Here is a 121,896-nt window from a genome sequence, read left to right on the forward strand (position 1 = left end):
TAAGTGCCTGCCCAGCTTCCAGACACACTGCACTAGGAGGTTTTTGTGGCCAACTAGACCACACCTAGCAACCTTCGTTCAATCAGGGGACCTGAGGGCAGGCAAGGTGAGTTCCAGTGCATCAGTGCTTGCCCAGGGAGGCCTTTGGACCATCACCCACAGTGGTTAGGAGCCTGCCCAGCTTCCTGGAACACCAGAGGTGGCATGACAGGTCTTGAAGGCCTGACTGGACCACACTCAGAAACCTCCATTCAGTCCCAGGAGCTGAGGGCGAAGGAGGCGGTTCCAACATATCTAGGAAAAGCTTTGGAACATCACTTGAAACACAGAAATATAGGAAAACGACAAGACAAAAGACCAAAATGCAATTTCAAACTTCTATCCCATCCCAAGAAAGCCTAGGAGTCATGTACATGGAAAAAAATATAAGCCATATGCCTGAAATAATTGCAACTGAAATAAAGAATCAACTCTGGGAAGTTATAAAGGAATTCAAATTAGAAACAGTCTCCCAGGTAAAAGAAGAAATATAAAAGTAGTGAAAGAAATTCTGAACACATCTAAAGAAGACACAGTTAAAAAATTAGAGGAACAATGCAAAAAGATAGAATCCCTGGATGAACAATATAAGAAAAAAACAGAATACATGAAGCAGATTCCAAGAGATACACAGGAAATCAAAAATTCCCTTGAAAGTTGTCAAAACCGCCTCAACAAAAGTGAAGATAGAATTTCAGAGCTCAAAGACAGGATTGCAGCTAGTGAACAGGAAAGGAAAGATCTTTTAAAAATAATATAGAATCAGGAAATAACAATCCAATGACTGCAAGATGATACAAAGAAAAACAACATGAGATTGACAGGTAAAATGAAAAAGAAGGGACAACACAAATGACATCAAGAGGCTATTTAGAGCAGTAATAGCTGAAAATTTCCCAAACATGAGAATGAAAACTGACATATGCATTAGTGAAGCATATATAACTCCAAATAGCCATAACCAAAATAAAACTACACCCAGACATATAATAATCACCATCCCAGAAACCCAACATAAGAACAGAATATAAAAAGCTGTTAGAAAACACAGATCACCTACTTATAAAGGAAAATCTATCAGAATCACAGCAGAATTCTCAACACAAACAATGAAGTCAAAAGAGCATGGAGCAAAGTATTTCAGATCCTAAAGGAAAATGAATTCCACCTAGACTGATGTACCCTGAAAAACTGGCCTTCAAAATGGATGGAGAATTAAGATACTTCCATGACAAAGAACAGCTGAAGAACTTCATGATCATCAAACCAATGCTGCAAAAAATACTAAAAGACATTCTAGATACACATATGAAAAAACAACTAAGCAAGGTAGACAGTTAAACAGAATGGAAAGATACAACAGCAGAAAGATAACGTGTCAACAATAAACCAATATATGACAGTTACAACCATTAATGTAAATGGTCTCAATTCAACAGTTAAAAGAAACAGACTGGCAGAATGGATCAAGAAACAACATCCAACCTTATGCTGTCTACAAGAAACCTATCTAACCCAAAAGGAAACTCATAGACTCAAAGTCAAAGGATGGAAAATAATACTCCATGCAACAGGAACCCCCCAAAAAAGGGCAGATATTCTGTTTGCAGACAATGTGAACTTCAAACCAAGAATGATCCAAAGAGATAGTCACTACATATTAATTAGGGGAAAACTTCAAGACGAAGAGATAACAATCTTAAATATATATGCACCAAATTCCAGAGCACCAGCTATACAAAGCAAGGATTAACAGAAATGAAAAATCAAATAAGCAATAACACAATTATAACAGGAGACCTTAACATGCCATTGACACAAAGGGACAGATCAACCAGACAGAAAATCAGCAAAGAAATAACAGAACTAAATCACACCTGTGAACAAATGGACTTGGTGAACGTATACAGAGTATTCCATCCATCAACATCAGAATACACATTCTTCTCAGCTGCACATGGGACATTCTCTAAAATAGACTATATATTAGCCCACAGAACATATTTAAGTAAATGCAAAAGAATTGAAATTATCCCATGCATGTTATCAGGTCATAGTGCCATGAAACTAGAAATTAATGATAAAAGAAACAGCAAAAACCCCACAAACACATGGAAATTGAATAATACCCTCTTGAACAATCACTGGGTCACAGAGGAAATTAAAGAAGAAATTGAACAATACCTACAAGCAAATGAAAATACAAATACAACTTACTAGAAACTGTCGAATGCAGTGAAAGTGGTCCTCAGAGGAAAATTTAATGCACTGAGTTCCCACATCAGGAAAACAAAATGAACACAAATAAACAACCTGATGCTATACCTCAAACGTCTAGAAAAAGAAAAGCAAGTCAAGCCCAAAGCCAAAATAAGGGAGAAAATTATAAAAATCAGAGCAGAAATTAATGCAATAGAGACTAAGAAAAAAATCCAAAGAATCAATGAATCAAAGAGTTGATTCTTTGAAAGAATAAATAATTGATAAGCCCCTAGCCAACCTTATTTAAAAAAGGAAAGAAAAAGCTCAAATTCATGCAATAAGGAATGAAAAAGGTGAAATCACTACAGACTCTGTTTAAATATAGAAGATCATCAACACCTATTTTGAAAACCTCTACTCTCATAGGTTCAATAACACAGAAGAAATGGACAGATTCTTAGAAAGATGTGAAGTACCAAAGCTAGGTCAAGAAGATGTAAAACTGTTGAATAACCCAATTTCTATTAATGAAATTGAAAATGTAATTAAGTCCTTACCTACAAACAAGAGCCCAGGCCCAGACGGATTCACTGCGGAATTCTACAAAAATTCAAAGAAGACTTAATGCTGACACTCTTCAAACTCTTCAATGAAATCAAAAGGGAAGCAATTCTTCCTAAGTCATTCCTGGAAGCAAATATTACTGTAGTACTGAAACCTGAGAAAGACCCAACTAAAAAAGAGAATTACAGGCCAATCTCCCTAATGAACACAGATGCATAAATCCTCAATAAAATATTGGCAAACAAGATGCAGCAAATCATCAAGAAGATTATATACACCACGACCAAGTGGGATTCATCCCAGGCATGCAGTGATAGTTCAACATACGTAAATCAATAAATGTAATGCACCATATCAATAAAGCCAAAAGTAAGAATCACATGATCATTTCTATAGATGCAGAAAAAGCTTTTGATAAGGTTCAAAACTCATTCATGATAAGAACCTTACAGAAAATTGGAATGGATGTTATCTACTTCAATATGATAAAGGCCATCTATGACAAACCAACAACCAGCATCATAGTAAATGGCCAAAAACTGAAAACCTTTATCTTAAAATCAGGCATAAGACAAGGATGTTCCTTATCATCACTCCTATTTAACATAGTATGGGAATACTAGCCAGAGCAATTAGACAAGAGAGAGAAATAAAAGGAGTAAAGATAAGAAAAGATGAAGTTAAATTATCATTATTTGCAGATGACATGATATCTACATAGAAGACCCCCAAAACTCCATTGAGAGACTCTTAGATATAATAAATAAATTCAGCAAGACAGCTGGATACCAAGCCAATACTTCAAAATCAATAGCATTCCTATACACTAACAACAAAATCACAGAGAAACAAGAGAAGCCACACCCTTCACACTAGCATCCAAAAGAATGAAATACTTAGGAATTAATCTCATGAAAGAAGTAAAAGATCTATATAGGAAAAATTATAATACCGTGAAAAAAGAAATTGAAGAGGATCTCAGAAAATGGAAAGACATCCCTTGTTCATGGATAGAAAGAATAAGTATTGTGAAAATGGCCATTTGCCAAAAACTGTTACACAGATTCAATGCAATCCCAATGAAAATACCACTAAAATACCTCATAGATTTAGAGAAATCACTCCTAAAATTCATCTGGAACCAGAAGAGACCTAGAATAGCAAAGGCAATTCTAAGCAGCAAAGGCAAGGCAGGAGGAATCACAGTCCCTGACTTGTGAGAAGTGCTATGTTGCTTATTGTTCTGTTCTGATCTGCTTTGTCCTGTCTTCTTTTGTCTTAATCTCTTTAAAATAAAGAAAAAAGATTTTGCTGGTGATGACATCTCCATCCTAAGTCATGCTGGGAGACAGGAAGTCAGCAAAGTGTGCATACCACAGAACCTGGAAAGAGAAGGAAAATCACACTCTACTTCTCTTTTCTTACCCTCTGGGTCTGTTGCCATGGCTCTTTGTTTGCTAAAAACATTTAAAGGAAGTCTGGAACTAGTTGTTTAGATGAGGCACAACTGGGTAAAGAAGAATTTGATGGCACCCAACAGACTTGAAATGCTAAGCCAACCCGTGAGACGTGTGCTGATTAAAGTAACTTAAAGCCAAGCCAAGGGAGGCTAGTGACTAGTGAGAATCCTTCAGAAGGGAGATATCCCTCCAAATAGCTCTTCCTCCCATGCCTGTCTACCTCCTCAGGTGCACTGGGCCTCACAGCTGTATGGCTGTTGCTTTCAAGGCTGGCTCCCAGTCTTTGGTGTGATCCCCAGAGAAGAGGAGATAGAAAGTGCACCCACCACTCAACCAATTTCAACAGTGTCTAGAACTGAGTAACGCTGCTAACCAGCCAGGGCTGAGTGGGGACCAGCACTGCGCCCAGGTAATGTCTGAGCCACCCACCTTCACACTGGATGTCTCCAACCCAGATTCTGAATCTCCCAGTGGATTACCAGAGAGTCTGAGCAACTTGGAAGTTTCCCTACATCCTTGTTTCATGATTTAAATGTTTAACTTTCATTCTTTTGAGTTTATAAACAGACACAGATGCACGTGCGCGCGCGCGCGCACACACACACACACACACACACACACACACACAAGCTCCCCAAAGCTTTTGCTGTCTTCCCTTTAGGTCCCAAATTTCTGTGTACCATCCTGTCACTGACCACGGCCTGTCACTGATGCTTCTATTCAATCTTCTTTTCATCAGAAGCCCTACTGTATAAACAGTGACCTTTTACAAGACACCAGTGAACAGTTCCTTAAATGCATCATGGCCTCGCCAACCCTCATCCTTCTCAAGGGTCTTTCATACCCGCAATCCCAGATTAGAGGCAAAGGCCATTCCACAAGATGAATTTACACTGAAGCCATGGGCCCTCTGATGTCCAGAGGACATTTGCATTTTAAAAGGATGCTGGTTAAGCCAGCTGAATCTCTCATCCTGGAATGGGAGACAACACGGCCAAAGCACTTCCAGACAGACAGACTGTACACCTTCCTAGCACATCAGGCCACACCACGTGAGCAACTGAAGCCTCTCTGCTCTGCTGGGTTGGGGGTTCCAGGAGGTTACCATGGATGATTCCCTATTTTCCAATCACAGCGCTGTGCAAGGTCTCCACAGAGCTAATGCGAGTGTGGAGACAGGAGATGCAAAGGCAGAGTCTCTGTGCTGTCCCATCTGTTGTCAGGTTGACACTTCTGTCGCATCCTTCAAAGGCTAGAACTGCATGTGGTTCAAAGTTTGCCAGTGACAGAGACTCCTACAAATTTGAATGTGGGCAGTTTTGGAATCTGGCTTTGAAAGCTCTTTCCGAAGTTTGAAAAGGGAAGTGTTTTGGTAGACAGGAAATGGGAATGCTCATTTAAACTCCTGTGGAATCTACAAAGTTTGTAAAGAGGATTTTTCTCAGAGCACCCATGCCATCCACATGCACTGCCAATATGGCGTTCAACTGGACAGCCATCTCTAGCAAAGCTCCCAGGAAACAGGGACTGGTGATTGTAGTTGACCCCAGGACAAACACGGAAACAAGGACACATCTGAATCCTGATCACTGAGATGGGCAAGCATGACGGGTACATGAAGGACAACTTGGTAATGTACTCATAAAGACCTTTTAGAAATTACACAACCTTCCACATTTCAAGCAAACAATAAAGACAGGAAAATGCACATCCAAGATGCTTATTGTAGCCTTATTTCCTGTACCAACCAATTGTAAGGACATACATGCTAAAGAGTCTGACAAGGAATCAATTACAGCTAGAAGTCAGCTCACAGGGATTAAATTTAAAACCCAATGTTTTAGACAATATCTCAAATCTTAATGTGCACAACATATTTCAAAATAAAGCATGGTTTAAAGAAAAAAATGACTAGAGGAATAAAAATATATTTGTACCTGGATGATAATGAGAAACACAATGTTTCAAAGTTTTTTGAGGGACACTTAAAGCAGAGCTTAGAGGTAAATTCATTTAGAAACTAAGTCACAAAATCAGTGATTTGTTCCGAGAAAGGAGCTAGAAAAACTGGAATAAATTTGAATCAAATAATAGGAAGAAATAATAAAAATGGCAACTCACCAAAATAAAAACCGAACTGCAATCAACAAAACAAAAATTTGACTTTTGAAAAGAATCTATGAAATTAAGCACTACTGACAAATATGATAAATTAAAAAGAAGGAAAAACATAAATTACCATTTGAAGAATGAAATGATGGTAGCCCAGTAAGTGCTACAGACATTACGATAATAAAGGATTTCTACAAAAATATGGCAACAAAATATGGCAACACATTCACTGACACGGAGTGGGTAAATTTCTGGGAGAAAAAAACAAATTCTTAGAACTTCATAAGAAGTAATGGGAAATCTGGATACTGTTCTACCTCTAAAAAAAAAATTCAGTTTAAAGTTTTTCCATAAGAAAAACTCCAGGCCTATGTGGCCTCAGGGATAAATTCGTGTATTTAAATGATAAATCAATCTCATTTAAACTCTTACAGAAAATAAGGAAGAATATAGTTTCCAATTCATTTAATGAAGCCAGTGTAACCCTAATACAAACCAAACAAAGACAAGGAACAAGATGGAGAGCAGAAGAGGAGGAGGAAGAGAGAGGAGAAAAGAAAGAAAAAAAAGAAGGAGAAAAAAGGAAAGGAAAGTTGAATTTCAGGGCAATGTAGATCATGAACTAAATGTAAAACTCTCTAAGAAAATATTTGCAAATTTATTTAAAAGTAATATATCATAAGCAGATGGTCTCTATCACAAATACTCAAGGTTGCTTTGCTATTAGGAAAGCAATCACTGTAACTGACTATAGCAGTATTACAAAGAAAAATATGCTAATGATCCATCATCTCAGTAGACTCAGAAAAGCACGTGACAAAGTTCCACTCCCATTCATGATTTCAAAATGAGAAAAACCCATCAGTCTGATTACCAGGGTCTCTAAAACAGCGATTTCTACAAATAATACCATACTGAATAGTAAAAGATGAATTTCCCCCCAAGCTACAAAATAAAGCAAGGATTCCTACACCTTGAGATCCTAATTTAAGCGAAACAAGTTAGACACACGAATTTGAAGTATCACATTGTTTGTCTTATATGAGAAAACCGAATTGTAATAAACAGTAAAATAAAAGATTACAGGAAGTAGGGAGACAGATCCTTCTCAAAGGGAAGAGAATCAAGGTACAGAAAGAGGGGGAGGAAGCAGGAGAAACAGGAAGAAAAAAGCATCAGGATGTGTTATGGCCAGGCACTAACTCCACACAGGGAATGCACTGCAGACATACACTAATAAAAATTAAAACAATGCAATAATGTAAAAATAAGAAATAAAAGTCATTTATTTGACATAAACAAGTACAAAATGTCTTTGCTTTCAGGTAAAATCATTGCGTACACAAAAAACCTTAAGGCAACTACAAAAAGTTCCAAAACTGATAAATGAATTAACAAGATCACAGAACACAAAGTTAGCACACAAAAATTAATTTCAATACACCTGCAATGCATAATCACAAAGTAAAAGTTAGAAACTATGCTATTTACAACAGCATCAAAAATACTTAATGGCATTTAACAAAATACATGCAAATCTCATGCTGAAAACTATAAATTGTTACTGATAGAAACTGAAAAGTTTTCTAACAAACATAAATATATCATGTGTATGGATCTGAAGTATTGTTAAGAAATAGATTCTCTTTCTGTGTGATCTGCACGTACAACAGAATAGAAATCTAAACCCAAGCAGGCGTCCCTTTTAGAAATTGACAATCTAAATCTGATTATACAGAAATGTAAAGGATGCAGATCTGGGCAGTATCGGCAAAGGATGAACATAAAGATCAATGGAACAGAATAAATTCCTTGCACTTACTTTCTTTACAAAGTCATGTATAGACAAGCCACAGACTGGATGGCAACATTTGCAAAAGATGTATCTGGCTAATTTATATCCAGACTAAATATAAAGACCTCTTACAAATCATTCATATGCATACTAGCAGCCCAATTTTTAAAAATAGAAAGCTAGTCAATACTTTTTAAAAAAAGACACTCAAATACTTAATAAGCATGTCATGGTTTATGTTGGTGGCCCCTAGGCCTCATGAGTTTGCATTATGCATCTGTGATTGGTTCATTGTCTAGTGCTTGGATTGATGGTGTTAGTGCTACACCCACAAAGGGGTGGAGCCAGTATGTGATGTAATGGCAGGAAGAAGGTGTGTCTCGCTCTCTTGCTGGTTTCTGCCTTGCTGTTTGCAGCCGCCATGAACTGTAGCCCCACCATGCCACCCTGCCTTGGAGCCAGCTGAGTATGCACTGAAACCTCTAAAAGCTGTAAGAAATAAAACTTTCCTTTCCCAACCTTGGGCATCAGGTATTTTGTCTCAGTGATGAGTAAAAAGTAACTAAAACAAAGCACATGGGGAAAATCCCAGCATCATCAACCAGGAGCAATCTTACAATGAAATGAAGTACTGAACACAACCTCCAGAGTGACTAATAAAAAGACAATCAGGTACAAATTCTAGAAAGCATGGAACAAATTCTAGAAAGCATAGGACACTCCACACACTTCTAAGGGTACGAGCCCGTTGGGAGTTTCTGACAGCACCCTTAGCCTACAGTCTAACAGTTCCAACCCTAGCTACTACTAAAGAGAGGGGAAAGCTGACATCTGGGCAAAGACCTGCAGAACAGTTCTCAAACAGCTTTATTCAGAATCACCAAACCTGGAGAAGTCACACATCCATTAACAGGTGAATTAATAAGTAAAAAGTAATAAGCCCATGCGATATGACATCATCTGCAATAAAAGATAAGCTATCGATACTCACTATATGGATGAATATCAAAACTACACACCCAACAGAAGAAGCTGTAGACAGAAGAGCATGTGACAAATAATTCTGTTTAAATGAAGTCTTAAAACAGGAAGAAAGCTAATCTATGGTAAAGACCTCACAAAGCAGGTGATGGGAATGGATGGGCAGGGCCCACCAGGGAACTTTCTGGAACAATATTAATCCATTATATGCATGCATGTTTGTCAAAATCCACTGAACTGTAGCTTAAAACACATTCTGATATATCTTCAACGATCGGACACTGAGAACCTCATGAGCAGAGGCTTCCTAGGAACAGACACCAACTGCGGATAACTGATCTAAAGGTCTTCAGTTTTTACAGCCAAAAGAGCTTGAGCCTACATTGCAGATGTGAGTCTCTCTCTTCAGAACAAAATTATCCTTCATATCATTGGACTGCATAAAACAACAACATATGAAATTTTTAAAAAGCACAGTCCTTGTGTTTTAATATTTTCCCATCAGTAGGATGCAAATAAAACACACAACAAAATCAAGACTACTCCAACGTGACTGTGTACAAGCTAACAAGTTTGTTAAAGAAACCAGCCTCCCTTAAGTCTCCAGCGCTCTCCTTTTGCCTGAGGACTCATGAAATCACCACACAAAACCTGAAGAGACCTAAGTTCTGGGAGACAGATCTTACGGCCGTTCTGACCAAGAAAATGTCACTATAGCACCAAAACCATCCTCGGAGCAGCATACCCTTTGGACTTCCTTTCTGCAGTGGTGAAAATCCTCATCACCAAAAGATGCTGCTTCAGAGACAAGGGAAACCAGTGTTTCCCTCTGTAGGAAGTGTGTCTTACCAAAAACAAGTGCTGACTTCCAAAAATAAAAAAAATTATGCCCAGTGGATTGTTAGCACGGTTCACGTTGAAAGCATAACAGAACACTCATTGAGGAAGGTTCCAAGATTTGCTCATAAAATCAGTAATTTTTTTGTCATTCATTGCCATTAACAAGTAACTCATGACCTAATAAATGTCACTATCCATTTTCTTTAATTAAAATAATAAATACTATGCAGTGACACAGATTGGCATTTATGCCTTCATTTCTGTGACGTGGGATTTATCACCAAGGATTTCTTTGAGGGATCCCACAAACAAAGGTTATTAAGCTGCCACTAGATGAACCGAAGCTCAGGTTAATGAAACTGGACAAGAGAGGGCGGTGATGGATGAAGCCCTCATCCTCAAAGAAAAGGGGAATCTCCACGCGAAGCAAGAGGCATCCCTGGGCTGCCACGATGTGTGGTCCCTTGTTCTAGGTGGCTTTGCAGATACGCAGGGTCAACTCCAAAGCACCCGCCATCCCGCCAAGCCCATCCATCCAGGTTGAGTGGATGTGTGGCCACTTCATGGTTCATTCTAAGCTAAGGAAGAGTTGCATTTCAAGCAAACACAAAAATGACTCTGTTGATCACCTTGTATTTTGTTTTTACATTATCTATTATGTCCATCCTTTTGATTTGACTGACTCTGTTCTGTTATGTCACATTTGGTTTTACTCTCTTCAAAAAAAGAGTAATAACAACTGTGGGAGTAATAAAACCCAAAATGTGTAATTGTCATTGTACAAAAGAAAGGAAAAGAAAGTGCTTTAAAGAATATAACTGCATATATATTTAAGTGTATAGGATAGATAACCATATTACTGAGTTTTGTTGGATCACTGAACAAAACTGTTTGCAGTCTCACTGTTTGAGAGTCCACTTTGTATGCTTAGGTTTTGTGGTTTGAACAACTATTTCTAAGATAACGATATGTAATCTATTAACTAGTGATTTCCTACTGTTTATTCTTTCTGAAATTCTGTATGACTTGTACCCTTTTTCTGTTTTTTTTTTCTTTTTCTCCTTAAATAAAATTTTTTAAAAAATTTTTAAAAATGACTCTGTCCTTTCTCATGTAAATCTGCTACCAAAAATAAAATAAAATAATACTGCAGTGTCCCAATGCCTACTTTGAAGATGTGATCCTAGATTCTAAAAGGGAAAGAGTTGCCCTTTAAACAAAAACAAAAACAAAAACAACAGCAACAGAAACCAAACAAACAAGAACTCAGGAAGATACGTCTGATAGCATTTTGCAAAAGAATCTTTGCTTACCTCTGGGATTCTGCTCCTGCTCAGTGTAAGATGCAAATCCAAATCTCTGAACCTGAGGCTCATCTCTGGCTCCGCTGCACCCTCAGCCAATCCAATCCAGTCCAGCCACTGCCACCCACCACCCCCAGCCTGGAATCCAGCACCGGTGCAGGGACTCAAACTGCTCTTGTGGGCCAATGTTCCAACTGCTGTCTCAGAGAACCACCAAACGAAGTAGATGGTTCCTCCATCCTGGAGGTGTATGTTATGGATTTATTTACACCTTGGGACTGCAAAAACCTCAGCTCGCAGCACTGTATGCAGCTCAAAGCCATGGGAGGAGGTTGAGTGGGCACCTCAAATACTGGACCACAAGAAAGGCCCAGATGCGGGACAGTCCCCGGGCCTGCACACCTATGCACCCAGCTGCTGTCCTTCACTGCAGCTAACCTAGAAGGCGTCTGTGTCAGTGACACTAAGGAATCAGTGTGGCAAGCATTCCTCAACTGGTGGATTTCAAAGAGGAAGGAAACACACAACTCCTCTGGAGGAGCCTCGATGCTCACGCTCACAGCAACAGGAGCCAAGTACAAAGCTTGGTTCTGCCGTGTGTTGGAGGAAACAGACCTAGAAGGGATGCAGTAAATGTTAGTTCCGGGCACAGAGAAGTTTTGCCTTCCCATTCCCTTCCGTGCAGCAGATAATCGAAAAGCCGCTTTGGCAGGTATATTTGATTGCTTCCTCACTCGATTTGAAGGCCAATAAATCTCTCTGTTCTCTAGTCAGCTAATAACTAAGGGTTACTGGATGGTTCCTACAGGGCAAGCACTAAGGCACGTTGTCTCATTTCATTTTCAAGAGCCTTGCGAAGCCACTGGAATTATTATGTCCATTTTAAAGATGGGGAGACTGATTTGCAGAGGAATCAAGCCCTGGGACACAGGCTTCAAGATTAGCAACTACTGGGATTTTCACCCAGGGTGCACTAGAAAATCAGTCCAATCAGAAGAAGGCAGAACAAAACTTCAGATTATAGCAAAGACACTGTGATAAGTTACTGGAGACTGAAAGAAAACTTCATCAGGTGACTCCTGCATCGGATGTCTCTGCACTGCTTGCTCCTCTGGGAAAATTGCAATTCTGAGCTCCCAAAATGGCCCAAGACACACTCAAGTCCAGTCACCAACGCCATTATGTTTCTCTTTGCTCATCTGCAGCAGCCAAGATCAGGCACCCTCTTCTGTGTCAGGGAGACCACATGAATAATAGATTTATCGTTTGTAACTGTCAGCAGCATGCCTTGTCAATGGTGCATGCAGGCTTTTAAACGCTCAGCCAACCACTCATCTGACATCATTTTATATCACACTTTGCCGCAAAACTGGAAATGATCTAAAATATTTTTTTAAAAGACGCACACACGCCTGCCTTGATGTTTTTGTCTACGTTTGCTGTTTCCTGGGCTCTCCACACCCCTTCTCCACCCTGGTATGGAAAGATGACAAAGTATTTCAACAATGCCCACAGTTAAACAGGCTAATTCTTCCCTCTGACTGGTATTGTGTGGCATCAGGAGGGGACAGCTGTCACTCATGCCTACATGTAAGTGACATCAAGAGGATTTTAAAAAAAGAAAAACATGGCTTCCTCCCAAAAAGGCCCTGGCTGGCCCCAGGTTCTCACAGCTGTGGGTTTGGATAAGGTGACGTGAATTTCCCATTTGACCGAGAGGAAGGGGCATTTATCCTAAGACAAACTATCCCATCCCAGACTCTCCTGCCTCTCCACAAAGTAAATCTTTGGGACTATTTGTCAGGGAACGCAAAACTGTCCTATTACACAACAAATAGATCTGTGGCCACCCTCACAACTCATCAATAAAGACCTCAACAAATGCCAAGCACATCGTGAGCACTTAACTAAAACTGAAGTTTAATTACTAAGTGATTAACCTAAAGAAGTGGCGTAGTCCAATTATATTCTCTTGACATGTTTTACTTTTAGAAAATTTCAAACACACAAAAGTAGGAAGGATAGCAGTGACCCCACAGACACACACCAACGCCAGCAATTCATTGACTCAGGAAAATATTATTCCATTCCTATTCCACCTACTTGCTTCCCACTTTGGGATTTTTGTGAAGCAAATCACAAGCACCATATCATCTCATGTACAAATCTCAATTATATTCTAAATATTGTTCAAAAATATTCCCTCCTTCCCTTCTCCTCTGCCTTCTTCTGACTCATCACGTAGTACAATGGGTTTTAGAAAGGCCCCTAAAAGATGTGACTTGGTCCTAGACTCTAAAAATGTGAATGTGGTGATCTTAATTGGAAGCAGGGTGTTTGCAGATGTATTAAGGATCGGACGATGAGATCATCTTGCATTTAGGATTAGCCAACTGTCTTTACAAGATAAAAGCAGAAGGAGTTTGGAGATGGACAGATGTACAGAGAAGGCCACATGAAGACAGAGGTGGGGAGAGAGTGTCTGTAACCATAAGGAGCTGAATGAGCAGGAGAGATTCACCCTGTCCCACCCCACGGGATCCCCAGAGAGAACACAGCCCTGCTCACCTCCACCTCAAACTTCAGAAACATGAAGAATTGTTTTTGTCATTTCAAGGCACTAACCTTGTGATAGTCAGTATAGCCGCCACAGGAAGTGGACACGCCTTCCCTGAGCTTCTAAGTCTACCCCTTTCTAACCATTAGGGATGTGTGTATCCTGCACGAGAAGAGACCCAGCAGAACAGGGCTCCTCGTCATATGGCATCTCTCGTATCTTCTCATTGGTTCCATTCCTGTCATCAGTGTCTTCTCAACACCAAGACAGCTGTGACTGCCTGTCAGCTGACTGCCCTCCCTGCATTTCAGCCCCATCACTCTGCCACTATGGCCCTCCTTCCCAAGTAGACACCTGAACGTGGCACGCTTATGCTCAAAAACATTCAAAGGATACAATCACTGAGAACACATCACTGAAATTCCTTTAGCTGGCACTCAAAGGCCTTTGCCATTGGGCCACTATCGATCTGGCAGTCTTGTTTCTCACTGTTTTCCAAGATGCTGCAAAACTTCACCACATTATACTTCTCAGAGTCCCTGTTCTCCTAGGAATCCAGTCCTTGCTCCTCTCCTCTTATCTAGCTCTCTTAAATATGCTCCGTGAGACTTCACTCGCGGTATAGACAGATTCCTGGCTATGGGTAAGATGGTTTGGCCCAGGAAAAGGGAGTGAAGGCCTGTGTAGTAGAGTGTGGATATACCAAAGACGCAAGTCATAGGAACAGAGCCAGTCTTACAAAGTGCTCAACGCCAGGGACGAAATAGGTGAATAAACCAAGATACAGTTTCTTTCTGCTTCTACTGAGAAAAGAAGAGAGGCACTGACGTGAGTGTGGCAGAGATTGTTAGAACGTAAGGGTCCCTGTGCAAGTCAAGGGGACACTTACGGAAGAGCAGATAATACTCTTTCTGATACATGGTACTGGGGTAAGCTGGCTTCCACAGGTTTTGTTCCCATGCCTTGATGAGCTGAAGAATTGACCCTAAAATGCTGTGAACTCTAAATGAACTCCAACGACCACCTAACCCTTCAGCACATCCATGTGACCTTGCTCCTGGGCTTATCACTACAAACAAAAAGTGTGCGCATGACACCAGGGCGACGAGCCACACACAGCTTCCTTGCTCATGGAAGAGGCCGCAGAAGTAGGGGTCACACTTCCCGTGGGGTGGCCCACGCTTCTTCTCTCTCAGCCTTGTGACACCCCAACTCCACACATCAGAATCCCACCCATCCAACATGTTTCCTGAAACCTCGCCTCCTGTCCCCTTTTTCTTTCTTCAAGTCTTCTCCCTCTCATCAGCCTCCAAGGTCCTTCCTCTCCCACACAGTGCTCAGCGCTTTCCCTATGCTAACAGTGTTCTTTGAGCTCTGATTTCTTTCCCGCTTGAAGGAAAATTCATTGATTCATGTCTGGCACTGAACAGTAGCACCACAAACACTTAGGGAACAAATGCATAGATGGAACACGGCATGCTACATCATGAGAGCTAAAACTCCCCTTCTTTTTCAGACTTCTCCATACGACTAGGTTCACTCATTGTAGCCTGATCAGTGTAAGTATTTGGCTCAGGACGCATCGTTCTAAGCAAGTACAGTAGCCTTGGAGCCCAAAGTAGACACCCAGCTCTTTCCTGGCCACAGAACACGAATGGCAGCTAACATACACTGAGTATTTATTGTTTTCCAGGCACTGTTCTAATCACAGCATTAACTCAGCAATTCCAAGACCCCAAGACAGACGCACTCAGTCTCTCCAATATGCAGATGAAAACAGAGCACAGAGAAATGAAGCATCCTACAAATGGCGCATAGCTAAGAAACATTCAGGCAAAGACTCCACTCCAGAGAGCCTGGCTCCAAAACACGCGAGGCTTTGCCATCTTGCTGCAGTGTTTGAAGGTTTTCAGAAGCGGAGGCTATTTATATTGATCGGGAATCATTCTGTCGAGAAACCAATTTAAATTAGCTATAGGAAAAACAAGAATTCATTGGTTTGGGTAATGGAAAAGTTTAGGATGGAAGGGCCTTCAGATACAGCTGAGAGTCTCGAGTAATTTCATTAGGTCTGGAAAGTCTCTCCTCTCCATTTCTCAGCTACTCCATCTCCTACTAGGTTCATTCAACAGCTAAATGTCCCACTCAGTGGTTTCCAGAGATTCCTGGTTTACATCCACAGCGTGGTGACTATAGAGAGAAATGACATTTTCCTTCCTAAGATTATTGTAAAACTCACAGAATTGAATCTCCTTGGGTTGCTTGGATCACAGGGCCTTCCCTGAACCAGTCACTGTTATAAGGGATGATTAGCCAATCCGTGGGACAAGGAGGCTAGGGCCGTTTCCAAACAAATGGGATAGAAGAAACAAATTGCTTCACTAAGGACAAATCAAAGTGCTAACAGGACAAGAAAGGAATCTGGACCTGCAAAATATGTACTCATGATTATTAATTTCAGTTCTCTCATGTTCTATACAGATGGGGCTCGCTGGCCTCGGGTCCCCCAACAATGGTTTCCTCCAGCCTGGGCCACTGCCAGTTCGTCTCACAGCCTTCTCCAAGCCCTGAGAATGCATGGGCCTTATACTTCCTCCCAGCTCTGCACAGCTCAAATTAGTCACTCTGTGGGCCCCTTGCAAAGCATATCAGAGACCAGCTGTGCAAGGACCTGTCACCTTCTTGTCAGTGAAAGTTTTCTGTCCAAAGAACTTTCGTCACTGCTCCTTTCTCAAGTAGCTGGATGTCACTTGAAGAGACAGCTGAAGTCACTCACAATGGCTGGTCTCAAATCAGCGCTCACTGGCCTTGTCAGTAAAAGCCTCACCCCGCAGCGAAAACTGTCACTGATCATGTTTAGATATGTACGCGGAGGTATTAGATTAGAAGAGAGGATGCACCAGATGGGAGTTTAAAAGAGGCCAAGTTGCAAAGGAAATCTTAATGGGAAGAAGTAAAGGCTTACGGTTGGAAATGGTAGGGAGCATCTTTTCCAAAATCTAATTTATACTTCCCAGTAAAACCAGAAAGAGCACACACACACACACACACACACACACACACACACACACACCACAGACACCAAAAACCTACATTATAGACAGTCAACCTCCTAAAAAGCATGTACACACAAACACACACCTCTTATCGCATGATTTACAAATACTTGACCTTTGCTAAGAGGCCTGTGGGTACTTGCCTTATCTAGACTATTAGAAATGATTAGTTTTTGCTAACCTAACCATTTCTAATAGTCAAAAGAAAGCACTGCTAAACCATGTCAGAAACAATATTCTTTCAAAATACTAAATTACTTGTTGGAGATAAAAAGTAGAAAATTCACATATTAATCAAATTGCATTTATTGTTTTTCTCTACATAGGCTTTTTATTTAGGGAAAGGTTTCCCAATCGTGGCATTACTAAGTTGGATAGTGTATTGTTTAGGTAAGGTGTGGCTGTCTTTTTTGTTAGGTGATTTTTAGCAGCATCTACAACCTCTACCTCACCAATGCCAAGAAGGCTCTCCCAGTCACTGCCAAATGTCCCCTTGGGACACAATCACCCCTAGTTGAGAACCTCTAGTTTAACGACTCTAACACTATCATTAATATTACTATGGCACAATACTTGGCTAAATATATGTTAATATGCACCCACTATTGATGAATGTCATGCTTCCATTTTCTAGCTTTGGTTGGGATTTCTGTTGACTGTCAATCAATGTTTATGGTTAAATACTGACTAGATTTATGCTGCCTCAGTGACTGACAGTCACTGCTACAACTACTCTGCCTAAAGCTTGGGAAAGACCATGGTAAAGGGTGGGGACTTAGCTCAGTGGCATAAGCACCTGCCTGGCAAGCATGAGGTCATGAGTTTGATCCCTGGTACCAAAAAAAAAAAAAAAAAAAACAAGAAGGAAGATAAATAGATAGGTAGATAGATAGATAGATAGATAGATAGATAGATAGATAGATAGATCATGGTATAATAGACATTGAGCTTTCAAAGCAAGCAAATTGGGTTTGAATCCAAAAATGCCAAAGAGGCTGCATAATTAGGACTCCTTTTCTCCCTTCCTTACATTTGAGTTTTTGCCCTAAAAAAGGGAGACTCTGTAGGTTAAGAGTTAACCTAGAGAGAAGCTATGAGGTTTTATGAAAAGTGATTATATTCAAGAAGATACTGACACTCAATGAAAACTAGATAAAGGGAGGCTTATCTTTAGGACGCCCTTTGCATTATAAAGGTCTTGTTCTTTGATTGAAAACCGGTCCACCCATCTACCAAGAGGGTGATTAGTTAAGCAAGGTAGAGAGCAGTCACCTCCCTGCTCTGCATGTATGGCTTTTAGATTTCCATGTAGTTTTGAATTGCCTTTGTATTCTGTACCAACTCTTTGTCTTTATCAAATCCAAAGCATTCCCGGTGTCTCAAAAATGTATAAAGGCTTTCTCCCCAAAATATCTCTTTTCTGGGTCCCCATCCACCTCCCAGCCTTAGATTGCAATCTATTTTTTTTTTTTATCAGTACCAGGGATAGAACTCATGACTGCCTGCTTGCAAGGCAGGCGCTTATGCAGCTGAGCTAAATGCCTAGCCCTAGATTGCAATCTAAACATTGTGGTAGTAACCCAGCCCAACTACTTTCCTGCAGTACTCTGCTAAGTAGGGTACACTTTCCCCGAACCTCTGGGCTTCCGTCAGTTTTACAGGAGTGCATCTTTTATGTGAGCCTAATTACTAGTGCATATACAACTGAGAACACTGGCCAAGATTAGGTCATGACCCTAATACCATCTTAGTACTTCTGACCTGGGGAACACACACCTCCAGGTTTGGGCCAAATTAGAGAGCTAAGAGAACTCCCAGAAAAAGTATGAATTTTCTTTAAAAGGCTATGTTTTCTCTTTTAAAGTTGTTTATTTTCTACTCTAAAATATAATATTAATATGATTTTTTTCCTGAGGATTTTAAAAACCACAGATGAGGTTCAGAAAGATAGAGAATATGTGGCAATCGCATAATCTTTCATATGACTCTTGGCAGGAATCAGATCCCATATTAAAAAGCACAAGAAAAAAACAAAAGAATTAGCAGTCTGAGCAGCATCCAGTGGACAGTAATTTGCAGAGGAGCTGGCCATTCTCTGGCTATACTCACCCTCTTAAGATCTCTTATGTTCTGATGACTTTAGACAGCTTCGACGGCCTGGAGTCTCCCCGCTGTGTAAGTCCAGCTGTGACATCTTGTCGGACACCCACTCTACCCTGCCTACTCATTGCCTCTGCCCGGAATCCAAATGAGACTTCTCAGATATGAGGCGTCCAAAAACAACCCCCAGATTTAACCCCAGTGCCCACTCCACTCAAAGCCTCCTCCGCCTCACTGATGGCAGCACCTCCTACCCGCTGTTCATACATTCCTCCTCCTCCAAGACCGCACATCCAGCCTAGAGGAAGGCCTCGCTGGCTTCGACTTCAAAATATGTTCAGAATTTGATAATGCCCCCTACCTCCATGGCTCCACCTGGAACCCAGCTCCCCATCTCCATGACGGACCTGCAATAGTTGTATTTCTAACTTTGAGCCTCCATACAACCACCTTCCTACCTAACCTGATCAATAAAGTCACCCCTCTGTTTAAGACACCATGACTGTCCCACTCCCTGTGAATCACATTAAAATCCACACCCCTGGGAATGGCCTCCTCCGCTCTGGGCTCTTTCCCCATCGCTTGGACTTCATCTCCTAATATTTCCCCTTTATTGCTTCACCCCAGGGTCCAGCCTGCCTGCCTGCCACTCCTTGGACTTACCAGGGGCACCCATTCTTAGAGACGGTCCAGAAAGCACTCTCCCCAGGTGTCCCACAGCTGTTCCCTTCACCTGCTGTCAGTTTTTGCTCAAATCTCATCTTCCCACTGAAGGCCAACCTGACTGCACCACTAAACTGTAACTGCCCTCCATTTCAAATCTCCTCTGAGCTACTTTTTCTTCTTCCACAGCATTTATGGCTCATATTTATCAGGTGTCCTGATTACTGTGTCTCCCCAAGCTCGATGAAGGTAGTGGCCTTTGTTTACAGACATAACCCACCATTTAGATGAGTGCCTGACTCTGGCAAGACACTCAGACACTAGGTGTCAAGCAAAAGCATTAAGGATTCTTTTCCAAAACTCTTCCCAGGAATGTTGCAACACCTAAAACATGATGTGGGTGTGTGGAAGGTTTGAAATCTCCCATACGGAAGCAGTGGAAAGTCAAGGACATGTCAGAAAGTAGCCATGAGGGGGATTGATGTTGAGTGGTAGCAATAGCATAGTGGTTTGTAGTTTGCAAAGGAAGTTAGTAACCCTAAGGGGACAGGGTTGAGGTGGGGACATGCTGATCATTGGGATGGCTGAAACCCAGGGGAGTAGAGATCAATAGAATGGTATGGGGTGCAGCAGTGGGCAATTATCAGAAAAGGCCATTATCAGAAAGGGCCACTCTTGTCGATGTCCGCTCCCGGCCGGCAGGAAGGACACACGACAAAGTCTGGTAGTGGACAACCTTTTCTTTTTATTTTCCTTCTCCGTACAGCCTGCCCTGGGTTCTCCCAGCTGAAGCCTCCTCTGGTCCGCTCCCCGCGGCTCCTTTTGTGCTTCAGTCTGCCCCAAAGCCTCTACCGGTCCGCTCTCCGCGGCTCCTTTTGGGCTTTTACTTCTGGGCTTCTACCTGGCTTCTTCTTCCGCCCAGGGGTGGCACCGGTATATATACGGGTACAGTGTCCAATCATGTTAAAGTAAGCAAGGCAAGCTGATTGGCTAACATCATCAGTTGCCAGGCAGACTATATTGTTGAGCGGGTTGTTTACGCGGTAAGCAGGAAACTAACATATTCGATGGGAGGGGTAATCTACCTCAGGCTTTGCTCTTTACCACAGGCCGCACGTCCGCCGCGCAAGGCGAGCTATCACAGACGCGGCTCCCAACATCTCCCCCTATTTTATTTTTTATGAATGTGCGCATCGTAGCCCTTCCTGGACTGGGTGCAGAGGCTTATGCCCTATGTGTAGGTCCACCGTAGGTCCTTGGCTTAGACCCTGGTTGGCCATGCCATGGTCTGCCAAGGCCCTGAGGCCCTCGTCCTTTTTCTAGGGCCAGGCACAAACTGGACGGAACCTGGATGCACACAAGCTTGCACTCATTTCCTCTCCGTAAAGAAATCCCCTCGGAGAGAAATTTAGACCTGGGCAGCATCTAACAGTCCAGCGGCTTACGTGCAGGATGGGGTAGGGCCTGGCTTAGGTCGAGTCGTGCTGGGGAGGCACACTCTTACCCGTCATTGACTCACCTACCCTGCTGTGTATTGTCACCTTATGGAGGAGAATGAGGGATGCCCGCCATATCTAGACTCGGTCGTGGGCCAATTGAGCAAGCCATGCATATGCCTGAGGATCTTTTTGTCCATTTCGGGCTACCGCTATTTCTATTCATCTTATTGGTTGGTCTGTGATGGATCTCCAGTAGGGCAGGTCTGATCTTCAGTCGAGGGCTTTGTTGCCCGTGTCAGTCTCTCCGGTATCCACAGTGGTTCTCGTCCCGGTTCCTGTGGGAAAACACAAACCGCGCCTCGGTTCCAGCTGACCACTGGATCCGGGCCCATCCATTGTCCTGTCAGGACATCTTTCCACTTCACCCACCCTTTATGGTTGGGGGAAGGGTTGCAGTGCTCCACGGCTGGGGAGCAATTATCATTATTTAAATTTTAAAAATTGTGTGTGAATAGTGCCATGGATAATCGTGCCTTTGGGGCCAGGCCTTGGCCTACTCCCCCTTTTTGTTTTTGTAAAATTTCTTTGAGGCTTCTATGAGCCCTCTCAATGATTTCTTGACCTTGGGGATTGTATGGGATACCATGTTTTAATTGAACCTCCATCATTTTGCAGAACTCATTGAAGGCTTTGCCTATATAGGCTGGTCCATTATCAGTTTTTAATATTTTTGGTTTGCCCCATGCGGCCCAAGCTGCCAGGCAATGATTGATCACATTAGACACTTTTTCACCTGTTTCTGCTGTTGCGAATATGACGTGAGAACAGGTGTCTGTGGAAACATGAACATATTTAAGAGTCCCAAACTCTTGTATATGTGTGATGTCCATCTGCCAAACATCACCAGGGATCAAACCTCGAGGGTTTACTCCCATCGGTATGGCAGGTTTGTATGTGGCACAGGAGTCACATAGTCGCACGATATCTCGTGCATCTGCTCTAGAAACATGGAAATGGTTTGCTAGTGTCCTGGCATTAACATGAAATTTATCATGGAAGGCACGGGCTCGCTCGATTGGTGTTAGTAAGGTAAAAATCCATAACGGGCGAGTGGCAGTGTCAGCAGCCGCATTTCCCTGTGCCATGGGCCTTTTACCAAGTGTCATATGGAGTCCCTCAAAGACTTTCCCTGAGGAACCGAAACCTTGACTTTTTCTAATTTTTTGCTTTGAGGGAAATCTCTTGTGGAGACTGGGGAGCAGCAAGAGCTGCGCTATCTTGTCTCCTTTATTGATTACCATAGTACCCACAAGAGATTGAACCATAATTTTAATATATCCTGTGTAGTCTGAGTCTATGACCCCTGGGACTACTGTGAGACCCCGAAGGGCCGTGGAGGATCTCCCGATCACCAGACCCACGGAATTTTCGGGTAACGGTCCCTTAAAGGTGGTTTCAACCACTTGAACACCCATATCAGGCACTAATATAAGTCCTGAGGCGACACTGAGGTCCACACCTGCTGACCCAGGGGTGGCCCTTGTTGAAGGCTGCCACCCTGAGCTGTCCTGTCTCTGGGGCGGGGGCCCGCCTGTGAAGGGGGCCCCCTCTGGCCGTTTTTTGGCTCTCTAGCATCTTGTCCACAAATACGGTTGCCCTGAGCATCAAAGACCGACCTACACTCCTCAGCTTTGTGTGATCCCTTTTTGCATCGCCCACAAACATATGGTTCTTCATTCCTAGGGCGAGGCCTAGCATCTGCATTGTTTGGGCAATGACGTTTAATGTGTCCTGGCTCCCCGCAGGCAAAACACCCTTTAGCCTTACATTCCCCTTCTAACCCGCGAGGTCCCCTCTGCTGTACAGCCGCGGCCAGGAGAGCAGCCACTCCCGAGTTGGAGAGCGGCCCCCCTATCTCTCTGCATATCCTAATCCAGGCGTTGAGGTCCTTGTTCTTATGAGGAGCTATCGCTGCCTTGCACTCCTTTGTACATTGCTCAAAAGTCAGCTGTCTTACCAGCGGTTGAGCCACTCCCGGATCAGGAAATATCTTATCGGCAGCATCTTGCATTCGGGCCACAAAGTCAACAAATGGCTCTGTGGTACCCTGAATTATTTTTGAAAGACACAAGGAGGCTGTTCCGGCACCACTTACCTGTTTCCAGGCGCGGAGCCCTATGGCATTGATTTGTTCATAGACAGCGCCGGGGAACTGGGTCTGGTCATCAGCGTGCCGACCTTTTCCCATAAGCATTTCCTTGTTCCACCCCCGGTTTCCCCGATTGGCGTTTCTCTCAGCCTGCTCTGCAGAGAACTCTGCGTACCAGGCTCGCCAATCCAGGTAACTGCCCGAGGGCAGACACGCCTTTGCCAACTGAATCCAGTCCGCGGGGGTGAGGGGCCCAGAAGACAGATTCTCCAGCATGGCAATGGTGTAAGGCGCAGTCGGCCCAAAGGTTGTAACTGCATTTTTAAGTTCTCTAATCTGCTTTATCTCAAAAGGCTCCCATACATTGCGTCCCTGGCCCATAGCTACTTGTACAGGAAATATCCCGTAGGGGCCACTATCTATCCCAGGTGGATGTACCTCATGAGACAAGCGTCCCCCCTGCCAAAGCCGCCTGTAAAAATACCGACCCGCCGGCGGCGGAGCATAAGACAGCGGCCGTGATTGGGCGGAAAATGGGGGCCCGTGCATCACTTCTTGTTCTGGCGAAAGGGGAGAGAGCTCCCAGGCGGCCGCCTCGTGGCGAGGGATCGCCTCCCTCTCGCGCCGGGGAGCGCTCAGGAGCTCTCTACTCCTCCGCAGACCAGGTTGAGCAGAGCGCAATTCGCGGGGCAATGCTGGAAAAGAACCCTGCGACTCCTTATTGAGCGATTTAGGCTCCTGACAGCTGGTCTCTTTGGCCTCCTTGCCATTCAACTTTCCCTCGTCCTCGGAGTCAGACGACTCCGAGGCTAGAGCCCCGTCCTCCTCCTTAGCATCCTTGTTCCCCTTGACGGACCCCTCTCGGGAGCTCCCTGACTGGGCCTGCTCAGATACCCTGCGTACTTTTGTAAGCTCTTGAGAGCTTTCTCCACAACCACCCTCGCTCTTAGTGTTGCTACCTAACATGTTTCCCATCTTTTAATATGTTACTCACCGCGTGAGGCCCAAGGAATCCGCCACTTACGCGTGAGCCTGAGGGGAGTCTAAAAGCCCTGTAGGTGCGCGCCACCCAGAGCCCAGGCTTATCCCCAACTCACCTGTCTCGCAGCTCTGTACTGGAGCGTTGTCCACTTCCACATCTCGGGGGTGATCAGTCCCCGTACGGGCCACCAAATGTCGATGTCCGCTCCCGGCCGGCAGGAAGGACACACGACAAAGTCTGGTAGTGGACAACCTTTTCTTTTTATTTTCCTTCTCCGTACAGCCTGCCCTGGGTTCTCCCAGCTGAAGCCTCCTCTGGTCCGCTCCCCGCGGCTCCTTTTGTGCTTCAGTCTGCCCCAAAGCCTCTACCGGTCCGCTCTCCGCGGCTCCTTTTGGGCTTTTACTTCTGGGTTTCTACCTGGCTTCTTCTTCCGCCCAGGGGTGGCACCGGTATATATACGGGTACAGTGTCCAATCATGTTAAAGTAAGCAAGGCAAGCTGATTGGCTAACATCATCAGTTGCCAGGCAGACTATATTGTTGAGCGGGTTGTTTACGCGGTAAGCAGGAAACTAACATATTCGATGGGAGGGGTAATCTACCTCAGGCTTTGCTCTTTACCACAGGCCGCACGTCCGCCGCGCAAGGCGAGCTATCACAGACGCGGCTCCCAACACACTCTGAACCAATTTTAAAAAATAAACCATTGAAAACAGAAGAACTAATCAATAAAACTGGCTAAGGAAGAGAGCCATGCAGGTTTTAAAGGCATTTTGAGTCCCCAAGACATACAATTAGATTAGAGTATTGTCATAACATAAAATAAAAATAGCAAGTCTCATAAAAATAACTTACCTTGAATGGTGGTCAGAATGTGCTGCTTAAAACAAAAGTAAAATTTTGTATTTGTCACACGTTGTCATAGGGAAGACTCGAAAGTGAGTCACATTCTTAAGGAACTATAGTAAGATAAGCACCCTCAACTTCAAGGCAGAAAATAGAGCTTAGATTGTCCTTCTGAAAAGGAACTCACTAAATGAATTGAGACTATTAAAGTATTCATATGTTCTGGCCAAGAATTCTACTTCTAGGAATGCATGCCAAGAAAAATTCAGAAATGTGGGCAGAGATTTATGTACAAAGGTTCAGGATAATGGAAAACAATCCCCCCCAAAAAAGTATTATAATGATTATATAAATTATGACATTTCTATAAAGCAGAATGTTATGCAACCATCAGTAATTACATTTATGGAGCATGTTAATGACTTGGAAAATACAGTACTCATGATCTAAGGTCAAATGAACCGAAATAGGGACCGTGCCACAAAGGACATCTGGTCTCAACTACTATTATAAGAATTCATTACATTTTGTATTTTATTTAATCCTTTCTAGGGTTATCAACAAAGTTTATTGAACTTTTTAAGCGAAAGCATAGTCTTTTTTTTTTTCCTTACGAAGAGAAGGGAATTAGTTAAAATTATATCATTTTAGAATGGCTATTCATTTAGACCCTGAAGATTAATTTCTTCTGCCTAATGGCTCATTGCTATAGTTTTTCTATTGTAAAATACAATGTAGTTTTCTGGACTCAGTCTCCTGGTTTTCCAGATGAGGCCGAGTTCATTTGATCCCCCTACCAGAGGGTTCAGCCAATTTATTCTGTGAAGAGTCAGATAATAAATACTCAGGCTTCACGGGCCAGAGGATCTCAGCTCCAACTCTTCGACTCTGCTGCTGGAGCAGGAAAGCAACCACAGGAACATGTCAACAATGGACCTGTGCCAATAAAACTTTATAAAGGTACGCAGCTGAATTTGACCCATAGACTACTGGGATTGATAACTTTTCATGAACTGGCAGCTCAGGCCCCATTTCTGAGAAAAAAAGAGAAGCAGTGTAGAAGGAGAGGTCACAGAGATCTTAAAGGCTTCCAAACGGGGCAAGATCTGACTTTGAGACCGGCTCGCTCTCTGAGTCTCTTGTTATGAAGTACTTTTATCGCTATGAGCCTTGGTGTCCTGTTTTGGGATCCTGACACCCACTTCCGGAGCTTATAATGTGGCTTAAATGAAGCAACAGAAATCAAAGCCCAAGACTCACACCTGGTGAATGAGAAGTTCTCGTGCTTAAGGTAGCTCTGAAAATAGGCAGATCACAACCGACAGGCGCTGCGTGATTCAGGGACCGTGGTGTGGACAGAAGAGGCTGTTGGGGCTGCAGCAGGGGGGAGGCAGGATAACAGAAGTTGTGCTACAATAACAAATTACCCCTGCGTCTCCGTGGCTTAAAGCGATCACACTGCATCCTACTCGTGCCACGTGCTGATCACCTAGACTCCTCTTCATTGGTTCTCCCCAGGGACATCAGGAGAGTGGCCAGGGTAGTGACAGAAGGAGAAAGTGAGCTGCTAGGTCACACACAGCTCGTAAAGCTTTCCCCTGAAATGACGTGAGTCACTTCCACCCCTCTTTCATTGGGCAAAGCCAGTTACACAACCGGGCATAAGCAGGGGTCAGGAGATGCCAGCTGCCAGATGAACGGAAGCCAGCAAAGCAGCTGCTTTTGAGTCTCTACTGTCTGGGATGCGTTGTAAGTTGAACTACGTGGTTTGGACTAAACTCAAGGCCTGTATTTACATCCTCAAGAACTCTATGTAAGCATGTGATTGTCCAAACATGAGACTCACGGAGCAGAATTTCACCACTCACTCTTTCTGTGCAGAGTGTGCTGGAGTAAATATATAGGATGGCCAGAGCACACGGCCTGGCCCACAGGAGATGCTCAACAATTATGTTCTTCCCCCTTCTTTTTGCCCAATTAGCCCCCAAGGTTTTGAGACTCCTAAATCTGCACATAATTAAGATGATAAATCTGTATGAGAGGAAGAAACAGAGGAGGAAGAAGAGGAAGTAAAGGAGGAAGAGGAAGAGGAGGAAGAGGAGGGCCAGTCAAGAAGTACCGGGCAAACACAGCAGTGCGGAGCATTTCCTGTGTTGTCTCCTTTGTACCTTACAAGGATCCCATGAGGATGACACCATTAAGCGACCAGTAGCAAGGAGAAAGTTGAAATGTCAACAAAAGGAAGCCAGGTGACCCCAGCCACACAGTCCTAAGTATCTGGGTTTTCCTCATACTCCAGTTCACCCTGGACTCCAAATTCCAGCCTCTTCCGAATTGCATTTTGTAACTCCACCTGGCCTAGAATCTGCTCTGAGTTGTTTCATTTCTTGCTATTGCCTGTCACCGAAACACACAAAGTCCCAGAATATATGTACCCTGTAGTCGCTGAATTTACATGGAAAGGAAAATATTTGCAGAAGTGATGCGAGGACACGTGGAAAAGGGAGGAGGAAGAAACAGATTTAGAGATGGAGGCCAAGATTCTAATATGAGCTCAGAGGATAATTTTTCTGTGAGACGCTAATTAACTGGCTGCCCTTCCCCGGGCCCCAGCGGCCCCCTCTGCAACCTAAGAAAGTGGTGGAAAAGGGACAGGCCAGCACCCAGCTTCAACATTACATCACTGGCTTGGTTTCTTAGCTGAAATCTTCGGAGCTTCTATTTTCCATATCATTGTGTCAGTGCACAACCCAGCTCATCTACACACAGCAAAAACAGAGGAGCAATGGACTTTCTTAAGAAATTTGAATGGAGAACAGGCAGAAAACAGTCCCTGCACTGCTCTGGCCAAATGCAGATTGGATTCACAAAGGGAAAAATCACATTCCGCAAGTTCCTGGAGGGGGAGGAGCGGGGAGGAAGCTGCTGCTTCCAAGAAGGACTTCATTCCAGAAATCCCACATAATGGCCTCGCCAGCACCCCGGTGTGATAAAGAGATGACTGTTTCGGTTGGGAGGATGGAGTCCTCCTGGGGAGAGGTGGGTGGAGGGCATGAGGAGGGCGCTTTCCAAGGGGAGTTGAGCTCACCTCTTCAGACCAGAATATTGACTCTGGCATTTCCACCATAATGACTTTAACCTGGTGAATACCTTGCAGCTGCCAAAAACCTGTCGCTATTAAGTATGTTTTCAATTGGGAAATGGAAGCGCGTTGGTCCTGGCAGAAAAACAAGGGAGCGAATCTTCATTAGAGCCCTGGAGCTCGCGCCAGAATCTGGGTCTCTCGGTGTCCCTGCTGCCAGTGCGAGGGAAGGTTTGCTCTGCCTCTGCAGCTCAGAATTCAGAACCAGAGAAGACCAGGGCAGTTTTTCCTTTCTTCAGTAAATTTCCAGGTTGAAAAACCAAAGGGAACATCCAAAAAAGAGGAATACATTTTGCTATTTCATTTTCAACTGAAACACTAAAAATATGTACATACAATTGCTCTCTATAGATATTGCCCCCTCTTCTGGGTTTTCCTGTTCCTCTGCTGGTCTCGTCCCGATACCCCTTTGCTTTGGTTATTTTTCTCTTGTTGCTGGGACAAAACATTCAACACCCAAAAAAAAGGAAGGAAAGGTTTATTTAGCTCACTGTTTGTGGAGGTTTCATTCCATAATCAGCTGGCTCCAAGGCAGGTGGCCTGGCACTGTGGCAATATTTCAAGGTAACATCCAGAGCCAAAAGGGTGGAACAAGCCTCTTTTCCTCTCTTGTATTGTACACTGACTACCACCACCCTCCAGGGCTGGTGTAGCACTGACACCACCTCGGTGCCCTCCTCTTGCACAGAGTAAGGATATTTACAAAGTAAAGAATCCTGGCTCCCTGCTGAGCTCTTCGTTATACTTCTAAACTTCTCAAGTTGACACAACGCATCAACCATAACAACCTTCCACCCATGGGATGAATGCCTTCTCTGTCACTCACGTGGGCTCCTGCATTTCCCTCTAACGTGGCACAATCACATTACACTGGCACATCCTCATGCATTTTTCACCTGCCTGCTTCCCTCCCTTGTCCCTCTGTGAAATACCAAGAAAACAGCGACATCCCAGGAAGACCAGAGCCTGGCAGTCTGTCAGGGATGCTGGGAACCCCAGACCCACCATGGTGTACATCTCTGTGACTTCCTCCTTGATGAAATGGAGTGGTGCGGACCTCACCACGGGCTTCTCCCACTGCTTAAATGAGAAAATATCTGCAGAGAGCCTCGCATAGGACTCTCAGGATCTGCCCTGCTCTTTCTCCTCCACTCTGCAGGCTGAGCAGCGCAGCATCTTAGACTAAGGCCACAAGCAGAGGAGGCCAGGAGACACATGGCAGGGGAGGGCGTCTCCAGGCCCAGCATCTTTAAGGCAGGTCCCAAAGACAGAATACCCAAATCTGGAATTTCATATTTTTCTCTTTTGTTTTGCTTTGTTTTTAGTCCTTGTTTGCACACATATAACACATCTCATTTCCCTTTCCCCCCTTCCTCCATCTCTTGATCCCCTGCCCCTTTAAGAAAAATCTATCTGCCTACTTCCTGTGATCTATCTTTTATTTTGCTCTTTATTTATACTCTGGGTCCCCCATGGAAAAGAAACCATGTGATATGTAACATATTGTGTCTGATCTATTTCACTGAGCATGATGGTCTCCAGGTACACCCAGTTCCTGCAAATGCCTCGGATTTACCCTTTATAGCAGAGTAGTACTTTGTTGTGTGCAACCACCACGTTTTCTCTGCCCACTCTCCTGTTGGTGGACATACACAGTCCACTGGCAAACTTCGGCTATGATGAGTTGTGCTATGATAAACATGGATGTATGTGTATGGAGCACTGTACTGTGATGCCTTTAACTCTTTTGGAAAGATACCTCGGAGGGAAATAGCCATGTCAATCTGAATGATAATTAGAAGCACACTCAGAGAAGCAGGGGGTGGCAGCCTCCTGTCAAAGGGACAGCATGACAAGGCACAGGAGAACAGAACACTGGAGGATTCAAGGTACGCGGTGGTGGGAGAGGGTGGGATTGGACAGGGATAAAGGGCCCTTTGGTCACTGTGCCTGGCCTATGGCAGATGCTCAAAAATATTGAATCTATTAGAAAACGAATGAATCACTCTAAAACGACATCCTTGGCTTTGCTTAACATCTCTCACCACCATTACTCTGACCCTCTGCCCCAGAGGGGAAATCCTGGCTTTGATGGCTCCCACTATATCTGTTTACGCTGGGCCCCAGGAGGTGGAGAGTGGTTGCCAGGCTGCTGGGTCTCAGGGATGCAGGAGCTGCCCAAATCCCAGGCCAACTTATTTCCATAAGAGCCACACCTCCTCACAGCACCCCATAGACCAGTAGCAGATTCTAACTCCGTCCAAGCAGCTCTGCAGAGGCAGCCACCATTACTCCAAGGCCTCTGTAGTCAAAGAGGCCTTGGGTGGTCACTTGGCCCATGCCTGATGTTACAGTTTGTGTCTGGATGCCCCCCCCAACAAAGCCTCATGTGCTCATGGGGGGAAGCATCTGGAGTTTGTGAATGACGCTTGGTCCAATGCTGGGATTATGGGCGTGAGTGGGTGTGACCTATATACAATGTAAGGGACAGAAAGCATCTTCTCTCCACCTGCTCCCCACCTTTTGTCTTTTTGCTCTGGTAGCTTTTGGTATCTGCCACAGCCACCATGAACAGTTGCCCCTCAGCCACGCCACCCTGCCTTGTATGGACTGAAACCTCCACAAACTGTGCGCTAAATAAAGCTTTCCTTCCTTCATTTTGGACGTCATGTGTTTTGTCCCAGCAATGAGAGAAAAGTAACCAACACACCTGGAAATGAACTGGGAAAGGAACAAGGTAGAAAAGCCTTACTCATGCCCATCCCAGGTGGCCTGGCTTAGCACCCAGGAACCTGTTTTCAGAGCCATGCCCACACTGACTCACCTTTCCACCTTGCTGACCTGACCCACCATTCCTAGGCAGAAAGAAACTTGGCTCTTAGATGTGTTGGCTGATCTTTGGGACCTTGTTCTTGGACATTTGTATTTAAAAAGAAAAATGAAAACAAGCAAAGCCATTTGCATTTCTGTTTGAGCTATTCCTGGGGTGCTGCTCCTGCACCCAGGAATGGGGAGCTGGGTAGGGTTTAGGTCCTTGTGCTTTGCCGCACATCCCACACCAACAAATTTCCCAGGAGCCAGCAATACGGCTTCGCATTTGTCTACTGTGAATTGCAACTTCTGAGTAAATGCCTTCTTTTCCCAACAGGTCCTCAAAGTTTCTTTATTTTCCCCAAAACCTTTGGAATTACTGCTATCTACAGACTATCAAAAATAATAAGTGAGGAGAGACATGGCACACAGAAAAGGGGAGAATAGATGGAGAAAAATAATTTCAGATTGTACGTACATATTATATACCTATTTTATTGTTTTCTTTTGGTTTAGTGTAAAAAACAATCTAACTGTAATTGCCCATCCTCTTTGTGACAGGGACCGGCAATCCTGTGCTCGCACATCAGAGCTCCTTAAATTCCCAACTACCAAGGGCACTGCCCTGCTCTATTCATTCAGGGGAACATGACTTCACCCCCACCAGTCACACAGGGACAATTAGGCCCTGCAGGAAAGAGGAAAGTTCTTGTTGTCACTATTCTCTAGCTAACAGGAGGAACTGAAGGACCTGGCATGAGAGAGGCCAGGTGAAGTCCTGCCACCAGACAACTACTGCCAACACGGTCAGTACTCACCTTTCAGATTTTACCGTTGTGCCAGACACACGCCTTACATCATGCATGCACACGTGCCTAATGAGCACATGGACATGTGCATAGGCTATGGTCTCAGAATTTTGTGGAGGACACAGCTGGAGGACCCTTGAGGCAGAGATGGACACCATCAACTACTGATGATATCCACGAAATGTCTAGAACAGAAGCCACCCAACTTTTCCTGAGGAAGTTGGGTTGTAAATAGTTTAGGCTTTGCTGGGCACATGGTCTCTGTTGCGGCCACTCAGCTCTGCTGTTGTAACACAGAAAGGACAAATACAGATCGATGGCTGTGCTTCTGTTCCAATAAAGCTTTATTGACAAACCAGGAAGTGGCTACCTTTGGCCTAAGGGTGGTTTGCAGACCCCTAGACTAGTGTATGTTAGTAAGACAGGAGGGCAGGGGGCAGACCGAAACACACATGTGCACACACACACACACACACACACATGCACCATGAAACACAGGCTTAAATGTTTCTGTTTTAATGTGCAGCCTCTAAAAAAATAAGCATTGTCATTAGATTAAGTGAAATTTCTCTTTCTCAGCAAACAACAATTTTGAAATAGCCAATTTCTCTCTGTCTCGTGGAGGGAATCAGAGCAGCAGTCACCCCAACACACTGTCAAAGAAATACAGTGCGGGGGTGGGGGGCCCTAGATCACACGCCACCGGCAAATGATTTATTAAAGACTACAAGATAAACACGGATACAGTCTTCAAATAGAGAGGCTCGTGACATCGGCCCAGGATGAGAGAATCAGAATGATTAATAGGGAAGGAGACAGGTTACAAACATCGAACACTTTCTCCTCCTGTGGGAGGCTCGCAGGGAAAGCCTTTCCTGTCTGCAAACAGCCTTCCAAAATAGGGTGATAAAATACAAGTCTAATAACAAAGGCCGTTTCGCAGCATTTTCCCCCTAGGTTTTGAGACGTAATTCACAAGTCCTTCTAGCGTCCAGGCTGAGCTTGTACAGTGAATTCTCAACAGGCACCTGCAAGACAGGCTGGGCTTCTCTCTGCTGAATCTTAATGACCGAATAGAACTTAGCACATGGCCTTTGGCTGGGAGGTTTTACCCATGCGCGTCTGTTCTCTCCCTGATGCCCGCTCTCCCTGGGTGAGCTGGGCCTTTCAAGGGTCAGTGCCTGCACTTAACTCAATGTTCTGCTCAGCTGCCCACTCCCACCTCGCCCTTTCTTACGGCTTCTGCAGAGAGGAGAGAGGTCTTCGGGGAATCTCAGCCCATGCGGGGAGGTGACACTCCAATTAAACCTTCCTCTTGCGATGGTCCCCTTTCCCACCTCACGTCCACCTTGTGCATACACTCAGCCACATTTGTGTGCTAGGCAGGCACCTACAGAAAGACACCCTTTGTGTGCCTGGCTCGATGTTGGGTGCTGGGGATAAAAGGACTCAGAAGCTGCAGTTGGTGCCCTGTAATAGCTCGGGGCCCATTGGGTAAGGCAGAAATGCGCACAAGGCACTGGCCACGGTGCATTCGTGGAAAGAATGCTAAATACAAGCAAACGCACGCGATAGAAAACACAGGGAAGGAAGCACTCGAAACGTGACAGTGGGTGTCTCCTCCCCATTCCAAAAAGTGGGTGAGGGGTTCAGTGGTGTCGTTATTCCCACTACCATGGACTTTCAGGTCTTAGGAGGGCCCAGTCAGCAGGGAGGGCTGGCCAGCGTACCTAGGATGAGACAGGGAGTCCTGCTGCCCTCATGAGACTACTCTAAACGATGTGTCTTTCTACTGTCTTGATATCGAGTTCAAAGGTGGGTGCCACTCAGACGTCTCGGCTCCTCCTTCTCTGTTCCTTTCTTGAGCTCTTTCCTTCTGAGACCAAGTGACAAGGCGACGATGCCATCTAACCACTTCCCACCCAGTGGGTCAGACGTTGCCCCAACTGGCTCACCTCCGTGACCTTATGCCCACTTCACAACAACCCAACCCAACCCATTTTCTCCATGAGGCATTGTGGGGTCAGAGAGCTGACGTAACTCACCCTGGACACAAAGGAAATAAAGGCCGATGCCAGGACTGAAACCCACACTGGTGGGGCCTGGCGTTACCTCATCTGCTGTGCCTCCTGCTGGGGGTAAACTGCAAGAGCCATCTACTCCAGATTGCACCCAGTGAGTGCAACAGAGGACAGATGAAAGGTCCGGAAGCCCAGATCCTCCCCACACAGGTAAAGACCACGTAGTCACAGAGGGCTGCTGGGCTCTTCCATCAGACAAGCCACAGGAGAGCTGCCTCGGAGAGAGCTGGGGCTGAATCTTTTCTCCCTAAAAAATATAAGGATTTCGCTTCTACAGGCTGTTTCTGTTGGAAGCCATTACTCTTTGCACTTCAAATATGGTGGGGATGTGGTTTTGCATTCAAGGAGATGTAATAAAGGCTTTTAAACTAAAAGCCACTAATGGGGGCTTTTAAGGAAGAAAGAGATGAAAGTCAACTGAAGCCCAAGCACGACTGTCCCACTGCTGTGTGCCCAGGGTACAGTGTCCCGGAATGAGACCAGAGCGTTTAGCAAACAACAGCCTGGCCATCCCAAAGTACGGGAAGCCACTTTCCAAGGACCAGCTCTAAATAAGCTCTCTGTACCTGCAGGGCTTTAGATTTCCACAGGAACGCTGGGCTGCCCCACTCACATCCCAGCGATGGGACACCATGACCTGAGAGAGCTCTTGGCCTGGACACAGACCTGGTGTGAGGAGCAGGCCGCCAGGGCACCAACAAGAGGGAAGAGCCTTGGGGCCGGCCAACAATGGCAAAGGACACATCGCCATCTGGTGGCTGCAGGGGAGAAGGGCTATGGTTCCCCCATTGTGTCAGTCACACACAAAGTGAACTCAGCCAACAAGAGATTTAGAGCATTCGGAAAAAACAGGAAAGCCAGGCCTTTGGTTTTAATAACAGCACAGGAAACAAAACCCGGCCCTGGCCCCTCTTTCCGTGGCAAAGAGAGAAAGGAGAGCAAGCAGCATTGCCCTACCAAGTATGGACACTCCGGGCAGCCGGGAAGCACTCTTCCCTGTGATGGTGAGGCACCTGCTCTTGGCCCAACACAGAAAGTCTTCTTGGTGTCCAAAGGACCAAGACAGAGGTGACAAGACGGCAGGAAGAGAGGAAAACAGTTTGAGCTCAGTAACCAGAAGCTGCAAACAGAAAGCATGTAAGTCGTTTTTGCATGTGCTGATGAATACATAATCAAGTCATTAAACAATAATATTAATAAATAATTAAACGGTCATTTAAAGTTAACCCTCACAGCAGCCCCAAAAGTGAAATGCTATTACTGGTTCCACTTTACAGACGAACAAGCTGAATCCCTCCGAGGCAGGAGCACACCCTGAGCTGGGTCCTCCGAGGCAGGAGCACACCCTGAGCTGGGTCCCCCGAGTAGCCGGAGCAAAGCCCAGGCCTGTCTAACCCAGTCCCACGCTCTGCCCAGCACCCCACTGTTCGTCACACGGTGTGGTCCATCTGTGTCACACACACAGACGCACATAAAAGTACGGCATGTGCAGCTCCGCTCCAGATGTGCAGTCAGACTGGGCGAGCGTGACGAGGGGCGCTCCAGCAAGTCCCCCGAGCCGTGGGGTAAGCAGCCTGAATGTGCGAATGCTGGGTTGTGCCCCCCCCACTCAAACGTTGAAACCCTGACCCATGATGTGATGGTGTCTGGAGACGGGGCTTCGGGAAGCTCATTAGTTTCTCATGAGGCCAGGAGGGTGGAGGCCCCATGATGAGATTAATGCCCTGAAAAGAAGAGGAAGAAAAGAAAAGAAGAGGAAGAGAGGAGAGCGCTTTCTCTCTCCACCATGGGAGGGTACATCAGAGAGGAGCACATGCAAGCCAGCAAAAGGGTCCTCACCAAAACCCGCCATGCCAGACCTTGTGCCCAGCCTCCACAACAATGAGAAATAACTGTTATTTAGGACACGCCATCCATGGTGTTATGTCTCAGCCCAACACCATACATTCCTGTAAAATGCTCGTACAAAACGCCTGATAGACACTGACTGAATTAATGGATGGCCCAGTGGGGTACTCTGCCACTCTGCACCTTGGAGGAGAGCCCTGAGGGTGTGCACGACCAGTGTTCATCAGGTGACCTCTTCCTAACATCAGAATGACCCTGGAACCTGCTTTCTTCAAGCCTAAGAAGAGTGGTCCCCTCCTTCCACCGTTAAGTATTCCTAGGCATAGGCTCTTGACAACCTGGTGCTTTCCCTTGCACAGGACTGTATAGTTTCACAGCTCTCCAGCAGACATTCTCTCTTTAGGAATTACCCATGAGGTTGGGAGTCCAGATAATTATGGTCCTGGTTTAGCAGATGATAAACCAAAGGCTGATGGAGTTAGAGCCCTCCCAAAGTCACCCACTGGGAACACAGAGAGCTCAGCCCGGCCGGAAGGCACAAGCCAGACAACAGAAGAACACAAGTTCCCCAAGAAATGAAATCAGAGGACTCAGCATAACATGGAAGAGAGGTTTACTAGCAGCAAGGAAATTCAGCCCTGACAGCCCACATGACAACGATTTACAAGGCATAGGTAGGGATAAGGTCACACGACGACCGGGTGAAACTGTTAGCGCTCCTAAGAGGAAAATGGCCTAGCAGAAGAGGAGTGGTGAGAAGAGCCAGGAAGAGGGGCCGGAACTGAAATGAACAAGCAAAGGCGATGTAAAGTCTGGAGAGTCACCTCGGGCCCTGCCGCCCACTCTCCCTGAGCCGTGAGCGCTGTCTTCCGAAAAACAAGTCAACGGGTTGTTATGGATTAAGAACTGGTGGTCAACTTAACGCCAGCTGGATTACATCAGCATGGCATTGACCGAAGATGCTCCACCTGAGGAAAGCTGCCAGGATAAAGAGGTGGAGAAGGAGGGAGGTGTGGAGGGTTGAGGCGTTAAGGAGGCGTTGTGGGCTCTCCTACGAGTTGCTGTCTGAGCTGTTGGTTCTCCTGGAGAAGCTTTGGTCCTCACAATGAGCATTGCTTCCTGGCTCTGGAGGGGAAGACATGTGCTGCTTGGTCTCCAGGATGAACTCGTCACGCTGCTTCCTGGCATGTACCTGACTGTGCGTGTCGTTGGAGGAGCTCGGGGCCTCTGTGTCGCTGACAATGGCTGTAGTGCCTTCAGGACAGCCCTGGTCTTTGTTGTGAGTGTGACTTCTCAGCTCCAGTGTAGAACCCTCATCCCACCAGCACAGCTCCTTTGTCCTGCTGGCATAGACTTTCTGGCTTCCACCACTGACCCTTGGGCCTTCCTGGCTTGGATCTGTAAAAGAGAGTGGCCTGAGTCCTTCTTGTGGGCTCTGAACCTCCAGTTGGACTCATGGGAGGCATTGTCCTGAGCTCTGGGTTTTTATCTGGACTCATGTGGGACATTGCTATGGGGTTTAGGCTCTTGACTAAATAATCTATGTCTTTGGTGTTGTGGATAGATTTCCTGCATTTTTTCATGTTAACTCCTGGTGACCATTATAAAAATAATATTATAAACTCCATGTTTTGATCCTAATTGTTCTCTGTGTACAACCCCTGACTACAACACAGGTTGACTTGTTCCCACTGGGGGTTACCCTGGGGGTGGACTCGAGTGCTTTCCCTCCTGGAGCTGCTCTCCTGTCATGCAGACATTGGTCTTCCTTTGGCCTAGCCCGCTCAGTGCTGGAGCAGTGGAGGCCAAAGACTGAGAAGTCTGTTTCAACAAAACCCCTAAACGCCCAGCCCTGCTGCTGAGGTTGTCCACTGCTCTGCCCAGCTGCTCTTGGTGTGTTTTCTGTAGTTATGGTTCCCTGAGCTGGGCGCTGCCCTGTGCCTTCCAAACCTCAGCAGCACCCCTGGCCCCACCCATTAGATATCGTAGCTCATCCCTGCCCCCCTCAGTTGCAACACCCCAAAATGCCTTCAGACTTTACTAACATTTGGGAGAGGGGAGGTCAATCCTCCTCCCCTAGAGAATCCTGTTCTAAGCTATTGCAAATTAAGGAGCTAGATTCTTCATTCACAATGGGACAGCTAGATTAGAGGAAGACAGTGATGTTTTAGATGGTCTGCCTTTGTTTAAATTGTTATGTTTTGTTCATCGTGGATTTTTTTTTTGCATTAACTTTGTTTTTTAAAATTTATTTCATTAAAATACTATCTTCAGTGGTTTGGTGTCTGCTTAATGCCACACCTAAAGCAAGTACCTCACTTGCATCCCAGAGTCGAGCCCTGGCCAGGTGCCACTGGGTTCATTAACACCAGGAAGGAGAAATTGTTCTCTTCCTTCCTCTGCCATTCATTCATTGATTCATTCATTCATTCATTCATTCCTCCCCTACTCAGTCCCCTGGAGTCTTACCTTGCCCATGTACAATCACCATGACTTACCTTGCCCATGTACAATCACCATGGGTAATTCCCAGTACAATCACCATGACTTCTGGACTTTCCCTTCTAATAGCAAAGTCAAGAGTGGTGCTGTACTGACCACTATGTAGAAAAGCACAGGAGAGGGATTATGTTAAGGGACCATTTTAAGGGCAGGGCAGTTGTCCAGAGAAGAAATGACTGTGGTTTGCACTGGGCAATCAGCTGTAGACATGAAAAGAATTAGGAAGATTAAAGTGACAGATTCAGTCAACCAGTTCTGGATTGGTGGGAGGTACTAATAAAAAACAGAAAATCAACAGATATTGGTGATTCAACCAATATAAGGGATAAGAGTTATCAGTAGTAGATCTCAGATTTCTAACACGTGCAGCTGGGTGCAGGTCATGACAAATCGGAGCAAATTGAGAGGAACTTGGGGGCAGGGATCACCATGAGGGTGCAGTGGCCAGGTGAGGGGCCTGGGGTGGCGCCACTCAGAGTCCTTAAAAGAGGAAAGGGGATGGAGAGGCCATTGCGGAAGTCAGGTCCTCAGATGGTGCTTGGAGCTGTGAGGTACCGCAGCCTCCCTGGGGAGGGCTGGAGAGTGGCAGGAAGTGCTGGGACCAAGCCCTAAGGAGCTCAGGATGAATGGCCAGGTGGGTCCACAACATGTGGAAATTAGTAAGGGAAAGTGTGATGCCGACTGGATATCTGCATGGCCTCACAGAGTCTCTCCCTTGAGACAACTATTAATTAAAAAGTAGAAACCGTTAAGTTTAAAGGAGGAACCTGACCTCTGCCACCTTTATCAAATAATCAGAATTAACCTACATCCACGTCATGTGTCTCCTGGTACAACAGGATGCTTCTGTGACTGTCTTGCCAAAAGTACAGCACCTCAACGTGATTGTTAGTAAATGTCAGAGAAATCCAAACCAGAGGACCCCAACTATCCAGTCTGATATCTTCAAATCTGTCAGTCATAAAAGACTACAGAAGACAGGAATTGTCCCAACTGGAGGAGACTGAGGACACATGATGACTGACTACAATGTTGGATTGGGACCTCGTACTGGACACTGGACCCAAGAAAGGATGAGCCAAGCAATTAGAGAAATCTGAAGGTCTACCCAGAAGTTGCAAGCATAGTATCCATGTTGGTTTCCAGATTTCAAAAAATTACAGTAAGGTGATGTAGGGGGGGAACAGTCTTGGAGATGGATGAAGGTGTGTGGGAATTCTTTGTAATACCTTTGCAACATTTTTAGGCAATTGAGATGAAAGGTTTTAACATTAAAAAAAATGTAGGTGGAAGGGAAGAAGGCAGCCAAAGAATGGAACAGTGGCCCGAGAGAAAGACGGGAGAGTGCTGGACCAGGCAAGCCAGGAGTCACGCCAAGAAAAACTGGATATTTGATAAAGGTTGATACTTCTGAAAAGCATATAAGAATTTTAATTATTATCGTGCATAGTACTCATCCATTTCATCGTTGGTGACATTTCGGTTGCTATTGCCATGGGTTTGGTTATTAAAAACAGTGCTTCTTTGAATGCTCCTGGGTATGTCTTTTAGCATGCATAGGGGTGTTCAGCTGCTAGGTGTCTGTCTAGAAGTGGAATTTCAGTTGGGTTTTGCTCTGTGGATGGCACAGGAAATAGCTGTTGCTGTGAGCTCGCAGATGCATTAGTGGGAGGTGTCAGCATGTACGGATCAGGTTCACGTCTCCACAAAGCAACTGCAAATGTCATTTTGTACTCTACCCCCAAAGCTCATGTTTATTGATGTCCCTAAGAAAAGACTAAATGAATTCATTTCATGAAAAAAAAAAATCACCTCCTGGAGCAAGGGAAAAATCTCAGAGCCAAAAATCTCTGGAACCTCTAATGGTGCCATGTTTTATTCTGTGACCCTGGGCAACCCCTCTCAATTCACTTAATTTTTGTCTTCAGTTTTAAAATGTAAATAATATCTCCAGTTCCAAATGTAATCATGCATTTGGCGTAATACCTGACTTGGGGGAGAAATGTAATAAATGTTCCTAAGAAAAACATCCTGATGCAAAAATTTTGATCTAGCTTTTCCTAAATCCCCACCAAAGTACTTATGCAGAAAAGAGGAAAAATGTAAATCCTGCAAAAGAAAGTTAACCAAGCACTAGCATCTCTGATAAAGTTCTACTCTCCCCAAGGCCAAAAGAATAAAAATATATAGCTAATAGATATTCCATGCTTTTGGGGATTGTCCAAAGTTTCTCTTTTGGATGTGGGTAGAAAACTCTTCCCTCACTATGGACTCCTATGGTTCAAAAAAGCAAAATCTATACCAGAAAGAAAACAAAAATAAATTCTACTACTTCTGTTTTACAGCCATGCAGAGGCCACGGTGTGCAGAAACCAACACATCAGGACATCGGTGCAGGGAAACCTGGGTGACCCCACCTCCTAGGTGTGTGATCTCTACCACACAGACAGCAATGGTCTCCCTGAAAGCACAGATTTTCATGTCTGTCCCCCCGTTTCCAACCAGGAAATCTAAACTAGAGCTGGGGGACAATGCCCAGGAAAACACACAACAATCTATCCCAAAATAATGGTTTCCTACGAAAGAAGCAAGATCAATGATTACAAATTGTGTGGTCTCAGTCATAATTAGAGTTTACCCAGCTGGTGGCACAGGACGATGGACTGCTTCTCAAAAAATCCTCTCTCCGCTCCAGGTAATATCCATGAAGCCTTCAGCCAGACTGATTTTGGCAAACGTTTCAACAACAAACGTTATGAAACAGTCCTATAAAATTCCCAGCAGGGAGGGAGAGGATATTTAGGAAGGAATGGAAATTAAGGTTGGCATCAGCCTTTGCCTTTACGGTATGAAGTACCAGGAAACAAGAAATATCTAGAGCTTGGAGGAAAAAATGATTGTACTCAATTATTTTTATTGAGTAAACAAGATGAAGTTCTCAGAAATGGTATCAACTGCATAGGAATGCATTCCAGCTAACAGAAATGTTGTGTGATATTAGGTGAGATTAGACTCTTTTAATATGAAAAGACCTACTTTGAATAAAGAAATTCTCCTTGGGTCCTGACAAGATCTATTAGTTTCTCATGGTCATTTTAACAATTACTAAACATTTGGGAGTGTAAAACAATACTATACACGATATTAAAGTTCTGCAGGTTAGAAACCCAAAAGGGGTCTCACTGGCTTAGAAACAAATACTGGCAGAGATGCTCTGAGAGTTGTGGCCTTGCCTTTCCAAGTGTCTAGATGTTCCCTGTTCTGTGGCTCATGGTCCCTTCCACCATCTTTAAAGCCAACAGTGACCCGAGACCTCTCGTGTTGAAATCTACAGTATCTGGTTCTGTATTCCCATTCTTTCATGCACTCTTACATACTCTTGTTATCACAGTAGACCCACTTGGATAACCAGGATAAACTCCCCGTCTCTGGGTCAGCTGATTAGCAACCTTAATTTCATCTGAAACCTTCATTCCCCTTTGTTATAAGACCAGTTATTCACGACTTCTGAGGACTGAGGTTAGAGACATTCTAGGTGACCACTATTCTGTTTACCATACTGGGTATCATGAACTATCTCAATCTTATCTCCTTTTTATGAGCTAGAAATACGACCAATCGTTCTGTATTACTTGTACCCTTACACTGCTTTGTTTTGTTTTGTTTTTTCTTTTTCCTTTTAAATAAAATTTTTTTAAAAAAGAAAAGAAATATGACCAATCCATGTTCAGATGAGGAAATTAGGCTTAAAAATGTCTTAGGATTCTTCCCAATTAATTTAAAAATTTTCTTGTTTACAGAGACTTTCCACACATTGTTTCTCCTTCTTTTCTTATTTTAGGTGTAATACAAGTAGATATAAAGAAAGAAAACATTAAAAAGTATTCTCCTTACCCTACATCTAATCTACTTTTGAAGTTGATATTATCATCCCCATTAGTACACAGATTGGTACACACAATTCTGTGGGAGTTGAGTGGGTTAGCCCAGGCTATTCAGGTAGCAAATGACAAAGTGAGGATCTGATCTCTGAGGCCAAGGGTTTGTGGCTAACATAAAATGCATTCGTATTCAAAATCTGAGTATTTTGTTTCCTGAAAACAGAAAAAAAAAGTTGATCATTTGCTGTGCTTTGTCCTAACATTCTCTGGAACTTAATTCATGCTAAAACCCCAGAACTTTACAGAAATACACTTCTATTACTCACAGCACTGCTCAACACAAGGCCCCGAGAAGTAACAACCATAAGCAAGAGAGAAACCACACCTCTTAATTCCAATACCTCCAAAGCAGAAGGGTTTGGTGGTGTTGGAGAGGACCTGGGCCACAGTCTCCAGGAGAACAAACTGGATTTGCATCCTCACAAGTTTACATCGTTCTGGAATGATCTGCATCATTCCGTGATGAGCCACAGGACCTCAGCAGCCCGCAAGGGCAGCCTGTGGTTACCAGGCACGCGCGTCACTTCCAGGTTCCACAGCAAAGGGCTCCAGGCATGTCTTCAAAAGCCACATGGAACCTCTGCTAGATCTTGGCAGATATGAGCTTATAAAAAGACCACTTGCGAAACGTAAAATGTTGCTAGCATATTTCCATCATGTGGAAGGGCCAAAAAAAAGGTAAGACTTTTATAAGTAACTTGTGGGTTTTTTTTTTTACTCTCTCCAAGCAATATAAATCTTCTCTTGTACAAGGAGATATTTGCAACCAGACTATGAAAATCAGACTAAGAGGAAATGCATTTCCAAGTTCTGGTTACCCATCTATTCCTGATTTCTTGATGTTCAGAATGTGGTCAAGGAATGGGGTGACTATGGGGAACCCAGCCTATCCACAACCTCACACAGCCTGGCGTATTTGGGTCCAATCCACTCGCTGGTTATTCCATGATGTACCAAGTTTGCTTGTCTACTTTTTTTTGTTTGCTTGCTTGCTTACATTTTTCAAAAATATTGGCTTAGATTCATTTAGGGAGAAAAATCTATAGAATGCCTTGGCATAAGTAAATTATAGCTCCACAGCCATTTGAACACTAAGTTGCAAATATGTTGATATAATTTTAAACACCACCTACCCCATCTCTGCTGTTAATCCTCATTTTCCTATCTCTTTTATTTCCATCTGCTTCAATATCCATAAAAATGCAGTATGGAATGTATAAGTCAGCCAAATAATGCTGTGTAACAAACCAGCCCAATGCTGGTCAGTAGCTTAAGACAGCAAATTTTTTTGTATTCATGGATATGGAAGTTAACTGCAATTTATTTGGATTAAGCTAACGTTCAGGCTCTAGGCTTCACACCATAGTGTTGGTCTGAGTTGGACCTATATATTTTTAGGAGATGAGTCGACTGTACGGTTTCATTCTCATGCTGAAGCTGAGTGTCCGACAACTACCCCTGGTATGTTCCTTTCCTGATGGATCGCTGGACCACAAGGGCTTGCCCAAATGTCTAATCATTTGTTTCATATTTATGTTTATGTCACAAATATTAGCAACATTTTAGCCAAAGCAAATCCCATGAACTAATCCAAAATCAAGGATCAAAAAAATACATCTCTCTTTTAGATAAAAAAAATACATCACCCTTACAGGGTGCTGAAGCATAGGTCCAGTTGTTTAAGGTCAAACCACATTAAGGTAGAACGTAGCCACCCCTGTGAAGATGATACAACTGACCACTGATAAATGGCAGCACAGCAAACACACTCCACTTATGGGGCAGAAACAGAATTTCTATGGACCAGCCCAACACTGGCACTTGAGTGTGTAGTTTCTCTGCACAAGTGAGGTCAGGATTGGTCATGGATGGATCAGCAGGTCATGAGAAACATTTAAAGGGAGAGAGTGACCTTAGCTAGATACATTCTCCAAATTCTATTCAGATAGCAATAAGTAAGTAAATAAGTAAATAAATAAATGGTCTAAACGAGATCCACTGCAGTCCCTTCCAGGTCCACCTAGTCTTGATTCCTCGTCCGGACCAAAAACAAAAGAAGCCACCAGGCTGCCCCTCCATTGTAAGGGTCACAGTGTTTGATGGTTGTCATGATCGCGGCCGGGGCTCTCAGTAAGCAGCATGGCCTTGTGGGGAAACCTGGATCTTTAGAGTTTGGCAACCTGGGGTCACATGTCAGCTGGACTTGGGACCACTGGATAAGTCCTTCACCTCGCTGGGCCTCAGTTTCCCAAAGTTAATGACACTTATGGGGTAAGGGAGCTTATGCTTTTAAGACAACTTGACTGCCTAGGGGAAAAAGGGTCAGGGGAGAAGTGGCCCAAGAAGGACAGGTCGCTGCAGAAAGTCCATGAAAGCCATGTTTACGGACACACGCAAGGGTTAGCCAACAGGGACTCATCGATTTGCTCTAGGGCTCACCGTGCCTGCAGCACTTCCCTGATCCACCATTATGACTCCTGACTTCTCTCTAACATCCATGCGTGGGGTAGTCATGGTCTTTGGAGCAAGACTAGGCCTGGGAGGGCTCCCGGCTCCAAGCCCCCTTTGCTGAGTCTCACAGTACCCCAAAGACCTGGGCTTCCACACAAAACAGTCCTCTCTCTCCACAAATGAGACCACAAGGGCCATTTCTGCAGCAGCCCAGGAGATAGGAAAAAATAATAACACATGCAATAAAAGGACTTTTTATACAGAAATGTATTTTGAGGCAGCAATGCAAAGTCCCTTTAGCAGGAGCCACAATTTTCTTAAATAATCGTTCCCATAATTGGCTACTTGTGGGAACAACTAATTGTGCATGTAATCATTTGCCTGTACAACTCAGCATCAACCAGTAATTAAAGGCAGAGCCGTCTTTGCTAAATTTGGCTCCAGAAATAATAGTAATATTTCCAAGAGCCCAATGTTTCCCTGCCAAGGAACTCTAAGCCCTATTCAAATGAGTATTGTTTAAAAAAAAAGTCTTGAAAAAGAGAGACCTGTACCCTTGCCCAGAGCAAACACACACTCACAAAAGAACTTTGGGGGACTTATCTTCGTTTGCATCTACTCTCCCCAAATATGTCCAGAGGCTATGGAGTATCTTCCATGGTGGGGGCCAGACTCTTCACTAGACTCTCATCTCCGTGGTCTTCTGAGCCCTTCTCTGCTCCCGTTCTCAGAGGTGGGTAGAAAAACCACCCAACTTTACAGAAGACTGACCTTGATTCCTTCCTTCCAGCCCACAAACAGATCCCAAGTATGCAGCAACGTCCGCCTCCCGCAGCCCTCACCTGCTGTAAGGCTACCACACTGAGGCACTCTGTCATACACATCCGAAAGCTTGCAGCAAGCTCTTAGCCAGCCCTCTTGCTTCCATGCTTACACCTGCTCTGTCCAGCCTTTTGCACCAAGAAAGCAAGCAGTGGTTTCAACAGTAAAAGCAGATCACATTATCCACTGAATGGCAAATGATTTGTGTCTCCCAAAAGACATAGCCATTCCTAACCCCCAGCACTTAGGAATGGAATCTTATTTACAAAAAGGTTCTTTGCAGATACAGTCAAAGGCTTCAGATGAAACCATTCTGGATTGAAGGTGGGTCCGCAGTCCAGTGGCTGCCCTCCCTACAAGAGAACACAGAGGGAGGGAAGACACAGAGACTGTAAAGCCATGCAAAGGGGGAGGTAACAAACGTAGGGACCCTGCAACTTCTACCAGTACTCTCCATCTCCAGCCTCCTCCTTCCCGTCCTCCTCCAACCTCCACGACCCTCCCCAATCATCCCAAACAATCCCACACTGGCTCGTAGGCAAGGCTTTGATTTTGAGATGTTAGCCTGGAGAAATGTGAAGTCCTCCAGGGTTTGAGATGCAGGGAAGGGTCCTGATTGCACTCACGCAGACTAATCCATAACAGTGATGTGCAGGGCTCTTGATGATCTGCTTCATCTTTGACTTATACACTTAGCCTATCTCCCCTGCCCCTGCCCCTAAGCCTCCAGGCACTGTCCTCTACCCAGGAAGGAGCCATATGCCTTCCTGCCACAGGACTTTTGCATGTATAGCTCCTCCCCATACACCCCATTTAAATCACCTTTCCCTTGCTTTTTTTCCCAATCTTTAGGACAAAAGTGACATCCAACAACCTGATTATTAGGCTGTTAGAGACACAACTTAATATTTGAAATACTTAACTTCAACTCTACAATAAACACTGCCTGTGTAGTTCTGCACTGAGTTTAAACTTTACCAAATCCCTCAAGGTTTGGGAAGAGAATGCAATGCTTTAGCATAGACTCTGGCAAATTTTTACTATAAAAACACGGTCAAGTAATACATGCTTATGACTTCAGAGGTCCCATAGTGTCTGTGGTAACTATTCAGTTGTACCTTGCAGTGTGACATAGAGACCATAGAAACAAATGCACTCATCTGAGTTTCTATAAAACGTTATTTACAATAACAGCCAGTGGGCCAGAGACTACACACATCTATATCAAAAGAAAAATCTTGAAATATCTAATGATAGTCAACCTTAATTTTGGTTTCTCTCTAATTCAGTCTAGCTAGCAAATCAGCAAATTGGCCAAGAGCTCTAAGATAAGAATACAAAAGCACTGTGGGCCCTGGGGATCTGGCTTGAAAGCTCTGAGAAGAAAGTTTTGAGAGCAAAAATTTGCAAGAAGGCTTTTTCTCCCATTAAAAGTTAATATTTTTAATGACTTTCTCCTAGATAAATAGATCATCTTTTGAACCAGCTAATCCCTAATAAATGAGAATCTTTACACCAAACCGAACCGAGCAACTGTATTCCCACAGCTAAGTCCCCTCACCCTGGATGGCTTTAAAGATCCATTGATTACTGCCAAGCCTCCATTGGTGGGATTAATTAATTTATGAACTTGTCATTACAATTCATTGATTAAAATGTCCCTTCTTAAAGATTTAATTATACCCAAAGATAAAAGATCTGCTAATTATTGTCCTTTATCTAATTGAAGTTTTGTATTACAAATAAAGTTCAAAGGTTTAAGACAGTTGCCCTTTCAAACAGTTGGGCAGAGATGAGAATTTAATTAGAGGCGAGACACCATTCTCTCTGATCTATTCTAATGAGAAAAAGACATCAGTCTGGACAAGATGGTTGATCAGAGCGGGGACCTGGGAAATCTGTTAACCTTCCCTGGCGCTTAATGGTCCTGAGCAAACAGCTCCAGTGCTGTGTGTTGTCAAAATGGCTTGGTTTGCTGGCACCAGCAGAGTCACCATGATGTCAAGATCAGGGATTCTGCCAAGCAAAATATACTGCGTGTTTAACCTTCTTAAAAAGATTGATACATTGAAAAGACTTAGGATTAATTTTTGTTTCCCTAACATCATTCTTGTGCTATTCTGAATGGTAAATCAAAGACATTCAATAGATGAACCACTGAGATGTGGGGGTGCCAGCTAAAAGACATGACAGCACCGCCCTAAAGTCAGGACAGCCTGGATTTCAGTGTGGGGGCAAGACTGGCCGAGGACCTTCCGGGCCTGGAATCGTGGCTTTGTGATGAGGGTCTTCAAGGGCAGGCGCCTCCCCCAGCATTTTCTCTTGCAAACGCAGGAGTGAGCTTGGGTTATGAGGCATCAGTGGTGATTGAGTAAAGCTAATCTAACTACAGGAAGCAAGCTCTAGGGACCCTCCCCACTGAGCTGCCAGCACCCTCTGTCCTCCAGATCAATGAGGAGAAACTGCTCTTCATCCTTGCTTTCCCTCAGTCGCCCTGTCCTGGAATCTTACCTTAGGAGCCAGGAGGACAGGGCAAGATGCCAACAGTCCCACTCTCTATAAATCTATAACCACATTCCCCATCCACTTGACCACTAAACACAATATTTCAATCTTTGTTTGTTTGGCTCCTGTGTCCACCTATCAATTAGTTTTGAATTGATACAGCTGGATATTTTGGTAATCTGAATTTCAGGACTCCCGATTGTGACAGTGGGGGGAGTAGAGTAACCATGCTCCAGGGGCTGCTGGAACAATCCCAGTGGAGTCAGGGGACTTGGTAGGGCAGCCAGCACCTGCTGAGAGCTGGGTGCACAGTCTATGAATAAGGAAAACAAGAAAAACAAGCTCTCTGCCATGCAGGAGGTCACACTATGTCCTTTCCACATTCAGAGTGTTTTTATTCAGACCGAAGCAGGCAAGTGATACCAAACCCTGAAAGAGCTCTGGCTTCACCTCCGTTCCCCTTAAACAGAAGTCAGCTGCACAAAGATGTCCCTCACCTATGTACCCTGAGGCTGGATTAGGATGGATGTTTTAGGGCGAGGAACTATTTTATATACCTGGCCGGGACTCTTTGAGTAGCCGATCACAAAAGCAGAGTTCATCTGGGGAGATGCAGAGAGCTGGAGAGTTTGCAGAGATGGGATAAGCCACACAGTATGTCAGAAGAGAGTGTGTTTGGGAGGAAGAGCTGAGCACCATGTGAGAGAATTTGAACTACTCTCCGGCATGGAGCAAGCTCATTAGGGTCACCAAGTGTGGAATGATACAAGTAGGTCTTTAAACTGCCACACAACTGTCGGGTGCTGATACCAAACGTACCCTGTGCTATGGTACTGTCTAGGTGGCATTGTGGTCACAGCAGATACTGAGCACTTTATCTATTCAATATTCCTAGCATGTCATATATGCTAGGAATTCTTTTATGGTACCTGTTTCACAGATGAGGAAACTGAGGGCCATCAAGGTTAAGCCTCATAACTGTTAACCTTGATTGTCAATCTGATTGACTTGAGAGATGCCTGGGAGTTGGTAATGCACACTTCTGGAGGGATCACGGGGTGTGACCTTGAGGACTACATCTGGTCCCTGACCCCATCCTCTTGGGCATTTCCAAGATCTCCATTTCTTGAATGTCATGAGTTGAGCAGATTTCCTCCACACAGCCCTTCAGCCAGGTTTCTGCATCAGAGCCACCATCCAGGGACTGAAGCCTCTGAAACCGTGAGCCAAAATAAATCTCTCCTCCTTTCAATTGCAAGTGTCAGGTATTTTGGTCCAGCGATGAAAAGCTGACTGATACAAGCCCGCTGGCCTATGTCACCAGGTAGGTGATGGTAGAGTCAGGCCAGTAGGTTCTTGTCCTAAAGCTGATTCTGGGTCACTGCATGGAAAAACATCCTGCCAAGATAATGAATCAGCTCACTGGTGAGTTTCTGACAGTCGTAAGTTCTGTACTACTCAAGGTGTAAGATGGTTATAAATGATACCTTAGCCAACTGGATCAAACTTTCCAAAGCCACCACCAAGTTTGGTTTGTTCTCCAAGAGTCTAGACTCAGGAAGCATAAAGGGCCCTAAGTCAATAGTTAGGCAATGCGATTCAGTAATTCATACATGGCACTACTACTCAGCCACCAAAAATAACATCACAGATGCATGAAAGGGCATCTTCAGTACTAAGGAGGAAAAATTACAACACAAAATAGAATGCAATATGCATTGGTAATATATATATTTTTTCACACATATCAGAGGAGATGAAAAAGAAGAATTTTTATCAAGTTCTTAATGTTATTTATCTATATATCCTAAATATAATTGAATATTTAGGGAAGGTTTATTTACATTTTATTTATTTTTATTGTCTAAAGTATACAGTATTCTATAATCACCATGTATTGATTTACCAAGAAGGAAAAAAAATGCAGATTTCAAACCAGGTAATTTCTTATCCTGGAACACAAAACGGGCTAGATTTGAAGCCCATTTTCCTATAGTTTGATGACCCTGCCTCCACACCTTGTGGGACTTCCAAAATAGCTTACTCCTCACACCTTGCCAGCCAGGTTAGACACATCTGCTCCCCCTCGTACCCAGGGCACAGTGCCCGGGACCTTCTCCAGCTGCTGACCTAAGGCTTGTTCTTGCTTCTATTCCTTGCTATCATATGAAGCCAGCCCCACACGACCATGGAATGGTTCACCTGTTGTCTCCTCGAGGCCACTACCAGATGGGCATGCATTCCTCCAAGACTTTTTGTCTGGAGCCCCCACTAGGAGCTCCCGTCCACCCAGGTGGGTGCTCCAGTCTACAGAGCCAACACGGTAGGTTCAGACCCCACTCACCAAGCCCAACCTTCCCTATTTCTGATTATTTTTGTCAAGTCTCAAAAACCCTGCAGTTGTCAAGACTGAGTCCCCCAAAAAACTACAGTCTTTCTCTTCCATCCAGTCCAAAACTTTTGCAGCTGTGATCCTTGCTAGAAGCCAAAAGTTTATGCCTTTTGCTTTTGTTGTTGGTTGTTTTTGTTTGTTGACTTGGGCTGAGTTTTAACTGTGAGCATAGTTCCACTGTACATGAAGGAGGCGGGAAGGTCTCTCTCATTTACCTCCGGTGGGATGTTTGGAAGGAAATATACAACTAGTCATATTGGTGGCCAGAGGCCAATATCTCCCAGCAACCCTGCGGAGTAGGACAGGAGAGAAAGCTCCTCACAGGTGGCAGGACATGTGTGACATGCAGACTGACTGCCAGAGCCACACCAGGTGCCTGGGCTCATGACCACAGTGGAGTCCATGCAGTCCAGCATTGCATGGTTGCTGTCTCCACTACTGGGGAGGGAAACACTGGACCCAGGAGTCTCTCAGAATGCTCCGATTGGAAAGGACCCCGGGACACAACCATGAAAGCCCATGGAGGCTCAGTCTGCCAGTTTCTGTTCCCACACCCACCTTCCCTCATGCCAGCATGGCATATCTCAGGTATCTGTGCACACTGCCCAGGCTAACTGCCCAAGACCAACACGGCTCCTACCTTGCCCTTTGTCAACAACTAAAGACAACATGGGGAGCAGTGACCATAAAGCCCTTCAACCTACCAGGCAGCATGTCCTTCTAGAACCTTCTTGACCTCTAACAACCATCCATGCCGGTACGACATTCTCCGCCAGCAGCCCACAACTTCTGAAAGAAGGGCAGATGTGCCCAGCGTGTTCTGCATCTCAAAACCATCACACGGGTTGTGTCTATTTTCTTAGCCTACTGCAAAAATTACTTGATATTTGTTATGAGTTTAAGAAACAACCTTATTAATGACATCACACTATTGAGCCGTCTTCACTGTCAATTTGCATTATGTAACAGCGTGTGAAGCTTGATTTCCTTGTGTCACATTTATAATGATTAAATTATCAGCAGATGTAGTCGTTCTGAGCTGTAACAAGGTCCTATAGGGTGCTAATTAACTTGGCACTTTTCTAAAAACAGACATTTCGGCACAGTTCAATAGGAAATGCTGCCACTTGGGAATACTTATTGGTCCTCCAGTAGCATACTTAGGACATGTTCGAAAGATTTTTCTTCTGTCCTTGTTGATACTTCCTGGGAGGAATTATAATATCGTAAATATACTGATCTTCCCGGTTGGGTCCAAAATCCATATTGTAGCAAACTCTATTGATCCTAAAAGAAATTAATAATGAATATTATTATTACTAACATCGGTGAAAAGATCAAAAACTTCAGCTCAGGAAGCCCAGAAACTATTTAATATCAGATTCTTGTGATCTTTGCTGGTTGGGGTGAACCAGGACCCCAACCAGAGGCTCAGGAACACTAACTAAATGGCCACCCCATAGATTTCACTTCTTTTATGATTTTAGAATTTTTACAGACTCTACTAACAGGGTGAAGTTCAAGATCACAAAGTGCTCAGGATTATATGTCGCTATTTTATTAATCCACAGGGGCTTCTAATGAACCACAACTGCTATACATTTTTATCTTTCTCTCCCCATTCAGAACGATTGACACAATATTTTGAAATATTTTTCTTATTGTATTTAGGAATGACCATTGAATTATAGTTTTTTTATGTTTTTAAGATGTTTTATCATTTTAAAATATACATATTAAAATAGTCATAGGTGGAAAAATGAAATGTCTTGAATTTGTCCCAAAATGATCTAGTAAAGAAGAAAAGAAAGATATATATATAAAGCAACACTGCCCATAAATTGTTAATTGTGGAAGCTGCCTCCTGGGTATATAGGTCTTTTATGTATTGTCTCTATTTTATATATTTTATTTTTTCCATAATAAAAATCTTAAATTACTGAACATCTTTTTTAAAGGATCAGCTTAGAAAATGGTTTGTGATCCTTTGGATACAGAGGAAGGAAATAGTAGATTTAGGATGATCATGTTTGCAGTTACAGCTGTTCCAAAGTGTCTCTAAGGAAGTAGAATTAGGTGTACATGGCCCAACTTTGGGAAATGTTTAAGATTTTATTTCAGGTCCTGAGTGAGCAGAGAGGTTCTGAAATAATCCCAACACAATCTCTTGTGCTTTTGGGGGTCCCATGTACAGAAAAGCTGGCAGAGAGATAGCCAAGAAAGTTCTGTGTGCCAAAGCAAAGTGAACGGAGGAGCCAAAGTGGTGCACAAAAGGTCTCACCTCCAGGACGAGCAGTCTCAAACCACATGAGCAATAGAGGGGTACAGGGGTACCTTGGCACTGGATCGTCTCCTGGCTTTCCATTTACAAAGACAATAAGAGGGTTGCAGCTTTCCCGTGAGGGGCAGGTGCACTAATGTTCTACTTCTGTAGATGAAGAAACTGAGGTTCCTTCCCCAGACCTGTGAAGCTGATAAGCATTAGGGCAGCCATTCGACGTCAAGTTGGGTTCGCTCCAACACTCACCTCCACCATCGTGCTTCTCCGAGCTGCTGATCCTAAGGGTGAACAGATGGCTTTCTGAGCCTTTCCAAATACAGGGACTGATCACACAACTCTTGCTGCATTGCAAGCAGAAGCAGGGCTAGTTGTGAGGAATCGCCATAGTTAAAACTACTCACCTTTACATATGGGGAGGTGGTCAGCAGGAGACACTGCTGTCCTCCTTTAGGACTGGGATTTGACGGTGGGGCGTGGTTTCTGGTAGACGACAGAAGCTGTCACACAAAGCATTTAGTAAAATTAATTTCATTGTTAATGAATGACTTATTCCAAAGGAAAGAAAAGGATTGGAAGACCACAGCACACTCTGCACGGTGTCTTGGGTCAAAATCACTCCTTATCGCAGAATGAGACTCCTTAGCTATTCTGCCCTCCGGAAAAACAAGACCTGAGAAGCAAGGTGTTTCTAGAAATCACTCATTGAGCATCCACAAAAGAGTAACACAATTGTTTCTAGAGAACGAAGGAGACCAGTATACCTAAGTAAACCCACAGAGATCGTGTCAAGAGAATATACAAGATGGTTTATACTCCTCCCTCCTTCTGGAAAGTCACAGAAATCTATTAAAGGCTCTGATACATCCTGCACTCTAAAGACCTCTTCAGTTTTGAATTTCCCCCAAAATGTATTTGTCTTACACCACAGAGTCTGTTTTGCACTCCAGACTTCAGCACTGCATAAAATGCAATGCATGGAGACACATTTTATAAAGGCACAGGAGCACTGGTGGGATCCTAGGGAGTCCTACCCAGGGTCTGCTCTGCAATCAAAAGAGCAGAAATCAAGATTAAAACACCTCGCCACAGACACACCTCCCGGTTGGCCTCTAACCCAGGTAAATTTGTAATTCAGGTTGATTTCATAGAGAGATGATAGAACCTAAGCCATGTGGTAAACTTAGGACTCAAAAGAAAACACATCATGGATGTCAGGTCAGATGTGGTCTGCAGAAGCAGCTTATTTAAAGGGGTAGAGGATTAAATGGAGACAGGAGGGGAAGAGAGGAGAAAAGAATCATTTAAAGCAATGAGAATGATGTACTCAAGTTGCTTGTGGCTTGGTCACTGCTGATCAGGCCACGTTGCAAATCATTTTATCAAGGATACTATTTTTTACATATTTTCAAATAGCAGAAGCTTAATTGAAAACAGTTCCATATTCATATAGAATTAGACAGAAGCATGTTTGTTTTCTCAGTCTTCCTAAATAAGTTAAAGGACACAGTAATTGTGGCTAACTTTTCCTAACTTCTGTGAATGTGTCTGTTGTGGTTTAAAACCAGAATGTTCCTGAAAAATGCTCATGTACTGAGGATGGGCATTTGGAAGGTAATTAAATCACTGATGCAGAGCTAAGTGTGAAGAGGCCGGTCCATGGGGGTATAACCTGGAAGGATCTGGCTCCCTTCTGGGGTCCTCCCTTTCCTCTCTCTGCCTCTTGGCCACCATGATGATAGCTGCCCTTCCCCCATGATGCTTTTCGCTTGGAGCCTGAGACTCCTGGACTGAAACTTCTGGAACCACAAGCCCAAATAAATCTCTCCTCCCTTAAGTTGTGAGTGTCCCAGTGACAAGGGAAGTGACTAAGACAGTGTCTTAATGGATTAAATCTAAACCTTATTAAGGCTGTTATCTCTGTGGCTTCCCCTGTCTTGCAGAGTTACTTCATCCCGGAAGGATGCTAAGGGAGCCTGTGAACTAGCATTTCCCCAGTTCATTAGTGCTCTGTGGGTTGATGCAGAAGGCCACAGTCTGGTGGGAATTATTTACAAATTAATTTGGCCCCCTTGGCAACAGAGTTTTTCTAAGCAAGAAGTCTAAACCAAAGACATTGGTGCGATTGCCCTGCTCTGAAAGGAACGTGAGTCTGACAGAGACGGAAAGAGGATGGGGATGGTTGAACTACGGAGGTGACAGCACAGGTGGCATGTGAATTTAAGGCTCAGAAAATATCATCCCTGTGCCCTCACTTCCCACCTTCATGAGTGGAAAATGCGCTACTCCACTGTCCACAGGGCCTTTTTGATGACCTCCTGTCCCTTCCTTTGATGGACACACGTTATCAGGGGTGGGTCCTGATAGATTAGATTTTCTTCCCTATGATGAGTCCATCTTACAAGTAAGCACACTGACTCAGGAAATCCCAAATGACCACAGTTGTACAGGTGCTTTCCTCTCTCAGGGTGTCGTGATTGCCACCATAAATCAGTAGTGATCTGAATTCAAATATTACTCATATAAAAAGCTGAACTGTGCTGAACTGTGGCAAGGAAACACCCTGACTGGTGCATATTGAGTCTTACAGAGTCTAGGAAGGTTCTCGATTCCATGAGCACTGGATTTTGCTTGTCTGTTCAATGTGTGTGTGTGTGTGTGTGTGTGTGTGTGTGTGTACACATGTACATGAGGGGAAGGAGGTACTAATGATATTTGCTTTGTCTGGAAGGTAAATAGCATGAGTGGTAGGCTGCTGCTGGGCAATAATTTCAGAAAAGCCTGTAAAGCTTAGAACAGTAGTTGGCACAGAGTAGGTCTTCAAAAAAAAAGAACCAGAAGAAATACTTGAGCACTGCTTTAAAGATTTGCCTAACATAATGAATTTAGTGCCCATGAAGTAAGTCCAGCACCCTGTTTTTATAGATGAAACTGAGGCTGAGGGTATTTCTGTAATCTGCCTGAGGTCGCACAGCTTCTAAGGCACAGAGGCAGACCCAAGGATCTGGTTTTAGAGCTGACACTTGCACCCAGACAGGAGCCAAGGGAAACAGACACACCAGTTATCAACTGCTGTGTAACAAGTGTCCCAACAGTTCATAGCTTAAAACAAACATTTTATTTTTGCTCACAATTTCCTTGGACTAGGAACGAGAAAAGGCTCGACCAAGCAGTTTGTCTCTGATGCATGTGGCCGTAGGTGGGATAACTGGGCTGAGAGACTCCTTCATTCCCATGGGCCTCCCTGGCAGGGGTGACTGGAAAGCTGGACAGACATGTGTCCCCAGCCTGTCCATGTGAAGGCTTAATGCTCCTGGGTTGCAGACTTCATGAGTCTGGAAATGGAAGGTGCCTTACCCTGGTCTGGAATCAGTCATAGTATCCATCTCCTCAAGGGGACGCTGCTCTCCAGGAGAGATATTTCATGGTCCCCCAAGAGGCTCATCTGCTCACACTGGGGGCCTGTGGGAAAGTGGTTGGATTATGGGAGCTTAGAGCTGACTTGCTGTAATGAGGAGGGGTCCGGTCAGAGGCGGTGGTCACTGTGACCTAGAAGAGCCTGTCTCCCATGCCAGCCCCTCCTTTGACCTCTCTTTGCTACTGGTCCACCATGCCACGAGCAGCTGTCCCCTCCCATCCCCTTCTGCTCTGCCACTTCTTTGAAGCCAGCTGACCCTGGACTGAAATATGAGTCCTCCTTTAAGCTGCAGGTATGTCTCAGCAATGAAAAAGTGACTAAGATGGTGACCATTCTTAAGTCAGGCTTAGTGGCATGTGCCTGTAATCCCAGCATTCTGGGGGCCTGCAACAGAAGGGTCCCAAGTTTGAAACTAGTCTGAGAAACTTAGCAAGAGCCTATCTCAGAACTGAAACATAAAATAAAAATGGGCCTGGGATGTAAATCACCGAGACGGCCCTGGATTTAATCCTCAGAACTAGCAAAAAAAAAAAAAAAAAAAAATCTGTGACCATTTTTATCCCATTAAAATGAAAGCCCACCCCACAATGAGGACAATGCTTACCTGCTTCACTTAATTATACCAAGACCTCATGGGCTGGAATCAGATTTCCAGAAGAATGTTCTTCCACAATGAGGCATCAACAGCGTCCACATGTCAGAAGACTGTATTGTCCCCGTCACTAGAGTTTACCATTCCGAGTCTTAACACAAATCTTTACACCAAACACTAGTCACCCAGATAAGGGATGTTCTCCACGGGCATCTTCACGTGTACTTCAGGCTCCAATGCTCTATCTAGTTCTGGAAGGAAATTTCATTATCATAAAATTTACAAGTGGATACATACACTAAAAGACTTATCCTTTCTTGGTGATAATGAACAATTCCACCATTTGGAGGCAAAACATCATAGTAACTGTTGTGAAATGGCATGACAGAAGTCTCCAGGAGAGGATGGACAGGAAAGCTAAGGAGAAAAAACAACATTTAGTTTTGCCTCTAATTCACCCCATATCTTGAGAAGATTGCTTGAACTCTGGGAGCCTAAGGTTCACACCACGTAAAATGAAAGGGTTTTGTGGACAGAGACCACCGTGGTCACTCAACGTTTGTTATATTCCCCGTACTCTTCACTCTACCAATAACTAGTTCTAGAAACTCAAACAAAAAGTACTCAAGCTTTAGATTTGATAATAATGATAACAATTCTGGCCAAGAGAGCTAATACTCACCAAATATTCTAGGCACCACCCCTATTTCTCAAGCTCTCCTACAATTACAGGGGGGTCTGGTGATTAGCTTTGACCACTAGACTGTAAGCAGAAACCGTGACGTCACCTCCAGGCCATTCAGATGAGAATCATATGCAGCAGAATTCAAGCTCGGCTCCGCCTTCCTTCGCATCATTATCTGTATAATTTAGGAATGTGTTTTTATGTGTCTGTAGACTATTACAGCTTCTGTGACCAAACTGTGAAACATCGAAATTTGTGTTCCATGCTTCAAAAATCCAGATTGACAACAAGTGTAAGAGTAACTAGATTTAAATTGATCAAAGAGAAACTACACCTGGCTTTTTTCCCTTGTCACATCCGTGTTCATCCAGTTCAGGAATTGTATTTGTTGTTTGTTTGATTGTTTGATTGATTGTTATTAAGTAGTCTCTGGTTCTATGGATTCCAAATCGATGAGTTTGAATGGAATCAGATGCCCAGGACTTGGGTTTGTTTCAGTTTGATTAAAGTACACCGTTCTTTACATACACAGTTCCTCCAGATTCAAAATCAAAATTCATCTGAGTAATGCGGAAGTATTCCAAGTCTTAGTTCCTACTGAAATAGCCAGGTCTGTGTTCCTGGGATTTATTGCTTGTTACAGCGAACATGCTTAAATACTGGAGCGCTTTGTGAGTACATGTATCATTCTCTAGGGAAATTTAAGGTGTGTTGCTCAACCTTAAAATGATAAAATTTGTCAGACTTGCCCCTCATACATGCTGCACGTAAGTAAAAGGAGGAAAGAAGAAAATCCAGTTAACTCGGGTTCTGCAAACAGAATAATCAGTTCCGCTTCCTGTGTGCTCAGAACGTTCTAAGGGTGAGTGTTTACCTCCAATAAAAATAGCCATAAGGAGAAACAATACCAATGAAGATTCTCTCTACAAATCAATTGAATAAATGGAGAAAATCAGGGCACTAGGGTGAATGTGGATATAAATATCCCTTAGGAACATACTCCCCGTGATAGTGTTAGGGGTTCCAAAGCAAAATGTCTCAATTCCTGCCTATTGTACCCAAAGTAACAGTGCCAATCAATCATCGCTGCTGCATCCAAGAATTTCTACTCAGCCTCCCTGTGGCCTCGTTCCTACACGTGGGAGAAGGAAGATCCCTGGTCTCATTCAGGAAGCGCCTGTAGCTTGATCAAGCTAACACAAGATCCACTAAAACAACAAGAAAAATGGTAACACAGATGGTACCAAAAATAAACAATCCTCACATCATTTTTAAAGATACTGGCAAAATGTTTATAGTCGTAAAACAGGAACATGATGTTACATAAAAGGAATAACCTGTGCACGTAAAAAGACAGAGTAGAGAAAATGAGAAGTTAGAACAGAGAACCAAGCCACGAGAATCAACAGATCAGCACGTGCTTACACCTACATGGTTATGACAGCAAAGACCTATGAACAAAGCATGCCAGACAGAGGGCCACCTGCTGCTGGCAAAGGGGACTGAATGGACATGAGGTAATTCATTTTTACATTACATATTCCTATGTTTTATATAGATGTTAATTTTTAATTAAAAGTATAAGCCTTACTTAAATTTCACTCATTAAACAACTGAGATTGTCCCTATGTGGACTTCCTATCCGAGTGCAGAACCCAGCAATCCTCTGAGAAATGCTCTTACTTCTGTATATCAGGGTTATTTTTGGAAGAGTTCATTAGATTAAAATTAATGCTTTAAAATAAAATGTCTCAACCAGCTGGGCATGGTGGTGCACACCTGTAATCCCAGCACTTAGGAGGCTGAGACAGGAGGATCGTTGCAAGTTCAAGAGCAGCTGGGCTACAAAGTGAGCTCAAGATCAGCAAAAACTGCATAATGAGACCCTGTCTCAAAAAAGAGACCAAAAAATAACCTGTCTCAACTAAAGTTTTGCCTGTATACTTAATGTGGTATTGGAACATAAGAATTTGGTCTCCACCACTGGTTCGTGACACAGAACTCAGACCCTTATAATTTTCTGAGAAATGGGCTTGCTAAGAGAATCTTTGATTCTCATGTTTGGTCTTTGATCTGTTTCCTGACACAGACATTCTAAGTCCCTGGTGGCAGGAGCATTTTTTACTCTAACGAGGTGGCTCTTCTAGGGCTCCTGTACAGGGACTGGTCCCCAGAAAGACTCAGTTAGGAGTCACAAGCTTGGAACAGCCTCACCCTTCACCCTCCTAAGAAAGGAGGGAGGCTGAGATCAGGTTAATCATCAGTCATGCCTAGGTATGAACCCTAAGCTACGAAGTCCTGAAAGATCCCAGTGGGTTGAACACAGAGAGGTGAAGGGGGGAGTGGACCCCTCCCCACAGCCCTCGTCCTATGCATGGCTTTCCTCTGGCTCTTCAGCTGTAGCCTATATAATAAATCAGTAAGTATAAGTTAGTTGCTGTCCTGGGTTCTGTGAGCCACTCTAGCAAATGATGGAACCTGAGAAGGGGGACCTGGTAACCCCCAATTTAGAGCCTGTCAGTCAGAAGCTGCAGAAGCCCTGGAAGTGGGGATGGTTTCACAAGACTGAGCCCTAAGCCTGTGGGCTCTGACGCTACCTCAAGGTAGACAGTGTCAGAACTGAGATAAATCATGGGACACTGTCTTAGTTACTTTTTTCTCGTTGCTTGGACAAAATACCCAAAACCCAAAATGAAGGAAGGAAAGGTTTATTTCTTACAGGTTGGACTTTCAGTCCATACTCAGTTAGCTCCGAGGCAGCGTGGCATGGCAGAGCAGCCATTCATGGTCACTGCGAACAGCAAGGTGCAAACCAGCAACAGAGAGGGACACACCTTCTTCCTGCCATTAATCATATGCTGGCTCCACTCCTAGGAGGGTGGAGCACTCACACCACCAATCCAAGCACTAGGCAATGAATCGATCATAAACATTAGATTTGGTCGAGTCCATAATTGCATGAGGCTTGGGGGCCACTGACATAAACCATGACAGATGCCCAGCGTGTGTCTGCCTGAGAACTGAACACACCTGCAAGAAAAGTCCACTTCCAACAGGCAGTGTCAGAGTGCCCTGTGTTGCACGTGAGAACAGAGAAGGAGGCAACCAGTTAATTTTCTTTCTCCTGCCTTTCGCTTACTACACCAGAATTTCTAAAGAGGCCCTGGAGATTGTTTTTAACAAGCCAAGTCTCTCTGAGAGGATGCTTCCCACACCAAAGTTATGCAAGTCACTGTTTTGGAGCTGACTTGACCAGGGCAGAGCCACCCATGCAATGCCTCTCTCAGGAAGCCTGCAGTCTCCTCCCTTCCAGCACTTTCTGGAAGGGCTCTTCTGATTTCCAGATCATAGTAGTTGGTGCTTGAGAGTGCAGATTTGAACTCGCAGGTGACGGAAGCTATACAAAGCACTGGGTAGTTTCAGCAACAGAAACTGACCTCTCACTGCTCTGGGGACTGAAAAGAAGCACATGACCAGGCTTATCGAGCTTCCAGGAAAGGCTGTCTGCCCACCTTACTGGTGGACAACTTTGGGCAGGACCCTCACATGCCAGACAGCAAGCCAGCTCCAGTCTCTTTGTCTTCTTGTAAGTACCCCAACCTCATCATGGGGACTCCCTGTTCATGAGCTCATCTCCCAGAGTCTCTGCCTGAATTCCTTTCTACTAAGGGCTAGGGTTGCTATGTGAGTTTGAAGAAGACAAAAATATGCAGCTTAAAACATGGACCTTGAAGTCCAGACGCACCAGGAAACAGAAGGATGCTTAACATGCACAAAATTTGTACTTTCCAGAGACTGGATGCAACAAAAGCATCATTACAATGTTCAAGATGAGTCTGACTTGAGGTAACCCAAGGTCTCAGTCTGTGGCTGGGTGGCTGAAGCATGAACCTCTCTTTCTGAGATCAGCATTGTCATCTGACATCCTAGGAAAGATAAAACAGGCTTCCAAAGCCAACCGATGCTGGAATACAGGCTCTTTAGATGCTGAGCTTTTGTTTACTCCTGAATAAATTCAATAAAGTGCAGTAACCATTATAATAAATGTAGATGTCACTAATTACAACACTAGATTTTAAGTGCAACACTAGTGTCTCAAGTGGCCTTTAAAACTGAGTAAAATCACAGCCAATTCAAATTTAATTAAAACTATCAGTTTAATTTAGTTTGCTTTTACAATAAAAACTATACGAACCCATTAACTGCATTCCGAAGCTCCCATTACTGGGAGCAACAAGCAGCTTGTGGGCCTTGGCTTTTGTGAACAGAGCTATGCATTCATTTACCTTGTTACCCAGTGAAGTTTCTTGTGTTCGGGATCCAATAAGCAACCCGCTTCTGTCCGTGCAAGTGGGGTTCTTGTACTCTTCCAGGTAACTCACCCCGTGGTTAGGGGAGGCTTTTGTCTGGCTCCTTGTGCTTTTGAAAGTTCAGCCCCAGGGGCCTTCGGAGGACTTGATTATGGTACCCATTCCTGAGCTGAGCTCACAGGTGCCAGAAAGGGGTGCCAGAGTTTGGCTATGGTTTGAGTGTCTCCAAAATGGTTCATGTGCTGGAACCATGGTCCCCAGTTTTTGGGTGAAGTGATGGAACCTTTAAGAGATGAGATCTGGTAGAAAATCACAGGGTGCTGCCATTACTCACAGATCAACAGCAGGCCCTCAGAGTGGGTCGTTACAAAGTGAGGCCACCCCACGTAGTTGGCCCTGGTGCATGTAGACATTTCCCTTTGTGTTTCTCTGTTATAATGATGCAACCAAAATGACCTCACCAGGGTGTTGTCACCCTGCTGTTTGGACCCACCAACCAGAATCATAAACCAAATAAACCTCTTTCTTTTAAATGTACCTAGCCTCTGGGATTCAGTTATAGCAGCAGAAAATGGATTAAAGAAAGGGGTTTTTGAAAATGAACTTAAGAACACTGTCCCTCAGAGTCTTAATCCCACTTTTTCCATGATAAACTCAGGCAGGCTTTTAATCTTAGTTCTACTTCTGTAGAGATGATGACTTATATGGATATCTTCTCTTCTCTCCTCAGGACCTCAGTGTAGCTCTAAAAGAGACTGGAGCAGGTCGATCTTCCCAAAATCCTACTTTCACGCCCCTTGCCATATCCAGATACTCCCCGACAATGCCTATAACTCATACATACTCAATACAATGGGCACCATCTGCTGCAGCCTCTTCTTAGACAACACAAGAGGTTTAGACAACACAAGAGGTTCCAGTTATTCTTCTACTAACACTGAAGTAAGTACATAACAACTAAAGTTACTTAAAATGCTTTTCGAACATCATGTAGCCTACTCCCAGCAGACCGCGTACCACATTTGAAGAATATTAGCCTTCCTGACCTCAGAGATCGCTTCCTGCTCCAGAGGTCTACAAGCCTCTGAAAAAGAATTTCATCTCCTTACTCAGGTGAGCAAATGCACACACAAAAATGAACTGCCTGCAGGGCTTGTCTGCTTCCAGCACGGAAGTTAGCTTCGGTGGGGAGACAAGCAGTGATCAGAAATGAAATTCAGAGCGTTCTATATTTTATTTCAGAAGTGGAGAAAGGCATTCGGAAATTTAGCAGATTCATGGTGGACTGTACAATCCAGCCAGATGTGAAGGAAAGACGAATGAATCTTGGGTGGAGGAAGACTAAAGCAAGAAGAGAAAGTAAACAGATGAGCACCAGTCTGGAAAAATCTAGAACATTCCTGCACTTGGGGACCATTATAACTAAATAAAGGTCTCTTGAACAAAAACCCTAAGCTCAGTGACAGCTATTAAGTGACCAATAGGGAGGCAGTGCACACAATCTGACTGTGAGGCAAAGGGATATCCATGTCCCGGGGGGGGCGCAGTGGGATGGGACGAGGTTTCACTCCTCTACTAAAAACAGTAACAATTCAAAACTTAGAAATTGCTTCCTCCTGGAATTTTCCATTTAATATCTGTAGACCCCGTAATGGACGCGGGGGAACTCCTGTACACCCTATGGTAGAAAATCCTAAGGAGAGAAATTTCATGGAAATGCATCAAACAGGAACTGCACAGCACACACACAGGACCTGCCTGGGTGCACCTCCTGGGGATACCTTGAAAGAAACTGAAAGGAATTTATGAATCATTAAGCGAAGAATTTGAAATTTCTATAAAAGGGTTGCATTTCACAGAGAACCAGAGAATTCTTTTGGTGGCAAGGATCAAGCCAGGGTAGGAACAACCAACCAGCTACAGGTGACTAAGGTCACTTGTTTTCCTTCCTGGCACAGCTACATGGATAGAGCCCCGGCTGGGTCCTGGAAAGTCACAGTAGCCTGACCTCCCAAGAGCAGGCCAGAGCTGCTGTGCTCTGCTGAGATGCTCTTCCTGTCTTAGTGGCATCCAGGAGGTAGCAGAGCCCAGAAGGACCCAGTAGTGACAGTATCATTGAGAGGATGAACATACAAACCAAGGAACAGACCACGTATGACAATAAAACTCTGCCCTACAACTTCTACTGTCGTTAACCTGGAACAGGCAAGATTTGGTGACAAATGCTCAACTTCCCGAATTTCTCCTCCACTCCCAGATCAGACCAGTCAGGAAAAGCCAAACAAAAGCCAACATCTCAGGGCACCCTGCTTTTGGTTAAGGCTAACCTTCAGTGTCCGAGCAGAGCAGATCAGCAGCCTTCCTCTTCATCTACAAAGCCTTCCTGTTCCCCTCTCTGCCCCAAACAAACAGTGATGGCTGATACTCTTTCTAGCCAGAATCTCTGCATATGCAGACAGTCTCTGCGTGTCCATGCTCGGGCAGGCTTTCCTGACTTCCACAAATGAGATGCCCGTCATTCCGCTCCCACTTGCAACTGCTGGAAGCATTGCCTGGCCAGATGGATGCTCACCTCACAGTCTGCTGGCTGAACCCAGAGACTGGCTGTTGCCTTTGGGCAGTACCCACCCTACCCACACTTAATTCTGACGTTGACCTTTGCTCAGAACAGATGACCCAACATGTACACTTGTGCAGAGGCGCGGACACTACTGGGACAGGCTTGAATCATTTATAGATTTGATTGAATTATTGATGTCTTCATTCCATGAGCGTTAAAGGGTTCTGCCAACGTTCACCCCAGTGTGTGCTCCGCCTGCACTGAGGCATTTGCTTCAACCTATGGGACATCAGAAAAGAAATGAAGGCGAGGGCGGCTCTTACCAAAAATGATGAAAGAAAAATTATTGTTGCTATTGTGTGCTACACCCAAAAACCAAATGACTGCTAAACTCAGCGTATAAACCATCTGATAAGTCTCAGACGTTTTCAGCAAGAGTCCACCAAACTGACCTGAGGCCCTACCTGTTTCGTAACAAGTGCATGGCACACAACCATGTTCATCTATTTACCTATTCTTCAGAGATGCTCGGGTCATTGTGACAAGGCAAAGCTGAGGAGCTGTGACAAGCATGCCATGGATTACAAAGACTTAAGTATTTTAAGAGAGGCCTCTGTGAAAGACGCCTTTTGGAGAAAAACTGTATCAAGTCCTGCTTAGCCTCTGCATGAACCCTAATAAATGGATGCCCCATCATTCCATCATTCAGTGGGTATCTCTGAAGCATCCCTGGGTGCCAAGCTGCGTCCCCAAATATACGTAAGGTATTATTCCTGCCCTCAGAGAGCTTCAGATAAGCTGGAGAGAGAGGGAGGGAGAGAGAAGAGGGTGTAAAGGGAACGGAGGAGCAGACACACCGTGAGAACCACATGCCCAGGGTGATGGGCTGTGAGACCAATAGCAGGGCTCTTTAGAAAGGAAGTCAATGAACAGATCACAGTCTCTTTTGCTGGTCTTCTCTAATCTGCTACCACCCAGCCGCGTGTTCTATGTTTTCCTGTCCTGGTCTGTGCCTTGGGAGTGCAGGGAGATGGTGTCTCCCAGGCCTCCTTGCCTGCTAGAAGCCAGCTGGGTTTGACCCCTGCCGGAGACACCCCTGCGGGAGACCAGAGCATGGAGGGAGAGAAAGGCAGGAGCGCGTTCTCCTGGTCCACGTGTGTCCCACAGCTCCTGGGTCCTCCGTGATCCCAGCCTCTCCCAGGTGTTCCGCTGTCTTCCCATGGGGCTACATGTACCCTAGGGTTAACAAAGTCCCTGTTACTGCTAGTCTCTGGGCATCCTTGTCTACTTTCCCAGTCCTGCTCATTCTCTGATCAGTGAAAGTCCCTCCCCTTGAACCCTCCAAACCTCCTCTGTCTGAGCCATCTCTTTCTGGTTGGGATCTTGACCTGGACAGCTCCTGTCTGGTCTTTCAATACTTCACTTAGCTCATCCACCGGCATGGTCCTCTCACTTAGGACAATCGGTCAAAACACATCCACCCAACACATGCGTGAACAGCAAGCCTTGTATCAGAGGATGGGCATTTAAAAGCTGACATTTATATTCATGACAACGCCGATGCACTTGAACAATAAAAAGCTCCTTCTGTGAGCAGTCAGTGTGTAGGTCCGGCCTTCCATCCACACGAGCAGATGACCGTCATCATAAGCCTGCTCTCAAGATCACAATGTTCCCAAACATTATTGCCACGCAGTCAACAGTTATAATGACTCAAGCGCTCACAATAAGTGGCCTGGCCTTTTTGTTCTCTTCTGAGTCAATCTCTTTATTGTTTTTCACTCCTTTGGTAGAGATTGTTTTAATATGTCCCATTTCTGAGCAAATTCTCTCAGCTCATCTTCAAAATTCTGAAATTCCACTCGGGTTTCCCACTGGGCCATGTTTGTTTATAAGGTCACAAAAGGTTTCTTTAAGCTAAATCAAGCTGGGGAGCATTTCTGCGCCTGGAGTTTCCTATAAGCAATATCTGTAGCCAGACAGAGTGGGTTTTAAATCATTTGTAAGAGATTGAGCTCTGTGTCCAGGCTGACCCTAAGGACATTTCTTGCCTGTTTCTTTATTTTTTTTATGCTGCATGACATAATGGATGTGGAAGTTCTTTGTGAACCATAAAGACCTTTCTAATGTAGGGGGTTATGACGGTGACCTCACGCTTTGGGAACATCCTGTCTTCTTGGGTTTATTTTATTCTGCATTTTTTAGGCATCACTGGATTCTAAAGGAGATCTAGGCTTTTTTTTCCCCAAGATCTCTTTTTCACTCATGATAGGATTTAGCTGATGATACAGTTATTCATTTATTTATAAAGTATTTATGGGATACCTGCTAAGTGCCAGGCTTGGCTCAGAAGGCTAGGGCTGAACTGGTGTAAACACAGCTCTGGTCCTTCAGGAGTTTATCATTTACTTGGTTGGGCACAGAGCTTAACACTTTGTGCATTTCCTCTCTTACTCTTTAGAAGTTAATTGCATTTTTTGCATTTTATAAATAACACATAATAACAAAATGACCATGTGAATTACAAACATTTATTGAGTGTTGACTACGCGTCAGGTACTGACCGAAATGTTTTACAAGCATCTCAGTTAATCCCCAAGCATCCCTAAGAGTATTATGTTCTCCCTTTTCTCCAGCTAACAATTAACATTTGTGACCACTTCGTGCTGATAAGGCATGGCCCGAAGTGCTTTGCATGCATGATCTCATGTTCATTCTTTCCAGAACATCGAAAAGAAGACACCACTATTATTTAATTGCCTAGATTTCAAGTGCTTAAGTAACAAGCCCAAGTTTATACGGCTGGATTTTGCAGCGCTGACATTCAAAAGTTCTTTACGAAGTTCATGACCTGAAGCAGGACAGGAGAGTGCCTCACGAGAGCATAGTTTATTTCCAGGATAACTGAATCTCTGAGGAAAAATAAGCAAAAAGACATCAAGGCACACATCACAGCCAACCTTAAAGGGGGACAGTTGAGAAATCTGAAAGAAAATGTTGTCTTTATTCACGTTCTGGTCTTTCTGTCTGTCCATAGGGGCTGGATTCCATCTTGCACGTAGAGACTGTGATTTATCTTAATTACTGTAGAATTTACACTGTTAATAAATGTGATCTAATAGATTATTAGAAGAGGTGAAAAAGGGAGCTTTAACCGTGGAGATGTCCATAACTTCTGGATAATATCGGTGCTTTCTGGGGAACTCTGTCAAGCACTTTAGGTAGTCACATGTCTTCACAGGAAGTGAGCACTTGCCAGCGGGAAGAGCCCGGGGAGTCTCGCTGGTCCTCTCCCTCAAATGTGATTTAAAGGTAAGGTCTTATAAATCTCAGTCATTTTCCCTACAATGCTATGTAGCATTCTTAAATGCCACAAAGTAGAAAAACAATGTGTCCCTCCACTGTGGTTATAATCACATCCAGTGCTTTAAAAATCATTAACACTTTTGGGGTTCTTGCATTGATTTTGCTTCTACTAGCATTTAACTGTTTGAAGCCTCCCTGAACCTTCTCTCCCCACCCCTGCATCTCCTGTTTGACTCTTCACAGTTCTCTAGTTAAAGACCTGCCCTGCCCACCAAGTGCAAGGAACCTGGAAAACCAACCCTAGCACAGTCTGCACGAAGCGGAGGTCAGCTTCCCAGTCTCGCCCAGAGTTAAAGCTCTTCCAAGTCTAATTGTCAGAAACAGTATGGAATGCCCAGCTAAATTTAAATTCAGGTGAACAATAAACAGCTGTTGGCATGGGGACATCTCGTGCATATTTATGCTAAAACCAATTTGCACCTAAAACTCAAATTTAATCAAATATTCTTTTTTTCCTAAATCTGAAAAACATCTGTTTTCAGTATATTTGCCTAAAAAGATTAGGTAATAATCCCAAATTAACAAAAATGCCTGGCTAAGAACTCCATTCTTTATAAATTTTTCCTTATTATAACATATCAAGCTGGTCTAAAATAAGTGGCATACTGAATCTGATCTCTTCTTAATATGATAAAAGCCATCTATGACAAACCAACAGCCAGCATCATATTAAGTGGTCAAAAACTGAAAGCCTTTACCCTAAAATCAGGAACAAGACAAGGATGTCCTTTATCACCACTCCTATTCAATGTAGTGCTGAAAATACTAGCCAGAGCAATTAGAAAAGAGAGAGAAATAAAAGGAATAAGGATAGGAAAAGAGGAAATTAAATTATCATTATTTGCAGATGACATGATACTCTACATAGAAGACCCCCAAAACTCCATTGAAAGACTCCTAGGTATAATAAATAAATTCAGTAATGTAGCTTGATACAGTCAATACTCAAAAATTAATAGCACTCCTATACACTAACAACAAAATCACTGAGAGAGAAATAAGAGAAGCCACACCCTTCATAATAGCATCCAAAAAATGAAATAATTAGGAATCAATCTAACAAAAGAAGTAAAAGATATTTTAAGAGAAAATTATAATACCCTGAAAAAGAAATCAAAGAGGACCTCAGAAAATGGAAAGACATCCCTTGTTCATGGATAGGAAGAATAAATATTGTGAAAATTGCCATTATCCAAAAATTGTTATACATATTCAATGCAATCCCATGAAAATACCACTAGCAAACCTCACAGATCTAGAGAAATGACTCCTAAAATTCATCTGGAACCAGAAGAGACCTAGAATAGCAAAGGCAATTCTAAGCAGCAAAGGCAAGGCAGGAGGCATCACAATCCCTGACTTGAAGTTACACTGCAAAGCTACTGTAATAAAATCAACATGGTACTGGAATAAAAATAGACCTGAAGATGAATGGAATAGACTAGAAGATACAACTATAACTGCAAACACACTCAGCCACCTCATCTTTGATAAACAGGCCAAACACATTCACTGGAAGAGAGATAATCTCTTTAATAAATGGTGCTGGAAAAATTGGCTCTCCATATGCCAAAAACTAAAACTAGACCCATGCCTATCACCATGTACTAAACTAAAGTCTAAATGGATCATAGATCTAAATATTAAAACAGAAACACTAAATATGTTGGAAGACTAAGTAAGTAGAAATCTTGAAGACATAGGGTGAGGTAGAGAATTCACAAACAAGAATCAAAATTCATGGGAAATACTTCACAGAATCAATAACTGGAATCATGTCTTCTTAAAGAGTTTCTGCATGTTGAAAGAAATTTCCACATAGTGAAAAGAAAACCCACAAATTGGGAAAAGGAAACCCACAAATTGGGAAAAAATCTTAGTGAACTGTCCCTCAAAGGACTTCTATTTGGAACATATAAAGAATTATAAAAAATCAGACCTCTGAAATTCAGAGACCCAGTCCAAAAATGGCCATCTGAGATTAATACATAATTCTCAGATGAAGAAATACAAATGGCAAATAAATACATGAAAAAATGTTCACCATTAGTCACTAGAGAAATGCAAATTAAAACAACACTGAGATTCCATCTCACTACCACACTGAGATATCACCCCAGAAAGAATGGCCAGGATAAAGAAAGCTATCAACAAAAAATGCCAGAGAGGCTGTGTGGAAAAAGGAAGAACTCTTCCGCACTGTTGGTGGGAGTGCAGACTGGTATAACCATTATGAAGGTCAGTCTGGAGGTTCCTCAAAAAATTGGGATTGGAAGTCCCATTTGACCCAGCTATTCCACTTCTAGGAGTATTCCCAGAAGAACTGAAAACATCTTATCACAGTGATATATGTGTACCCATGTTTATAGCAGCACAATTTGTAATAGCCAGATCTTGGAAACAACCTAAATGCCCATCAACTGAGGAATAAATACAGAAGATGTGGTATTTTTATACAATGGAGTACTACTCAGCTATAAAGAATGATCACATTGAGATATTTATAAATAAATGATGCAACTTGAGACCATACTCATAAGTAAAATCAGTCAAACTCACATGTGTAAATATTGTATAGTCTCCCTAATATAGAAATGTAAGAGTACATAAGATACAAAAAGCTCAATAAGTACAGTGAAAGGATAAGAATCTGCTCAAAGGGGAAAAAATAATATCTCAGGGAAAAGGAGAAAAAAGAAAAAGAAAGGGAAAAGAAAAATATCTAAAATTATATAAACAAATTTAGGATAGCTAAGATGATTGCACTACAAATTCTGTAAGTTCTTGGAATCAAACAGTTAACACTCATAGGATTGGAACCATTGTGCATATTAGCATATAGTGATCCGAGGAACTCTTGAAGATCATTACGTAAAATAACAACCCTAGTTATGCTCACACCACCTTGTTTTGAAGGCCTATATTGTCAGTATTTTGTAATCTTTGCTACTGTTATTTGTCTTTTTTGTTTCACGTTTTCCTAGTAATTTGTTTTGTTTTAGTTTGTTTTCCCCTCTAATACAGAAAGGATAAGCACACATGTAGGGACTTATGCATGCATAGAACTTCTCCTAAACAGTTTATGAGAATCAATTATATAATGCATGATGAAATGAACAGCTACTTTGAAGAAAAAGACACACTATGTTATGCATTGCTGATTCCATATTGTCATGCTGTGAAATCCATTAATGCCATTATTCTTTGTTCAGAGCAATTTTAGCCTGTTTTGTATTGTTTAATTTCAACATACATGAGGGTATAGACAGCTATTTTGAAGAGAATGAGAGACATTATGGCAGCCATTGTTGATTTCTCTATTGTCTGGTTTTGAAGACCTAAAATGCCTTCATCACTCTGTTCTGATCAGTTTTATACTATTTTGTTTTGTATGAATTCATCATGTGTGAAGATATGGACAACTATTTAGAAGAAAACAAGAGACATGGTAGCCAGTGATGATCTCCTGTTGTCTTGCTTTGAAATATGTGTCTCTTACATTGTTTTCTTCTGATCACTTTGTTCTGTTTTGTTATGTTTAGTTTTACCCTCTTTCAAATAAAATTTTTTTTAAAAAGTTTTGGCATGAAAGAACAATTGGTTTGACTTCATTTTTCTGTTGTCTTTAGATTTTTTAAGAGTCCTTAAGGCTGATTTTGAACAGTTAGTTGGTCAATCAGTTTTAGCACTCAGTGTCTCAAATACACCACAAACTCTTGAGGACAACAACTACTGAAATTTCAGTCAAAACATTCTGGCCAGCACAAGAATGGGCATGTCTTCACCTCCATTCTATGATTACAGAGTTCTCCTATCTGTGTGGCTCCCTTATAGCTATTTGCTTTCACAGACTCCCTTGCAGCTACAACCCAGTCATGTGACCAAAGATTGGCCAATCAGATGCATCTTCACTAGAATTTGAATTCACAACTAATGTTAAAATATAGGAAGAACAGCAAATAAATTTTGTCTGGCAGGTGGCCTCACATGAGCATCCAATTCTCCTCCCAGAGCAAGGGCTGCAGTGACAATGGAAGTATCCAAACTGGGCACAGTGATGTACTCATATAATCCCAGCTATTCAGGAACCATGAGAAGGAGGATCACAAATCTGAAGATAGCCTGGTCAACTTAGCAAGATTCTGACTCAAAGTAAAAATAAGTGAATAAAATAAATATCCATGGACCAGATCCAGTGAAAAACAGACAGATTACAGCCATTGGTATTCTGGGGGAGGGGAAGCCACAGCAGTGCTGTGCACCTGATTCTGGGGTGAGCACAGCAATGATCTTGGCCACTGTTGGCTTCTTTTGTTCCTTCCCAATTGTCCAGGAATCTTAGAAATTCTCTCCAATACTCTCTTGATAACTTTAGGTATTTTTCCTTTAACTTCTAGAGACAGGTGCTGGTTACACTCAAGAGGCAGAGAGAAGTCTCATCCTCAGCAATCAGAATAATGTTCTTCATTTAAAATGTCATGGTTCACCAGACAGCGAAGTAGAAGAGGGAAATGAAGGAATGCATTCTGAGAGACAGAAGTTCTTCACTGTTTCTTCAAAATAATTTGTGACCAGTACATCAGATTGTGTAAACAGAGGGCTGTGAGCAGAGGCCACACCCAGCCAGTGTGGGAGAGATAGACCAGTCCCTTCTGTCTTTCTCATGATTCCCACTTGGGGGTTGTTCTTGGGCCTTCTTCTGCATTTGTTTTTCTTCTACCCAGTGCTGGGGACCCAGCCTAGGGTTTTGCATATATTAGACAAGTGCTCTACCGCTGAGTTGCATTCCTAACCTTTCTGCCCTCTTGAGCTCTCAGTCTGCCTGGTCATCAGAATTACACAAGGGTGATAAATACTGCTTTTTTTTTTTTTTTTGCCTCTATCTTCAATGCATGTGCATGGCTTTACTAAAACCTCATGTATAATTTCCTTTACTAAAATCTCATATACAATTGGTAATATTTCAAATTTACCCAGGCTTTGCTCCTCAGTATTCTTAGAGAGAAGTATAAAAAATGCAGGATTTCTTTCTGTGATGATATACTCAATGCTTTCCAAATACATGTGCATATGCACAGAGGGAGAGAGAGAGAGAGAGAGAGAGAGAGAGAGAGAGAGAGAGAGAGTCTTTCTTTGTAGAATCTAGCAAGATCCCTTGCATTAAGGAATAATTCTACATAGTTATCAAATGGAAAGGGATGGAACAGAAAAGGATCAGATGGCATGAGATGAGATAAGATGGGATGGGAAGGGACAGGATGAGACAGATTGGGTTAGAACAATCTAGAATTAAAAAGTCATAAGTTCAAATGGAATGGGATGTCATGGAAAGGGATGAGTAGATAATTAAAGATAATTATATATAACTGCATAAAATGGAATGGAGGAAAAGGAAAAAGGGAGGCAGCCAATGACTGATGTCTAATTTGTTATGGTATATCAGAAAATGGAAGAGAACAAATGACTGATGTCTCCTTTCTTTCAATGTGTAATTTATTTATACTTACAGAATTCCCAGGGGAGGCCCTGAGAGCCAGGGCCCCTAAGCTTGATTATGCACGACAAAATAAAGGGAAGTTGCCCTCCACCTTGAGCACTTTCATTTCAGAGTCTTGAAATACATCTCCTTTTATTTCTAGGCAGGAGAGGAGCTAGCTAGAAAATTCCACATCGCGCATGGGTCCTGTGTAGCTCTGCCTTCCATGGAGCCAGGTACTTAACATGCTCAGGCTTCTTGCTGATGTCAATATGAGACATATACTGGAAAAAGTGACTTTGAAGTGAAATCACACATGGAATATGGGCTTCATTATTCTGTCCGCAGCCTTTAGAAACCCTATGCTGTAGGGCTCAGAAGTTGCTGAGATATTACATAAATTTGCTGGATCCTTAGTTGTCTAACACATCTCCAGAAAGGGCATAGGGCTAAGTGTTCCACAGAACACTTTTCCAACAGCTACTCCAGGTCAGCTTTGGGGCCAGGGTTGGCTCCCAAGTGGGACTTCATCCTACATCACCACAACTCCTTGGAGACCATGTCCTTCAACGGTAAGCTGTAAGCCCAGAAACCAAGGAAGCTTGAGCCCAGAGGGCTTTTCTACTTAAATGTGCTGGTGGGAATGGAAGGGGTTTAGGGGATTATGGGAATCAAGGAAGCCCACAAGACCACACATATCTCACCAGCAGCTCCCACCTTGAGCTCACCTTTCTCAAAACCCACAGAAGATGATAAAATCCAAATTTACAAAAGAAATGTGCTGAGGACCATCTAAAACCCAGAGCCCAGAATTTTAGCTGAGAGGGTTACATTACTGCTATCATTACAATACGCGTGCTTGTTAGATCATGTTTCCATGTAGGATTGTGTTTGATGCTCCCAATAAACCTGTGATGGAGACAAGGCAGATGTAATTATTCCCATGTATAGGGAGAAGCATCTAACAGTCAAAAAGGTTTAACCCCTTGCCAGTGTCACCAGAGCTGGGGCATGGCAGAGCCTGAACCAGAATTTGGGTCTTCTACCTGGATTGCTTGAAGATAATAGGAAAGTTCTTGGCACTTGTCTTGGACAATCCACAAAATAGGATTCTTCATGAAAAGAAGTTCTAGAGCAGCTGCAGTGACCATTTGATACTTGAGGGCCCTTGTTCGGCTTGTTACAATGGCTTATGAAAGCTCATCGTCAGGTTAGCTACATGCAGAATATCAATTAATATGCATCCTACCCCAGTAAAGATGCCCTCTCTACTTTACAGGAGATAGAAAAAAGCCTGAAGATGGTCATTGTCCCCAGTTCACATGACGAGAGTCACAATTTAATCCCAAGACTGAGTTATGTTTTTCATAAAGAGATAGCTTCCACATTCAAATAAATAAATATGTTCCTCATATTTATTTAATATAGAATGTATAAATTTATGAATAGTCAATGGACCTATACTAGTCTTATCTTTTAATATGTGAATGTTAAATGCAAAAATAGAAATGGGTAAGATCTGAGAAAAGTAAGATTCTCTGTCTTCTTGTCTCTGTCTCTGTCTCTCTCTCTCTCTCTCTCTCTCTCTCTGTCTCTCTCTGTCTTCTTGTCTCTGTCTCTGTCTCTCTCTCTCTCTCTCTCTCTCTCTCTCTCTCTCTCTCTCTGTCTCTCTCTGTCTCTCTCTCTCTCTCTCTCTCTCTCTCTCAATTTTGTGATTCTCCAAAAATTTAGCCTAAGACAAGTGCCTGTTGCTTAACTAAAGATGATCCAGGGACATTAAAAAGGCAAGATAAGGAAACCCACTAAGGTCTTTACCATAGACAGCAGGATGACCCTGCTAGGATCTCTGAAGAGCTGAAGCGCCTCTCTGAACTGTCTGGCCAGAGGAGTAGAGGCAGGGCTAATTCTCCACCAGCTTCCAGCCCACTATGAGGAGGGCCACTTCGGGGGTTTTAGCTCTCCTGGAGAGAGAGCGTTATAGCGTGAGGTGTGGCCTACCCGCAGCTGAAATCAAGGCGTGCAAGAGATCACCAGACAGGACGCCAGAGAAATCCATTACCTACACCGCGTCCTGGAAGGGGACCTTTAGGTCATGCTAGCTTTACCCAGCAGCCATTTTTCTAATTAAAAAAAAAAAGAGTGTGGGAGGGGGTACCCAGAGTGCTCATTTCAGCCCTGCTGGGAGTCCAGTGACCGCCACTCCTGAGAGGACCTGGCTAGGAGAGAGGCTGCATCCCACCCGCAGGCAGGCTGCAGGGAAGGCTGTATGCAGAGGGCCTGGGCCTTTTCCCTTGCGGACAGCTGGATGAACCTCGGGGGTTCTCAGGAAGGAGCTAACAGCAGGGAGAGGCTGACACCAAATTGCATCTGAACCTGCGCTCCTCCTGCCAGCTGACTTGGGTGGAGCCTGGCAAGGGCCTTGAGATTTTTATTCATGAGCAGGCAGGAGAGGAGGTGAGGACACAAGGCTGAGATGAACTCAGATGATGAGAATAATGCCAACTGTCAATAGTCAAAATAATTCTTCTCTGTATAATCAACACCACTTTGGCACAGCTGCTGACAAAGAAACACTAAACATGAGGTAAAAACAAAAACTCCCCCCCATCTCTCTCTCTCTCTCTCTCTCTCTCTCTCTTGCTACCTTACAAAGAAAATCTGTACTGGAACAAGGCTTTATGGAATAGTTTCCAAAACATGCAATCAACATTTTCTTGAAATTTACAGCTGATGCATTCCATCTAGCACACTTTTTATTACCTATTTACACCTTGTAGACAGGGTTTAACACTCAAACACTAGTGGCAGCTCTCTGGCAACTGACTGTGGGCTGCCTAATGTCACACCTTACACTGTCCACAGGTGTTGGCTGAGATCAGGATCAAGTGACCTTTGGTCAGTGCTAATGTCCTGAGGCAGAATTCTCCAACTTGCTAAGTGTTTCCTAGAATGATATCTGTCATGGTTAGAGGAGAAAGATGATACTAGGATTCTGCATGAAACATCAGGGAATCTGAAGTCATCCGTGTGTAAAGATTTGGCTAAGGACAAGACAGCTTGGGTGTGAACTGCACTCTACCATTTACGACTGTGTGACCTTGAGAAGAGCACTGACCTCTGGAAGCCTCAATGGATTCCTTTGCAGAAAAGGGCTAAAATATCCTCCCTCTGGTGTTTATCATGAGAACTAACTAAAATATGTGACCTGCTCATACAAATGCACAGCTCACGGTAACTACATAAGAAATGTTAGCTATCACAGCCACTGTGGAGTTGAAGAGGAGCTCGTGGCTTTGTCTTGGATTTCCATCCATTCAGTGGTAGCAGCCTGCCCTCCCCATGACCCATGAGGACTCCCACTTCCTCCCCACTTACTGTGGAATTTGGGGATTCCCCTGGCCATGAATTGGCTAAACAGCTATCAATTCCTGGGTCCTCAGGGGTTCGGGTAGTGGTAGGAGAGGTTAAGTGTACTCTAGGGAATTAATGCAAGTACCCCAAATCAAAGGAGAAGCTGTACGCACTGACTGACTGCTGCTTTCTGAAGTGTTACCCCGTATGGGTTCCTGCAGTGTAGTGTGGGGCACGGCTGAGATGGGGTGGCGATGAAGAATTATTCTGCGGGAGGAGAGGCTCTCTCGAACCCCGGCAACCTTGGAGCTCACAGCTGTCAAAGGGGCAGAGTTGGGCAACACCAGGAAAAGGTTTGAGCTCATAAAGCGAATGAAAGATTGCATTCCTAGTAAAAGGATTCCACACATCTCTGTTGGGAACAGGCTACTCTGGCGGTGAAAAGAAAGCCACCCCACATCAAAACCAGGACCCCTCTGGCTCAGAAGTCCTCCCCCAGTGTCGTCACATGGAATTAGAGAGAATACTTGTCCCTCCTCACTCCTAAAGTCAATGACAGCATCCTCTGACCATTCCCTAGGAAATGTTATAATTATGCCTCTGAACGTGATCCGTGGAATGGACCCCAGCTCTGCCCTTACTAACTGTATGACTAAAGGCAAGTCATTTTATCCTCTTAAGCCTCGGTTTCCTCATCTGGAAGACCAAAATGCAAAGCTCTTGTCTCAGAATTTGGGTATGGCTTGAGGGAATAACGCAGAGAAAGTACTTTACTCAGAATATCAATAAATGTTAATTAACATTGTTATTTATGAGTCATCATTCACAGGTTAATTCGAATGTTCTTCAAGTTGGGGATAAAATTAGATTAGCTACCCGAGCTAAGCACAAGACCTCAGGAGCACCCCAAAAGGAGTGGGCTGAGAGAGAGGACGGACTCGATGGGCAACTGTTCACAGGAGAGCATCTCCTCAGCCTGTCAGTCACAACCTATTTGTTCTTAAAGTGCATGTTATGCTAACAAGTTTAATTATCTGGCTCCCAGTTCCAGAACAAATTAGAGGAAGCTAATTTGATGGGAGCAGAGAACTGGTGCGGGGAGACACGCCGTAACCGTAAGAAGAGCAAACTCTGCTGGTTCCAGCCAGCCCGCGACCCTCCACCTGTCACAGGTTGCACCGCCACGCCCTCCACCAGCCCTCACAGGGTGGATTGCAATTCCCTGTACACCTTAGCTCCAGCCATTTAAACTGACTCCCATTTTTTATATCCTCATGAATCAAAATTAAATGCAATCATGCCAGTGTAGCCCCACCAACTGTGATTGGAATCCGTGTTTTATGAGGTGGTCACAGACTCAAACACTGCCAGGGACAGCACAGAATAAATGGGTAAGGAAGCACGTTTAAGACATTAAGAAGTGATGCATCTTGTGGTAAGAAAATGTCCAGCCAAAGGCATTCTTGTGTCTGTCCTCAAGCTACTCAATATTCTCACCCAGATGGGTTGTGCAAACCATTCGGAACATGGCATTTTAGTCTGACAAGGTGGAAGGAAAGAACAAATCTTTGATACACAAGGAAGCATGAGCCACCATCTTGCTGCTGGCAGCCATTTTGCAACCTTGAGAGAACCAGCTGCCACTGTTAGAAGAGCCTGAAGCAGAGACAAAACTATTCACCAACACAACCACTCCCAGACTGCACCCAACTCTCGAGAAAATAAACGTTCACATGGCTTAACATGTTTGGGTGAGATTTCTCAGCTCAAAAGCATCCTAAAGCCATAAAGCTCAGTTTTCAATTTTTTCACCACTGTGATAGCCAAGTAAGACCTGCCCAAGAGCAAGATTAAAACCCTTGAACACTTCAAATGTGAAACAGTCTATAAGTGTAAAATACAGAATTTAAAAGACAGCGTAAAAAACATGTAAAGTATCTCACTATTATATTCTTTTATTGATTGTATCTTGTAAAGACAATATTTTAGGTACATTATGTTAAAATATATTCATAAATTAATTTTTCCTGTTTATTTTTTTTTCAATTTGACTCTAGAAAATTTAAATTATATATGTGTTCACATGGTATTTCTATTGGACAGCACAGATCCATATTACACTTTTTCCAAGTAGCCCAAGGACGTTAAAGCTATTTACCATAAACTATTTACACATAAAACTATTTTAATCATATTTCACTTACTGTTGACAAAAATCTCTGAACCTTTCTTACCCTTTCCTTTACTAAATCACTTTCTCTGTCCTATTTTCTGCAGTTATTTTTTCAGCTGAAGAAAAGAAATTTATATTGATCCTAACTATAGTGTAAGTCCGTTTCTATAACCCAGTGGGTCACCAGAGGAAATCTGCAGGGACAGCTGGGTGGTCATATGACGGGGAGCAGATATGACGGCGTTTATTAGCCAGGGACTCTGGGTACCATGGTGTGTCACTTCCCTTCCCAAAGCTGTTCTTATACATAAAAATATACCCAAAATCTGATTCCATTTTGTTATAAATATGGTATTTTTTTGCATATAGGCTAATGTAAATGAATTCCCCAGGAAAATAACACTGTGTAAACCATAGGAAAGATAAGCTTTTTTCTTCTTCATAACTGTAGAACAACTTAATCACCATTGTAGAAAGCCACATTATTTACATCATCACTGCTGGGATTTGAGTCACCAGAGTAAGTCAGCTTTGTTCATCTACACTGAAAGGTAATTCTACACATGTGTACTCACAAAATTTATAAACCCTCATTTCCAAATGTCAAATATAAAGTGTCACCAATATTCAGTTGCAGATTCTTACTTATAGTAAGTTCAGATGACTTCATTGTGTCAGAGGTAATTATCTGATTATGGTCAATTGTCATACATAACAACGTACGCACGCCCAAAATCACCACCATTTGCAGAATCACACACAAAAAACCCACAGGGGTTGGGGGGAAATGAAATTAGAGCCAAACACTGAAAATTCTTGATGGTTACACACACACACACACACACACACACACACACACACACACCATCAGCTGCATGGTTTATACAGTCGGATGCTGCATAGGTTAACTATGCACCCTTCTAGGTCCATCGCTCTTTACCTTGCACAAGAGTGGGAATCTGTGCACGTGTATATCAGACAATGGAAAAGCTGCAGCTCATGAGTTCCTGGCCAAGGGGGAAAGCAGGGCTGCCCGAATCTCCGGATTGGAAGGAAGGAAAATTAGTGCCTGAGGCGTGGATGGCCGTGGCTCACCACACGCCACGAACTGGAGGCGGATGTCTGAGCCATGTGTATGCTGTGGGCTGCGCTCAGCGGGGCCACTTTCTGAGACCACCTTGCACATCTCAGAAACGATGCAGAGTCAAACACCAACTGTGAGCTGCCCCCTAACACAGCAACTGTGCTTGGGACAAGTTGCATTTTCAAAAGTCGTTAAACCAAGAGTGGTACCACTTCATTATGCCTCCCTGTCGGATTTCACTTTTAAATTCCTCTTCTCCTTTGCATTAGATCCAAAACATTATGTTGGTGTTTGGAAATGACATGTACAGATTGCTTGTGTCACCTGTGACATTCATTCCACAATAGTAAAAGTAGGTGACAAGTCTATCTAAAGAGGGCATTGGCTCTGCAGGGGTCAAGAAACTCTGCTCTAATGTACTGGGAAGTTGTTCTAAAAGATTCTCTTGCTGTGCATTTGTTGTTTTTCTCCAGGGTGTTTAATCCACAGATTTGATAAATGTGTCTTCCTCCGTGCTACTCAAATTATCAGAATGAATGTTTCCAGGACAAGGCCAAAGAAAGGGCTCCAGCCATGCCCACTAAGTTTCCTTTAAACAGTCCTGAGACGGTCATCCCGTCATAAAACTGTTTAACCTTTCGTATCTGTCCATTCTGCCCAAGAAGCCCTGCCCAGGGCCTTTCTGGGGCTAAGCCAGACCACACTGCCTGCCACAGGACATAAACCTCTCGTCCAAAGTTCTTGCCAAGGAGAAGAGTTCACACTGTTGACCTTTTCTGGAAATGCCCAGACCTGCCAACGTTTCTCTTAGGATACAGTACCCTGCCTGGTACCAGAAACCAGTGTTCTCCGAGGTCTGACCAAGACAAGAAACGCCACCAGATGAGGCCAGCACCTGTTTTGGTTTTTACAAACAGAGACAGTTTCAGAGGGAAAGTAAATTTTGGATTAGAGGGAAAATTCCAAAATCCAGACCCACGCCAGAGCCACTGAGGCAGCCTTTCTGGCAGTAGATCATGGAAATTAATATTAAAAATGATTTTTTGCAGGAGTTTCTTCTGTAGAGCAGTCATGCTTGAAAGCAAGCATCAATCATCAGCTGCTCTGAGTAAATAACTCGGGAATCCGGGCCAACTACCATGCTTCACAGCGACTGTGGCTTTGAAAGCTGGGTTTTTGAACTTGTAAGATACAGACTAATACAAAGTAATTATGATTGTAGAATCATTACACAGTGTCTTTCTCAACCCTTTTTCATTATTAGTATTATTATTATTGCCACCATAAAATAGAGCATTGTGATCTATTTTTCCTAATCTCCTCCCACTATGAAATTGGATGGGTTGCATATCTATTTGTGTGGTGTATGTATATTTGTGTTTTATACTTCTGTCTCCCCAGAGCTAATTTATCCTCTCGGGATGAAATTGCCCCCATTGAGAGGGTGATAGAAATATAAGGAGCACACAGAAGAGGGCAGGTAACTGCCCGGGATAGTCAGGGAGAGAAGAGGGGCAGCTGACATCTGAGCCAGGTTTTGTAGGGTGTGTAAGAGTTTGCCACATGAGAAAAAGGAAGAAGCCATCCCAGGAGAAACAACCTCCAGACATTTGCAAAAAGTAGGATGGACTCTGAGATCCACACCTCCATACAAGGAGTCTCGTATTTAAAATAGAAATTTGAGGATAATTTACTTACACACTAGCTTTTAGGAAGCATCAGATCCCGGGATTCTTCATAAGTTTGGGGATGCTTAGGGAGCAGAAACTAGAAGAACAGAGTTAGTAACGACAGGCACTTGGTTCCTTAAACTTCAGCCGACGTCTCAGATAGAAAGACTGCCCAAGTAATAAATAATAGAGCACACTTTGGTCATAGTTCATCCACCCTACTCCCAGACACATTGCGAATACCGTTCAAAGCAAGTCGTGATTAATATACAGCATGGAGCTCTCCATATACACTCTCAAGAGTAAAAATACTGCTGAAAAGCCAGTCCCTGTAAAAGTTGAGCCTCTAACACCACCTTGTGAATGATAATAAACAGCAGGCTAAGCCTCGGTGCAGCCTAGCCGTGTCCGTTCTGCAAGTCTCACATTCACACAAATGTGCGCTGAGGCTCGGGCCAGAGACCGAGATGGTCTTCTCGTGAGATAAGATTTCCTATGAGACCCCTGCTACTTCCCAGCCCCAACTGGGCCACAAATAGCAGCTCCAATTCTCAGCCCTGTTTCTCTTTTTCTTCCTGGATTTTTCCTCCCAGTTCCCAGTCAAGCAACTCAAGGAATGTCCATCTGTTGGCTCCTAAAATAATACAGTTATTATTTTCCCTAAGGTCAGAGATGCTTAGTTTTTTGACAACTTTCAAGGTTGATGAATATTTAGGAAGAGGTCTAGAAAAGCAACACATTGCCACCTCCAAACCAGATGGTTTATGCCGAAATAGAGACTCAGGGTTCAAGCGAAGCGCCCCTTCCCAGTTTGCAAATGAACCCCTTGTCACTGCATCCAAGAAAAATGGTCTCTGATGTCTAATTCCTCGGAAAGACACCAGTCCTGCCTGATGAAGGCCCTATCCTTAGAGCCTCACCTAACCTTAATTACTTCCTTAAAGGCTCTGCTCCAAACAGAGCCACACTGGGGTGCACTTGTGGGAAGTGAGTTCAATTCAGTCGGTGATAAGCAAGAAAATGAGAGTGAATTTGCCTTGCTGATTCCTTGATTTGCGAATATCTTTTTGAGAAAGGGACTGTGTTCACTGCTGTGCCAGGTGACAGAAACCTAACAGTGCCAAGATGGACTAAGTCCCAACCCTGGATGTTTGGAGGTTTTGCATCCACAAAGAGCAACCAGCATTAAGCCTGAAGCTACATAACCTATCTCACATGTGATACGGATCGGAAGAATTAAATGGTATTAGACAAAACACAACAAAGGTCACACACAAAACAAGACGCTGGCCGCTATGTAGCACATGACAACAAAGAATTCAAACTCTAGATGAGGAGAAGGAAACCAACATCAGTACTCACGAAAGAGACACAATCACCTTTGATTACAACTGGAACTCGATTCACTTGAAAGAGTACTGAACTCTCTATAAAATAAATTAGGCTTCTCTATTTCTTATTGGTAACCGTGGTCCCGACACACAATTATGCAAGGATATCGATATTATTTGTAGGAGGAAAAGTAATAATCCAAGTGCCCATCATAAGGGGATTTATTATGTATATGGAACATAATATACAAAATTATTCTATGCAAAATTGGAAATAGCCTAGGCTATGTACACTCCCATGAAGACCCGAACTAAATTATTATTGGGATGAACTACAAAATGAATGGAGAGTTTGCTCCCATAAAACTGAAGGCAAGCCACACGGATTCAAATAGACTCGCACAGACACAGTGCTCAGGCAGGGGCTGCCTCCAGGGGAGACATGTTTCCATTCTAGTTACTGCTCTGCTCATGGAAAGTCACCATATTTGCTTAGAGACTGACAGCTTCAACAGCGTGTGGGAAGAAAAGCTGTGTCAACCACGTTGACAACACCAAGAGTCCATCTCAGAAGACACTAAGAGTCCATGTCCATCCCAAGAGTGTGCTTACCAGAGGATGTTTAGCAATAAGGGGGAGTGGACACAGGTGTGTAGGGGAAAGGGTTAAACACCAGTGGAGGAAACCAGGCATTGAGGTGTGGAGAGGGGTGAAGAGTTGGCACCAGCAGACAAAGACCCAGGCGCTGCTGGTCACAAGACCCTCTGATGGGAACCATGTCTGACGGTCTGCAGATCCTTCACTCGGCGAGACCGAGTCACATCATGAGAAAAATCTTCTGTTTTCAGGGTTCACTTTTACTCCCCCAGTGTAATCAAAGATGTCTCCGTCTGGATAACTAAGACTACTTAGGACCAAAAAAAAGCAGGTGCAAGCTCTGAGGGCCTCATTAGGAGTGTGGTTCCGCCCCGGTGGACAACGCTGACCTTCTGCCAGCATCCCAGGAGGCCACACACGGCCGCAGCTGAAACCCCTTTCCCCCTTCCTCCCTCTCCAGGTCCTCTGCTTTTTCATCAGCTAACCCTAATCACAGCACTCCATCACTAAGGCCATAAACCCCACCCTCACCAAACGTTTACGCAGTCAATAACTGTGCACGGTGACTTTCTAGAAAAAGTGAAACCTCCTCCTTACAGTCCTGGGGCTCCCGCCTGTCCTGTCAACACTCCTACTTTTTAAATTATTTTTTATTATTTTATAAAGAAAAGCAAAACAAATTTTCATAACAAAATAAGGGGGGATTAATAGTACTGTTTGATCGGGGTTTTCCCTCTACCCCTCTGCTTGTGAAAGCCACGGTGGTTTTGGGGAGGAAATTACCGCCAATGCCCTGCTCTAAAATTAACCACGTACTGTTTTCCTTCCCCTGGCGAACGGCGTGAAGCAGAGGGAAACCTCGGCCATTGTGTTAAAATCTACATCTGCCCCCCAAATGATGGCAGTGGTCACCGTAGCTCCCCCCGGGCCTGAGTCGTGGGCCTGGGGGTACACGCTCTCTAAGATTTTCTTTCCAAGTAAATGAGGAGGAACACAGTCCGTGCCCAGCCCAGCCTGGCCTACGGTGTGTGTCCAACTCACACTGAAACAAGTGTGACTTTGTTTGTTTCATTTTCTCGTGGTCAGCAGCTGCTTCATCCAGCGTCTCATATGCTCGACTAATTAAAAGAAACATACCTTTATCCTGGGATTGATTTTCAAACTCATTTATTACTCATTTCTCTGCGGTTTAATTTAATTAAATTGAGCGGCCTATCAAATATTGATTTTAATAAAAATCTTGATTAAGATTTGAGCAATTATCAAACACAATTTTTCAGACAGCCTCTGCATTTCAATGGAACCAACCTCAAAAAGCCAATTTGCTTTTAAAATCGAGCAATGATGTTAGGTCTCTACCCGAAGCCATTTTCAGAAATAAGGGGGGGAAATGGCCTTCTGATCTTTTTATTAGCAGAGATAAAGCAGTCAGTTCTAACCGGGTTTTAAAAGGCTCACTCCAGTCAACTGCCTCGTAAGTAAAGTAGAAAAGCAAAAAAGAGAAATCTATTCCTTTGATGAGAGTTAATTTGGTACCTACTGCATACACCGCACGGTTCAGCCTGACACGGGAGGAACTAATGACAGTGTGTTCTTAGGGACACTGTACATGAAACACGTTATTAAACACTAACCAAGGCCATGCATTCTGACCTTTGAAACTGCTCTGTCGTGTAATTGATGATTATGAGATCATCCTTAGGAGACTCGAATGTAAATGTGACAGTACAAATTATCAATAGTATCACACTATCAATTAACCATGAGGATAAGACATAGAGTAAGTTAAATATTTGGTTTAAGAGTTCAGGGCTAACAGATTCGCAGCCCATAGCTGTCGCAGCAGCACCACCTAGAGGGCTCTCGACGGTAACACAGGCTGATTTCCTCAGTTTGCCCTCCTGGGTGGCAGCAGGAGACACAGCATTTCCAAATCACGGGTCAAATTAAGTATTTTAATTTTATCCAGATTATCTGGCATCATCTTACATCTCAATTTTTTTAAAAATTTGAATAGCCTTAAAACCCCAATGTATTTGAGCAGAGGAGCTCAGTTCTCCTGGGGGAGACAGTAAACCTGGATGCTGAGCTGGACAATCTCCACGCCCTGAGCCACCGTGACATGCACACACGTCCTCACTCTGTCCTGATCAGACACACGAGTGTACAAGCCGATGGGACATTACTGTCGGCTTGTTTGCACCCACAGAACCCTTCACTAATTCCCTTCTGCTGGCCAAAGCCAAGTCAGTGTCCAAGGGTGGAGCTGGAGGAGAAGTGACATCTTGTTTGTAGTTTTGGTTTTCCTGGCATTATTTTTTGCAGCTCCTCTCCATCTAGAAACTTCCTTGGCGGCATGCAAAGTGGGTTAAAAGGTAGATAATGGAATAAATCCGCCTTTCACAGGGAGGGCACTCTCCCCGTGTTGTTTGGATTCAGTCTCCGCCCACTTTGCTAAGAGCAGCTTCACAGGGGAACGGCAAAAATGCACACTCGGTGCTGGCAGGCTGTAGCCCAGGAGGCACAAAAGGGGCTGAGTTTATTACCACTGGGAGGCGCTGTGTGCCTCGGGGAAGGGAGCCGGACACTGCAAGTCAAGGCATTGCATGGATAGAATGCCTATCAATGCACACGGGCGGGGCTAACCAAGCCAGCATTATGTTTTGCCTAGAGAAAGCTTCTGTATTCTGCACGCTGAAGCAGTAATTTAAGTGACTTTAATTCCTTGAAATATCACCAATTTCTTGTACATATTTTCCTTCCCCCCTGCCCCGCATCTGCTAATGTCCATTCTTTTTGGGGGCTCAGGTTAGATACCATTAATGCCAGGAACCCTCCTATGAATCCCTCACACCTCACAGAAGTGCTCCCTTGTCCCCCACTAGGGTGCAAGACCATGAAAGCAAGAGATATTTCTGGCCTGACTTTGCAGCCTCCCGCAGGTTGATCTAAACATCCCATCAACACTGATTGTCCTGTAAGAGTCAGTTTGTCTTGGGAGGGCTCAGACATTCCTTAACAGGCTCCTTTTCTGTGCTTCTAAACATGAGCCAGGTACCCACCAAGTGTCCTGCTCATATCTTGGTCTCCAAATCCCCAAGGTGGTTAGAGGTGCCCAAGATTGATTCAACAAGGCGAGCTGTCTCTTGATAGTCTAGGTGGCTCATGGTGGTCCCGCTGGGCAGTGTCTTCCCCGGCCCCAGGCTCACTGTAGGATCCATGTACAATACATCTCAACTCCCGAGTCAGCTGCAAGAGAAGCAGTCCGCCGATGTGTTTAAGGAAGGGAGCTTGTCTGGTTGCCTGGCATGCCACGGGGTGCCTGGCATGCCAAGATGACGAAGCAGCATTCTCCAGAGGAGGAAGACGAGACCTCTTCCTTTTGCCACAAAGTCCTTGTGGTTGACATAATAGCACAGAAAGAAGAAAAAGGAGCTCAGCTCTGTGACGCAGCTATTACCATGGCCCACAGAAGGATGATGACATTTTGGAACTAGAACAGCATAGGGCCAGCTACGCTAGGCCATAGGCGCTCCAGGACAGAAGTGGATTTCTCTTCCTCTCAGCTGACTTCTGTGCTTTAGAAAAATCAAAGGCCAGACAGAGCTAAGCCTGGTGAGCTCAGAGGATCATGATAAGGGTACTGAGTCAGAGCGCATGAAAGTCCTTGGAAAACTTGGTTAACAACAAAAGAAAAGAAAAAATAGTAAGATTAGTAAGTGTTAGTGGAAGCCTGCTCCAGCACCCAATATCCAGTATCTTAGTGTTTAAAGATCTATCTTCACCTTGACAACTGTTTAAGCAGGAAACCAAAGAGACAGCCAGAACTGCGCACAGGGCAGCTTAGCAAGGACATCGGCAGGAGCACAGATGTGGATGGCAACCCCACTGAACCCTGATTTGGATCGAGGAAGAGCGTTAGGACAAAGTTATTTCATGAAGCCAGAATGTGTCATATTTGTCTCCAGCTAACATCAAGGACATCAGACACTGCTAGTGTCAGTCTGGTCATAAAGCCCCACATATGGCTCCAATGGTTTTATTTGTTTATAGTACGCTGGGAGACCAAGCAGACAGGGCAGGATTATTCAGGGGCCATTTTGGTGGTTACAATTCAAGATGGCGCATCCCGCCACACTGAGTCCACGCAATCTTGGCCAGTGAACGTCTATTTTTTGCCCACTTTCTGATGTTTCTTACTGCTTTGAGGGCTCTTTATTCAAAATAGTGATCTTGTCACATATATGGTGTGCATATATTCGCTCCAGGTCTGTAACTGGCCATTCCTTCTTTTAACAGGATACTCTTAAAGAGCAAAATGTTTAACTTGATGAGGCCTTGTTTATCAATTCTTCCTGTGATGGGTTGTTTATTTCGTACAAAGTCTAAGAACTCTTTGCCTGGCCTTACCACATCAAGATGTTTCTTATTTTTTCTTAAAATTTTCATTTTACATTGTACTTTTTAAGAGTCATACCTTTTTAATTAATCTGCAAATAAAAGCCTTAAGTCAAGCATTTTGTTTTGAATTATTTGTCTATGGGTGTCAATTTCTCTAGCACTAATTTTGAAAAATTCAAACGTCTTCCACTGAATGCTTTCACACTTTTGTCAAACGGCAGTTATGTGTAACTGAAAGGGTCTATTGCAAAGCCCTTCGTCACGTGGATCCATGTGTTTATCTCTCAACACCACACACTCTTCATCATGGTAGCCATATAATAGTTTCTGTAACTGAGTAAACTGGTTCCTCCCATTTTATTATTCTTTTTTCAAAACTATTTTAACCTAATCAAGATCTTTTGTATTTTCATATAAATATTAAAATAATTTCTATATCTACAAAATGTCTTGCTGTGATCTTAACAAGAATTGGGGTAAAAGACTTGAACAATGGGATTATATCACAGGAAAAAGCTTGGTCACAGCTAAGAAAACAATCAATGCCATGAAGAGACAAGCTACAGAATGGGAGAAAATCTTTACCAGCTATTCGCCTGGCAGGAGGATTAATACACTGAAGATGTAGAAGACTCAAAAACAACAAGAAAAGTAATGTAACAGAATCGACAGATAATCTGAATAGATGCTCCTCAAAAGAAGTACAAAGGTACAATAAATATACGAAATATGCTCGGTATCTTTACCCATCAGAGAAATGCAAATTAAAACTACACTAAGCTTGCATGACTCTCCAGGTAGAATGTCTAGTATTAAAAAATATTGGCATAAATACAGCAAAAAGAAATGCTTATATACTCTTAGTGCGGATGTGAATTAACACAGTCACCGTGGAAAACAATTCAGAGGTTCTCAAAACACTAAAAATAGAACTACTATGCAACCTAGCTATAAAACTTTTAAGACATATCCAAGGGAAATGAAGTTAGAATACCATAGAGCTACCTGTGTAACCATATTAATTAATCAAGACAGAATCAGCCTAGGTGCTCATCAATGGATTACTGGATAAATAAAACATTATATTTACACAGTTGAGCTATGAAGAATGAATCTTGCCATCTGCAGAAAATAGAAAAAATGGATGGAAGTGGAGGATATAATGTTGAACAAAATAAGTCAGCCACAGGAAAGCTGTAGAATACACTTTCTAAATATGCAGAAATTACAAAAAAAGAATGACCTGACAGTAGAGGGACTCTAGGGATTGAAAGAGGGACAAGAGGAGTAGGAAGGAGAGTAGAGAGAAGAAGAGATACAAAGCAGAGTGGAAGGGATCAGTGCGTGACACGTGCATGTATGGAAATGTCACAGTGAAAGCCATTAATTTGGATATTAAATACATGCTAGTGAAAAACATATTTTTAGAAAGGAAAAAAGAACTGTGTTAAATCTACGTAACAATTTGGAATGAACAGAGAATTCCTTATGTATTCATAACTTTTTGTTTTTATCAGCAATTTGCAGTTTCAACACAAATCTGGTACGCATTGTGTTAGATTTATAACCAAGAACTTCATTTGGAGTAACTGCAAATTTTACCATATTTTAAAAATCTGGCACACATGGGTTCACTGCTGGGATGGAAAGTACAATTGATCTGTATGTGCTTCTCTTGTATCCTAAGACCTTGCTGAATGCATTTAGTAGCTTTAGGAGTTTTCTATGAATTGATTCTTTGGCATTTTAGTCAAACATGTTCAAACATGTCATCTCCAAATATGGATAGTTCTATTATTTTGTTTCCAATATGGATGCCTTTTATTTCCTTTTCTTGTCTTATTGCACTGGCTACAAGTTAGCATTGCGTTGAGTGTAGCAGTGAGAGATAGCATGCTTTTTTGTTCTCAATCCTAGAAAAAAAAAAACACAGTCTTAAAACATTAACTATGTTGGCTATAGTATTTTCTGTAGATTCTCTTTTTAAAATGTGTAGAAATTTCCTTTATTCCTAGTTTTTATCATCATCAATTAATGCTGAATTTTGACAAATGGTTTTTCTGCACTGACTGATAGGATCAGATGACTTTATCTTCTTCTTTACCCTGTCAATATAGTGGGTCACATTGATAATTTTTTGAATAAAGAAGTAGCATTGCATATCTGGAATAAAACCCAGTTAGTAACGTTGTGTTATTCTTTTCATACTTTGCAGAATGCTCTGACCTAGTACTTTGTTAAGTCCTTCACGTACAATCATGAAGAATATTGTCAGAAGTTATCTCTCTCTTTGTCTCTCTTGCTCATAATATTGTTACTGATTTTGGTATCAAGGTAATGCTAACATTATAAAATCATAGACTGAGTTGGGAAATTCACTCCTAATTCCATTAAGAGATTGTATAACATAGTAAATCTTTAAATATTTGGTAGGATTCTTCAGTGAATTTCCAGTGAATATTTCTTTTGTAGAAGTTTTGAGTTATGGCTTCAATTTATTTTGTTCTTGTTTATTTAGGTTCTTGAAATGGGAGTTCATGTTATTAACGGAAGAGTTTTATCATTTCTAATCTTATCATTCAGTGCTATTAATTTCCTTCTCATAGCTTTCAGCTGTGCTCCACAAATCTGATATATTGTATTTTCCTTTTTTTCATTATATCTTTTCCCTTGAGAACTTCTCTTTGACTCATGGGTTATTTAGAAATAGGCTGCTTAGTTTTCAAGTGTGCAGATTTTCTTGTTACTGCTCTGTTGATTTCTAGCCTGAACCCACTGCACTCAGAGGACGCATATGATTTCCATTCTTTTAAATTTGTTGGAGTTTGTCCTACAGCCCAAGCTAGGTCCACCTTGGTACGTGTTCTGTGGGCGTTTAAAAGGGATACACATGCTGCCTCTGTGGGTTGGTGTGCTCCACAAGTGTCAGTTAGAGCTGGTGGGTTAAAGACATTGAAGCGTCTCTGTCCTAAGTGATCTACTTACTTTTCTATCAGTTGTTGAGAGAAGATACTGAACTCTTCAATTATCATTAAAATTGTGCCTGTTTCTTTCAGTTATATTATTTTTTGTTTCATGCATTTTTCAGCTCTGGGGTCTTGTGTGCACACTTTAATGTTTAGTTTTGCTATGTCTTTGATGGGTTGACCTCACCATTTTCACAGATGATCCTCTGACTCTGGTCATTGTCTTTGCTCTGTAGTCCATGTGTCTGGTATTCATACGGCCACTCTTACCTTGGATTAATGTTTACATAATATATTTCTCTGCCTTTTTTATTCTTTATCTGCCTATATTATTATATTTGAAGTGAATTTTCAGTAGCCAATATAGAATTGGAGCACTTTGATGCACTTCAGAGATTTTTTTTTATTGGTATATTTAGACTTTAGCATAATGGATAGTGGGGGTGGTGGGATGCAAGTTGGGGTTCCCTTCATAGCCTCCACTGAAGCCACTGGAAATGGAAGGCAATTATGTAACACCCAACAGAGAGAAAAAAGACCCAGCCCACGACTCCGCCTCTGACAGCGCTCTGGAGGAGGACAGGAAATGACAGCAGTGTGACAGGGAAAGTCTATTCTCTCCATTTGGCTTTTGCTAGTTCTCTTCCGTAGTGTTTGGCTGGAGTCCTGTTGGTTTGTGTTCTGGTTTTGCTTGTTAAAGAGTGTCTGCCTTGGCAGACTGATCTTGTCCTAGTCCTTTGGCTACAGAGAGTGCTTTTGTTGGGACTTTGTAAATATTTCTGGGTTGTTGGCATTCCTGTATTGCTAGTTCATTTAAACTCCAATTCTGGGCTACATGAAATTTAAAAGCAAAATACAAGGAACTTTCAGCCATCGCATTCCTCGGGCGACAATGTTCCCACCCAATCTTCCTGATGCCGTCTGTCTGTCTGTCTCTCAGAGCCCTCTTTTGCTCACATGTGATGTTTCTGGTTTTCAGTTACAGGTAGGGGGCGGAATAAGAAAGAGCACATCTACATCTTCCCAGAATCGGAAATTATTGGTCATCTTTTAAATTCTTCTCTGACAATACTGATCTTTGCATTGGTGTGGGTATGTCACTTACATGCAATATAATTACTGATACAACAGGATTTAATTGGCATAATATTTCTCTTATGATTATTTTGTTTTCCACTACATTGTTCGTCCCTTCCTATCTTTGATCTTTGGGTTGTTTGAATTATTTCTAGTATGACATTTTAATTTACCTATTGTGATTTTAATCATACCTGCTTGGTAATTTTTTTATTATTTGCTCTAGGAATTTCACACCTTAGTTTTCATACTTACTTAAGATGAGGACTTGACACTTCAATTAAAATAAAATCTGACCCTCAGATAGGCCCTTTCACCCTTTCCTATTTATGCTGTTCTTGTTTTATACATTATATTTATCTACTTGGAAATTCCAAAGAGTGCTGCAATCTTTTATTTCAATCACCAAACTTAAGTTTAAATAGCTCAAGAGAAAAGGAACCCTGGATTGTAGGAGCCTACAAACTTTCCCTACAACGGGGCAGATAATAAATATTTCAGGCAGCTTGGGACACACAGTGTCTGCACCTGCCATTCAACTCTGCCCTAACAGAGTGAAAACAACCAAAGGGTTACATAAACCAAAAAGCACAACTGGATTTCAGTAACAGCGTATTTATTAAAAATAGGCACTGACCTGAGTCCGGCCCCAAGACTCCCTCCTGGTCCATTACGTTTGTCCAGGTATTTGTCATTTCCTTTCTTCTTTCATTCCTGAAACCCTAAATTTCCACCTCGTATCAATCCACCTGTGTCTAGAAAGTTGCCTTTGATAATTCTTTTAGTCTGTCTGCCCCCAATAAGTTTTCTTAATTTTTATTCATTTGACAATGTCTTTGCTTTTCATCTCTCAAATGCTGGTGATGTTTAACCTTTTTAGTTACTTATTTGCTGTTTGTATGTCTTCATCTGAGAAGTGTGTGTGCACCTCAGATGGCCATTTTGGGATTGAGTGCTTGAATTCGGGAGGCCTAGTGTTTCTCAATTCTTTGTATGTTCTAGATATAAGTCCTTTGTCTAAGGGACAATTGGTTATAATCTTTCCCATTTTGTGGGTTGTCTTTTCACTCTGTTGGTGATTTCTTTTGTTGTGTAAAAGTTTTCTTGAAAGGTGAGATCGCATTTGTTGGTTCTCTGTAGCATTTTCCACGCAGTCTGAGTTTTGTTCACTAAGTCTCTGCCTACACATATGTATTTAAGATTTCTACTTACTTCCTCTTCCAGTCGACTTAGTGTGTTTGTTTTAATATTTAGATCTCTGATCCATTTTGATTTCCGTGCATGGTGATAGATATGGGTCTAGTTTTAGTCTTTGGCAATGGAAAGCCAGATTTTCCAGCACCATTTATCAAAGAGGCTCTCTTTCTTCCAGTGAACATATTTTTCCCCTTTGTCAAAGATAAAATGGCTGACTGTGTTTGAAGTTGTGTCTGCATCTATTCTGTTCCACTGATCCTCAAGTCTGTTTTTGTGCCAGTACCATGCTGATTTTATCACCATAGCTCTGTAATATAATTTCAAGTCAGGGATTGTGATGTTCCCTAACTTACCTTTATTGCACAGAATTGCTTTTGCTATTCTAGGTCTCTTCTGTTTCCAAATGAATTTTAAGAATGTTTTCTCTAGTTCTCTGTGATATGCTAATAGTATTTTGATTAGGATTGCATTAAATCTGTGTAACAGTTTTGGGAGTATGGCTATTTCATTATGTTGATTCTTCCTATCCATGAGCAAGGGATATCTTTCCATTTTCTGATATCCTGTTCTATCTCTTTTCTCAGAGTACTGCAATTTTCAATGTATACATAGTTTACTTCCTTTGTTAAACTGATTCCTAAGTCTTTCTTTCTTTCTTTGGGGGGGGGTGCTGTTGTGAAGGGTGTGGTTTCCCTAAATTTCTCTCTCTTTAAGTTTGTAAATGACACTGAGAGTCCATCTCACTCCAGAAAGAATGGCTATCATCAAGAAATCAACAATAACATTTGACGGATGGGCTGTGGGAGAAAAGGAACCCTTCTTCTTCGTTGGTGGAAGTGTACACTTGTGCAACCACTGTGGAAATCAGTCTGGAGATACCCAAAAATTCTAGGATTAGAGGTCCCATTTGACTCAGATATTCTCTTTCTGATATCATCCTAGGAAAATTAAAAACACACCACAATGATATATGAGCACCTATGTTTATAGAAGCATAATTTGTAATAGCTAAATCTTGAAAACAACCCAAATGCCCATCAAACAAGGGATGGATAAGAAAGATGTGCAGAAATCAGTATGGAGCTTCCTCAAAAAGCTAGGATTAGAGGTCCCATTTGATCCAGCTATCCCGATTCTGGGCATATTCCCAGAAGAATTGAAAACATCATACCACAGTGATATATGAGCATCTATGTTTATAGCAGCACAATCTGTCATAGCTAAATCTTGGAAATAACCCAAATGCCCATCAAACAAAAAATGGATTTTTAAAAAATGGTCTTTTTATATAATGGAGTACTATTCATCCATAAATATGGATAAATTTGAGACTTAAAAGTAAATGGTTGCAACTTGAGACCATATTCACAAGTGAAATAAATCAGACTCACACATGTAAACATTTTCTTTCTAGTGTGAGAATCTAAATGAGTAAATAAGATTCACAACAAATATTGTGAGTTGGGAAGGAACTATTCAAAAGGAAAGAGCAATTGTGATGGGGAAAGGAGAAAAAGAAATAAAAAGGGAAATATATATATATATATATATATATATATATATATATATATATATACAAGATAATGAAGATAGTTAAGCTTCCAGTTTCTCCTACTTTCCTGGAAAGAAGGTTCATGCTAATATTGTTTGAACAATATTTCATGCCTATTTCTTGTGCTCTGAGAAACTACTTTGAACATAACAATACACAGTGCATTAATATTGTTACTCTCCTGTTATCTTGTTTTGAAATACTGTTTTTTTTTTCTTTAAAATAAAAAACACTTCATTCTTCCTTACATTTCTGCTGGATACAGTGTGCTGAGTTGACAGTATTTTCCTTCACAACATATTTGCCCTCCACGTTAGGATGAGGAGCCCAGAATATTTCTCAGAATAATACTTCACTTTCTCCAACTGCTCCCAATTTTTTCTCTTTCTTCTCATTTTAGCATTTAGTCATGAAATGTTTCAATATGAATTTATTTTCTTTTCCACTTTGGGATTCCCTGAATCTGTAGTTTTGTGTCTTTTGAAATATAAAAATATCCCATTATTATTTATTCAAATATTTCTTTGTTATTGGAGTATATCTCCTATTCTTTGAGACATAATGACAAGTCTTAGATTCTGGGGATTTTCCCACAGTTCCTTGAGGCTCAGCCCTTTTTTTAAAGTGTTTATTTTCTCTCTGTGTTAGATCAGATAATATCTTTTGATTTATTGCCAAATTCACTGTCTCTCCCTTCTGTCACCTCTAGTTTCCTATGTAGCTCATCCAGTGGAATTTATGTTAGTTTCACCCTATTTTTCAATTCTAAGACTTTCATGTCATACTTCTTCACATCTTATATTTCCTAAAGCTTCTACCTTTTCATTTATTTCAAGAATATTTGTCTTTGCTACCTGGACGATTTTTACAATAATTACCCTAAATCCTTGTTTGATGATTCCAGCACATCTGTTATGTCACTGTTCCTGTCTGTTCTTTCTTGTTCCTCACATGAACTGAGATTTTCCTGGTGTAGCCAAGTAACTTTGGTTTGCACCCTGGACATTGTGAATTGTGACCTTAGATGCTGATTCTTACTTACATCCTATAAAGAATACTTGTGTTTCTGTTTTATCAATCAATCCAGTATGGTTCTGACCAGTCTTTTGTGGCTCACAATTTCGATGTGGGTTCTGCTTTCAAAGACTTTGAAGGGTGATTTGGATCTGTTCTAAGTTTATTCCATCCAGGTGCCAGTTTGGGAGCTGGGCAGGGGTCTATAGAACAGTTTGATTCTCAAAGTCTTTGGTGTCCTGCTTGTGCTCAGAAACCCACACGCTCGGTTCACAGGTCTCAGAAGCAAACTCTGTGGGCTCCCTTGCCTGAGTCATCACTGCTCTGTGAGACCGCAGATACCATCAAGTCTCTAAGGCTCCCCTTTTTCAGTGCTATGTGGCCAGAATGCTGAACGTAGGGTACCCAACTCTGCTGTGTCCTTTCTGTGACTGTGTCTGTGTCCAAGGTCAAACGGTGAAAGAACAGAGGGGGAAAAGCCAGGAGATACAAGAGAGGAAACAATTCATCACTGGTTCAGTGGTAGTGTAGTGTTTTTCCACTTGATGATATTACATTTCAGAGCACTTAAATACCTTCTCCATTTATTATGCCCAAGTTTTACAGCTGCATTTAGCAGGACAGACAGAGTGAAAGCACTTATGCTATTTTACCTAAAACCCAAAAGTGTGACCTATTTCTCACCAACAGGGTGGACCAGAGTGGCTGACTTCTACATGGTAACCAAAGTTGAATTTCTGGAATAAACTCAATTTGCTTACCCTGTATTATTTTTATATTATACATTTGCATATAAAGTATTATTTATCAATTGTTTAGGATTTTTAAATTTACATTAATAAGTGAAATTTGTTTGTATTTTCCTCTCTTGTAATGTTCCTCTCAAATTGCTTTTCATCAAAATAATTCTAGCTCCATTAAGAAGGTAAGTGTCCTTCTTTTTCTACATGTGGGTTAAACTATCACAATATTCATAGATGAAATACAGAAGAAATGGGTTAGTAATTTTGTGATATGCAGGATAAGTACATATCAATACAAATAAAATGTAGAATTAAGAAATGAATAGCAGGTTTGCCAAATATAAAGTCTACACATCAGACTCAACTGATCTACACACCACCAGCAAATGGTGAGCAATTGTGACATATCAAATAATAAGAAATTACACATCAATAAATCAGCCATGCAAGTAAACTGTACAACATGATCGAAACAAATGAAAGAAGAACTTTAAGATGGGAAGACATTTGGTGCTCGTGACTTAAGGATTCACTGCAATTATTTCAGTGCTAATTAGTCTCCCTAACATGCAGTCAAAATATCAGCTATATTTTTGCAGAAATTAACAGTTTTATTCAAAATCAATATGGAAATGTAGAGAAACCCCAGACAACAATAAAAAGGAGCAAGAAAAGGAGTCTCTACAACCAATAACAAGGGGCAAGATTTTATAATTACATATAAAATTAGGATGAATCACATTGGACTACAATCCAGTTGAATATAAGGGCCCTGAAAGATGAACACAGATGTATGAACACTCTACACTGACAGAGGAGGCACCGCAGAACTGTAGAGAAACGTGGTCTTTTCAGCATTTGGTTATCTGACTACACTTTGTGTAGCTATAACAAAATACTACAGGCAGAGTAATATGCAAAGAAAATAGATAATTAATCTTTTTATAGTTCTGACACTGAGAGGTCCAGGATCAAAATGCCAGCATCTGGCATCCTACCATGGAAGGCAGAAGGACAAGACGGTTGCTTGTGGGACAGAAGCAAGAAAGGGCCTGACTGGCTTTCATGATGAATCCCTTTCCTAAAAACAAGACACTTCCACAATAATAACATGAACCCATGCATGAAAGCAGAGCTCTCATGACCTAATCACCTCTTAAAGCTCTCCCCTCTCAACACTGTTAATTGGGAATTAAGTTTCCAACACACGACTCTGGGAGACATAGTCAAAGCATAGCCAGGGTACTGTGTTGATATGATACTCGTAAGAAGATAAATCAAACATCTTCACAGTCATGGAGCTGGGAAAAGACCCCTAAACATGACACCAAAACACTAATCTCATAGAAGAAATTCATATTGATTATTGCAATTACATTTTTTTTGGTACCAGGGATCAAACTAAATTCCCAGCCCTGCAATTACACCCTTCAAGACTACATCCTTTACAATTAAAAGAATAAACTGAAATCCACAAAGTAGAATGTGTGTGTGTATGTGTATGTGTAGATCCATGGATGTATTCAATAAAGAACTTGTATCTAGGGCACACACACATATGCATGTACACGTGCATGCACGCACACACACATGCACACACAAAATCCAAAAGAAGCATCCAACAAATATATGGGAATTTTGCTTAATTTCATTAACAATAAGATTAAAACCACAATGAGATATGACACTACACAGATCGAAGCAGCTAAAACTTAATACCCTGACAACATAAACTATTGAAAAGGCTGTAAACCCAAAATAATTCTCTTGCACTAACTGCTGGGTACACTTGTACACTGGACTAATCTCTTTGGAAAAGTTTGGCATTACCTGAGCATGGATCTCACTGCATGACCCAGCAATTACATCCCTACAGTTCTATCCAAAATAAATTCATGCCAATGTGCACCAAATTACAAAGGAAATAATGCTTGTGGCACTACGATTCATAATACTTAACACCTAGAAACAATGAAAATATCTATCAATGGTAAAAGCACAAATAAATGTTGTTTACTTACAACACAGCAGTAATGTTACTTATTAGACCGCAATAAAAATGAACAAATTACTCCTGCATACACAACATGTTGGGTGTAACAGGCCCAACCCAAGAGTGTACACTGGGAAATTCCAGTGACGCAAACTCGCCTGCACTGCTAGAGTCCGCAAGGAGGGCAGGAGTGGCTCGGAGTGGCCAGTGGAAGCTTCTCGGATGCGGACAGTGTTTGCTTCTCTTGACCTGGTTGTGGTGACACAGGAGTTCCCTTTGTGCACACTCACATGTATGTTTTATGCACTTCACGTGTTGTGTGTCACAGTTACCGAAGTAATTCTCAAACTAAACAGATCAAAGATCTTGAAAACAGCTTACAGATTTTGTTGATGAACTTCCAGAGAAAGGAAGAGGTGCACAACGTGCACGAGATTCAGTGCCACCTCCAGTCCCCTCTTTTTCCTTTTGGAGCAAAATTAACAGATGAAGAAGTATTTATGGCTCGCCCCCACCCTGAGAAACAGGCCATCTGCTAAAGGCAGTGCACTGAGACGGGAACTGGAGCCGGAAGTTTAAAAATGGGAATTGTGAAAAGCAGAAGTAGAAGCTTCTAAGTAAATAACGGGCTGTCTGGAAGGAGGGGAAAACCCTGTTACTGAGAAAACCCCCGACATGGACATTGGAGATCGCTCACTTGAAGGAAGAGGAGGTTGACCAGAAGGAGGTAAAAGGAAGCAAAATGATCAAAGAGGGACGAGAGGAGAGTACAGAGGGAGGAACAGAGAGACAGAGGGAGGAACACACACTGACCAGAGGGAGGAGAAATGGAGGAAACGGTTAAAGGACCCGTACTAGGCACCTGGGATGATTCAGGCTTTTCGCCCACATTAAGACCATTTCAACTTCACGTGGCCCCTCTCAGGTGGCCAGTATCTTTCTCATTCTACCAATGAGGAAACTGCAGCCGCAAATTTGTTTTACTCAACGAAACACACCTCAAAACATCAACTCTAGCCACACGCAGCTCCAAATCCTGTGCTCTAGGAAACCTAGGAAACCGCTCAGTTCCAACAGGAGGATTTTCTTGTAGGAAGCAATTACTTGTGTTACAATTGAGTCCTGAAAAAGATTTCCTCAGAGGCAGAAAATGCTTTTGAGAATCGTTTGAAACACTCGGTCTTTACACTGTAATTGTATGGTATTAGAGGCAGTAGTTATGGATGGCCCTGCCACCCTTTTAATTCTGCCTTAGTATTAAGGGGCATTTTAGAAGCATCTCGTGTCTAGTTTCTGGAGGGGAACTAACAGACTAGTAGGAGTTCTATTTAGGTTGACAAATAATGCCTTATGAGAAAAATGGACATTAAGATACAGTAAGGTCTAGTTTAGAGTATTTGCCACCTGGCAAGAACACCCAAGATAGCTACACGAGGTGGCCCAGGAAATTCCAAGGGAAAACTCAAAGTCACAAAGTTACCTGGATTTCTTCAGGCCAACCAGAGAACAGTGAGGTACTAAAGAGTAAGAAAGACCCTCTCTAAAAGAAAATCATCTCATTTTGAACAAATATGTGAGAAATAATGGAATTTGTTTCTGCATATAGTACGGTATACATCAGAGTACTTGCAAACAAAAGTATCCAAACTTTCGCTTAAGTTGGCAGTTACGTAACACTTCTGAGTCAACGCAAAGTGAAGGGATGGGAGAGGAGAGGGTCAAGGGAGAATTCGCGTCTACTGACGACGGAGTAGAGACATGTCAGATATTGCCAAGGCACTTTAGACAGCACCACTCGGGATATTCATTATAGTCCCCCAAAAGGCATAAAAATTAAACCAAGCTGTCTCCAAGGAATAATTAGAAGTGAAAATCAATGAGAAGAAAATGGCTCATATTCTCCTCATTGATTTCCTGTGCACGGTGAGTTAAACTTGACTGTGGGTTGGACATCGTTTGGCTACCTCTCACTTTTTTCCCAGCAGTTGGGTTCTCCCGTCGGTGCCTTTCATGCTGGAGTCTTTCTTTGCTCTAATCACAGCTGTCAGCTATCGAATGAGTCTGACACTCTGACTTTAGAAATGAGGGAATTCACTCCCCATGCATATGCAGTCAGCTCCTTCCTTAACACTGATTGACGTAACAGGTATGGTGCACTGCCATGATTTTTATTTTTTTTAAATGGTTATGTATACATATAGTGAGAATCCCCTTTTCAGAAACACTCCAAGCCCCAAAATTGGTCTTTTAGACAATTAGTTTAGTATTACTGTAAAGACCTAGATTTTCATTACTGCAAAATGATAGAAGCAAGTCTTTACACACATACATACACACACACACACTCAGGTTCAGATTTTTCCCCTAAACCCTGACCGATCTTTCCAAAGGGCCTCAGCTGGAGTCCCAAGTGCTCAGTGTGAAGTTGGAAGGTTAACTGACTTTTTGAGAATTGTAAATGCTTGAAGGGGAAATTTATAGTGTCCAGAATCATCTCTCCACCCCCAGCAAAAACTGAAACAGAACCAGAGCTTCTCAGTGTTCCTGTATCAAAGTTATTATCGTATAATAACAGAACCTAGGCATAATATCATTTAATATCATATAATGACAGCACCTAGGTTGAAACAGATCTAGTCCAAAACCACCAAATGCAAAGCTTCCCTAACAGAGCCTTTCTTGTCTGTAGCTGAGACACTCTTGGCAATAAGCACATCTTGTTTGCTGTGAGATTGCTCTCTGAAAATGGAGGCACAGACTCCATCATGAAGAAGTTATCACAGCATGGTCCTGAGAGAGAGGCGTTCCCACCTTGTAACTGCATTTAATCATCGTGTTTGTCCTCTCCGGACCCCAGGAATTCACAACATGACGCCAGCCACAAAATTTCCTTGCTGCGCTTCCTACGGCAGTTGGTCTCTTCCTCCCAGGCCACAACAGTATCAATGTCCTTCGAACTCTTCAACCGAGTTGAGAGCAAAAAGAGATAACACAACCAGGTGGGAGCTGGAAGCATAAGACCTGTGATGGTGCTTGCTGTACTAGTATACTAGTACTTGCTTTGGGATATGAAGATATAAACGAATATATATGAATGAATATATATACATATACATACATGTAAATATATATATGCACATGTAATGCACATGTATATTGAGAGACAGAGAGTTGCTCCATAATGTATCTACAAATAAGATACATTAAAGGGTCTACCGGTGCTGCACAGGGCAGAGCACATGTTACAAGGCAGCTGAGTCTGTCACCAAGTACCTAAGACAGCCGGAGCCCGGAGTCACATGAACCCATCCCTGTTTATCTGCCCCAACACGTATCGCCCATGGACATTACAGCTCCGCTGGTGGCGTTTGGTTTATTTCCCCTGCGGAAACAAACCATGTACCCCACCCGGTACATGGTAGGCGGTCATCAAACAGTTCCTGAGTGGCACTTAAAGGACTTAGAGAACTGACACTCATGCAGCAGCCTGGCCCACGCCCCTCCGCCCTCCTCAGCCCCGTGGCTCTTCAAGTCCGGAAGCAGAGCAGGTAAAAGCCAGCCGCCAACTTCACTAACCTTCGCCTACGGCGGCCCGGAGGCGTCAGCCACTAAGTCAGGGCGGAAGAGTCGACCCCCGGGGCTGCTGCCCAATCGCAATTGCGCAGGCGCGACCCCTCAGCTTCCGGGATGCCACTTCCTCCTTTGTCTCCTAGCAACGGTTGGAAGCGTTGTTGACAGCAGCGGAGGCAAAGGCGCCAGAGTCCAGAGTCTTGCTGGCCACGCGATGGTAAATTCATGGTCTCCGTCACTGCCCCGCTGCCAAGGGCGGCGACCTGCGTGAGCCTCGGCTTCCCGGCTCCCTAGCCGCGGCCGCGGATGGTGGCTCCAGAGGCTTCTTTTAGGGGAGAGAGGGAGACCTGAGTGGGGGTGGCGGGAAGAAGATGCCTGGATGGGGGGAAGCTGTCTTGGGGGTGGTTCTTGCCGAGGATTAAATCGGGAAATTGGAGAAGGAAATCGATGAGATAGATGAATCAAGATCAGAAATCTCAAGAGTCAGGAATGTTCGTGAAGGAGCCGCGGCGAGATGCAGAAGAGAAAAATCTGCTGAGGGGAAAGGAAGAAATGGAGCAGGGAGAACAGGGGGATGGGGCGGGGGAGGAGGCGACACCGAGTGAGAAGAAAGTCAAGAGAAAAGAGACGGGGAAGAGATCCATTCTTCCTGTCCACAGAAATTAAGAAAAGCGCATTAGGGACTGGGGAAAGCTAGCGGGGGCGGGGGGACCCGCGGTACTGTACTAGGAGGACTTAGCAATCAAGAGAAGAGAAGCACCTGGGAGGAGAGGGGAGTAAACAAAAACGATAAACAGGACGCTGGTTGTAAAGAGCTGTGGACATTGTCTTAAAGATGATCAGAAAGGTAATAGAGGATCGATGCCCTGTACAAGTATTGGGCTTTAGTGCAGTGTCCCAAAGTGTGATGGCAAACATTCATCAGGACCTAAGATAGCCCAGGTGTGCCAAATGCCGGTGAGTCCCATCGTGAGAAAGTTCTTCCTTCCATTTATGGAAGCCTTCAGAGAGGAGACCGCTTCTGGTAGTTGTAGTTCCTGCCATGTGGTGATTTCTAGTTTTCACCTTAAGCAAGATGGCTCTGCGCTCAATCTGATGAGCCTCCAGCTCCAAGCTTTCCCTGCAGTAGAAATCAAAACCAGGTGCCCTGTCTTCCTTCTGTTTTGATTTCACGGTTATTTCTGTTTACACCAAATAATAGCAGTTTTCCATTTATTTTCATGGTAAACGATTTCCTTTTAAAATGCATTTATTTAAGCTTTTTGGCAATGAGATTACAGGACATGCTAGGCAAATGATACAGTGTTTAAAATAGCAAAGATTATGGTCCTCATACAGCAGTGCCTGAGATTGAAAAAACAGCTGCTATAGTGGTAAAAAAGATAAGTGCTCAGCCTCACATGAAGGGCAAAAGAAACCTGTCTTGACTAAAGTAACATAATGTTCACCTGTGGAATGTGGAGGATATCACCATCCCTCATCAATGGACTGCAGAATACTCTTAACATTCAGAATATCCAGGGAAAGCTCAGACATGAACAATATAGGTGTGATGGAGAAATACGGTGAACGCTAAATTAGAATATTTTATTGTAGTAAAAGATACATTACCACTAGTCCCTTTCAAAATACTCCCCTCACTTCACATGCACTTAAAAGCCCCCTTTTAAGTGTCTTTAGGTGCATTACCATGTCTCCCCCAGTGTTCTGAAGCAATTCACAACTTTTAATTTTCATTGTCATTTTAACTTGGGGGAAAAAGCAGAGTCACAGGGGTAGATCAGGACCCCATAAGGGCTTTACGAGCTTGCTTTTTCTATTGGATGACACTGGACAACCACAGGATGATTTCCAAAACTGCTTCCAAAAATGACAAGAATTATGGGATGAGGGTGTCAAAAAAAATTTGAGGGGAATTAGTGGCAATACGTCCATTAGTGTATAAAATTTTCAGTTTAACTATTCGCTTTATATTTTGATCAATGTTTAAATGGTTAGAAAATATTAATTTTGGCATCTCTACATAAGAAGAAAACTTGGTACAATAGAGTATACGCAAAAAAAAAATACTTTTAAGTCTCAGTCATGGGATTGCAATATAATCATTCACAATTTGACATTCAGCTTGCAACCAAGACTCAAGTTATAGTTTTCAAGAGAACCCTGGGATCCTGGAACATGTTATTTTCCATGATACCCTTCTGAAACCTGATCATCTGAATGAACAGCAAGTTAGGTGACACTAACGAAAATTCAGTTTCTCAGTAAAAGCCACTGCTAGAGAAAGGAAAGACAATAATACACAGAAAGAGGTTTTGTGAATACAGAACGATTAACACGTTAAAGGTGGCCCAGGGCAGGTTTCTATGCAACGTGAAAAGTACTTTTCTAGCCAAAATACTCTTCCTGGGAGGCAATATGATCTCTCTGTCACTAAAAGGGAGCGATCCAAGAGAACTGTCAGGGTTGAATCGGGGAGAATCTTATATAGGTTTGTATGTAGGGCTTGATGATTTCCAAGCTGGCTTTAAATATCTGGGGTTATAGCACCCAGTGCCTCCACCTTAGGTTAAGGAGAGGGGGGAAATGTATCCTTCTGAAGATCATTCTCCTTAGTGCTGATATCACCACAGAGACCCTTTGGATTCATTGCTCCTCTGATCTCTTGCAGACAGAGGTAGAGGAGACCCTAAAAAGAATCCAGAGCCACAAAGGAGTGATTGGAACCATGGTTGTAAACGCAGAAGGTAAGTATGTCGCAGGTTGTCTTCCTGACACACAGAAATCAACCCAGGGATTTGTCGGTCGTATAAAGCCTTGAAACAAACATCTTACAATTTGAAATTGAGAGCATATTTTGTAAATTTAGTCATACGTCAAACATCGTTGAGTATCTATTATATGCCAAGCATTCGGCTGGAAGCTAGGGCTAGTTGTATTAGCCAGACATGTCTAAAAATGTCTATATATCCCTAAGAAACACAGATTACATGTTTTTTAAAGCTCTATTATTTCCCTTTCATCATTTCAGGGGTGCCAATGAAGCTATCATGTTTAAGATAAGGAGAATATTATTGCTCACCATTTGTTTTTATTCTAAAGTTATAAATGTGGAAAGTTTCAGTGTTCATTTTAAGTGAAATTCTTCCTTTATCATAATTAGAAAAAATCACTGAGAATCCATTTTGATGTTATTTACAGTATTTGCAGATGTAGCATTAAAAGGGCCAATGCATTTCCAACCATGAAATCTAAAGACTCACCAGATCCTTATTCTCGCTACACAACCCTCCTTAAGAATCCGCACAGGGCAGGGGTTAGCTCTGCGGCACAAGCACCTGCCTGGCAAGTGTGAGGTCATGAGTTCGATTCTGGTACCAAAAAAAAAAAAAAAAAATCCACACAGCAATTCCCAGGCACTTTGCCCCCTGCTCAGCCACGGCAGTGACCTCACAAAGTGCCTGCTAGTCTCACTGCTAATTGGGTCACTAGTAAAGGCAAAAGATACTGGAAATTCCAGACCTTCATAGAAATAATTCAATACTCCACATAGTTCCTGATTCAACTGTAAACCTGATGTATTACCTGCTCAGGGCCTGGCAGAATCCATCAATACATCCTTAATGTGCAACTCGCAGCGGAAACTCTGCTTCAACTCTGAATTTTAATTCCTTACCATTAAGGATGGTGGAAAAGAACGTACTGTACTTTGCCGGTGGTTATGATGGTTACATAAAAGAATAGTTGCCCTGTGCACCCCCTAAAACAGCTAACACTTAATAGAACTGTAATTAATTGTGAGAAGGTGGAGATTTTAGTTCATTTTCACAGATAAAACATTAGATTTTTTATACGATAAAAACTAGCTCAAAACCAAATCTGTATAGCGAGTGTGATTATAATAAATTCACTCAGCTTGAATACTCAGAGAAGAGAGAGGATCTACAATCATCCTTACGGGTGAAGTCAAGAGCCGCGGCAGACAGCTCCAGAAGTCCTCCAGCCCCCGGGGATGCACCCGTTAGACTGAGTTTATTTCCAAAGATTTGCATGCACTCAGCACTCACCCTCTCTAGTCTCAGCTCTCCGCATGACTTCACCAGCAGCCTCCTGAGGTTGGCTTGGGCCACGGTGCTTTGTTTATTTCAGCAAAGTCCCTCACACCTGCTGGCTTCAAACAGAAACCTTTTCTGTCAGCCTGGAGGCCAGAAGTGGTCCTGAAATGGCATTGAGACACGGTGGTCTCAAATGTCCCACTGGGAAAGCTTTGCTGGCCCCTCCCCAGCTCCTGGGGGCAGTTGTCAGTCTCTGGTGTCCCTTGGCTTAGGGACACTGCGCCCCTAGCCTTCCATGCTTCCTCGGTCACATGGAATTGTCCTCTCCCGTTTCCCCAGTTAGAAGGTTGGGGCACCCCACGACCCCAGTGCCTTCATTCTGACTCACAGTGTCTTTAGGGACTCTCTTTCCAAACCACATGACCCTGTCCAGGCTGGACTTGAACTTGGGGGACCCTGGAGAGCTGCACCCTCCTGTGGCAGCCAGGGGGCCTCATCTAGCAGCTTCATGGGGCGGGGTTTTTGGAAAGCACATAACCCTGGCGACGTGCTTTGAATGTCCCAAAAGCAGACACAGCCTCGGTCCACAAACCTACTCCACAAACGAGGAAAAGACTTAGATAAAAGAATGCACAATAATAAATAGGCAAATAAAATAAAAGCGTCCTGACAGTAGGGAAGTTTAAAATTCATATGTAATATCTACATGATGAGCATCACTCTGTTTAAGAAGCTGCAGAACGTTGGGAGGAGGCTGGCAGCTGCCCACACCTGCAGTTTCTCATCGTGTCTGTATCCCGGGGCACGTGCACATTTAAATCGGGCGGGGTGGGGGTGGCATAAGAGTGCACCACAGTGAGTAATCTGCTGAGTAGCGGCCTTAAAAGTCACTTTCACTTTATTTTCCCGAGGTTTCTCAAAACTTGTCTCAGCTACGGGCAACAAAATATTTTTCTAATACCCATTAATTTTTAATTAACCTCTCCTGGGATAAGGTTGTGTAAGGATTCAGGGCACTTTTCAAGGCTTATAGATACTCGATTTTTGCCTAAAAGTTAAATTAACCTTTTCCCCCAAAACTATAAATGAGAGGCTTGTTTTTGTGGTCAGCTTATTAATACCAGCGTGCAGGAGCAGGGTGTTTATTAATAGTGTGTAGTATAAGCTGCATGACCAGAATGTAACATTCTCAGTGCTTGATTCCAACAGCCTGCTCACTTTTAGATGAAAGTGTCATTCATTATAGTACAGCTTTCTGGCTTTTGGAAATCTCATGAAATTTCATACAGAAAACATTTAACTAATATGGTCTATTTGTGTCTCTTTGTTCTCTACTAATGGTTTTTGTACACTGATTACAGGCAAATTGCCTTAACCTATCTCAGATTGTATTTTTGGTTGGGTGGGTGTAGTGTGCACTGAGCACTCCCCATGGGCCAGGGTAAATATTAGTCCTCTGGTCTCACGTAGCTTGCCAGTTTATCGATGGTGTGTGGCACAGGTTTTGATTAGCATAGCTTGTTTATTAATATGGGTTTCCTATTTATAAAACCACTCACTGTATGTAATATTACAACGTGATCATTCCGTTATATACCAGTGAATATAAATATCTGTCTGCCTCCTGGTCATATCTGTCATATATTCTTATGTGTCTAAGCCAAGGTCCTGTATTCTCTTAATTTTAAATATTCTTGGCTCTTCTAACAATCCACCATGTGAATTTCATTAGAGCTTATCAGCCGTCCTGCCATTTCTCTTTATTTTGATATACAATCTGGCAACCAAAGTGCAAATATACAGCTGAAGATGATAAACTGAAATAATAAGTACCAGCTTACTGGCATCATATATTTATATTTTAAACCAATGCCATAAATTTGGCAATATCGAACTTAAAATACACCTATATTCTTTGTTCTAGAAGCTCCATTTTAAGAATTTATTCTATACATACATACAAATGTGAAATGACATTGTAAGGTCATACTGTTTATAAAAGTCAAAGAATAGGAACAGCTTAAATCTCTGGCACAAGGCATGACAAAATAGCCACCCAGCAGGCCACTGTAGTCGTTAGCATGAAGAATCACCACTACATAGACTGAGTCAAGCAATTCCTTTATCTGAACAAAGTTAAGATACAGGATAATGATGGCCCAGAAGTGAAGATTATAAACACCAATGCATACCTTCTGGAGTTGACCTAGAACATGCCTGGAGGAATATCTAGGCTACTGTGTCCTAAAATTATGCTTTAAGTTATTTTTTAATTACCTCACAAGGTTCCCAGCAAAAGCTCACTAAATAGCTGTTACTTGTTTCCGTGTCTCCGATATATATGAAAAACCCCCACCTGTTCCCAGAGTGCGTGGATCGTTCCTAAACAGGCCTGAACGTCAAGACTCATAATCTTGTCTTTCACACTCTAAGGAACTTACCCGGGTTGTATTTCTTTTGTTGACACTGAGCAGCTCAGGCTCCATAGATTGTCACTATTTAGGATGTAAAATAATAAAAGTATTCACCAAAAGTTATCCTCAAAGTTGGAGTGCTAGCAACATTTGTTTCCTGTTTGTTAAAGACGTGCTTTGTGCCCTTCCATCGGGTGTGAAAGAGGAGATGTGGCCAGCATATAATAATTTGGAAATTAACAGTTGTATATCACACCTTATCTATTGACGAGGCTTCCCTGTAAGTACTGTGCTTACATTCTTTAGCAAGACTTGTGCTGGAGATAGTAGTTATCTTAAAAAGTAACTAGTCTCTTGCAGGGTAGAATGGATTCTCTCCAACAGCCTCATCAAAATTTGATAACTTTCAGTTCCTAGTGCTCTTCTACTCTTGAAAGTGCTCTCTGTATGAAGGTTTCTGGAGCTACCCTTTCTGAAGGAAAATGGAAAACTGGGTTAGATTCTTTTATTGATTGGCCTTAATTTAGGAACCTAAGGAATGGGTCAGCAATCCCCCATTGCACTCCACGTGTCCCTCTAAAGTAAAGGCACCTCTGCAAAGAAAGACCCTGGAATTCCTATTTGGCAACCCGCAAAATGCAATGAAGGCTCTCCTTGTTTAGAGATAACATGGTGTATACAAACTGCCTATCACAGTGCCTGTTACATAACAGGTAGGAAGCACTGGCTGACCTGAATTAGCTGGATTGATTTGAGCAGAGGTGAATTATACCTGCATATTTGTCTAGCTAGAATCTTCCAAGTAAGTTAATAGATTGTGTTTGATACTCATAGTAGAATGATAGAGCAATCTAGTAGCCAAGTTTAATAATATTTAAAATCAAAAATAAGTGCAAACCAGGGAATGCAGAGCAAAACTATATAATCTTTGTTACCTTGTTTTTCTAACAAAAAATTGTAAGGTTTGCAAAATACCATGTGAGACATTAGGGAGAAATTCTGAAAAGTCTCTTCTGATGACTCCAGCATGGGTAGCGACACTTTTCTATGTTTTGGGTTTCAGGAAGGAACTGTCACAGCATTCTTTATACAAAGCATTCCAAAGCAGACTCGCTGCAGATAAGATGCTTGAGGAAGGTACTTTATATACAAATGCATCCACTGTGGGCTACAATAATCTATGAACAACTTCCAAATGACGTGTGCACAAATCATTCATCACACCACTACCAAAAAAATGTAAAGACCAATTGTCTAAACTGTAGGCGGTTGAATGCACTATGATATGTCCATAATATTTAAGTATGCGAGGTTTAAAATTAATGGCGATGACATTGTCAACAGCAACAACTGTACACTCCATCTGAAAGGAAGAAACAATTTTGTAAGACTAGGTTTACACTTAAACATCTAGGTAGAGATGAGAAACACAGTAAGGCTGTAAAGTGAAATTGTTACCAGCAATATCCGTATCACTTTTTCACCCTCTTTACTGTTAGCAGTGTTTGTAATAACTTTATAATGTTCATACTGTTTTTAGAATCATAAAAAAGACGTTAACCCCAACCACATTTCATAATAGGTATCCCTATCCGGACCACTCTGGACAACTCGACCACGGTTCAGTACGCAGGTCTTCTCCATCAGCTCACAATAAAAGCCAAGAGCACGATCCGAGATATTGATCCTCAGAACGACTTAACTTTCCTTAGGATCAGGTCAAAGAAACACGAAATCATGGTCGCTCCAGGTAACCCCGCATCTCACTTTTGTGTTGAAAGCCTCTTTCCATTTTACTGGTTAACAGTCTTGTTTCAAAGAGCAGAGGACTGTGGATTTTAATATTGTTGTAGTCTGGGGTTGTGCAGAGAACAACTAGAATCAGGACGGGGAGTTTATAATATTATTTTATAATGGTCCCCAGGAGTTAACACAGGAAAATGCAGGAAATCTATCCGCAACACCAAAGACATAGAAAATTTAGCCAAGGGCTAAAGGGATGCCACAGCAGTGTCCCACATGAGTCCATAAGAAGACCCAGAGCTCATGACAGTGCCTCCCATGAGTCCAACTGGAGGTCTAGAGCCCACAAGAAGGACTCACACCAGTCTCTTTTATGGATCCATGCTGGGAAGTCCATGCCAGCGGGGTGAAGGAGCTGTGCGGGTGGGATGAGGGTTCTATGCTGGAGCCAAAAAGTCACACTCACAACAAAGACCAGGGCTGTCCTGAATGCACCACAGCTATCCTCAGCGACACGGAGGCCCTGAGGTCCTCCGACGACAAGCACAGTCAGGTACATGCCAGGAAGCAGTGTGACGAGTTCACCCTGGAGACCAAGCAGCACACATCTTCCCCTCTGAGCCAGGAAGCAGTGCACAATGTGAGGACCGAGCTTCTCCAGGAGAACCAACGGCTCAAACAGCAACATAGGAGAACCCACGATGCGTCAACACAATCCTTCTCCACGTCTCTATTTATGCTGGCAACTTTCCTCAGGTTAAACATCTACACTCAGCAGCATGGTGATCTAATTCTGCTGGCATTAAGTTGACCACCAGTTTTTAACCCATAACAAATATGCAATATAAAACACGATTTTCTTGGGTTACAAAATGAAGATGTTGGAATCTGAAGATTCCAACTTGAAAATTTTATGAAATCCATGATTGATTTGATCTTTGCATACACTGAATTTACCCGTTTTGCATTTACTCTCAGCCAACGGAAAATGTGGGTGCAGTTCTCATTTTCAGCAAATCAGGCACACAGACTGTAGAGTGCACAGATAAGTGCCCTGTCCGGAGAGTAAATTGGGGAGAGCTAGGAAGCCCGCTCCCTACAGGTAAAGCACAGCCAGCCTGGCCTAGAGGAAGGCAGCACCCACAAAGCTCATCCTTCTGCAAAGAGTCACTCAATGGCTGTGTCATGCGCTTAACCCTAGACTAGAACACACTTTTGTGTAGCACATCTGTCAAATTGGAATCACTACTCTGTGGGTTGTCCTGTGGTCCTGTTGGTGATTTCCTTCAATGTGCAAATGCTTTTTAATGAATGAGATCCCAGTTGTTGATTCTTTGTAGTATCTCCCACACAATCTGGGTTTTGCTCATGAACTCTCTGCCTATACCTGTGTCTTCAAAATTTCTACCTATTTTCTCTCCCAGTAGATTTAGTGTTTCTGTCTTAATATTTAGAAATTGGATCCACTTTGATTTTAGTTCAGTGGATGGTGTTAGGCATGGGTCTAGTTTTAGTCTTCAGCATATAGAAAGCCAGTGTACCAGCAGTATCTATTAAAGAGGCTATCTTTCTTCCACTGACACCTTTGTCAAAGATAAGATGGCTGAGTGTCTTTGGAGTTGTGTCTGCATCTTCTATCCTGTTCCACTGATCCTCAAGTCTGTTTTTGTGCCAGTACCATGCTGATTTTATCACAGTAGCTCTGAAAAATAATTTCAAGTCAGGGGTTGTAATACTCCATGATTTGCCTTTGTTGCCCAGAATTGCTTTTGCTATTCTAGATCTCTTCTGGTTTCAAATGAATTTTAGGAATGTTTCCTCTAGTGAGATATGCTGGTGGTATTTTGATTGGGATTGTGTTAAATCTGTGTAAGTTTTTGGAATGTTCACTATGTTGATTCTTCCTGTCCATCAGCAAGAGATATCTTTCCACTTTCTGACATCCTCTTCCATTTCCTTTCTCTGAGTATTGCAATTTTCAGTGTACAGATGTTTTACTTCCTTTGTTAAATTGATTCCTAAGTATTTGTTTTTTGATGCTAATTTCTCTCTCAGTGAATTCATTGTTTGATTTTTGAGTGTTGACTTTGTATCCAGCTACACTAATGAATTTGGTTATTAAATCTACAAGTCTTTTGGTAGAGTTTTTGGAGTCTTCTATGTAGAGTATCTTGTCTTCAACAAATAATGGTAATTTCACTTCTTCCTTTCCCATTCTTATGCCTTTATTTCTTCCTCTTTTCTAACTGCTCTAGCTAATGTTTCCAGAACTATATTGAATAAGATTGATGACAGTCAACATCCTCGTCTTGTTTCTGATTTTAGAGTGAAAGTTTTCAGTTTTTGACCAGTTTTGACCAGTTGTTGGCTGTTGGTTTGTCATAGATGACTTTTTTCAGATTAAGGTAAAGACCATCTGTTCAAATTTTCTGTAGGTTTTTTTTTTTATCATTAATGGGAGTTGTACTTTGTCAAACACTTCTCCTGCATCTACTGAGATAATCATGTGATTTTTGTCTTTGGCTATCTTAATATGGCATAATGCATTTATTAATTTGTGTATGTGGAACCATCCTTAAATCCCTGGGAGGAAGAAACTTGTCCCTTAGATAAAGGACTTATATTTAGAATATATGAACATTTGAAAAAAGTCAGATTCCCTGCCAAATTCAAAGACCAAATCCAATATTGGGCATCTGAGATTAATACACACTTTTAGGATTAATAAATACAAATGGCAAATAAGTATATGAAAAAATGTTCAACATCATTGGTCATTTGAGAGATACAAATTAAAACAACCCTGAGACTCCATCTCACTCCAGAAAAAATGGCTATCATCAAGAAATCAATCAATAGAAGTGCTGGAGAGGCCTCAGGGGGAAAAGGAAACGTCTCCACTGTTGGTGGGAGTGTAGACTGGTGCAGCCACTGTGGAAATCAGTCTGGAGATTCCTCAAAATACTATGATTAGAGGTTCCACTTGACCCAGTTATTCCCCTTCTGGGTATCTTCCTGAAAGAACTAAAAACATCTTTCCACAGCAATATGTGCACCACCATGTTTATAGCAGCACAATCTGTAATAGTTAAACCTTGTAAACAACCCAAATGCTCATCAAATGAGAAATGGATTTAAATGGTGTGGTCTTTTTCTACAATGGAGTACTATTTGGCCATAAAGAATGATAAGCTTGAGACATTGGTAGGCAAATGGATGCAATTTGAGACCGTACTCATACGTGAAATAAATCAGACTCACGTGTGTGAACATCATAGTGTTACCTGGGTGTGAGAAACTGAAAGAGTAAATAAGGTACAATAGATACTGTGAAATGAGAAGAAATTATTCAAAAATAAAGGGGAACTAGGGTGAGAGAAAGGAAGGAAGGGAAAAGGAAAAAACACAGATAGTTAGACTACTGTTTTCTCTTCATTAAAAAGAAAGACTTTTGCCAACATAGTTTGGAGAATTTTTATGCCCACATCTTGCACTCTGAGTAACTACTCTGACATAACAATACACAATGTATTAACTGTGATTATTCTCCTATTTTTTATGAAATTTTGACTTATTTTTCCATACAATAAAAAGATTATAATTTCCCAAAAAACTAAGTACAGCTTTGTAATTTCATTCTGAGAGCATTTTTAAAATATGGCCTGTGCCTCAATATCCCCAGACCAATGAAATCAGACTCTCCAGGCAGGCTGGGGTGGGTGGTTTTTAAATACTCAGTGTCTTAGTTACTTTTTATTTACCGCTGAGACAAAATACCTGAAGCCCAAGTTGGGAGAGAAAAGGTTTATTTCTTACAGTTTTTGGAGGTTTCAGTCCACACTCAGTTGGCTCCCAGGCAGGCAGGCATGGCTGGGCCGCAGTTCATGGCGGCTGCAAACAGCAAACAGGAGCTGCCAAAGAGCAAGACACGCCTTCTTCCTGCCATTACATCACACCCTGGCTCCACCCCTATGTGAGTGGAGCACTGACACCATCAATCCAAGCACTAGACAATGAACCATCACAAATGCACAATGCAAACTCATGAGGCCTGGGGGCCACAGACATAAACCCTGACACCCAGGTAATGCTGATGAGCTGCCATCAGTCTCTAGGGCCGTGTTATATTCAGAAGAGAAAAACAGATCAGCAGCTATCTTTGAGTACTAACTGGAATTTCTAGAGTGAATCAATCTTGTCCGCATCTCTCCACAGATAAGGAATATCTTCTGATTGTCATTCAGAATCCCTGCGAGTAGCCCTGCCACAACCACGCCTGCCCCCAGGACGCCGAGCTGGAAACACTTTACCCTCTAATGGTTCCTGGAAGAGCATCCCAGCCTACCTGAATCTCGGACTTTCTTTGCTGTGTTTACATCTCAACTATTCCATGTGTCTCCTTTAGTCCCTTTTGATTGCACCGTGAAGTTGTTGTACTTTTTGCTAAATAATAAACGCATTTTGGTATGCATGTCTTTCTTCTTTGGAGCTGAAGGGTTCTAGAAACTGCAGGATTCCAGCCTTCTTCCTAGGAGTAGCTATCACCAAGGTTAACTCTTAAGTGTCACTTTGCCCAGTTCTGTAACAGAAAGTGGAGCCTGGTTCGCGGTTGAGTTCAGTGCCGGAGCTCAGGACCTTCTGTAGTGCTCACCGAGTGGTTCTTCCTGGTGCTTCTGTCTCACCAGCTTGAAGGGACCAGGTATGTGTCCTGGGAAGGACTGCACACACACAAGGTAACGCCAGAGGGTCTTAGTTTCACTAGGCATTTCAAACATTAAGGAAAGAACATACCAAATGCGAAGGATTTCTCTGCTCACCAAGCCAGTTAGATGTTACTAGTTCACCATACTTGTTTCATTTACATCGTCCTTTTTAGAAGTAAGTGTTGTATTTTTTTTATTTAAAGAAAGATTAAACGAAACAGAAAATAGGTAGAAATAGTACATACATTCAGAGAAAAAAAAGAGTAAGAAATCACTAGTTGATGTTGTCGTTTTACAAATAGTTGTTCAAGGTACAGAAATGGAACATGTAAAGTGGGAATTCAAACAGAGAGACTGCAAAAAGTTCTGTTCAACTGTCCACTAAAAGCTTAGTAACATGGTTGTCAATCCTATACATTTAAACATACATGCAGTTATCTATATCTTCATTTATGTTTAGATTAAACAAACTAAAGCAGGTTAAAATCATTTTGAACAAAGAATAATAGTATTGCTGGATTTCACTTCATGACACTCCATGATCAGCACTGGGTACTGTAGTGTCTTCTTTTTAAAACTAAATTTAAAGAAAGACTAAAAAAACAGAAAATGGGTAGTAATAATACATACTTTCAAAGAAAAATAAACAGTAAGAAATCACTAGTTGATGATTACAGATTGTCTTCTTACAAATAGTTACTCAAGATACTAAAGTGGAGCATATAAAGTGGGGATTCAAACAGTGAGATTGCAACCAGTTCTGTTCAACTATCCAACAAAAACTTAGAAATATGGTTATCAATCCTCTACACTTAAACATCCAGGCAGTTATCCATGTCTTCAATTATGTTGACTTTCAATAAACCCAAGCAGGCTAATATCACTCTGAACAAAGAATAACACTGTTGCTGGGTTTCACATTATGACACTCCAGGATCAGCACTGGGTTTTTTAGTGTCTCCTTTTCTTCAAAGTATCTGTTCATCAATTGTCATAAGATCAGTTCTCATAAACTGTTCATAGATTCTACACATGCATGGGTCTTATGTATTTTTTTTTAATTTGGAAGTAGCAATTATGCAACAGCGTAAGACAGAACAAAGCCAATCAAGACAATGCTGTGAAATTGGTACAGGATTTCACAGTAGGATACTAGGATAGTAGCACTAAGTACTATGGTATATCTCTTTAATTTAACAATAGCTATCAAGTCATTTACATATTTTTAAATCAAACCAAAAATAGAACATTGTAAAATGAATTGAGAATACTGAATAGAGCAAAAGAAATATAACAAAAAGTGAAAACAACCTATGCCTTCAAACAGAAGACAGAAGGAAATCCCCCATATTTGCTATACTGCATATGGTCATCCTCCGAAGAGATGTTGAAATATCTATCCCAGTAGGTAAGCGGGGAGGGGCAGGTGGGAGCAGGGTGCTTGATTTTCAGCTCCCGTGGAAGTTGGCTCACAGGTAATGGTTCTCCTCCAGGCCCCAACTGCAGGTGCTTATCAAGAGGGCAGGTGAATAAGCGGCCCGAATCCCTCCGTGGCCGGAACTCTGGAGCTCTGTTCAAGTGTTGTATTTTAAATAAACTAAAGATTCATGTGACATGTGAAATGGGAAGAAAGCATTCAAAAGGAAAGAACTAGGAGGGGTGAAGAGGGAAAGGAAGGGAAAAGGGATTTTAAAAGGATAAAATGGAAACAAAGCGTGGTGAACAGGGAAGGGAAGATGGGTTGAAGGACGGAGAGGGGTGTGGAAAAATAGAGAACTCAAAATATATGATGCACAGGTTCAAATTCCTTACGATGAATATGATCATGTATAGCTAAAATGCACCAAAAAACTTAATTATATCTAAAAAGACAAACAGTTGGGGTCCTGCTTGCCCCTTGCCCAGTTCCCTGTGGCCACATGGTCCAGGTCCCTAATGCAGCGTCACACTAGTCCAGTCAACATACAGACCATTTCCATTCCTGCTAGGGTCTCTGGGTGCCCTTGTGTAGCACCCCAACCCCCACCCATGAACCCCGACAATCACTCATCTGTCCTCCATTTGTATCATTCCGTCACATCAAGAACGTGGTTGTCTAAATGAAATAATGTAATATGGTAATCAGCAGAGATTGGCCGCCTTTCACTCCACATGCTTCTTTTGAGATTTGTTACAAAAAATTGGGAAGAGATTTGTTACAAAAAATTGGGAAGTAAGGCATTGTAGGTGGGGCTGCAGGCTGCTCCTGCTTGGGGCTCACGGAGGACTCTGGTCTGGAGCTCAGCTCAGCCTGCACTGGGGTCCCGAGCCCCTTCACCTGCATTCCTGCTTCTCTCCCACAGCAAGCCAAGGGCGGAGGATGGTGTGTGTGCACCTGATGTTTCCACACACCCTGGACACTGCGTTGCATCCCTTGGAGCTGTCACGGGCAACCCAAATGGAAGGACACTGGTCACGCAAAAGGAGGACCTGCGGCAGATCCCTAAGGCCTGAGTGATGACAAGGAGCAGCCTATGACAAGGAGCAGGCCTGAGTGATGACAAGGAGCAGCCTATGACACATGTGAGTTCCAGGAACAGCTCGGGGAGGTCTCGCATCACCAGGTCAGCATGGTTACGAGCAGGATTCTGACTCTGTCTTCAGAGGGAAGAGATGAGCCTCAGCTGCAATGAGCCCCTCAGCCCATGGGTGAACCCGGAAGAAGGGACTGGGCAGAGAATTGTACCCCAGCAGATCTCTGCCTTCGGAGACTCAGCCCCACACTTTCTATCTTAAGTCTGCAAAGTTACAGAAGGTGAGAAAGTAGAGTAGAGAGAACACTCAGCAGCTTCACACACATCACCAACTGCTAGTGCCTTACGACACCCGCCCCATCTCTCTATGCATACGTATTTCATACACAAACACATTTTTTACATGCAGACCCTATAAAAGCTGCAGATGCTCCCACACTTCCAAGACTTCAGCAGTATTTCTCCAAAATAAGGATATCTTCTTACATAACCACAACATCAATTTCATATGTATGGAATTTAATTCAACATAATACCATCTAACAACCATATTGAAATTTCCACAGGAGTCCAAATAATGCCCTTAGTAACTGCTTTTTAAAAAAATTCTGGCTCCTGTTCAGGACTGCAGATTGTAATTGGTTTGTCGTTCATCTTTTTGGGGGGAGTGCCAGGAATCGAACTCGCAAACTTGTGCTTGTGTTTATGCCGCTGAACTATATCCCCAGGCTCCTGCAATGCATCTTTTTTAAAGCTTTATTTAGAAACCTTTATTCCCCACTGCTCTACCGAAGATACTCTCTATTTTTCATTAGCCCTCCTGTAAGTCTCCTGACCCCCGTTTCCTTTAGCCCTTCCTAGTTGAACCCAGACACAGCCTATCACTACAATAATTCACCAGAAGACAGGTCTGTCACAAATAAGGGCTCCCCCCATCGTTCCACCTCTTCCTTCAGCCACACAAAGTCTGGGTGCCATAATACAGGACCCATTCACCCCTGGACAGTACCACATCTGCTCAGAGCTCCAACATAAACAAGATCTTGCTAGAGTCCAAAAGGCAAGGAAATGTGCTAATAAGGGGAAGTCCTTTCTATTTTGGCATCATAAATCCTCAAAGCTGAAGAAAACCGTAGAGATGGTCTGTCTGACCCTCGGTTTTACCGATGAGGATTTTACCTGGGCCTCCTCGGGTCAGGTATCCTCAAGGCATCAGGTACATGGCCTTGTGTTGGTCTGATTATGCTGGTAGGACCAGGGCTTAGAACTGCACAGGGGCTCTAGGGAAATCCCCCCACAGCCTCTCACAGCTTCTTTTTAGAAAGTACAGGACTGATCACTGTTTCCACGTGTCCCTGAGACAATGTTAGATTGCCATACCTGACACTAGCGCCCCTCCCCCTACTCGTGTGACCCACCCAGAGCTCATGGGGGGCAGATGTGTGGCTCAGCGCTAAAGCCACTTCCTTCCTCCCAGCCTGGCCAGAAATTTCAAGCCCCACTGGAGACGGAGCAGTGTGAAATCCCCGGGAGGTGCAGATGGCACTACCACAAGTGCCCGAGCGCTGTGTGGCCTCTTCTGAGAAGAAGGCCTTTCTCTCCCTTACAGGCAGGGAACTCGCTGCAGTCTGGCCAGCACCTTTGCATCCAAAGGAAACCGTGACAACAGAAGGCAGAGGTTGCCAGAGCCGATGACAACCGAGGAGGATGTGGTACCCCGGAATGCACACCACCCCCTGCACCTTCCACAGGCAGACCTTCGCCTTCCCCCCTGAGTCCCTGCAGTGTGGTTAATCAGCTGTATTTAAAAGATGCCTGGGCCCATACACAACGTCTACGCGCACCCAGAGGACTGGTGGAGCTCTTGTTTCCCATGAGAGGAGCAAGCCTGGGCTCGAGTGCTGCTGCCTCTTACTCCAGCTAGCTATAAATTTTACCTGAACAATAGGAGAGCTATTTGCAGAGTCTCTGGAGAAACATAGCCCAACCATAAATAGTAGTGATAATGAACTTGAAAGGCCAGCTTAATAAAATAACTGAAAATGCATTTGCACCTCATGGGCATTACGAGCTCCCCAGTCCTCACTCTGGACAGCAGGACCCTCCCAGCAGAAATTGGGGGAATCCACTCAGAGCTCTAGAACAAGGCCACGTATCCCCCTCCAAAGCCCAAATCACCTGAGACCAACGCTTGGGAAGGCAGGAGGTTTGTTTTTGTTTTTGTTTTCGTCTCCTCTTGAATTTTGAAAAATCACAGTTGTCTTCAATAACATGTTTGATATAGGGCAAAATATTCTCACTGTTCTAATATTAGAAAATCATATCATGTCTCTGAAGTAGAAATTACAGCGTATGCAGGTGACCTGGCCCTGTTCATTCAACCAGTGACTGATCTCATACATTTCTGAACCCAGATGGCTGAGATGGCACAGGGTATGGTGGTGGCAGGATCTCACCCAAGAGAGAGCACCTTGTGAGACCTGGAATCCTGGCACCTGTGTCATGACGGGGAGACCAGGAATCTCAACTCACAGCCAAAGAGTTGGCGTCTCTGCAGTGTATTTCAGAGCTATACCATCCAGTGACCTGCAGATGCTCTACTTGCTGGGGACCCCACCTAGCTCCAGGAGGGTGACATAGAAGAAGAAACCAGTGCTCCTGGGTTGCCAGACCCCAATCCCAGGTCACTGTGCAAACCCAGCACAGGAGCCCATCTGGACCAAAGAAAAGAGCTGCGGATCACTGCGAGAAGTCTTCCCATGGACCTGGTTAGTTCATTTCAGAACCACAGTTTCAACCCCCAGTTAATTTCAAGCCAAGGCATATTTTGCAGGGATTGCATCCATCAGCTCAAAAAAGGAGCAACCCCAGCCTGGAGAAAACTCCACAACAAGCTGCAGAAAACATTTAGCAGCATGGAACCACTCTGTCAGTGCCACAGAGTTCATGCTGGGGAGGCCCCTTCCAGAAAGACAAGAGAGCAGAAAACCCTTCTTCCGAGATGCTCATTTAATCAGGCCTGAAAACATCCACAGCATGGAGAGCTGTGCATGCAAACAGTGTGAAACGTCCTTCCAGTACAGCTCTAAATCATGCTGTAGAGAGCTTCGGAGAGTGCAGGCAGACATTCAATATTCCTCCAACCTGCCACACGACCTGAGGACCCACACGGATGAGAAGTCCTTTGAATTCAGCCACTGCAAAAAATCAGGAAGCACTCACCACTGAGCATTGCACCCTCATGTCAGAGAGAAGCTCTATGCATGCACAGGAAAAGCCCTGCCACACCATCACACACCTGAACCTGCACAAGAGAATCCACACTGGAAGAGGGTGTCCCGGCATGGGACCGGTGGGCAGGTTTTGAGTCACCTTTCTACCCTAAAGAGTCACTTGTGCGAACTCATTCTGGGGAGAAGCTCTGTGGCTGCCAGGAATGCAGGGGGCACTTGGCCAGTTGTCACACCTGTTTGCCCATGTGAGAGCCCCACACAGTGGTGAGACCCCATCCACACAGTCAGAATGAGAAAGCCTCTGGATACAGCTTATCACACTGGGCACCACGGGACCCGCACCGGCTGAGAGAGCCAGGCCTGATGGCTCACCCTTGCTGGTGGCTCACACCAGACCTGCAGTGGACTCCACCTGCTGACTTCTGGTTTGTACAGATATAAACATTATGGGCTGCCGTTGTCTTCTAATACTTGTCTGCCTGCATCTTGCTTCCACATCCAGTCCAATGCGTGTATCTGCAGATAACACATCTGTGGATCCAACACATTGCATATTGAATATACCATGAATGCTTGCATCTGTACTGAACAGTGCATACTTCTCTGCTTGTCATTATCTCCTGAACAATGCAGCATAACAACTATTTACACAGCATTTACATTGTGTTAGTAACCTAGAGACGGGAAGATGGGCATAGATTATATGCAAATGCTCTTCCATTTCCCAACAGAACCTGAGCGTCCTAAGATATTGCTGTGTGAGTGAAGCCCAAACCTCATTTTCATGGGTACCAAGGGAAGAATATATGTTTTCATTCTGGTTTAATTCTAGTATTGTTTTCACTTCTATTATCATTTGTTCTTCCACTCAAGTGCTATTTGGAATTACATCTTAAAATACCACTTCATGGATATATTTTTATAGAGATATAATTACTTAGAACAAATGCATAAATTATAACTACAGTAGGATATACTTGACACACACGTGTATTTATACATTATCAATCCCCTATCCCAGGCTTAAAATGTTTTCTATCATTCTAGAAAGTTCCTGCTTGTTAAACAGTGATTTCTTAATTGCCTTTTTTGTTTGGTTTTTAATTTAATTACACAGTGAGCAGAATATGTGGTTTTTGTGTTACTGAATTTTAAGTATTTTTGACATATTTTCCAGTTGCCAGCCAAAATTGATCCTTCCTTACAAAAATAACCTTTTTCTTTCTTGGTCACCTTGATAACATGCGCTGTGGGAAACCCTCCATCTCCCAGCTAGGAAAGCATATTGGACCTGGCTAGTGTGCATGTTATAAAACACCAGGTATGATTCTGGCAAAAGACACCGCACACACATGGTTTAGCTTGGGCAGATCTCTCCATGTATTGCCTTTTGTACGAACAGACCTGATGTTCAAAACTAGAGGGGCCACCTGTGATCA

At 43.0% G+C, this 121,896-nt stretch overlaps 1 protein-coding gene and 1 long non-coding RNA gene across 5 annotated transcripts; one reads left to right on the forward strand and one right to left on the reverse strand.

Annotated features, from left to right (window-relative positions):
- Positions 1 to 36,369: 36,369 nt before the first annotated feature.
- Positions 36,370 to 101,933, reverse strand: LOC101787708 (uncharacterized). 4 transcript variants are annotated; one of them, XR_002789523.2, is made up of 6 exons: positions 101,803 to 101,933; positions 56,693 to 56,931; positions 56,028 to 56,132; positions 53,075 to 53,170; positions 51,097 to 51,679; positions 36,370 to 45,848 (listed from the first exon to the last, which is right to left on the reverse strand). It is a non-coding gene; the product is annotated as an uncharacterized LOC101787708 (long non-coding RNA). The 4 variants fall into 4 exon arrangements; XR_001199599.3 differs by lacking the exon at positions 36,370 to 45,848 and adding an exon at positions 52,920 to 52,951 and having other exon boundaries at positions 49,708 to 51,679; XR_001199600.3 differs by lacking the exon at positions 36,370 to 45,848 and having other exon boundaries at positions 49,708 to 51,679.
- On the forward strand, positions 101,882 to 114,475 carry Dynlrb2 (dynein light chain roadblock-type 2). The gene is made up of 4 exons (XM_003462859.5): positions 101,882 to 102,013; positions 104,468 to 104,543; positions 109,848 to 110,015; positions 114,224 to 114,475. The coding sequence occupies exons 1-4, from the start codon at positions 102,011 to 102,013 to the stop codon at positions 114,265 to 114,267; spliced, it is 291 nt and encodes a 96-aa protein (XP_003462907.2). The 5' UTR covers positions 101,882 to 102,010; the 3' UTR covers positions 114,268 to 114,475.
- Positions 114,476 to 121,896: the final 7,421 nt, after the last annotated feature.

Source organism: Cavia porcellus, unplaced genomic scaffold, assembly GCF_034190915.1.
Source record: "Cavia porcellus strain 051 isolate PalLab524CR breed Dunkin Hartley unplaced genomic scaffold, mCavPor4.1 scaffold_4, whole genome shotgun sequence".
Lineage (NCBI taxonomy): Eukaryota > Metazoa > Chordata > Mammalia > Rodentia > Caviidae > Cavia > Cavia porcellus.

What these genes read in the sequence shown, in the direction of transcription:
- Dynlrb2 (XM_003462859.5), top strand. An exon ending in CATGGTTGTAAACGCAGAAG is followed by an intron (nt 104,544 to 109,847) that starts GTAAGTATGTCG and finishes ATTTCATAATAG; the next exon opens with GTATCCCTATCCGGACCACT. An exon ending in CGAAATCATGGTCGCTCCAG is followed by an intron (nt 110,016 to 114,223) that starts GTAACCCCGCAT and finishes ATCTCTCCACAG; the next exon opens with ATAAGGAATATCTTCTGATT.